The 112,075-nt window shown below is 40.9% G+C and overlaps 3 protein-coding genes and 1 non-coding gene across 5 annotated transcripts; 3 read left to right on the top strand and 1 right to left on the bottom strand.

The window, feature by feature from the left end:
* The first annotated feature begins 3,517 nt into the window (after positions 1-3,517).
* Positions 3,518-6,518, top strand: RPS20 (ribosomal protein S20). The gene is made up of 4 exons (XM_030970799.1): positions 3,518-3,654; positions 4,967-5,066; positions 5,809-5,882; positions 6,301-6,518. Exons 1-4 carry the CDS (start codon positions 3,652-3,654, stop codon positions 6,481-6,483), a joined length of 360 nt encoding a protein of 119 aa, XP_030826659.1. The 5' UTR covers positions 3,518-3,651; the 3' UTR covers positions 6,484-6,518.
* On the top strand, positions 5,667-5,730 carry LOC115901507. The gene has a single exon (XR_004060562.1). It is a non-coding gene; the product is annotated as a small nucleolar RNA U54 (small nucleolar RNA).
* Positions 6,519-8,751: 2,233 nt separating the features above from the next.
* Positions 8,752-31,958, top strand: LOC115900999 (kinesin-like protein KIF20A). The gene is made up of 19 exons (XM_030943255.1): positions 8,752-8,791; positions 9,178-9,326; positions 10,484-10,558; positions 13,573-13,692; positions 14,575-14,713; positions 14,803-14,987; positions 18,167-18,263; positions 18,745-18,942; positions 19,027-19,138; positions 20,585-20,656; positions 22,143-22,289; positions 22,893-23,058; positions 24,426-24,596; positions 25,233-25,372; positions 26,821-26,986; positions 28,554-28,671; positions 28,754-28,821; positions 30,396-30,515; positions 31,713-31,958. Exons 2-19 carry the CDS (start codon positions 9,195-9,197, stop codon positions 31,956-31,958), a joined length of 2,472 nt encoding a protein of 823 aa, XP_030799115.1. The 5' UTR covers positions 8,752-8,791; positions 9,178-9,194.
* A 2,036-nt stretch (positions 31,959-33,994) lies between these two features.
* LYN (LYN proto-oncogene, Src family tyrosine kinase) lies at positions 33,995-83,575 on the bottom strand. Of its 2 annotated transcripts, none has more exons than XM_030970028.1 (13): positions 83,510-83,575; positions 62,305-62,441; positions 61,072-61,120; positions 60,874-60,979; positions 60,318-60,416; positions 60,109-60,212; positions 58,491-58,640; positions 57,071-57,223; positions 51,093-51,275; positions 49,537-49,613; positions 42,298-42,451; positions 40,811-40,942; positions 33,995-35,647 (listed from the first exon to the last, which is right to left on the bottom strand). In XM_030970028.1, the coding sequence occupies exons 2-13, from the start codon at positions 62,434-62,436 to the stop codon at positions 35,445-35,447; spliced, it is 1,542 nt and encodes a 513-aa protein (XP_030825888.1). In that variant the 5' UTR covers positions 62,437-62,441; positions 83,510-83,575; the 3' UTR covers positions 33,995-35,444. The 2 variants fall into 2 exon arrangements, with proteins under 2 accessions (XP_030825888.1, XP_030825894.1); XM_030970034.1 differs by lacking the exon at positions 83,510-83,575 and adding an exon at positions 83,334-83,366.
* Positions 83,576-112,075: the final 28,500 nt, after the last annotated feature.

Here is a 112,075-nt window from a genome sequence, read left to right as displayed (position 1 = left end):
GGTTTCTTAAAAGGGTTGAAAATAGATTTCATTGGATTTCTCCTGAGTGATTTAGTGAACTCAACCATCTATTGATGACCTTCATGGAAGCCTGCTTCCTATGATCCTGCTTCACAGGTATTGAAGACCAGAAGCTCAAACAAAACCCTTAGAAGTGTGTTCAGATCCCAATGACCTTGGAGAAGGAAGTGATTTACAAGTAAATAGCAATATGTTAATCACCACTGAAAGCAAATATTAGAGGTATTAGGCTGGCACAACCAAGACAGCTTCCAGGGAGCTGCCCACATGAAAGAACCACTATGAAAAGTGACACAGCAGATTTAAGGAAGCTGCTGTGAGCTCTGCCAAAACCATCCATGAGCCACCAGTGTGAAACAAGCAGAATAAATCTACTAAAAAAAATGGATAGTGTTCATAACCCAAGCTGCAAAGCCTGGAGAGTAAGTCTGTCCTTTGACCCAGCCAAAAGTGCATCAGAAAGGTTCAACATTCACCAGGAGACAAGAAAAATCTGCATTTCACTAAGTTACTACAAAAGACCTGACTGACTACAGCACATGCTCCTTCTGTCACATAGACAGAATCATCCCAGGATTTACTCTTCTGAAGGACAAACTAGTCAAAGGAAGAGAGAAAAAAAAATCCCCTGTGATCTGCCAACCCCAAACCAAAAGTCAGAAAGTATCATGAATGCACATGGACTGATACTCTGCATGATAAATCATTAAATTAGGTATCAAGTACTTTTTGCTACAGACTACTCAATCATGTCAAGAACATGTCTTGCTTCTTAATAGTTGATCCTCTTAATTACTTGACATGAGGGAAACATTCCTGGAAACTTCACCTAAAAAGCACAGGCTGTTGGGTATTAATTTAAGTCACAGAATCACAATCTCTCAACTAAAGTTACCATTGTCTGGGGAGAAAAACCTACACAAAAAGCAGTATGTAATCAGAGGAAAACCAGGCAGAATACAAAATATGAATTAGAGGCTAAGAATGAAAAAATACAAGATAAACAAAAAGTTGTATTTAGAATGGCTTTTTACTCACATGAATGGCAGGAAGGAGCATTTTTTTAATATATAGCATATTTCAGAGAAAACAAAGTTTAGATAAATTTCTGTTGCACATTTGTGGAGAAAAACAACATATATCAGAAAATTCCAACAATAGCCATGGTAAGCCTTAAACATAGGAACAGAAGTGAGGCGGTTTTTAAATCAGCAGCTCCAGATAGCCTGCATCCAAGAATTTTAAGAGCTGGCAAAGGAGACTTGTGTGCTGTTAATGTGGATTTTCCATAAGCTCTGAGAAATCTGAGGAAGCTCAGAAAAAAAAGGAAAAATCTCAAAGAAAGCTGAGGGAATGCCAATACTAGGAAAAAAAGTAAGAAAGGAACAAATTCAGGCACTTACGGTCAACCTCGCCTTAATCCCAGGGAAAAAAACACCAAACCCAAACCAACTTCTTCATATAGGAATAAGGAATAAATGAGCAAATTGTACTTAAATTACACAGCTTAAATGCATGGAAAACATATATTTTCGGAATTACTTTTTCCTCATGCAATTACAGCATTTGTTTGGTGGACAATAGGAACAGTGTTAATATAACACATTTGCACATTGACTTTTTCAGTAGGACACAGAGAGAAACTGGCACAATTGTGCACCTACAGTTCACAGCAAGCAAATTAAAACCAAGGCTACAGGTCTGTCTCAGTCAGACATCTTTCTAATTGAATCCCACAGGAATTAGTTCTTGGCAGCAAGGCACTCAGGATTTTATCTGGAAATAAAGTTTACTAAGAACATTCATAAAAGCTCTAAGTAAATAGTGCAGCAAGGGTGCTGATTGGGAACCATCTGGATTACTGGAAAACTAAGTGCTTCAGCATGATCACTGTGAGGTCATGTATTTAAGAGTGATGAATTTAAAACACTTATAGATGGAACACTTCCTCAGGAAGTAGCTGGAATAGCTGGTAACAGAATAAACATGGGTATGAGTTCAAAAATAGTATATATGTAATTGTTAAATGGTTCCAAAACAAACCACCAGAACAAAATGATGTTTTCATTGCAGGGAGCAAGAGACCAGAGAAATGTATCATCAAAACAGATTTTTCACGTACTGATCTCCATTGGCAAAAGACATTGCTGTATTTCAGGAAACAGCAAAAGGATGACAACTTCTTTATCCACATTTTTTGGAGCTGCTTTATACAGCCTCCAGTACTTTCAAAAAAGATATTAGTAAATTAGAGATTTCAAAGAGTAGAAATAATCCAAGTTTAGGCAAACAAGCCTAAACAATGGAATAGCTGTCATATAAAAGTTAACTGCATCTCATGAGGTTTAAGGACCAAATGAAGACATCTAAAGCAACTGGCAGGGAAAAAAATACACATTTAAGTGTATATTTCAGTATGACAGCTGAAAATAAGCTCATCTTACAATATCAAGCAAACTTTCTTGAATAACTGTAGTAATAACTAAGCTTCCAGAGGTGCAATAGTTATGCTAACATTACACGTGTCTATGATTCCTGAACAGAACTCCAAATTAGAATTTAATTATTAATTTTAAAAGATAGTTACAGTGATCATACCATTTTAATACATGTTTCTCATGTTCTCCAGTGAAGTTTCAAGTTTCTCAAGTTACTCCAGTGAAGTAACTTGAAACAGACATATTTTTCAGCAAAACACTTGGTTTGGGACTAACAATTACCACTGTCCCGGCCAAATCAAAGACAATGCTCAGTAAGAAATATCCCTCCAATGCCCAAACTGAACAGATAATGGAACGTCCATAAATAAAATTAATTGACGTTCTTAAATTTAAGCATGAATACAACGAGCGCTTTTACTTAAAATTCTGCTCTCACACCTCCACTTGACCGATTCACACTGGTCTGGACCAGACCTCTGGGACCACCGAGTCCAACCTGTGCCCGAACACCAGCACGTCTAACTCGGCCATGGCACATCCAGCCCTTCCTAAACACCTCCAGGAGCAGCGCCCACCATCTCCCCGGGCAGCCCATTCCAATGGCTAATCACCCATTCTGTGAATAAATAAATCCCTACTAAATTCCAACATAAACCTCCCCTGGCACAACTTAAGACCATGTCCTCTCGTCCTGTCGCTTTCAGTAACGAAAGAAGATAAAAAGCTCAGACGGGAACGGGCTCGTATCACTGGAAGCGATGAAGCCTCGCCCGTGTGCCAAACCTCGGCCCTCCCCCCAGCAGAACGCCGGAATCTCCCGGGAAAAGCAAGCGGGAGCCCGAGATGCCCGCGGGAACCGAGCGGGAAGGGCCAAGCCCGAGGAGGGGGCACAGGAGGTGCCGGCCCCATGTCCTGCTCCGCTCGCCATGAGCCGGGACTGCAGGGCCACCATCCATCCATCCATCCATCGATGCCCGCAGGAAGCGGAGCCAGCGCGGCTTCCGCGCCCGGCGGGCGGGTGAAAGGTCCCGCGGCGCCCGGATGGAGGCGGCGCCACACCGCTATATAAGCGCCCGCCGCCGCCGCGCCCACCTCTCCCGCGCCGCCGCCTCCTGGCTCACCGCTGTTCGCTGGGCCCCGCGCCGCCCGAGCCCGGGAATAAGTCGGTCAGGAAGGCCCCGCTGCCGCCATGGTGAGCTGGGGGAGCGCCGGAGACGTGGGAGGGAGCGGGGCCGTCGCGCCGGCCCCGCCGCGTGGGCGCCGCGCCGGCCCGGGTGGTGCAGGCCCTCGGCCCCGGGAGAGCGCTGCGCTTCCCGGCCGTGCGCGGAAGGTCCTTGGCGGCTGGTGCGGCTCCCGGAGCTCACCCCGAGCCGGCGGGCAGGGAGGGCGGCCTGGGGGCCCGGCAGTGCCGTTCCTTTCGGAGGCGGCCTGGGGGCCCGGCAGTGCCGTTCCTTTCGGGGGCGGCACCGCGGGGCAGCGCAGGCGGAGGGGAGAGGCGGCCGCAGCCCGGCGTGAGCGGCGCTGATCCGGCCTCGTGTCTCTGCCCTCACAGGCCGCCCTTGTTGGCGAACGCGGTCAGTTAATGCGGCAGGCAGCGCCTCATCGTCGGTGTGACATGCCGTGTTTCACAGAGCCACAGAATAGGTCACGTTGGAAGGGAGCGCAGTGGGTCGTCCTAGAGCACATGGCACAGGATTGAGCCCAGACGGCTCTTGAATATCTCCAGTGAGGGATACGCCATACGCAGCCTCTCTGGGCAGTTTGTTCCCTTGTTAAGTCGCATGCACAGTAAAAAAGTTCTTCGTGTTCAGCTGGAACTTCTGTGCATCAGTTTCTGCCCGTTGTCTCCTGTCTTACTGGTTGGCACCACCGAGAAGAGCCTGGCTCCATCCTCTGGGCAACCCCCCTGTTTACATTTTTATAGAGTCATATGTAAATATATATTTCATTTCTCTTAAGACCTTACTTTGTCCGTATTTTTGTTCCTATTTCATTAACTCACATTAATGCCCCATTATTTGCAAGTGTTTAACTGCTTAAGCTCCTCAAATCAGTTTCCTGAGTGGCTGAATTAGTCTTTCTGGCCAGGTGGCCCTTTTTGTTTTCGAGGAGTGAGTTGTTGCAGGTTTGTTGATCAAGTCTTTGCTGCTTCATTTGTGGTGAGGTTAAGTTGTAAGATCCATGAAGACTGATTTTTTTTTTTTTTTTTTTTTTGTGAAAAGGAGTGTTGGTGCCAGCTGTATATAGGCAAAACAGGGAAGGGTGTGCTTGCAGCTTCCCACCCTGAGGTGTAGTTAGACACAAAAAAATTCCTTTTCCTTAGAGTTAGGACTTTGCCCTTTCATTCTCTTCCCATTATATCCACCATGCTGCCCTTCAGATAGCTCTTCTAGTCCCATAGCTAAATTGTTCTTTACACTTTAGAGATCTGTTTCTAAGAGGCAGTGGATAGTGTTAGTCAGTGTTCACTGCAGTGTCTGATACTTTTAACTTCAACATTTTAGGCGTTTAAAGATACTGGCAAAGCACCTGTGGAACAAGAGGTGGCAATTCATCGCATTAGAATCACTTTGACAAGTCGCAATGTAAAATCACTGGAGAAGGGTGAGTGTGCTTCTCTGCTTACTTGGGGAGCTTGTCAAGTAGTGAATAATAGGTGCCATGCAAGGCATTGCAAAATACAGTGTATTTAAACCAGTTGTAATTAAAGGTGTTACTGTTTGCCTTTTTGTGCGTGCCTCAGCTTGCAAAGCCGACCCAAAGTGCTTCATACACCAGAAAGTAAATTCTGATTTAATTTTTAATGAAAGTTGGTGTTTTGGGGGTTTTCATTATGTGGAAAACTTATGTCATGACTAATGCAAGAGAGTGCAGCTCCTTCTTCCCTTTAGTTCTTATGGAGAATTTTGAAGTAGTTATCACACTTTGAATGTATAAGAACTGAAAGGCACTGTTTTCTCCATATTTTGTCATTTGTGTTATGAAGAGTTAAGTGTAACATTCTTTAAAAAAAATTAAATCTTGTTTAGGAACTAACTTTGCCAGTGTTTAATCATATAATAAAAATGTAAAAAAAGTTACTATTTGCGGGATCTTCAGGCTGATAACAGCTTAAATATGGTTTAAACGTCTAGTAATGGCTTCTCATTATTGTTGCACCATGACTTTGCTCATCGTGTCACAACACTTCCAGTTGTACGTGGTTGGCTATGAGGATAACGCTTAAAATGAATGGCAGTGATCACTCATACGCTATTCTGAGCCAACATCTTGTTTAAAATACTTGCTCAAAAAATCAAGCAGGTAAAATATTTGCAAACCTGAGCTGTTGCATGTCTTTTTTCAGTCTGTGCTGACTTGATCAGAGGTGCTAAGGAAAAAAACCTGAAGGTGAAGGGACCTGTTCGCATGCCCACCAAGGTACTTGACGCTGTTTCCCTGTCTTAAAAGTTGGTTTTCTTTTTGCAACTGTGTTGCTTAAAAATACACTTTTTTAAAGAGCAGGTGGGGTAAAAAGCTGAGCTACTAAACTGAGGGTAAGCCAGTGTAAGAGGATGATTTCACAAGTTGCTTTGACACCTAGGGTAACTGTTAAGTGCAAAACATGTTGAATCTGGAAGGGGCTTTTCTGTTCACTTTATTTTAGTAACAAACTCATTTTTTAAATGAAATTAAATACGTAGGGAAGGAGTGTTAACATCAGTAGATCTATTATAACTTAATAGGTAACTTTCTAATGGCATAGATCCCATACAGTATTTGTAGGCGATTATCTTTCCGTGTGATTGTAGATTACTCCTCTCAGTGCATCAGCTCAATACCCCGTTTGACCTTTCAGACCCTGCGGATCACTACCAGGAAGACTCCTTGTGGTGAGGGTTCCAAGACCTGGGATCGCTTCCAAATGCGTATCCACAAGCGGCTCATCGACCTGCACAGCCCTTCGGAGATCGTGAAGCAGATCACCTCCATCAGCATCGAGCCAGGAGTAGAAGTTGAAGTTACTATTGCCGATGCCTAAACCATCCTTGAATAAAGTTGATTTACAAATTTTCATCACTTGTTTCTTTTCTTATGTGTGCCAAGAGATGATTCTGTGGTGGTTTTTGTGGAGGAGGACAACAGAAACCACAATCAGAATGCTGTGTGAGAGGACTCTATATTTAAGGAAGAATATGCCAGCTGTAAATACCAGGAAAATTTTACTTGGGTGTCCTGGTTTCATTGGAGGCTGGCAGCTATATGGTTGTGCAGCACTTTATGAAAAATATATTTTAAATAATTTAGGGTTTGATTTTGGCTGAAATATTACTTTATACACAGACGTTATACACAGCACCTGCATTAAAATTGATACTTAGGTAAAATTACCAAATTTTCAATTCTTGGTTCTTGCTGTGCAAGACTGAACTAATGCTTAGCTTATTTGGATTTATTTTTCTTCCCATGTGTGTCACAATCAAAGGATCCTGTAGTGGGGCGGTGCTGGTTATAAAACTTCCTAATTTGTGGTGAACACATTGAATTAACAAGTTTATTCTTTTAATGTGCATGTAGAGTCACAAAACTGAACTGTGGAACTACCTGGTTGTCTTTTCAGGTTTAGATTTCCATAAATATTTTTAATGCTAAGAGTAAGCTTCAGATGTAAAGCAACAAAAGAGCCATTTTTATTGCTGCTTTTAAGTTTCTCAAAGGAACTTTGATTAATCCTTAAACCAACAAAACAAAGCCCAGAGTTACAGAAAACAGTTTTGTTTAATCCATTAAGGATCAGGTTGCTGCTTCTGCTGCAAGCATAGGAGAGAACTTGAATTCTAATTAAAACAAGCAGTGGTAGTTCTCTGCAAGCAGTTTGAGGTCCTGTGTATGTTTGCTAAGACCTAAAACTGACCAAAGCTTGAGCTTTCATACTCAAGATACAAGAGGCCTTCAATTTCCTTAAATTTAAGGCCGTGCAAGGATTCTGACCCTCCAGTTAGTAGGCTTGAGAGCTTTGGTAGAAGGGAGGTGAGTGAGTGAGTAAATGGGAACAGATTGCACCAAGCCTGCTTCCTTGAGAAACAGCTATGTGACCAGAGAGGAAAATACCCCCCACACAAAACACCTGTGTCTTCCTAAAGTCTGCTTCTGGTTCTGTGTCATGAATGTAAGCTGCCTGACATATACTTATAGCTGTAGTTTTAAAATTATTTGCATTATATGGTTTGCTCTTTACGGGAATAATTGGCAAACAAAGCACATGGAGAGATACTTTGCACTCACTGACATAAGTTACTTGTACTCAAGTAGTCTTCCTTCTGATTAACAGAGTAGCCCTTGGACTGACAGCACTTGGACGGATCTAGGCACGGCAGGCTGGGTTTGACACCGTATCTGCCTCTGGTTTATCCTCTTGGTCAAAACTGTGGAACCGTTTTGTATCTGCTTACACCTGGCTGTACCTCTGACTTGCAGGCTGCCCTTAAACACACCTAAATGATGTGAAGTCCCACCGATCTTCTTTCAGCTGTGGCACTTCAAGGACCAATTTCCTTCGTCATCTCTTCACTTGTCTCCAACTTACCCATAAACACAGATGCAGCTTTACCTTTGTGTCTGGGTCCCACGCTGTGCAGAAATACTGCTGCCCGCCTACTGTGTGACCGGGCCGGCTCACACAGCAGGGTTTTACATTTGTTACCGGGAGGGTCGGTCAATCCTTAGCTTGGGGAAGGCGCTGCACCGCAGAGCTCCTCCGGGCTCATCCCGCCTTCCCCGCGGCCCGCCGTCCCTGACCTGCACACTCCCGGCTTTCGCATGATCCGCATGTTTCGCGATTTTATTTATTTTCTACTTAGTTTTCTACTCCTACACCGCGGCAGCGCCGAGATGGTTACGTAACACCCACGCTGACTTTATATAACCCGCTCGGATGGAAACATTTCGGTACCCGCGTCTCCCCGCCCATCCTCCCGCCGCCCCTCCACCAGGCAGAACACCCCTCTCCTCTGTCCTCTGGCCGCCCGGCTGTCGGTTCAAAGCTGTTCTTTACCACCGTGCCTTACTCAGGACGATAAGCAAACCCTGCGTACCGAGCACACGCCGCTCCATCCCGCTCCCCCCATTCCCTCATTCCCTCACGATCCGGCGGCTCCAGCGCCGTGAGCTGTGCGGCGGCGCCCCCTGCCGGCCCGAAGGAGCTCTGCCCGCGCCTTCCCCGCTCCCCCGCGCTCGGCCAATCAGCGCCCGCCTTCCCCCGCGCTTGGCCAATCAGCGCCCGCCTCTCCTCCCAAAATGCCCCCCCACCCCGGCGCGGGCCTGGCTCGCGGGTTCCCGCGCGCGCCGAGGTAGCGGAGGCGCTCCCGGGAACGGGAATGGGAATGGGAACGGGCGCGGGGCTCGGCGGCCTCGGGAGCGGGGCTGGCCCTTGGCCACGGTGCTGCGGGTGTTGAGCCTGCCGGGGAGGGGGCTGCAGGTGGATGAGAGCAGTGCCCAGCTGAGGCTTTCCTCTATGTGTTTTTCCTAGTGTAGCCTGCCAGGTGTTTTTTTTTGTTTGTTTGGTTTTTTTTTTTGTTTTTTTTTTTTTTGAGGTCGTACTCCCCATACTTCTCTAGATTGCCTTCGGAAGCGCTCGTTTATATACGAGCTGGTCCCGTCTTTGTTATGCTCCGTGTGTATTTTTGTCCGTTCTCTCAGAAAATGATAGACTTTTTTTTTTCTTTCCCCTTTTAAGTTCCTCTGCAGAGAACGATGGCTGATGAGGGGAAAAGCTGTGTTCCCACGGAAGTGTGTGATGTATTGGAATCGGTTTCTTTTCTGAGTGTAGAGGGTAAAGCTTCAACCTTGGAGTCAACAGTATTGCCTAATACAGAGGAACAGCAGGTGTGCATTGGTTTTACAAGGTGCATTCTGGTCACGCTGGGTTGTTTTTTGGTGGATTTTTGGGTTTTTTTGAGCTTTAATAAATGTTTTTTTGGTAAGAACTGCTGTACTCCTCTGCCCCCGAGATGTGTTTGATTCTTCTGCTTATTTCTCGTTGCTTACACACGGGTCATAGCCTGCACCAAATGCAGACACATGGTTAATGCTATGTGATCTGATGTGCTGAACTTTGAGGGGAAAAGAGTAAAGTGCTTCAGTAATTGCAATTTGAATGTACTGTTATTTTTAATAAGCTTTAAAAAAATACATTTATCCTTGATGTGAAAGCTCATTAGGTGCTTGGAAATAAAAATCTATAATGCTCTGCTGTGCTCTAGCAGAAGAGAATATACCCAGCTATGTGATTTTAGAGGGCTCTGTTTCCTGGGTGACTTTTCCTCAGGTGACTTTGCTTTGTCTGATTAGTGCTGGTCATGACTGGGCTGTGGAGAGCTCTAGTAAATCCATCTGCTGAATGAAATGTTGCCAAAGTGAAGGCAGAAACTCCTTGAGAAAGGAAGGAGTGCTGGGATCCCTCTAAAATGCTCCCTGCTATTTTAGTGCTTTACCTGGGAGGGGAGACTGTTGGGGAATGGAAAAGGCCACCTGAGCAACTGAGAACGGTTTCCTGCTTGTGACTGTGAGGAAGATGAGGGTCTGGTGCCTGGATGGTGGTGAGGAAGCGGTCTCTTGAGGCTAGGAATGTGTCAGTCAGTGTTAATGCTCAATACGAAATGAAAGTGCTGGGGAGCAGCTGTTAGAATAACACAGCTTGAATTGAGTACAGCGGGAGACCAGAAGGTGGAAGCACTGCAGTTCGTGCCTCTGATCGTGTGCTCTTGTAAAACCAAAATACTGCTTTTGTCGTGAAAGAATGCTAAAGGGAGGGGAGGGGGGCACACACACACACAAAAAAAAGGGTTACTTGAGGACAGTAGAAGGGAAAGAGGCAAATAAAAGCTTAGAGTCTGAACTTGACATGAAAGGAAAACGTTAAGGCATTAATATAAAATAGGAAACACTGTATCAGATGGTATGCTGATATGATTTGGGGCTGTTCTGTTTAAAAAGTGGCAATTATAACTGTGTATTGTGTCTTTCTTCTTTTTAATGAATAGGTGTATGAACCTTTGAAAGTCTTCTTGAGAGTGAGGCCCTTTTCTATAGCAGAGCTTGAAAGCCATGAATCCCAGGTTTGTTGTAGAACTAAGAAATAATGTGGGTTTTTTTTTCTCCCCTGAACAACACATAGTGTTGTAAGGCAGAACTTTCTTTTGCATAAGCCATGTACTCCCCTTATGTGGAATTATTGAGCACCTGGATAGATACAAGATTTTTTTTTCCCCCACCCCCATGACTTTTAATAATTTGTATGATATAGACATGCACACCTGTAACTCTTCAAAGTTTCACTGGGTATGATATTTAAAAATTGGTATCAGCTCTCTGTAGTGCTCAAGATACCAAGGGGTTCCATGGAAGAGATTATGCAATTCTAGGCATAATTTGAGTATCTGACCCTTAAGCTTCTTTGAAATGCTAGAATAATCTCCTACCTCATCCTGGTGACTTTTTGCTCAGCCTGTCAAAAATCTCCTGTAACCTCTACACTGTCAGATTCAGATGCCTCAGTGTTTTATACACACACATGTACAAACATTAAGAAGTGCTCCCCTTCCCCTCATTGTGATCACTGATGCAAAGAATTCCTTTAGCTGTCTTTGGAGGACAAGGTCTCTGTATCGTATCTCTTAGCCCTTGTCTTTGCTGGCTGTCTGATTGAGGAGAGGTCAGCTTGAAGAGCTCTAAGAAGGATTTAATGTTAGTTCTTATTTGCTTCTTGCAAATTGCTTTTTAAAAATGCATTCTTGCTTTTGATCTACCAGAGTTGGAACCTTTGAATTGTTTTCACGTGGATAATTCTTCCCCCCTCCTTGCCCCCAACTTCACTTTGCCTTTTCTTAGCTCTCCTTGAATAGTATGTACTTCCACAGTGCTTCCAGTTTGGTAAATTCTGCAGTCTGAGCTGGCTCCAAGTGTAAATTGATTTGCAAAATCAAATTGTTTCAGGAGTTGTTTAGTACATTCCTCTTTGGAGCGAGACGTTTCTTAAAAGCAGGGAGGAAAAAGTGAACATTCAGGTTTGTCCAAACTTTTTTGTTTTCATGTAGTTTAGGCTAAAATAGTTGGACTTCCAACCTTTTAGCTGAAGAATTTGTTTTGCATGGGATTAAGGCTTTTTTCTCAGCCTCCAAAAATAGAATGATGGAAAGATCTTCAACATTTTTAGTGTTTTCTACTTTCTTTACTATCACCTGAATCCAAGAAGAAAATGCTTGGTAACAAATGGAAGAAACCCACACAAAGCAGTCAAGTTAGCCTCACTTCCTAATTTTTAGGTCTTATTCCTCCTTGCCATGCATAATTTTCAAGAAAGCACCTTTGTTCCAAATCTGTGGCACAAAAAAAAAAAAAAAAGGTAGAACCCAAGACCTATTTCTTATAGTTACAGGCTGATGCTTTAAACAAAGACAATCCACAGGTTGACTGATCTGTTGATGCTTATAGAAATGATGATTTATGGAAGTAAAGCTTAAGAGGTCTGGGTGAAATTCTGTACTCTTGTCAGCAATTCTCCAGAGTCACCTGTGGGAAAGTAGGAAGTTGTGTTTTTTGGGTACAAATGATGTGTTCAGTGCCAGAAATGGTGCAGCTCCTGCCAATTTACCTGCAGGGTTAGCTGGGGGAGACAAGTGGAGTGAATTGTTACCTGCTGGTTTCCATCTCTGCAGATCTGAACGCTTTGGGCCTCTACTCACAGGCTTCCATGAGGTTGGTGGCAGCTGATGGCACATGCTGCAGATCCTGGATTATTCTGTAGCTCTCTAGGGCTTAGTACATCTGACCATGTGGGAGAAATGTTAAAGACTATACAGGTTCAAAGCCTGGCACAGCGAGCAGGTGATTGGTCTAAATTCAGAAAGCAGTTTCTTAGAGCTTCTCAGAATCACAGAATAAGCTGAGTTTGAGGAGACCTGCAAGGATCATCAAAGTCCAACTTCTGGCACGGGACAGCCCCAAGAGTCACACCATGTGCCTGAGAGTGTTGTCCAAATGCTTCTTGAGCTCTGTCAGTCTTGGTGCTGTGACCACTTCCCTGGGGAGCCTGTTCAGTGTGCAGCCATCCTCTGGGTGAAGAACCTTTTTCTGATTTCCAAACTAAACCTCCCCTGACACAACTTCAGGCCATTCCTTCCTGTCTTTTCACTGGTCACCAGAGAGAAGAGATCAGTGCCTGCCCATTTTTGTTTCCTTGTGAGCAAGTTGTGGGCTGCTATGAGGTCTGTACCAGTTAATTACTGGCACAGAGCTCCTAGATCAGTTAATAATCAGACTTGTTAATTGAGGCTCCTAGGAACAGCAGTGCTTCCTATGTACACACTACACGTGGATTATTGATCTTAGAAGTTCTGGCCAGTGTCTGAACATAAATGTCAGATTAAGTTACAATCAATACTTTCAGATGATGCATCAAGACATTAAGCTATACTGGGAGTTCACTTTGCATTTTTGGTAGCCAGTCTGGTGTAAAATAAATTTTTCTTTAACACTGCATCCTACATTTATCAAGCTAGTGAGTGTTTGGTAATTATGTTTCACCTTTATTTAATTGAGAAATAGCAATCAAATTACTTGAAACTAATTCAGTTTCATTCAGTACTGGTAACACTATTTATCAATCGAAGGGTAACTTACTTTACTCTGTTAATTCTGCTCTTAGTCTGTTTCACACCGAAAATGACTGATGGGGAAAAAATTACATAGTAGATTTCTATGTAATTTTATTTTTGTAATGATTGTGCAAGTCACAGTCACAAAATAGGAGTGTTTAGAAAGTGTTCCCAAGGAAAAGTTGCTGGAAGGAATGCAGGTAAAAGTTTTTACCTCTTAGAAAACTCCACAGGATTGCCTTGACTTTTTGTCTGTACTCTGGCTTTCATGTGAAGTGAATATCTCTGTAGTGACATGCCTTGAGATGATCATTTAATGTAAATTGTGGGACTTCTTGTAGCTCTGGTAAATGGGTGAAGACACTTGGCTTTTGGGGGTTGTTGGAGGGGGTTGTTAATTTTTTTTTCTTCAATTAGCTTTCTTCCTGAATAACTTTGTGCTATGCTTTGGTTTATCTTGTCTTGTTTTTTTTAAGGGTTGTGTAACTATTGAAGATGCACAAACAGTAATTCTTAATGCACCCAAAGAGTCTTCTGCAATGAAAAACAGTGAAAGAGGGATTGGTCATGCTGTGCACAGCTTCACCTTTTCTCAGGTCAGCCAAGTTCTTTCAAATTTTTTGTTTTGTTTTTTTTTTTCACTGTAATGAAAGCTGAATTTTGTATTATGTCATGCAATGTGATTTTTCTTCTTTTAATTAAATGTGGTACTTGCCTTAAAAAAAAACCCAAACAAAACCCCCTGCTTATTAATTACTGATAAGCTATCAGGAAAGCTGTATTACAATGGAGGTGCCCATTAGATGGGACAAGGAATCTTCTTTGGCATGTCTGTGGTTTTCTTTGATTAGATGCTACAGAAACATCTTGTAGGCACAAACTTACTGTGGTTCTGCTGTTCCTGCCGATGCTTTTATCCCAGAAACCTTATGTTTGTAGGAATTTATGTAAGCATGTACTTAGTAACTTCCTTTTGAAAGAATAGCAACTTAACTGCTTAAACCTTCTATACTGAAAGCAAATTTCTTAGCTTTGCCTACTGCAAGAAATTCTGTTCTTACAGTACCAAAAGATAAACAGTTCCAGAGATTGAGTTATTTAGACCATTGTGATGCTGATTTTCTCATCAGTTGTGGGTAACTGGTGAGGAGGGAGTTTTACATCACCAGCAGGGCTCTTGAAAGTGTCCACTGAACAGCATGTGCTCAATAGAATCCTGAACAGTTTATTTTAGGAGTAGGAAAATATTCAAAAATGAGTGCAAGCCTTGAGTGCCCCTCATTATTAAGCAGGCATCCTGTGGGAACCCAACAGAAAACATTGAATCAGAAGGGTTCAGACAAGACAGGAAAAGCTGGTGTCTCCTACCCAGCTTGTTCTGAAAAATCAGTCATGTCCAATCAGTACTTAATATTTTGGCTTATTAAACTTCTTTGTGCCATTTGTCACTATTTTTTTCTGTTTTTCTCTTATCCTAGGTCTTTGGACCAGAAACTACTCAGAGTGAATTTTTTGAAGGCTCAATGAAAGATATCATAAGAGCATATATTAATGGAGTGAATGGACTGGTATTTACTTATGGAGTTACAAATGCAGGCAAGACATTCACTATCCAAGGTATAAAATATTTGCATGTATAAAACCTAAGTCAAAGCCAGTGACAAGCTTACATGGATGTTTACACTTAATTTTTAAATATTTTTAAGGGACTTCAAAAGATCTTGGTATTTTACCTCGCTCACTTGATGTGATTTTTAACCACCTAAGAGGAAGACATTACCTGAAGATGAACTTCAAACCATATTTGAGCAATGATGTTAAGAAACTAGAGGATGAACAAGTTAAGCAAGAAGAAGCCTTAAAAACTGCTATTCTTGCATCACTCAAAGAGGTCAGTGACCAAATGCTTCTTAAAGCTTTTCTGTAAGACAGGAAGTTTTAAAAGTCTTTATTCCACTATTGATTCTTTATACATATAAAAATCTACAGTATGCATACTTGGTGAATTTTGGAATAATAAGACAATTGACTGGTTTTGGAACTCAGGGTAAATGGGAAGAGCTTTCTGCAGCACACAGTTCAAATCAAAAACCATCGCAAAGCCAAATCTCAACTTCTAGAGAGAAGTCTCCTCTTTAGAGGAGCAGTTCTGACACTGTGGTGACAGTAGCCTTTGAAAAGTCTGAGAGGCACATGACCTAACTAAAACCTGGTTCTTGTTAAGTGGCTCTTCTTGCAGGTTGGGTTCCCAGGCTGGATCTTGGTGCAGTCATTCAAATGCTTGTACTAGCTCAGGAGAGACAATAGTACTGTCTTGGCAGTGAAGAAGGCAGGGAGAGTCCCTTTTGGTAGAAGACAGTCTTAAGACAGATTAAAAAGTTTATAAACCTGTAATTTATATAAATTCATAAAGAAGTTTTCTGGATCAGCAAGTGAAGGGAGACGCCACAAAATGAATGTCCTAAAATGATTCCTATCTGCCTTAGGGGATAGTATGTGACTAAGGCTGTAGGTAGAATAGAGAAGTCTTTACTGTGGCAACCCTTCTGTTCTTATTATCTAGTAATTTCTCTTTCTGTGATGAGAAACTGTCTCACCAGAAAATGGGCATCCATGTACTTGGGACTATTTTATACTTCTAAGTCCAGTTGTAGTTTGCTGTCAGATTCCTTTTGCTCAGAGAACATTTTCCCCTGAACTGTGATTCTGTGCATCTAATCCCAGGATGCATGAGCTCAGCCGGTTATCATTCAAAGCAATTCTAAATTAATTCTGGGATGTACAGAAATAATGTTAGGGTTTTGTTTTTTCTGTAGTCTTTAATACTAACCTTATTTAAGTACTCCAGTTAACCCTGAAAGATATCCTTCTATAACTCAAATTCATATGTAAAGTTCCACTCCAAATTTTGTTGCTTAATTTAAATTATGCAACTCAAAACTTTGTTTAGTCTGAGTCTGGTTGACACTTGAGGAAATATCTCAGATGAAAAATCTGAAAGATTTGAACGGTACATATTTATTCTGAAAGTGTCTCTGAATATGTGTATGCACATAAAGGAGGAGGGCATTTTAAAGAAAAGTTGAGATGGTTAGGAGGATAGTAAGTAAATACCTTCAAAAATTTTATGGAAGCTCCAGCCTTGAAAAGAAAAAGCAGGAGCCCAGGGTCTGGAACAAAAGGTCAGTATCTTATTTTGAAGATAACTCTATAAAAATATTTCCTTCTGTTAAATCACAGTCTGACTTACTTGTAGTTTAGTAACTGAATGTTGCAGTAGGTGATCTAGATGCTGATGCACTGCAGTGTAAAGAGAGCAACGCTCCACCATGAGGAAGGTCAGGTAAAAATGAATCAGGAAACTATTGAATGACAGGACCTTGTTTGTGTGTTACAATGCTTCCATAGAGATAGCTTGTGAATGAATAGCATCACTGTTTGGATGCTCCCTGAGCTGTAATCTGAGAGCAGATATGATTTGGTGGGCTTGGCTTTGGTTGACATGGATTTCTGTAGGCTCATTTCCCAGGCTCAGTTTACATATCTCACAGAAAGAGCTTGCTGTTCCTTTCCTTCTCCCAGTTTTAACTGCTCTGAGTTACTGCAGCATTTAATGTCCTACTTTCTATTCGGTATGCAGTACTGCTGCAACAACTCTTGCTTAGCATGGTTCATACCCTCCCTTCCTTCCCTTTCCTGTTTCTTTTCATGGGGTTAAATACTTTTTTTTACTGAATTAAAAGATTCTTTATCTGCATTCCTCTTCCCACCTGTTATTGTATTTTTGATTAAATGTCAGCTTCTGTTGTTGGCAAACAATGTCAGTTCCTGTTCCCACTTGTTTTTAGGCCATCATATTCATGCTCTTTTCTGTAATTCACTTGAAAAGCAGTGTAGCAACAGTTAATTCTCTGTTTTCTCACAATACCTTTACAAAAACTTATCACGTGCACAAGTCATGTGGTACTGGGTTTTCTAAATTCCACTGCATTTTTGACATGCATGTGTGTCAGTCCCATATCCTGCTTGGCACTTCACAAACAATGAAGAGGACCCTTGCTGTGGTTAGTCTTCTAATACTCAAGAAACAGAATCATTCGGACAGTGCAGCTTCTGCAAAATGGTCACTTGCATGATTTTGTTGTAATTCTCTTCTATGCTATTTATCTTTAAAATGGAAGACCTCAAAGTATGGCTTTGTGCCTCTCTGTTTGTAAGAATTCTGGTTTGGGTGTATCAGGTGGATAACACTGGTATCAGCAGTCAATCCATGATCAAGTTAGTGCTGCATTTGAGTGGCTCTGATGCTAGGGTTTGCTTCTCTGAATCTGTTCCCTCCTACTGTAGGATGATCCTCTCTCAGGAAAGAGAAATCAGGGTGGATGTCCTGATTTATAGAGGTCTATGAAGTATAGAGAGAGGGGGTAGTATGTGGAGATGCTGGGCTCTAGTGGGAGTTGCTGCTTTCTTACATTAGTTTTTCCAGAGGTAACTTAAAGGCTGTGCTTTGGTGAACCTTGGCAGGTTTAAAACAATTCTTTTGGTGTAAAGAAATTCAGCAAATGTGTGTATTTAAAGAAACTATGCTGTTGCCTGTTTTTCATGGCCTTTTAGTTCAGCCTGAATTAAAGCAACATATAGTGTTGGTTTGTCATAACTTAAGTGCTACCACCTTGGCAGTTCCTCCTGGAGGAAACTTCTCCAGTTCTTTTGGGTGACTGAAGCACTGCTCAGATTTGGTCAATAGCTCATAAAGGCACTCTGAGCTGTTGCAGTCTGACAGAATTCTTTTTCTCCTAGACTCTGAAGTCTCCAGTGTTAGCAGCAACTGGCCACCAAAACTGGCTGCTGGGAGTAGCAGCAAGCAATAATTCATGTGATGGAAAGAGTATTTATTGATTATAGTTCAGTTTTATTAAATACATTTAATTTTCAGCCAGAGTAAAGGTGGCCTAACACTTAATACTACTTCAATATTTAAATCTTAAGTGCTGGAATTGCTGTCATTTTTAACTTCTGCTTTTCTCATCATCTGTTCATGTGGATTTAATAGTCTCTTATTTTCTCAAGGAGACAGAGAGTATCTCAAATACTATAACAAATTTCTGTGATGTGAAGTTGGATTCTTCTAACTGTACTTCAGACAATCACCCTTCTAACTCCCTAGGTAAAGTGGAACACTGTTGTGTCGGGGAAAAACATAATATGAATTAAGAAATATTAGTGGGTTATTATCAGTGGATAAAAAAATCCCTATACTATACTGCAAAGTAAATATATGTAGATTTTGACCAAATTTGTCTTCCTCTGGAGAAAGGGCAACTATATAAAAGTATTTTGATAGTTTCACTCCTTTTGGGGGGAACAGGGAGATTTAGTTTTGCAAATAAAATGTATAAACTGCTGGAAGTCTGTGATAAAGCGAGTCCATCAGCTTAGAACTTGGGCATATTCTTGTAACAGATTGCTGAGAAGTCTGAACATTTTTTGATAAGCTAAAGTTATCCATGTATATCTAATTGTACAACACAGATGTATCTAAGCCTTCTCCTTTAGCAGGTTCTATAGATCCTTTTAGAAGATTCTATATACTGATTTAAAATCTGTCAATGAGTTGATCTTTGAACTCTTCCTCTGTTTTGGGTTAGCAGAGAAGAACTTTGTACCACTTGATGTTCATAAGACTAATATGCAGCAAAGAACACAAGCATCTGTGTGGATTTCCTTTTGTGAAATCTACAATGAATATGTGTACGACTTATTGAGTATTTTATCTACATCAAAACCTCAAAGGCGCCGAGTTTTAAGAATTTGTGAAGATCAAGGAGGAAATTGTTACATTAAAGGTAATAATCCTGTTTTATGGCCTGGGCAGTTGCACAGAATTTCTCTGATGACCAGAAATGTATGTAAAAGATCTCTTTTTGCAGATTTAAAGTGGATTAATGTTCAGAGCACTGAAGAAGGCTGCAGACTACTGAAAATAGGAAACAAGAACCGCAGCTTTGCCTGTACTAGAATGAATGAGCAATCAAGTAGGAGGTTTGTTCCTCTAATTATAAGCATACTCTGTCCCTTTTGAGGGGAGGGGGGGCACTTTAGAATGTGTGTGAAATGAACCACTCTTCAATAATAATTTAATACAGCACTTGATTATTCTGGTTTTTAAATGAAATTCTCTCTGAAAGAAAACAAAGAGAGACTCTGTGACTAGTAGTAGCTGCACTTGGGTTGCTATTAATGTCTTTGGACAACCAAAAAGATCAAATCATGTTCATTTTTGAGTGCCAGCAGGGCTATGCATCTTGGCTGTGTGAGGATGTTGCAGGAAAAGCTGGTTAATTTTTCATAGCTGGCAGTATAATTCTTGGAAACCTGGAGCCTGTCACTAGGGGATATGGGAAGGATCAGGTCATGTAGTATCTTACACTGCTGCTAGATTTTCTAGATGCTTTTACATTGCTGTGTTCAAGCTGAGCTTAGTTGGTGTCTTAAGAATTAAACCCCTACCTTTTTATCCAGCTCTGAACAGGGATCAGGGAGAATCTGGCTTTTGATGGAGTGAGAGGAAATAGAGAAGGTTATATCACTTTATTGGAAGTGCCTCCTTTCTTGATTTGAATGACCTCTTAATAATTTGTCCTTTAAGTGTGGAAGGGCTCCGTTTTATTTTTAGCTAATACAATCATAGTGTTACTAAGCCTGCTTTTTTTCTGTAAAAAGCAAGAGTTATTTTGTTCTGTATTAGCTAAAGACAGCTGCTGTTAAATTTCATGCTCTTCTTAGAGTTTTATGCCTAGAATGCCCACTGCTTAAGGAATATACTAAAGATGTTTCTGTGCTATGCTTCCTGATGAATCAGAGAAACTGGGCACCTCTGGTTTTGTGACTTTTCTCTTTGGTTTCACACAGCATGCCTACTGCCTGTGTAGATTGTTTTCTAAACCAGAGTTACTGGATTTTTCAAGTGTTACAAACTCAACCTTTTTGGAAAACAGAATTATTTTAAAACCAAACAAGTAACTGTGCATATTAAAGTAGGCAAAATTACAGGACTGTACAACTTGAACTCATTCCCTTCTCCCCACCATTTCTTTCTAAGTTAATCCTTCAGATTTGCTGAGTTCAGATACTGCCAAAGGTTTTCTATATGAAGTGGCTACATGACTACTCTTCTTTTGACCAATAGACTTTAGTGGAGTCTACTGATGGCTTGGTGTTTTTCTCCAAGACAGATTGTCGGCTTCATGTGGTATTTTTCCTTTTCCTGTGTGAAAAGATATAGAAAGTCATAAAATACACCTTTTTTTTTTTTTTTGCTGCTGAATGAATGCATTGCAAAAGTAACTAATATGCCAAGATAACTAGTGAATTAATTCTTGTCCTCTCTTCACCACTGAGCTTTCTGTAGCACACAAATTTTACTTTGCTTCAGTGACTGCTTAATTTTCATAACTGATTATTGAAAAGAGCTTCTTTCCATTCCAGTCACAGTATATTTTCCATCAGGCTACTCAAGCTAACTGATGAGCATCAGCCACGTGTTCTTGGAGTATCAGAGTAAGTGAATGCTTCATGTGATTACCAGGAATGTAAATATTTTGGAAAAATTATTAAGGTGTAAGCATGCCAAACTGCTGAACTTTTTAATAATAAACAAATGCTCTGAGAGTTGAGAAGGAAATCAGAACTCCACTGAGCACATAAACTGACTGGAAGCTCAACAGGGACAAGGACAGAAGTGTTTTCCTGTCTCTTACTCTAAGGTTTTGCTGGACCAGCTCTGTCAGTAGTGTGTAAATTGATGAAAATGTGTCTTGTCTCACACAAGACACATTATGGGGAGGTGGTGGCAGAGTAAGACTATGCAGCACCAGATGATATGTCCTGGTGAGCAGAATTGAAGTGTCTGGCTGATAGAGGGTCATCTCTGCAGCTGGAGGGCAGCAGTTGCTGCTGAAGGCCCAAGGTGCAAGCTGTGCCAATCTGTCTTTCTGCTCTGGGACCAGACTAGACTTCATGGGTCAAATGTTTGTGACAACACATTTGGTGTGCTCCTAGAATGTAAATTAAAATCTATCATCTCAAAAGAATTCTGGTGACGTGCTCTCAGACTGCTCCATGGTCCAATGTACAGTAAGAAGGGACCATCAAATGATTTGCTTAAAAATTGTTCTCCATTAATGTAAAATGCCAATGTAAGTGCACCCTGTGAGAGCAGTGTTAAGTCCTTACACTTAAGTCTCTGCTCTTTTCTGGTTTAGAGGAAGCAGCCTTATCTTCTGGCCTGAAGGCATTTAGATAGCTTTTTTTGGGATGGTGTCTTTTTTTTTTTTTCTGATTAATTTAGCTTGATAGAGAAAAATGAAGACAGCTTGTAACAGAATGTTTTAGTTCAATCCTAGCTCCTACTGCTTCCTCTCTTGTGTCTGCTGAGCAGGGGTGGTAATAAATATACCTCACTGTGAGGTAACACCTTTAAATGTCAGACGTTACAGTGATAAATACTCTTAAGAAAAGATAACTTGAGAAAATGACTTCATCTGTATTTTTTTTTTTTTGCTGTTCTCTATCATGGTGTATCCCCCTGGCAAAACTTGCAGCAGCTGTTAGGTGAATGACAGAGTTTGTATGTTGCTTAAGGGAGACAAAAGCTTTTCATCTTGTGCTGGAAAGGATAAAGAACATAAGGCTTTCCTACATTTGAAATAGGTGCCTTAATAATTTGAATAGGACTTAATTTAGCTGTATGAAAGTTTATGGTCTTACAAACTATTTTATTTAAATGAATTTATGTATAAATGAGTAATGGTATGGTCACATAAATTATCCAACTTCCAGAGCTTGAACAGCTTTCCTAATATAAAGTAAAATTTATTGAATTCCTTGGTTATCCAGGATGATTTTCTGATTGTGCCTTATTGTGCCATGAGGGACAATTCAGTGGCCTGAGTTTAGCAGCAAATAATTATTCAGCCAAGCAAAGAGCTCTAAGGTGATTTGGAAAGGACTTCATGTGTATGTTCTGGATAACTCTTTCATGCAGGTTGTCCTTCTGTGACTTGGCTGGTTCAGAGAGGTGTAATAAAACACATGTATTTGGAGACAGACTGAAAGAAGCAGGAAATATTAATAATTCTCTTCACATCCTTGGGAAGTGCATTGCAGCACTGAAGCAAAATCAAAACCCAAAGTAAGTGACAAGTTATTTACATGCCCAGTTTTATGTGGAAGCACTAAGTATCCCTTTATATGTCTACAAGCAGTTTGCACAGGGCAAATTGGAAATCTACAAAATCTTTTAAGTCTTCTTTATTATAGATGTCACTGAAATACCTGCGGAGTTTTCCATAACTGGTTTGTGGAGAGCAAAAAAAGGTAGTTTGCAGTAAACTACCAACATTTTTTAGTGTATGTATATGAACAATACACTTTTTGTACAGAGCCTCAATTTTGTCTTCTTCACTTCCATCTGCAAATTATACAGGTAGATTCACCAGGCAACTGATAGATGACCTGTACTTAGCTTTTGGCTTGTTCCACCATATGCTTTGGAACACAGGAAACTGTGATGCAAACACCATGCTACTTTTACTTCTAGATAGTTCAGTTTGTTAGAGAGCCTATGAAATCCAGCAAAGACCTTCCTCTTTGATGTAAAATCACTTAGGCTTAAATATGGGCATCCTACTGGATGTCTTTCCTGAAAGAGAAACAGAGTTAAGGTGAGCTAAAATAGCCCACAATTTTACAATTTGTATTTCGTGTCACAATTTAATTTTTTTCCCTCCCTGAGGATGAAGCCAAGCTATATTCCATTCAGAGAGAGTAAGCTGACTCGTCTGTTTCAGCCATTTTTCTGTGGGAAAGGCAAAGCTTGTATGATTGTAAACATCAATCAGCATACTTCCACATATGATGAAACACTGCATGTAATGAAATTTTCAGCTCTAGCCAGACAGGTAAGAGTATATTTACTTTCTCTGCTATTCTTTTTTTTTTTTTTTTTTTGTTAGTAGTGATTTGTGAAATTATCAGGTTGTATGCATTTTAGTGTGATTTGGATTCTTGATTATTCATATTAGTTCTTCTGCATGTGGCCTCTCTCTAAAAGGCTTCTAGTAGTCTTTCCCATCTTCAGACCTATTTGTGATAAGAAGTTAAGACAACTGCAGCTGTCTGACCATTCAGTTCTGCACCACTGATGTTCTGTGTAAAGCACAGGGCACTTTCAGATATGACTGATTTATACCATCTATCTGAGCAAATGCAGGATTTCAATTCAAACTTTTGATGAATTACTTAACCTGAGTGCAGTTAAACATCTGTTGCACAAGATGAGTTGTTCACCACTTCTTGGACAGTTGGTGGTGGTAAAAGGAGTGTCATCTTCCTCTGTAGTCTAAATGATGAGATATTTTGCAACTGCATTGCTCCTATTTGTCTAAATGAAAATAATTAATAATAAAGAAGCATCTTGGCAAGCTTTTCCTCCATCTCCTTCAGTTCCCCTGGGGGGATCCCATCCAGCCCCATAGACTTGTGTGTGTCTATGTGCTGTAGCACGTTAATGACCATTTCCTCCTGGATTATGGGGGCCTCATTCTGCTCTCTGTCTCCATCTCCCCCTAAATTCAGGACTTGGGGTTGATGTTTGTCCGTAACCTCATTCAAGTTCCCTGAAGCTGCTTCTTGCAGGGAGTGGGATGGTGGGCTATGCTGTCTTTCATGGCAGAAATACAGTAATTTTTAATCTGGAGCCACAGATTATTTCTGACATGTTGTTACAAATTTGTAATAGCATGTCTAATATGATCTCAGAGAGGAAGATTTTTCTGATTCTCTTCAGGTGTGACTTTTGTTATAAGTGTGTACTGTGGAGATAAACTTCTCTGCTATGCTGTCCTATGACATAGTTACTTAAAACCTTTATGTAAATAGCATGAATTTCTGAATCTGGTCATGTTGTTTCAGGAAGGAGCAAATGTTGTAGGGATTTTCTGCTTTTCATTAACTTTGCAGGAAACTACACCAAAACCCTTATATTTTAGGGGAAGAGAAACCACCTGTCTAGACAAGTGTGCTAAGTTTGCTAGCAGATATTTCAATTTTCACTCTTTTTAGAGTACTTAAGTCTTATGTTCATGTAAGAATTATGTTACATTGATGGATTCTTATTTTTTCTGCTAAAAGGCATGTAAGCTTTTGTGGGCATTCATGTGATCATTAAATATTGTGTAAATACAGCAATGCGTTCGTGCCACTTCTTCCTGGCATCCTGATACATACAATATTGACAGCATTGGTAAATCATCTCTGGATTTTTCAGGTTATCCAGACAATCCTGCCCAAAAATTTTGGTTATTTTCCACCAAAGCTAGTTGGAGGTGATGGCAAACCTATGATGCACTTTGATGCTAACACATCTGTAGATGACTTTGCTGACAGTACTGAAACCTCTGCAGAAGAGGAAGTGGACATCACCATTCTGAGTCATGAGGTAAATACGTGTCTACTTAGAACTGACCCAAGAAAGCAATTCTGTTAGTTCTAATATTGTTTTAGCATAAGAGATGTGCTGAAAACTGCATCAAATGGGAAGTTTAAGTTTCTGTTCAGTGTCAGACTGACTAGACCTAGAGTGCCTAGTTCAGTGTAGCTGTGGAAGGATGCCCTGTGGCTTTCTAGTTAGGTCAAGTGCTAAATTTGGAATTCAACTGATTGCCCAACAAGAAGACTAAGGAAGCAGCACATATCTTTAAAAGAACATAATTTAGTTTTTTGTGCCTTTTTTGGTAACAGCAGTAACGAATTAAGACACAGCATTTTAAAAACAAAGATAGCGATAAACTGAAAAAATCAAGTAGTTTTTATGTTGTTATGCTGTACAAAATGATACTTAAATGCCAAAACAGAAGTGAACTTTTTGATAGTGGACACCATCAAGATGGGCACAGGATGTATTTGCAGTAGAAATTTATCTTTGAAAATATTTAAACTTTGGTGTAGAACCCCAAAAATATAAGCTTGTAAAAAGTACCCTCTGTGGATGTCTGCCTGTATGAATATTTTGTTTGAGGTGCATGTCAATATGCATTTCAGTCTTGGTTTTTGAACTGAAATATTTTAAATTTAGGACCTCTTGAAAGCTGCAGAGGACTTAAAGGAGAAGGTAGCTGCAGAAAGGCGGAGTAAGCTCCTTCTGGAGGTGAAGATCCGTAAAGAGATGGCAGAAGCAATGTTTCAACAGCTGCTGGAAACAGAGGAAGCCTGGAGGCAAGTCCCATTGCAGTCTGCTCTGAGACTGAAAGTCTCATGTGAATATGTGTACATACAGATGTATATTCAGGACTTTTCTACTCATGTTATTTAGAGAAGGCAGGGCTGGACAATTTCAAAACCTCAGAAGGAAAGGGAAGAAAGAACATTAAACTTGTTCAGATTAGCCTCTTCCCATTTACGGTGAAAAAGTAATGCTGCTTTCCATTCAGCTTTCCTCTGCTGAATGTGTAATTACTGGAGCCTGTCCTGGCTCGTTATTACTACTTAGCAGATGTGGAAGATTGCTACAGGTACCCCACTGAGGTGATTTTTCCAAAACACACACTCTGTCATGTTAATATGCATGCATGTTCTTAAGGTAGTTTGAATCAGAGCTCTTTTGAGCTCCTCTGCATGAGCCACTGTTAGTTTACTGTCTTATGAATTACTGTGCCTTATGAATTATGAACCCTGCACTGATGTTAATTTAGAATTTTTTTCAAGTCCAGATTCCTCAAGTTGAGTTCACTTCCTCTTAACTCTTCTTTAAATCAGTTTCTTGTGGTATTGAATTGTTTAAAAAATTAATACTGAGTTGCCAGCTGAGCACGCTATGGTTTAACCCCTGCACTAGCTTTAAAATTGTTTGGTTGCCTTTGGCCAAACCCATGAATTAGCATTGATGCCTTTTCTCTGTTGAGGTGATTTTCTGCATCATTGACGGGGCATGTTTTTAAATTTTGACAGTAATGTGGAAAGTATTGAAATAATAGATGGGGAGGGACTTCTCACAAGAGTATGTAGTGACAGGACAAGGGGGAGTGGATTCAAACTCTGAGAGTTGGTTGAGCTTGGTTGTTATGAACAAATGCTTTACTGTGAGTATGAGGAGGCATGGGAACAGGTTGCCTAGAGAAGTTGTGGATGCCCCATTCCTGGAAGCGTTTGAAGGGCATTTTGGAAAGGTCTAGTGGAAAGTGTCCCTCCCCATGATAGGGATGTGAGAATCAGATGATCTTTAAGGTCCCTCCCAACGCAGGCCATTTTATGATTCTTTGAAAATTAATTCGGCATTTATCTTAAATGGAAAAAAAGAAAAACCAACCAAAACGCAAAGTGAAAGATGGCCCCAGGATGCATGTTTCAAATAGAACATCTAAATGGGTGTGGTCACTTCTGTTGCTGTATGTTGGTGATTTTCTTAATTTCTGTAATTTTTTTTCTGACAGGTGTTAAGTGTGTGTTCTTCTATAGCATTTCTTTGGTATATGCCAAGTAAAAGTTACACTTTGGTGCAAGTCTGTAGGATAGCTGAGATTAAAAGGAAAAAAGTGCTTTTTTGTCTTTTTGTTTCACTATTTCTGATTAGAGAAATCACTTGAATATTCTCAGTTGAATACATGTAGTCAAATGCACTATTTGGAATGCAAACACATCATGCATAACTAACATGTTCTCTTCAGCAACCGCCTGGAAGACATGAAAGACAGCTATGAAGAAAAACTAGAGAGCAAATTTGAAATGTATAAAGAGGCCATTAAGAAACATGCATATATGTGTGCAATGGAACAAATTGAAGAGCATTATGTTCCCATAGAGGAATTTTTAGCTGAACAAGAGAAAGTTGAGGTATGACTTGACTGCCATTAAAGTATGCTCTAGCCTCTTAACTGTAAATTTTGCTTTTCTTTAACAGAATCACTCTGGGATTTTGGATATAACACTAAATAAGGAAAATAACTAGCAGTTCAGCCTTGCTGTTCTGTGTTCAATGCTCACCACAAGCATACAGATGTCTTTTTTCTGGCACCACCTGTAGTGCACACCTAAACCTCTTGATTTTTGAGGGCACAGTTCAGTTAAATCCAAGTCATTTTTATCTTTGTGGTGCAATGACTGGAACACCCAGGGGAATGATGTATACAGGAGTCTGGCTTTCTAGAGATCTTTGGCATCATAGGATGTAGATTAAAATGCTACTCTGAGAGGGTGATGGGGAATTTGTTACAGGATAGCTATTTTAACTGATCTCTGGTCTGGAGGATTGTGGGATAAGAAACCCATGAAAAATCCAACTTCATGCAGGAGAGAACTGAATCTCCTGAATGTACTTAAACATAGAATTGCTCGGGGTTGGCATTAGTAAGTTGCTACTCCTTTTGCAATGCAGCCAGGTTAGCTATGAGCAACTCAGTTTTCTAACCTCTGCATGGATGGTTAAGCGCATCCAGGCAGCAGATGAGCCCTGTAGGTCTTGTTTTCAGAAGGTTTTTAGTGGAAGAATGGAACAGCTGTGGTGTCCACCAGAGGCACTTTCTCATTGCCCTTTCCTGTTCTGGAACAGATAAGCCATTGCACTCTATGGATAGACAGGTTCCTTTCAAGACATAAGAAGTGGGTTTCTCTTGTAGATTGTGGTATATAAATATTTCTGCTTTACAGCTCTCCATTCAGGTGCTGACAAGCAACACCATATTATATAATGGCCTGTGTTTTTCTATCTCCTTCAAATTTGTCTCTTTTCCTCACTTGGACTCTGTTTCTATGTTCAGTTATATCCTAGCTATACACTATATTAGAGTGGACAAAGAGTTTTAATAGTGCTCTTATACTAGCCAAGAGGCTGCATAAGGGAAGGTTCAAAGACCAAGATGCTTTTGGTAGCAAGTCAGATAAGAAACTACTGAAATCCCCGAGATGTAGAAGGGTTAGCTGACAAAAGAGAGAACAGCATGAATCTGAGTGGGCAGCTTCAGAAAACCAGAGTTAGATGAATAACTTTTCTTGATGATACCACTTGTTTGATTTCTCACTCTGAAATGCCACGCCAGCAATCTGACAGATACTGGGAAAGAGTTTGAGATTAAAATGTAGCTCTGTGAAGTATTTTTTTCCTTAGTTAGCAAGCAAACTTGCAACAATATTTAGCACAGACATGCTAAAGTTTCCTTTCTGCCATATGGATACTTTTAATACAGTTTGGAAATCCTCAGACTGGAAGAGTTGACTCCTTTGTAAAGAAACTTCCTCCTAGATGTCTTTGTGACCTGAGTGTTATCCCTTATTTCCTAACTATAACCTGTGAAATAATTTAAAATTACACATGTCCGTGTGGTGTAATTGAAGGACGCGCACTAATGCATCAGATCAAGCAGAAGTGCAGACAAATTCTACCATATGCCCTTATTTTTTTCAGGATAGAGAGAGGAAAATACTGCAACTGGAAAGGCAACTTGATGAGCAGTCAGGGAGGCTGTTGGCTCTGGGAAGTCTGAGCTCGGATATTCCAGCTTCTGAAAATAACGTGGAAGGAGGTAGGAATGTAATCTGAGTATTCAATATTCAGTTTACTCCTGGTAATGTGTATAAACAGACAAACTTTTCTTTTGCCTATAGGTCTTATGGACAGCACATTAAAGAGAGCCAATGAAGGATTGCAGAAACAATGTGAAGAGAAGGAAGAGGTAGCTCTTGCTTAGTATTTTTATCTGGGGATAATGATTGTAAACACTGTCATGGTTCAATGCTGAAAGATGTGCATTGTAGACAAAAGCATGAAGATTCCTGCAAATGGGCATTGAGCTTATCAAAAAAAAAAAACTTTTGCTCAGTTGTAGATGACTTTTGCCAGAGACTGTTCTGGTTTTATTCTGGTCTGTAAAACCATTTGCTACTGTAACAAGTCATGGTGAATGTGGCGTGAGTTGGAAGTAAGGAAGTATGTTTAGCTTTGTGCTGGAATTTATTGCAAATATTGCTGCCATGACCTCAGAGCTTTCCTTCCTGAAATTCTGCCTGCTTCTGCATAGGGGAACAGTTACAGGACCTGGTAATAGTTTAGATTTTAGATCTAAAATCAAATAGTGCCTTAAAGCAGTCCTTTCTGGAAGTACTCAACTCCACTATCACCCTAAACTTAAGTAAACGTGAATATTTCTGTTCTTCAAACAAGATCCCTGTGCTCTGAGTGGGAGGTGGGAATTATGGAAAACAATAATTTTTAAGTATGCATTTTTATTCTATTCCTTGAGTGATCTTCTTATAAAGATACAGTTTGCTTCTCCTGTTTAAAGAGGATGTGGGGAGAAGGGAAGACATAAGTCTTGCTTCTTTCTCTAATATCAAATATGACTAGGGATTGGAGAAATAGTTCCAGCTGGCTCTAATAAGCCGTGTAAATAGAAAGTGAACTTAAATCCCTTTCTATTAAGAAAGAATACTCCAAAAATAACTTTTTCCTTACCAAGTTTAATGTCTTGTGCTATGTCTGTAGGATTTGTTTTCCACTGTTTTTGAGAGCTCTACATCATTTTCCCATGTCACTTTGAAATTTTGGTGAAAGTTTGGCTTTTATGCTTGTTGTGAGGATACAGTTATTGATTTGTTCTGTGTGGCTAGAAAGTGTTAGAATGATGAGATTGATTCCTGGCAATAACTGAAGCGAGAATGTTTTAAACCAGTTCATTCCATCAGTGCCTTTCTGCTGCTTTGCCTCAAAGATCATTGCATGTGTGACTTGTAATTCACCACTTTTTTCTTCCCATTCAGCCATTAAACATGGGCTAAGGGTGTGAGTTTTTTAGCAACTCTGTAGAAGTAAATTAACAATAATATCTATTAATATCTACTTTTTGCTTCAGAATTTTTTGGCTCTTGGGGCTTAGGCTTAATTCATTAATTTTCCCATCAGAAAGGTGAGGCCTTCTGTGGTAACTGTGCTCCATTGTGAATAGTATTAATGAGACAAAAGTGTTCTTTTAACGACTCTTGCTGAAATGGAGCAGGCTGTTCCAGATGTAGCCTGGTCTGTGCTACTGTTCATTGATTGGCAGGTCTGTAAATCACAGTAACTTCAACACAACAGCCTTTGAATGCTCCAGCTGCATTTTATCACCTGAAATTATGAGCTAGGACAGAGGAGGTTGAGAGAAGCAAACTTTCTTGTTTTGATCTTGCAGTTTGCACTGTTCTAGTCATAAACAAAATTAATGTAAAACATGCTGTTCTGAACTTCCATGTGTATGGGCTTTATTTTCAGCTTATAAAATCTCTGAAGTTTAAAATACAGAAACTAAACGAAACCCTGCTAGAAGCTAATGAAGGATACAGAAAAATGGCAGAAGAAAACAGTCAACTGAAGCACACAATCATGCTCAAGGTTAGTCAATGATTTAAAAACAACTTTAATATGGCTTGTATCTATAGTTGTACTAGCTGCTTCTGCATATTTTTATATGTAAAACCACGGTTAAATTAGCAATTTGTTTTCATGTTAGCATGTTTTCTGTGCCTAACTTCCTGAATTATGAGCTCAGAGCCCTTGTGTTTCACTACTTGACTCTGGATCTTGTAAGCAAAACCCATTTTTCAACTTAAGTGATAGACTCTGTCAATGGGGTAACTGCTGACAAAGCCTGCTCATCTAAAGATGTCATGAATTCTTGTCAAGCAAAGAAAATACTGCTTAGAACTCATCATGAAGCATGTTGCTGAAGCAAGCAAGGTGTCAGTAGCACAAATGCTACTGCAACAAGGCCTCAGGATCTATGGCTTTAAAGCTGTACTGATGGTCCTGCCAGAAGTGGCCGAACTGGATGAGAGATATGGGCAGATAAACTGTTTAATACAGTAATAGACATCTTTCCTTCAAAAGCAGGGACTTCCTACAGTTTACTGCATCTAACCTCAGACATCAACTAGCTTCCTAAACAAAAAAATGAATTTTTCAACTCTTGTCACTTTGAATCTATGCCTTGCTTGTAACCTGCAGGAAATACTAACTGCTTAGTCATGTCTTTCTTTGAACATTAGATTACTTTCTGCATTCTTTTTAGTTTAAATCTGAGACTGAAAATTATTTGACTTGAATTTTTTGATTGGAAGTTACCTTCCTATCCCTTATTAATAGGAAGGTGATTTTGCTAACCACAGAGATTAAAGAGTATATTTAACACTCTGTATTCTGGCCATTCAAAGCATTTACTCAGTCCTGGTTAGCAGACTTATGCTATGAGAGTTTTGATTTGCCCAGTTTTGCTTTCAGAAATTGCAAGGCAGGAAAGCCACCTTTATCTGGTTCCTAGAACAGCATCAATTCTTTGCACAGGGGGGCAAAGCATTTTAGCATCAACCTCTTAGTCAGACTAGGTCTCTAACTAGATTGTATGGCCCTGTAGTTTGCTGGGTTTTTTATTACTTTGATGTAATTTAGAGGAAATGGGTATTGAATGGCCATATGACACTAGAAACAAGGGTGTTTATGGGTTTAATAAAATAATGTGAACCAGAGAATTATCTGCATGAAAGAGGGAGACCATGGAGTGTTCACATACTTAACACAGCCTTACCCTCATAGGACCAAGAAATGAATAGTCTTCAGAACTGGGCTAAACGTGTTCTTGAGCTTGAAGAAACAGTGTCTTCCCTGCAAAAGGAGCTTGAAGAACAGAAAAAGAATTTCTTTGCAGAGGAGTCAAAACAGCAGAAACCCAGGAGAGGTTTGCTGGCTAACCTGAAATCCACAGTAGCATCCACTGCTAGTACACCTCTTGGTAAAGGCTGGGGGAAGTATGAAGAGACTTTACCCTATTCAAGAAAATAAGTAATGTTGTCTCATAAAGCAAAGGAATAATATTTGATAAATCAAAGTGTGCAATTACTAGGCTTCTTTATTAGTCTTAAACTGTTGGTAGCTCTTTCTCACTCTTAGATGCCATCTTCACTGTCAAGTTGATGGAGAAAAATGTTTAATACAGAACTTTAATTGGATCAAGGTTGAATTTAGAACTATAAAGGTTTGAGTCTAGACATATGCTTTTACTGTTGAGATAGGGATGTGATTTGAGAAAGATAGATAGATTTTTTAATTCTGGAGTAACTGCTATCATGGTCTTCTGTACTGATAAAAGTGTGGTTCATGCAAAGTGGGATGTCCCTCATCTGCTGTTCATTATGTTTTTAAGTTATTTTATATCATTGCTGATTCCTAGAAATCAGATGGCTTGTAAACTTAATCCTAAGTAGTTAAAATAGCATGGTTCTTCAGTTAATATTCTGGTTTTGACCTGGAGACTCCCTTCTTGGGACTTGCTTCTAAGCAAACTGCTAAAGAAGGTAATGAAATGAAATCTGATCTGGCTCCTTGCTATTTTTCAGCTAACTTGCCTTTGTAAAGAAATTTGTTTAAATAAAATTTGAATTTCCCCTAGGAATATGTATTAATACTTTGAAACATGTATTTAATAAAATTTTCCATTGCTAAATTCAGCTCTGACTCTTCATTTTGTAAGTCAGCAAAACCAAGATAAGAAAAGATCATGAAATTAGAGCCCAAATAATGACAGTGATTGATATAGGATGAGCTTGAGTTGAAAAAATCACATCCTTGATTATATTACTTAGCTTTTGTCTAGTAGCTTAAGGATGGAAGACTGGAGCATGATAAAATTTGAAGTAGTTTTCCTAAAGCCCTTTCCAGTCAGTGAAGGTGAGGGCATTTTTAACTACTGTGGAAGTACATGCTTGTAATTGCTGGAGGCTTGCTGTGGAATCTGTAAGTAAATTGGATTGATCAGTCCCTGTAAGGGAGTTTCTCTCAGTGGAAGGGGACTGAGTTCAAAGCAAGAACCTCTCCCTCCCTGGGGAGACAGTAGGTGGTGCAGCCTCCCCGTGTGACAGCCCTGCTCTGCTGTGACTCCTCTTGCCAGACTGCTGAGAGTTTTGGGTTGGTCTGTGATCAGTAATCACTCTGACATCTGTTTAACGAGGCTGTAGAGGCTGTACTTCAGCCATTGCTTTTCTCATGTTTTGAGCTGTGTCTGATAAATACAGGGTTATCTGGTTTTAGTAGTTCTGAAGGTCTATAATCCCTGCAAGGTAGAATTTCTAAAATATTTGTCTACTCCCACATAAACTATTCCAGCTATTAAAAAATATTTTGGTGTAGTTAGATGAGACACTGAATGTTGATCTCTTGAATAAGAAAGCTGTTATGAACAAATTGCTTTAGGAAAAGCAATTAAAACAGAAGTTTAAAAAAATCATCAGAACAGCCTAATACTGGAAAATTTCCATAATATTGTTTCAAACTACATCGTGCTACACCTTGGCAGCCTGTCTAGCAACTTTATGTAACACTAACTGTAACCTCCTACTCCCTGAGCAACTGTTCTATGTTCCCTCTTACTTCCCAGAGCTCTTTGGTTGGCTACAGGAAATGGTTTGAAAGACAAAGTTACATTATCTAGAGCTTTTTTTTCCTCTTTTTTCTTTTTCAGTCTTAAAATAAAATGAAGCCTGTAGTGAACTACTGGCCAGTGCTGAACGGTTAATGTTTTCCCAAAAGTTGCTAAAGCACAGTGTGGCTATTATGTTAAAGGCTTTTGAGAAGCTGTTTTCAAGAATTAGCTGAGAGTTTGTTCTTTTCTTCATGCACCTCCAGGATAATAAGAAACCACAAGAAGGATGCAAAAATGGTGGGTTTGGTCCTTTTCAGTTTCTCAAAGGTGTAAGGAAAGCAGAGTCCATTAATCATGGTAGTGGTGATAATCAGAGATTTCCCTGTTCCACATGAAGCTACCATGGAATAGAACATCAGCTGTTTGATTTATCTCAAATCACTGCCATACTACTAGCTTCAGATTAAGTGTTTATTAAAATTAAAAATCACCATACAGTAGAAACTATTTACATATTTAACTGAGAGTCTGTTTAAACTGCACAGTTTGACTGAAGGAAGCCCCTGGAAAAGAAAAGCCATGAATACTTCTGCTGCTGAGCTTTGACTGCAGGCACACTGAAGCTTTCTCTGAAAAGTTTGAAGCTTCTGCAAAGTACCATTTGCCTAAATAACTGGGCTGAAGGATGGCAAAGATGTGTACTGGGTTTCAGCTCCAAGAACCAGTGTCACTTTGAAAAAGAAGTAATCTATGCTGTGCTGTGGTTACACTGCAAGTGCACTAGCTTGCTCACCTGTTTGGGTAAGTAATTTGATAGAACAATTCCATGTAAAGAGCACAGCAACTTGCCTTCACTTTAAGAATTAATTTGTAATACTAAGCAACAAATGGCAGTGTCACTGCAATATAACTTGATATCTCATTGCATGTTTCCACAAATTGTTTTTGATAGTGCTAGAGCTAGTTTTAGCTTTCAAACAAATTTGAGGTTAGTTGATTAAAGCAGCAAAAATATAAGGAATATTCTTGAATAATCACAGAGGAATAAAAATGAAGATTAAAATATTTTCACTGGTAACATTTTCAGCGACTGCAATGAAGGTATTAACTTCCTTCAAAGTCCTGTGCTTTTCCATGGACCTCAGATGATGGCTTTGGCCTTGTGGGAAGCTGAAGCTTGAACACAGAGTGAGGTGCGCTGCCACGTCTGCAGTCACGTGTGTTCATCTTGCACTTCTGCACCTGATGCTTTCGTAATGCTTTGAAAATTATTTTAAATTTAGGGTTTTACAGCAGAAAATCAGAACTTTTTTCAGTGTAAAGAATTACATACATGACTCTTCCTCACAGGAAACCTTGACACTGTTTAGAAAGCCTTACAGGAGGTGACAGTACGCCTGATACCTAATGTGAAATAACAAGGATATAAAAATAATTTTTGCAATATGCTGTATTTCAAAAAAGATGATTTAAGAACATCACCATGCCTTAAATCTGTAAGTTCTCCTTTGTGACTTTTTGTTTTCAAAACAGCTGTTCGTGCATCCTCTCAACCCTTTTATCAAGGTCTCCTTGTAGCATATTGCATGACTTAGATCCTAAGAAGGTCTTGTCAAACTGTACCAGGACATGACTGCTTTCCTTTCTTCTCCCTCCCCACCCCAAAAAGCCTGTTTGCTTTGGGGTGTTTCTACAGATGCAAAACACAGAGCCTTTAAGAAGAACTTGAAGCTTTAGAGGAACTGTTTTAACTAAATAAAGACATTATTTCTCTGCAGAATTATTCTTCAGCATTTCAGCTTCCACACTCAGTTAAGACATCTGAATGCATGAAGTAACTGGTTTGAGCAGTCTGTTCTAAAGAGAGTCTCTGCCAATGATCTATGGCAATAGAAAAAGTGTTCTTTGTTCTATGGCTGTTGTTGATACTGCCCTTCTGTTGCTGTGTAGAAGTCATCAAGCACACTCTGTAGGTAATCAAAGGTTGGCCTCTCTTCTGCTTTGTCTTTCCAGCATGTTTTCATGATATCATAAAGCTCAGCTGGGCAGGTTTCCATGCGTGGCATTCGGTACCCACGCTGAAGAGCAACCATCACATCAGAATTGCTCATACCTTCAATAAAAAACAAAGAAGAAAGAGTTGATGAAATTATCTCCATTCCTAGAGAAGTTATTTTTTCTCTTTTTTACTTCACTCTAAAGATCTTCACCCACTAGTATAATACCTTTGCTACTTATTAAAGGTGACTCCTAGCATGAGTTCAATAAACAAGGTTGAGGTGTGCACTGGCAATGAGGGACTTGCTCTGAAAGTCCTGGTGGGAACATTTCCATTTCTGCAGCTGAGCACCACAACCTCTTTAGTGCCAAGCCTAACAAGACTGTGAGAAAAATCACAATTCTTGTCTCCAGAACCATCTCTGTTCTGTTCTTCTGACCAATCCTGTCCCCATTTAGTCCGATTCGTGTGGTGTTGTGATTCCCAGCAAAAGCCTGCCCTGGCACCAGCCTTCATCTCTAGCTGCAGAGCTGCTGCTCTGCTTGCTGGAGACCCATCCATCCTGGAGAGCAGCCCCCCTGTTTGACCACACTGCAGTCAGCCTGCCCAAAACTTTCAGGATTTCTTGTACAGCAACTTTTGTGTAAATGCTGCTGATTGCAAGATACTGGACAGCCACTCATGAAATCATTAACTGTAATAGGCAATTTCCCCTCTTGCCCTACTCCTGTCATAAAAATCCTTCTTGCCAGCTATGCTGAGCTTTGCTTTTTTTCCCTGCTATGGTTTTCTTCCAGAGGATAAGAACTGTAAGTACCAGCAGTGCGTCCTGCATCTCACATGCTAGCTAATGTCACATGAGAGTCCTGCCCTAGACTCCATCCTTTCCCCCCTTTTTTAAATTTCCTGTCACCCCTCCCCCCTTTAGCAAACCCTTGAGAAGCTGGTTCTCAGAACAATTTCAACACCTACTTTCAGAAGGTCAGCTACACTAGGGCCAGCTTTTGCTATTTTAGGCTCACCACTTCCTACCCAGAAGCCTGTCTTTGGGCTTGTCCCTTCCCCTGCAGATGTAACTATCCCGGTGGTTGCATTGCCTTCTCTGGCACAGCCTCTTTTCTGTACTCAGTGATGCTGTTTGTTCTGATGGCTGGGCATGCAGGAAGCACCTGTGCTTCAGCCTAGAGATTCATGCTCACCAGAGAAGGCTTTTCCTTTTGGGAAGGGTATCCCAGACCTCTCAGCCACTCCTCAGGCTATATGCTCCTTGTGGTGCACTTCTGCCCAAGACTAGAGCTCCTCCATTTTTTTTTTTTTCTCAGGCCATTCAGCCTCTGGTCAGGTCCTTGCAGGACAGTTTCCTGCACACACCAGCTCCCCAGAGGTGCAGGGAGAGCAGCTCTGCTTGGCTGAGAGGAGGGGCCCTGCTCTGAGCAGGGTCAAGAGTGGAGATGCAGATGTGGTGCTCCCCTGAACCCTTGGTGCAGCTCTGCTGCTGCAGACTCTGCAGACCTTTGCATGTATTATCCGACTGCTGTGGCTGTGGGTTGAGCCACTTGGCAGGTAAGGACGCACTTGAATTATAACCAAATGACAACTTTATTCAGTATACTTGGATTATTCAGGATGGCCATAGCTCATATAGTTGACTTCAGCTCAAGCTTGTTGGCTTTAAGCTTTTCCAAAAATACCCTCAGCCATGTAATCTGAGTCTGGATCAAAGTGCTTACTTTGGGCACATCTTTTGTATTTTCAGTTCCTCTTTGGAAGGAGAAGGGAAGTTTTCCTGAACTAACACTGCCCATATGCAGAAAAGAAGTATTTCAAAGTAGGGGAAGGGCATGTTGTCACAGAATAAGGAATTACTGCTATATAGAGACAAATTAAGTACAGGAAGAAATTCAATAAAGTATTTCATAGAGAACAGTGACTGGACTGCCTGAACCTCAAGAAATGGGATTGTATATAATATATGCAGTAAAACAGTTATTCCTACCCTACACAATCTTAGTTAACCATGCTGCTATATGAAGACTGGGCTTTTGTGCAGAATGGGGATGATTTTTTGGGTTTATGTACTTCATAGGATTGTGCTTAGATCTGCTGTCTGCAGGACCATTTGTTACATTATGAATGCTAAGGAAAAAGCCTGTGTTTTAGCTACTCTGCAGGAAAACTATCTGTTTAATATCCATGTGAGTTCAGAAGCAAAAAATGAAAACATTTTTATAGTAAATATGTAATGTACATACTTCCATGTGTTTGGGGTTTAATTTAAAACAAAAAGGGCTATCCACAGTCCAAACAGTATTCTCAAAATAGCTACTTGTTTAACTTTACCTTTTTAAAATTGTTGCAATTTTTTTATTTTAGTAGCTAAAGAATCACCTGTCTTACCATATCTACATCCTAATCAGTGACAGAAATATATCCCACATATGTATTTATCACACTTACACCCTCTTGAATGCTAAAAGTTTTGGTACATGTCTGTTAATTTATGCTGTAGTACCTGTTAGGTTTCACAAAGACACATTTCTTTATGTTAGGGCCTGGGAAATGATGTGAACAGAGTGGTACAGAGGAGGAATCCCACCGTACAGAAAGGGTCATAGCTTGTGAAGAGTTCCAGGCATAACTGGAATGCAATTATGGATGCTGCCAGTACTGACATACTATGTAATCACCCAGAAATTAGGTTCTAACTACCAATTCAACTTTTGTGCCCAGAGAATCAGATCCTTGTTTTATATTTCAGAGGTAGTTCCTGAAACTCTAGTTCCACTAATGGCTTTGAGCTTCTCAGGAGGAGAAATAGCTGTTAGAATTTAAGAACAAAGATCACAAAAGTTCCAAATTTCTTGGCTAGAAATGCTTCCTACCAAGTTGAGCACAGGTATTAGCTACTTGCCAATTTCAACTCCAACTGTTTAATATGCAGCTCTATGCTGAATACTCTGGTTGCTAGAGCTGGTTAATAATTGAAAATAATATTTTGAAGCATTCCCACTAGAAGTGAAAAATCAATTTACTGTTTCTGTCCAGTTGTTACTGGTTACAGCCTATCACCAGGTTACTATTGCCATGCTGGGGTAATTTGCCCAAATCTGTCACATCTCTTTGTGTAAAGTAGATTGGTCACCCACATATTTTGCTGTGATTCTGGTGCTCAGAATCAACTTTCAGTCTAATAGGCTATTTCAATTTATCCTTCTATTTAAAATAGATGTATATCTCTCATCCATTTTAACGCAAGCAATACTTGCAAATATTAAAACAAAATACCTGCAATATTAAAATCTTCTAATATGCAGTCAAGAGCCTTCCATATGTAACTGCTGGTTGATAAATGCAGTCAAGATTCCATATGTAACTGCTGGTTGATAAATGAATCCACAGTGCATGGAGTATTTATGGTGCTCATAAAAATGCTCCCACATTTAAAAAAAAATATTGCCCAGACTTCCCCTAGAAGAGAAATTTTCCCACAGCAGTGCAGCAGTACCGTGTCTGCTGTACAGACTGACTTTATTCTTAGAATAAAACCAAGATATGGCTTATGAAGGTAAAAAGAGAGCAGATTTAGCTGCAGAATTAAGTATTGGATTGGGTTTTGTATTTCTGCAGTGCTGGTTTCCAGGTGACCCTGTACGTTTGCTCAGAGAAGGACCATTTTCTAAGCAGAAATTCTTCAGCAATAATCTTGTGAGCCCAGCTCAGTGCAGGAGCTCTCTGTACACACAGGCAAGGGCTAACGGGGAAAAAAAGGCATCTGGACTGTGAGAAGAGCCATGCATTACTTGGCTGCACACATCTCCCTTCTGATCCTTCCCATCTTCCTTCCTGGATCCTTCATCCATCCTCCTGAAACAGTGCTTCCATGAGCAGTGTTTAAGAAGAGCTTTGGGAGGACCTGCTGTGCTGTCCAGTATTTCATAGCCCTCACCTACAAAGTGACCAGAGCACCTAGCTGTGCAAGCAGCCCTATCACCTCTTGAAGTTTAAAGGGGCTAGTCTTGAGCTTAAGTGTTTTCCTGGCCTAGAACTGTGCCATAAGAATGTCTGGTTTGGCTCTACCTCTGCATGGAAAGTCACATTGTTCTTCCACAGCGGTGTAAAGTTGGCTGCCATCACCCCCTTCCCACTGCCCGAGTCTTGTGGGATTTCACATCTCCCTGTGTCCAGAGGTGTTCAGCCTACTGTCATTGCAGAGATTTGGGTCTGCCTTTTGACTATCTCTGGCAGTTCAGGATGCAGAATTCCAGCTGCTCATGAAGTGGTGAAAATGTTTTCACTGTTTAAACAGCAAGAGCTTCTACACCCGAAGCACTGGGAAAGCTTTGTTTGGATGAAATATCTGGTCTCCCTTTCCTGTCAGGGTCCAAGGCTCTTCTCAGAAGTTACTCTGCCCATGAGATGTGCAGTGCAGGTGAACATGGCTGTACTTTCCTCATTTGCCCACAAGAGAAGAGAATTTGGGGCAATTTCCCATAACCTCAGTAAGCTTAAATGAATGCAGTCTGTTGCCCAGAATTAATCATCTTTGCCTGACATGTAACAATTTTATGTGCATAAAAGACCCCTTCATACGATGTGTCTCTGAATGTGCTGGAAACATTAATATATAATTTTACATTATATATATTTAACATGAATATATATTTTGTTTAACAATGAAAAATGAAGCATGAAGCACATGACCATCTCACAGCTACCCAATGCAGCTCCATTTGATGTGCACACCTCTGTGGCCTTGTACCTGCCTGTAAGGAACAACAAATAATAAACATTCCTAGTGGTACATCAACACTGCTTTAGGGTCTGCTTTCATGTTTTTTTAGACTAGGCTAGTACTGACAAATTAGTACAGCCTATTTGCTTGTGAAAACACACTTTCTTAGTATCTTCACATGTTATGTTATTAAAGTCCCCAGCAGCTTACGGAGCACTGCTGGAATTTGCAGCACTGCATCCTTGCCATGGGACTGTGCTTCTGTCCACAAAACAGGGGTATCAGAAACACAGGATCTGCATTTCCTGCAGTTGTAAGACCTTTAGAGCATATAGAAATTACTATATACCCATGGTCCCATTTCTCTGTTTGCTAAAATTTATCCTGGAGAGGCATGTGCCTTACACATACAGTAAGTTCTCAAAGCAGTAAGATTACCTGAAAGACATTTTTCCAATCATCAGTGTCACTACTGCCAGCTCCCTTCCCTGAGTCTTTTCTTTGCCTTTTAGCACCAAATACAGAGTAAAACCACAAGCCCATACCTGGATAAGGAATCTTTCCATATGTAACAATTTCATACAGGAGAATCCCAAATGACCACACATCAGATTTAATAGTGAAAGATCCATAGTTAATTGCCTCTGGTGCTGTCCATTTAATAGGGAATTTTGCACCTAAAAAAAAAGCACAGTCTCAAATAGTCACTTTAATCCATTTCACATTCAGCCACAGATGCAAAAGCAGTAGCAAGACATACCTTAAAAAGTCATATCTTAAATTACTGTCTTTCATATCTAACTAACTGATTCCAGAAATTGCCATCTAAAAGTAAACTCCTGACAGTTAAATAAAAACATTCAGGCAGCCTTTGTTGAGAATACTACAATAATTCATTTGACAATGAGGAGTAATACAACCAGAGTCTTTCTAAGCCCATTTTAGCCTGCTCTAACATTCAGGCACAAAATACCAGGTGAGCTAGGAAACATTTCTGATAGCAGAAAACACATCAAAGAAACTTGACATAAAAATTTATAACCTGAGAAATTAATTTAATCAATATACAAAGTCCAGAGCTAGCTAAAACCCACAGATATGGGTCTGTACCTCTGAAAACTGCTTGATCAGACCCTTCCTGCAGATCTATTGAATCACTCAGTGCCTGCTGAAGAGCTCATCTTCCTTTAATCTCAGCTGTAGTGTGCTGCTCTCTTTCTTCATATTTTAGTTCTTTCCCTCTCACCTACATTATCAGAGTATCCATCCAGACTGTGAAACACTGAGGCTGTGTCCTTAAAAGGAGAAGGGCAAAGCCAGCCAACAAACCACTCTGAAAAGCTACCCTTACGCATGCAAGCAAAAATAAAAAAATTTCACTACAACCAACAATACACTTCTTGAAAGGATCCTTGACAACATTAGCAAAACACTCATGGCCAAGCCCACACATACACCTTTCACAGCAGGTTTTTCCTCTGGCCAGTCTTGACCCTGTTACCTCCCATCCATGTGCTGAACAGGGACATGACCCAGCTTTCCATGGCCCCTGCTATGCTGCTGAACATGGAAATTAATGCTGCAGCTCCTCAAACAGCTTCCAAAGTTCTGCTAAAGCTTTTCTTGTTACCAGCAACTACACCTGCTAGGGCTTCTTCCTTTGAAAGGAGGTCCACAAGGCACTTAGGGATGTTGAGAGAATATAAAATCACAGTTTCTTGGCCTTTAATTCTGTGAGATGGAAGCTGAGACTAGGCAATTACTTTGTTCAATTTAGGAAAAAACTGCGTGCAGTTAAATACTGTAGGTTGTCCTTGTCTTTCAAATTTATTTAAAATAAACTCGTCAAAAGGCTTGGGCAGCACAGAAAGGTTATTTGTTTCCTTTACTCATTTTAGAAATTGGCATTAGAATGCAGCCCCTAGGAAGCTCTTACAGCACTTCCTATCCTTGGTGACCATATTTCTGTTAGATACAGCCTCACTGCCTCCCAGAGGCAGAAGCTTTAAAGACAAAAAATAAAAATACATACCTTCCCTTGCTGTGTATTCATTGTCTTCGATCACTCTCGCTAATCCAAAATCAGCAATTTTGCACATCAGTAGGTCTGAAACCAGAACATTTGCTGCTCTCAAGTCTCGATGGATATAATTTTTTCTTTCTATGTATGCCATCCCTTCTGCAATCTGTAAGCCAAAGAACAACTATTTTGATATTTCAATACCATAGAGCTCCATTAGCAGGTCTGATCCTTCTTTCTTCAAAGGTGTCAGCAAAGCCACATCCATTTATTCATTATTGCTGTCTTTGGAGAATTTTTTAGATGGAAGCCAGGAAAGGGGGGATTGCCATAGAAAATCTATGCACAGATCCAGTCCTGCAAAACTCTGCTTACAGTAGCAGCTCTGAAAGAATTATTTGAGTGAATAACAGCTGGCAGAATTAGAGACGTATGGAAGACATTTCCTGAAACAGAATATGGAATAAAATGTTCCTAAGATTTCTATGAAAATATCCTCTTTCCTAAATTATTAACCAGTTTATTTTCTGAATACTAAGAAAATAGAAGTAATTAATGACTTAGGATACAGGTGCTTTGATGAAGCAGGTACTGATAAAGCAACAGCGCAGAGAAAGTTAAAAAAACCCAACAACTTTCTATCTACCCAGTATAAGCCTGGACAATTAGGAAGCAATTACTAAGATAGGGGAAACACCTTTATTTTCTTCTGCATCACGTACCTGTTCATACATGAGGAATTTTTGGCAACAGCCAGCTCTCAGATAGTATCATAAATAAATATAGTCTGCATTTCAGCAGCCCAAATTGATTTCCAAACCAAATTAATAACCTCAAAAATATGCAGAGGGGATGATTTTTTTCCATACTACTTTTTTTCTTTTTCAGGAAAAAAAAATTTGAGATAATAGAGATAATAGTTTCTAAACTCAGAGTAATAAAACTGATGTGTAGACTGTATCCTGTCCAAAAGTTTAAGTGGAGTTAAGAAAAAAACAAAACCCTGTCTTTGGGAGCCATCAGTTTTTATCTTTCTTGAGAGACTGGTGATGGGACATTCCCAGCCAAGGTTCCACCTGTGCCACAGGTGCCCTGGGATGCCTGTGGGGAGGACAGCCCTCTCTTGGCCACATGATTTGGAGCACCCATGCCCTCAGATCTGCAGTGGAGCAGCAGTAAAGCAGGGAGGGTCCTTCAGCAGTGCCAGTCCCTGGCACCTTCCCCACAGGCTCTGTGCTCTCCCCTGAGGAGCAGACCATGCAGGGATCTCTCCCCAGCAGCAGAGGTGCTCCTCCTTCCAGCTGTGCAGTAAAGCAGGCAGAGCAGCTGCCCAAACTTGAAGAGGACATGAACATCACTTCTGCTTATCCGTTTTTAAAAAGTCCCCGAGGGGTGCTGCCAAGGCACACGCTGCCACCACTTACAACACAAAACCTCACAGAGTCTTTGTTCCCCTTTTTCAGTTTAGGCAATGGAAAAATAGAGCCGCTTGCCCTCCCACTTCCTCCACTGCAAACCTCTTGTTACAGTCAGATACACTCTTCAGAGAAGTGTGACATTGCCCTTGTACAGTGCAGGGGGGTTCTCACACCAAACCAAGAAGAAACTCTGATGAAGAGAAGGAGCAACACCTGCATTTCACATTTTCTAGAAGCAAGTCAAACATTTACTAATGAAGGAAGTAGCTGCTGGTGAATAATTGCCACAGAGAATCCTATTAGGGGCTTACAGACACAACAGAAGAGCAGTATTTAATTTAGAGTCTGCTCTGCCTCTCTCTGCTCCCCATGCCATGGGTTTGGGGAGGAAGCAGAGATGAAGGGGAAGGTTTTGCTGTAAGATTGATGCTGAGTTTGGACTGGCCAGCATGGCAGATACACCAAAGTGCAGACAGGTCTGGTAATGCCACCAAAATACATCAAACTCCACAGAGGAATCAGCTTCCCTCCTTCCTCCCTGCACAGATATAACATTTGGGTGAACTGCTGGATAGGGAATGAAGAATCACGTCACAAAAGAAACATTTGTGATTGTGATATTTAGTTTCCAAGTCCAACAAAGAGAAGCCATTGGAAAGATGATTTTATTTCCTCTTATTTGTGCTAGATTCACCGAAAAATGCAGAAAATTCCAAAGTAGGAAAAAATTAACAGCAATGAATTTTGAATCAGCAAAGGAGGGGAAACACAGTGACCAAAGAACTGAATTCACACATCTAGTCATGTTAAACTTTTCCTTATAGGAAAAGAAGAAAGAAAAAATTTGAGATTTTTTTGATTGAGACGGGTGCCAGAGCCCACATGATAACTTCTAATGATTATTGTGGGGTTTTCATTGCCAAAGGAAATGTTAATGCTAGAGAAATTCATATGAACAAAAGAAAATTAAAGCCTTTTTCTCTCTCTTTTAATGATCATTGGTACCTGTCAAGGCTGCTCAGCTACACATAACATCTATTTGGGAGCAGAATGGGAAAGCTAATTTGGGCTTCAGGAATATCTTTTGTGGCCTTTAAAAGAGAATTCTGCCTACACTGCTCAAGTGTTAGTGCAAAGAAGAAGTAGTTCCCAGTCACCTTTAATGAAGTACTGACACACACTTTTAGAAATACCCAAATTAAATCCTTTCAAAAAAACCCCAAAAGAATCTCTGCATATTAGGAACTGAGCACCCAGGGTAGGAATGAAAGAAAAGTCCTCCAGGAGACTGTAGAGGTGTTACTGATCTGGACAGGGCTGTCTTTGGTCTGGGATCAACCAGACCAAAGCTGGTTGATCCCAGCTTTGGTCTGGTTCAATAGCTGTACCTTTCGATAATGTCCAGATGCATGATAAAATAAAATATACTTCTGGATTACAGAGTTTAAAATAAAATATACTTCTTGATCACAGAGTTTTCAAAAAGACTGTTCATCTTCCCATGACTGTCTATGAAGAGGGGGAAGACACTTTGTACCTGGCCATTGAAAACTGCTGCAAAAGACACATATCTTCAAATGATACATCGGTGTAATAACAATTTTCAGTTTGCAGCAGTGCTTATTCTAAACGGTGAAGTCAGGAAAGGCTGCAAAATCATATTCCTCTTGTCCCAGCCAAGCAGCTATGTAGTTAAAGCAGATTCACAGAGAAAAAAATTATTATAAAAGTAATGTATATAATTATGCACTGGAACATTAGAGTGTATCATTAAAATTCAAAGAAGCATGAAAAAGAATACACAGTGGAAATGTTACAATGCCAAATAAGACTTAAAATTAATTGTAATCTAGGGATGACTTTCTACTATGACTTTAAAAACGAGGGTAGAGAGGAATTAAAACACTGCATCAAAAATCTCTATTAATTTTATTCTAAGTTTATTATTATTTCAATGGCACTGTAGCCTTGGAAGGCAGAAAGAGGTTGCCAGTCAAGCTGTAGATCATAGGAGAATTCATGAAAGAATCAGCACTGCATGAGAAAGAAGAAATGACTGTTTTTAGGACAAAGCCTTGACCCTTTTGAAAGTTATGAGTTTGTTTAGTAAAAACAGGCACAGTTTTCCTAAGCACAGCCCTTACACATGTGCATCCTACACAGAATGTAATGGATTTGCATAAGAAGCAGGAAGAGTTCACACATACAAAAGGTTTGCTGAATTTGTGTCATATGTTTTCAGCAGATCTAATCAAGCAGGAACAACTATGAATTCAGGAAATGGGAAACAAAGAATTGGAGGCTCTTCTGGTAAATTGCCTCTGAGGCAAGACAGAAACCAGCCAGTAAAACCCTGAGTCTTCCAGTTGCTTTAGGAACTGAAGGAGCCAGGCTGGTGCTGACTCCTACAGGAAATGCCACAGCTCTACTCTGTACTAAGGTAGATAGAATGTGCTTGAAGATATGCTTGCAAAACTCAGTTTCCCTTAAAACATTCTCATTTCAGAGACCTCTAACATTCATCTCCAATGGATAAACTTCTTTGCCAGGGCATAGCTAATGTTAAATTCCCCCAGCCCCTATTCCTATGCACTGATTAAAACACAAGAGATGATACCTTCAGCTCTGTTAAGAGAGCAGGCTGCTTTAGAAACTGAGCTGGACCACCTTCCCAGCAGGCATTTTCTTGCCATCTTTCCCACAAACCTGATTTCATAAATCCTGACCATTAGTACAGAAAGTAAACCACCAAAGTCCAGACCCCACAGCTGTAAGTTAGGGTAGGCACTGATGTAAGTGTAACCCAGTAACAGCTATGTCTCCAAAAATCCCCATCAGCAGGTGTGTTCACCTAACCAGACAGCTAAGTCAGTATAGCAGAGCAGCAGTGCATTTCATCAGTTGCTTGAAAAACACTTACTTTCAAAAAGTTGTTTATTTCACCTCGAGGAGCAGTCCTCATTTTGCAAAGTCAGAATGTTTCACCTCTTGCAAACACATATTTTTTCAAGATTCTTCAAGGCAAAGGCATAATGAGCTCCAGAGCACTAAACAACAGCCTGGCAATGCAAACAACAACCCACAGTGCTCTTGACTTGGAAAATCAGCTTCAGCGGGGGTTTCCTGTACAACTGCCTTCTTTACCCAGCTAATGGCCACAGAGACCACAGCCTCATCTCCCTTTCTCCCATTCCATCCCTCCTGTGTCTTGTAAAATCACAGATGGATGGGGGAAAAAAAGCTAATGCTCAGCTATCATTTCTTGCATTTTCAGTGTTCCTGAGAAGCTTGGATAAAGCGAAGTGCTTTGCCAGAATGGTATGATCAGAGAGTAATGAAGAGCTCAAGTGTGTGTCCACCAAGGAAAAAAAAAAAGCGCCTTATCTAAGAATAAGAATGTTCACTTCTTCACCACAAGCTTCCTTCTATGTTAATTTTAAACTCTCCTGAAACATACCTCTCCAAATTTCTTTCCCCTTTGCTCTGCAGAGAGGTTAACATCACTTCTGTAAGAATAAATTAGTGTTCCATTGGTACAAACCAGAGTCACGCCAAATAAACACACATCTCTTGTTTCTCCTTTACACACAGCCTACATTCAGGAAAAGTGTGATCCACAGGTTACCTTAGCAGAGGTCTGAAAAGATTTTTGTTCATCTTTTGCCCTAAAGGTCTATCAATTAATTCAGACTGCCAGAGATAGAGAAGACTGGTGGAACATCTGTGTTGGTGAGAAGGAAATCTCTGGTCTGGAACCACACAAATGCAGCCTGCAAGTCTATTCTTCACTCTCCTGTTATCACACAGTGGCATTAAGGGCTCTCTACAAATGTGCTCAAAAACCCTACAGATTCTTTCCGTAAGAAAAATCCCAGTACCTCTGTTCCAAAGTTTTGTTTGGGCCACAGCCAGAAATCCTCAGAGAGGCATTCCTGAACATCCTTCTGGGATGACTGCAAGCCAGCCTCAAGAATTTCTCTTGATGGTCTAAAGAGGGGCTTCTCACACCACCTGTGCAGCACAAGGTCCTGGCCTCTGGGGCCCAGTGCAGGAGCTGGCTGTGAGGGGTTGCTGTCAGATCAGGGTGACAAGTGATGTCCGTTTGAAGTGACCTTCAAAGCTCTGAGAATGACAATCTCTGACCCTTGTTATCTCAAAGTGATTTACCCACGTTGTACACAGAGTTGCTCTTTAGTTCATTACCCTTTTCAAGCCTTACATTTCTGAAAACACAGCATTAATTTAAAATGAACACAACGTCCCCAACTCCAATAAAAAGGTCTGCTGTGAAACCACATGTACTTTTCTCTCCCCATCTCAGGTCTCCTTTCACATCAGCACTCACAGATATGCTTTTCTCTCTTGAATTTTACACATTATCTTCAAAGCTACCTCTTTTCTGCCCAATGTCACTCATCTCTTCAGACCATGACCTGGGATCCAGCAGATTTTCCACATCTACAAAGCTTTTATTCCACTAAAAATAAATTCTCAAGGACAAATTTCCCAAAGAGTTCAGAAAATTTAAAGCGCCTATAGCCACACTAAACCAATAATTATAGGAAAAATAGCTCTTCCACTGAGTCTATGTGAAATAAAAACCTGTATTTGATCTATTGAACATCTACATAACAATATGTGATATATAATATACTACAGAACACAATAGTTTCTCTTGGAAAGGACCTTCAGTGATCATCTAGTCCAACTGCTTTATGACTTCAGGGCACTTTAACCAGAAATTAAAGCATATATTAAGGACATTGACCAAATGACTTTTAAAATATGACAGGTTTGGGGCATTGATCACCTCTCTAGGAAGCCTATTCCTGTGTTTGACAACAGTTTTGGTAATGAAATACTTCCTAATATCTAACCCTATAATTATTTGTATAGCAATAATTACACTAAAAATTCATATAATAATCTTGTTGTGAATTTTTGGTGTAAATTCTTAATGCTTTATTATATCTATTATTGTTTTCCCATCTTTCCTTATAAGTTATAACAAGTTAACATAATAGGGTACAACAATCTGTAAACTCTAATGCATAATAAAAAAAAAACCAAAAAAGGTTGGTTAACAAGAACCTACCAGAAATGCCATCATTACCTACTACTAACATGAAGTACAACCTGCAAATGCAGAATTACTGCTCTGTTTTTGTTACATGCCTGCCTGGACACCCAATCCTGATAACTATCCAAGACAAAACACCAGGCTCTGGGAGCTTTGATTGAGGCTTTGACACACAAATCACTCCAGAGTCTCTCTTCAGATTTCATGTAAGACAGAGATAACTTGTATATTTTTGAAATAATCATCCTGGTTCATAAATCATACACTAGTACCTGAAACACCATTTCACAATAATTCACCTAAGAATTTGAAACCAAGCGGAGTATACTGAGATTAAGAGGTTTGACCTAGGAGTTTGACCTAGGAGTTAACCTAACTTAAGAAGTAAAAATTGACACATTTATTAACTCTTAAAGGATTTGCTAAGCAAAAACTCACAACCTTGTCCTTACACTTTCAATTTGTAGCTGCTTAAATTGAAAGCACCCTTTTCACAAAGGGAGCCAGCTGGGTACTGCTGCCATCTGAACAGGTCACCAGCAGTATCTAAGAGTTAAGCCTAACCACATATTCCCTTTGAAAACTCTTCCATCTACTTCCTCCTTTCAATTAACTGTATTTACACAAAATTGACCTGTAAATTGCATTTTTGTAATGCAAAAATCCTTTGGATAAAACGGCCTAGTATGAGTTTCAGACTCTAAGAAAAGTAACCTCAAAAAAATTATTTTGAGCACATTTTTTAAGTTTTACCTGAGCAGAGAAGTCGATTAGCTTTGGAAGCAACAGTTTACTTCCTTCATCACTCTTCAGAAAATCCAGCAAACTTCCTGTTAAAACAGAGAAAGATTAGATCAGTGCATCTTATTACAAATATAAACGTCACATTGGTTCCCTAATTTTCTGGATAACAAAACTGATGCAGTGAAGTATTTTGATGTATTTTCAAGTTGACTATGGCAAGATAGTCTCTTTGCATGATTTAACAACAGGAACACCCAAATCAGCATGTCAGACATTCAAGTTTTGCTGTTTCCCTGGCTGTAGGAAACTCCCATGAGACCATACCTCAGTTCAATGGGGCTGAGTTTGATAAGCATCCTACTCTCTGGACCATCAGGAAAGCTGTCTAGGAGAGTCACATAAATCAATCCTTTCCAAGTCATACAGACTAAGTGCCTCAACATTTGTTCATTAAGTTACCAGCAAAATTGCTTGTAAACAGAACAAAACAAGAAAAACTACCATCCAAGATAATCTGAGAAGGAAACTTTGCATATTCTGTGTAGTAATGCTCTAGAGAGTCCTTTCCTAGTAGTGCAGCCACCCTTGCAGGACCATTCCTCACTCACCTTTATCAACTCAAGTCCCACATAAGGCAATTTCTAAGGTTTGTTTTAATTGCCTTGCTATGGTACCAGAAACAAAAGTTAGGTAGGGAGTCCAAGGGAACCAGAGCTATTCAGGGGGTTATCCTCTGATTCAGAAACAATAGAAAATGCTGCATTTAAGAAAACTGTAAAAATGGTTTATCTTACCAGAAGTAATGAGTCATAAAATTAAAGCCTCAGCCCATCTTAAGGATAGGTGTTCCTCCCTTTAATATTTGAACATTCAGAAATAACTCTATCATTCCTTTCTTTAAAAAGAAAGGGAACTAGTTTAGGAGAAGCAGAAGAGTTCACTAAACTATTGCTTGCAGATTGTCGTGGTTTAACCCCAGCCATCAACCAGAACCCATGCAGCCACTCACCCACTTCCCACCAGTGGGACAGGGAGAGAATTACAAGGGTAAAAGGCAGAGAATTCATGGGCTGAGATAAAGACAGATTAATAGGAAGAGGAAAAGTAAAAGCTGTGCACACCAGCAAAGCAAAACAAGGAATTGATTCAGTGCTTCCCAATGGCAGGCAGGTGTTCAGCCATTTCCAGGAGAGCAGGACCCCATCACATGTAATGGTTACTCAGGAAAACAAACACTGTCACTCCTTCCTCTTCTTCCCTGCCTTTCTATACTGAACACGATGCCACATGGTCTGGAATGTCCTTCTGGTCACTTGGGGTCACCTGTCCTGGCTGTGTCTCCTCCCACCCTCCCATGCACCCCCAGGCCCCTCACCAGTGCGGCAGCACAAAAAGCAGGAAAGGCCTTGGCTCTGTGCAAGCCCTGCTCAGTGATAACCAAAACATCTCTGTGTTATCAACTCTGTGTTCAGCACAAATCTAAAACAGAGCCCCATACACCCACTGGGAAGAAAATTAACTCTAGCTCACCCCAAATCAGCATGCAGATGCAATGTTTTTCTCACCTTTTGCCATGAACTCTGTTATAATATAAATAGGCTCTTCTTTGGTCACTACAGCATAAAGCCTAACGAGCTTATCATGCTGAAGTGTTTTCATGAGGTTGGCTTCCTCCAGGAAGGCTTGCACAGACATTGTTCCAGGCTTCAGAGTCTTCACAGCCACTTTGGTACTGTTATGATAATAACCTACAAGGAGGGAACACCATCAGTGCACTGAAGTCACTCTGCAGCCCACAGTGTCCCGACCAGCAGGAATTTGTAAAGCAGGTGAGGTTGGATTCCAGGAATAGCTAAGATCCTGAAAACAAGTGCCAGATGTAGCACAAATATTTATGCTAGAATTCCTTTTTATTTTGTAACTTATACAGCACTGCAGAGAAAAATTATCCATCCCCTATTTTTAGAAATCAGTTATCTGAAAAAAAAACAAAGCAAGCAAATTATCTTACTTCATACCAAGTTTCCATTCACAAGTAGCCCCTGAAATACCTGGTCAAGGCACATTTCAGTGAATGTCCACTTAAATTTCCTCAGAACAATAGAGTCCAAGGACTGGCTGGAAATTTCTGAAGCATCTTAAATCCCATGATTACACTTATTTCATGCATGCCAGTCTCATGCTTATAATCCTTCCTGTAACCCCTGGTGCTCAAAAGGGAGCATTACGGGAAAGTGCAGCTGAATGGTGCTCGTGGCCAACAAGGACACGCTGCCAGGACTGCAATCCTGCAGTGCTCAGCACAAGATTTAAAATGTGATAACTTCTTATCACACAGCCCATGCCAGGAGTGGAGGAGACTGTGGCTGTGGCTCATTTCTCTGTTTAGCAAACCTTCTAAAGTTTTAGCAACTAGCAAGTAAAGAGAAAAGGAACTAGCAGTAAAGAGAAAAGCAGCGAATTATTTTCAGATTTAATGTTTGCCAAACAATAAATAAATGTCAAAGTAGCATTTAAAATATAGAGTAGCACTGATCCTAAAGTTTATCTTTACCCTAAAGTTCATCTTGTGAAGTCATATAATTTGAAAAATGAAGAAATAAAAGAGAGAGAAAGAGGGATATCAATGCAACTTTTATCCTTCCCCACACCCATTGCAACATTGTAGAATTATTTCTCAGAAGAGGTGAAACCTTCATGACTCAACAAAATAGCTCATTTCCATATTCAGCAACAGTCCAGATCATTGCCATGATGGATACACTTCTTAACTGGAATCCACCATTTCCTTATGCTATTTATTATCCAACAAAAGAAATCAGTGGCAAAGCAAGGACCTAACTTCCAGATCTTAAGTGCTTGCTCTGAACACCACGTCTTTTTTGAAGAAGGATCATCACCTGAGAAAAGTCACTATGCCACAATCAAAAAATATACACCTGCATGATTATTAAATCTATTTTTCCAAACATGGTCAGGTCAAAACATAACAAAGGCATTTCTCTAAGTTACCTAATGGTAAGAAAGTACAGTTACAGTTAAAGCCCAGGTATATGATTTATAATCATCAGAAAAACAGAAAATAAATATATTTCTCTCTGTTTAAGAAGCAGAAAGACAATTTGTATCATTTCTACTATTCCATTCCATGCCCTAAAACAAAACAGGAGCTCCACTCTTAATTTGTTGAATTCTCTACTGAACATACTAATTAATACAACTATTTCAGTGAGGCAATTATGACCAATACACTTAACATTAACTTTGTAACAGTATTTTACATTCACTAAAGATATCCATCAAACTCAGGTCTTTTGTTTTAAAAAATATAGTTTGCTTTACTACACCATCTCTGTGATACTTCTGCTGTAAAGAAGTCTACCTTGACCCTCTGTTGGTATTGTACAAAACAAACAGCTGGTAAGAGCACTAGAAATACCTGATCTTGGATTTCTCTCTTGTTCATTTATTTCATCATGTATTGGGAGGAATGGGACACCAAAACAAGATGGCCATGAGCTCTATGAGCACACTCTGGTACTTATAACAACTGCAGAAGAAAATACACTTCCAAAGCACACATTACTTATATTCTAATTCAGAGCTTATTGAATAAGAGAATCTTTTACACCTGAGATGCAAGCAAGATGTGACTCATTAATAAACTACACTATAATCACTGCATTTGCCTTGTTAACTTTCCTTTAGCCCTGCTTGAGAATTCTCTTCATGGATTATTAATACCACAGAGCATCATGATTCACATCATATCAGTTCTCAGTAGGAACAAAAATGCATAAAACATAGACCCTGCTCTTGCAGTGCTGCTCTGCTTCATCACATCACTAAAGCAGCTGCCCAGATGCACTGAACTCCATGGTCTAAAAACCTTTCATACCATGGCAGGAAGGCAGTCTCTTGGCAGTTTTAGCTACTGTTAAAAATCAAATGTGAAGCAAGCACTAGCATGAAAGTCTGAGGATTGTGTGATGATGTCTCACACAATGAGCCATGTTCTTTTTTACAAATTAGAATTGAATTCTCCAGAAAAAAATAAGTTTTCCAGTATTTATTTTGCAGTTGATTATTATTATTTTGACAGAGTAGTGTCCTGCATAGCTAGGTTGTCCCCAGATTCTTGCATGGGCTTAATCAGGCCAAAGTGTGATATGAACTTGTAATAGACAAGTGAGGGTGAGCCTACCATTTCTGAACAGGACTGAAGATGCAGAGCTTTGTGAACAAGCCTCTAATATGCAGCTTTCTCCTTCCTTTGCTTTTCCAGCAATTCCCTGCAGGATATTGGGAACAACTTGTTGGAGCTATGGAGATACAACACTGCTAGATGGCAGATAATGGCTGGAGCAGCTACTGTTGGAGGAGGTACTAGGAAAGAGTTTGAGGAACAGCAGCTTCTCTGCATTCAGCTGCACGTCAGCACTTCACTCCTTCACCTCCTATAGCCATCATTCAGCTGCAGAGCAGCAATAATGCAGCAGCAGCTCCATCTCTCACTCATCTCCACACAGCCCATTAAATGTGAAGGCAGAAAGCCCAGGCTGCACTGATGACCAAAATGCACACATAAACACTAACTCGGTAGCCTGAACCCAGAAAATCTCTATAAAATGCATAAATTGCACTTTTATTGATAGAAAAAGAATTGGAAAACTGATAGTAACTTTTCTCTGTGTAAAAGTAACTCTTCAGAGATGGAGGAGATTCACCTGCCCATTCCACAAAACAGATTTTCTGCACAGGTCATACAGGAACACAGCCAAGTGCTGGGGGATATGGAGGCCTGCTTTTTGTTCCTAGGATTTTCTTACTCCTTCCATAATATAAGTTAATTTCCTCCAAACTGTTCAAGAGGAAGATGTCCACATGGAAGCCCAGAAAGTAGTTATAGATATACTAAAAAGAAAAGACCATAAAAGCTATAATTGCATGTCTTCATGTTGCAGTATCACCATTATCTCTATATTCCCATATCTCTCAGAAACACAGAAGGGACCTGTGTCCAACACATCCAGGGACACCTAGAGCTGGCTGTCCAGGAATTTGATTCTCTCCAAGAATGGAGACACCACAACCTCACTGGGCAGCCTGTGCCAGTGCTTGGCCGCTCACACAGAGAGTGTTTGGAAGGAAACTCTGTGTTTCAGTGTGTGCCTGTTGCCCCTGGCCAGGTCACTGGGCACCACCAAGAAGAGCCTGGCTGCAGCCACCTTGCATACCTCCTGCAGCTATTTGCATACTCTGATAAGATTCCTCTAAGCCTTCCCTCAAAAGAGAGGTGCTCCAGTCCCCTCATCATCTTTGTGGCTCTTTGTGGGATTTTGTCCAGTAGCTCTACATCTTTCTTTACTCAAAAGCACCATTCCTTTGAGTGGGACACTCTTCCCTCTGCAAGCACAATTTTAAGTATCCTTTATCAAGAAGAAATTTATTTAGTAATGAAACCATGGAACAACATTTCTAATTCACATGATGGCTGAAAAACAATTTTGTTCTCTGTGAGGAGGCAGTGTAAGAACCAGCTCTCAAATCAGGAGAGCACAGCAACCAGATTACTGCTCAGTACTCCTACATAACTCCCTGGGTGATCATTACAATACACAGTGTTTGCTGACACCCTGCACCACACAGCTGACCTAATATGCTTTTCCATCTTGAACTTCCTTGGCTCTAAGATTAACCATGCTCCTGAATTTGAGAGGATCTGTGCCATGCAAATCATCTTCTTTCGCTTCAGAAAGAAAGCAAAGAAGAGGAAATGCAGCGATTGCTTTCACAGTACATTAGTTTTTCTCACAGTGCAGCAATTCAGACACAGGGCTCAGGCCCAGTTTAGATGTTAAAATAATGACAAAAACAAGAGGAAGCATCTTGAAGCAGAAACACCCTTTTAAAGTTTTATTATTTTCTGTGTCTATGTGCAGAAGTAGTCACTTCCCAAAACGATCTGCATTTTCAAGCATGTGATTAGCTCCTACCACAGTCTTCCACAGTGTTTCAGTGTAAGTTGAACATTTGTTGCCTGGGTTTATTAGGCAGAAATAACTGCACAAAGGTTGACACTTGTCCTGACTAATATCTAAATTGTCATTCATGTATATCATAGTTAGAGGGTTTCTTAACCCTCTTCTCGTGAAGGCAGATAAAGGCTGAATTTGGATATAATACATTAGAGATGTGTTGCTTGCACTTTTTACATGATTTATACCAAAAGATTGCACCTAAGACTCAATTAGAGCTTTCTGATTGACACTGTAGTTGACTGTGTTTAATTTGCCACTCAAACTGCACCAGTCTGTGCTTTGCTTTTCTAAATGAGAGCAACTCTTCAAAAGCAATGACATTCCTGTCAGACTGACATTACCCCTTCATAGCTTTGTGTCCTCTAGCCAGCTTTGAGACACACTTTCAAGTTGCTCAGGAATGCTCTGCCCATAGAACCTCAGGTCTTAAAATTAATAATGATAATCATCACCATAATCTGATCTTTTATTATAACTATATAAATTTATTCCTATTTAAACATAACATCCCAAAAAACAGATTTGGGGAAAGGCTAAGAGAACGACTTGGCCTGAAAAAAATCTTAATGAAGACTTTGGGAGGAAGATATAGTTTACCTCAAATAAGATTCTAACTAGCAAAAAGTTTGTAAGCAATGAATAGCACACAGAACGTGCAATGAGGAAGCCAAAAGAATAATCTGATGTCAGAAAAGGCAGCATTTCAAAAGCAGGATGATTAAACCATTTCCACAGAATGTGACACTGGGCATTGCCCCTTGCCAGCAGGAAGTCACTAAGGCTGAGGAAATACACTTGTAAGCCAACAGAGCAGGTTATTCAGGTTATAATAATTAATGCTATCATTTTCTGCTGGGCATATATTAATGTTTACAACTTGTAAGTCTTATGACAGTTTTATTATTATCTAATTAATCAAGGTATGGGCTGTTCAATCTCTAGTCTTACTACATAAATCACCTACTTTCTGAGCAGCACCCTGGCAGACAACACTCTTGGGTTAAGTCTGTTCCCTTTTTTCACCCAGTATGGCAATAACATTGCAGGAGGCATCTTCTTCACAAACGGACTATGATACCACTATCCACAGTTCACTATAAGACACTGTTTCTTTCTATTTCATATCCTTTAACACTTTCTGATTTGAAACAAAGTTCTGAGAGGCTCATCGGTTTTGAGATTCAGGAGCCACATCTCACTATAATCTTGTATTTCTGCCTCAAAACACAACAAAAGACTCTATTGTCCTTGACCTTCCAAATTACAGTGCTTACTCACTATGTTTTTCCTTTAAAAGACACCAAAAGGATTTGTTCCACTTCCTTGTCAGTTATCTACCCCCTTTTACAAGCCCTCTCTCCTCACAAGAAGGTACATTCTGGGCCTGATTTTGCTGTTTTACAAGTATACAGGATCAGGTTCATGTCCACTATGTTTTTTGAATGACTCTGAAACAACATTTCCTTCAGAGATAAATACTCATTTCAAAAGAATAAACTTACCCATCCAGACTTCTCCAAACTGACCAGCTCCAAGTTTCTTCACTAATTTAATCGATTCCCGTGGAATTTCCCATGCGTCTTTATCCCATGGCTTTTGAGGTTTGGGACTAATACAAGCTTTTTCCAACTTTCTGCATAAGCCATCTGATTGCTCTGGTTTTCAAAGGAAAAACAAAATACAAAATACATCACACTCCTGTGCTACATGACTTGAGACAAACATTGCTTAATTGCACCAGCCAGCCCACAATAATGTTCAAAATAACCAGATGCTATGATGAAAATGCAGCCTTTCTGCTGCTTTCACAGAAGTTTAAGTGCCTCTGATCTGAAATTTCACATTCAGAGACAATTTAATAAAACAGTTACTAGTTACTGTCAGATTATTAAGGGGTCTTAGTACAATTTGCACCAAGTAAATACAATATCAGATCTTATTCCTGGCATTATGTTGATTAAGATGTAGAATGGAGTCAGGTTTGGGATCTGTATTCTGAATTTGCCATTAAATTTTCTTGCAACATAGTTTCAGACAGATGTGCGTGCAAGCATAAGTAGGTCAACATTATTTTTACTCCAGACACTGACCAGCTATAACTTTTATATGAATGTTGAATGTTGAATAATTCTCAGGTTTTCCAGCTGTGCTGAACAGTTAGCACACATATCTAACTATTCAGAAAAATTTCATGGCCAAGTCCTCAGAATGGCTTTGAAAAATTACTATGTGATTTTATGTTCTACATTTTATTGTCCTGTCTTTATTTCCAGGTACAAGATTAAAAAAAAACTGAATTTTGCAGCTATTCAGCAGGAGGTTATGCAGAATGAGAAGTCAGTTTTGCAGCTAAAACATGGATAGACTTGTCCCTTCCTCTTCCCACCTTTTCTTTTTTTAAATAAATGTATACATTCTATGTGTGTGCAATTTTATTTCTTTGAAGTATATGGAATATCTCTTCCTTTAAAAATTGATAATTAAAAAAACACATTTACAGGAAAAATAAAACCAATTTCACACTCAACACTAGGTACAAGACAACATTCACAAGTCTATATGTATTTCTGCTAATTATGAGTAAAATTTTACTCTCAAAGAAAATATTATTTACAATGCAGTCAATTCTTATTATAGCTTTACATCACCCTAAGTTTGATGAATTGTGTTATAAAGCTAATCTTCATTTCTGTGGCTAATGGTATGCCACAGAACAACCAGCACGAGATCTGGTTGTGATAACAACAATACTTGGGTTCCAATCAGTTTTACTTTATCTTTGATAACATGCATGCCCAAGCTATTTAGGAAAAAAAAAAGAAAAAAGAAAAGCTTTGAAACAAAAGAAGAAACCATTCATTTTCCTTCACAGGAAAAAATGGCTGGATTCTAATAAGTACTTCACTAAATGATTTAACTTACTTTGATAATGTTTGATCATATCATTGATGTTAGGAAAAGTTATTCTTGGAGAGATGTAAAATCCTCCATTGTCGAGACTCCTGATTTTGTAGTGCTTAATAACGTCGCCATGCTCTGGATCATAGTCCCGTATGGAGAGAGAATAGCTGCCTGTGGGTAAAGAAGGAACCCTCATTAACAGATAGCAAAAATCTACAGAGTCCACACATGCACAGTCAAGCCTAAGAAAACCACCGATTTGTCTGCTTTTCTTTTTGCTCCCTTATTTCCTCAAAAAGCATTTTGCAATCCACAGGAGGAAGTTAGCAAAAACCAGCCCTGAACCGGTCACCAAAATGCTTATGGTCAAACTTTCGTTTTCAATCTTATTCAACAAACTCACTGGTTCCATATTCCAGGCAGCTCCACAGTCAGTGCCCAGCATTGCAGAGTCCCCCAGCTCAAGTAGAAGTGGCTGGGAGAGCAGGACTGTGGCTGTCACCCTGCCCAGGCAGAAGCTGAAATCTGGAGATCAGCATTTTGAAAAAGGAACATGCTGGTTGTCATGGCCCAACTAGCAAAAGGATAGTTTGGAGATGGCTTCAGGCATAGACGAAGGAGAGCAGATCCGCTGATCTGCTAGATCTGTTGATCCCTAGGCAGCCCTAGGGAGCCTAACATCATCTAGGATTTAAACTGGGGCAGGAGAGCATCTACCTTTAGCTACAGCACCCTTTGTTTCTTCTACTTGTACAATTCTTGCCCATTTTCAAAGGATAAAAAAGGATCCCTCCCCCTTATCTCTTCTCACACACATATCCAGTGATTCTGGGGGGTACTTTCCCATACTCTCAGTACCCTATGTAGAATTTAGGAAACTTCCTTTGAGAACTTCATTTAGGGGTCTTCAGCTGAGAGCACAATGATACAGGCCCATTACAGATGATACCTAGACAAGAATCTGCAGTATTAGAGCCAAAAAAGCTACCCTGTGGAGTGGGGAGGCATGACCTCCTCAAAGGCTTCATGTGTCTTCCTCTGGAGGATGCAGTGTTACAGCATCCAACTGGAATATCCATCCAGACTTACAGCCAGAGTCCACAGGCCGGGGCTTCTCAAAGCTGAAGAGCCTGGAGACTTCACTAAGCTTTTCAGCACAAAGCACTCAGTTTACAGCACAATTTTTTTCTGAAAAGCTTTCTGAAAAGCATCCCACTACACTGTAGAAGTGAAAACCCTCATTTTGCACTAACTACAATTTTAAACTTGTAGCAATGGATACAGACCCAATAATGGAAGACTGTAGAATGCAGCAGCTACCATTACAGCAGCATGCCTTTCAATAAAGGAGTCACAAACATTAAGAAAAGATGCCACTTCATTCATTCCTGCATATTGTCAGTGTAGTCACACATATAATGCTTTCTCCCCCCCCTTATCTCAGCTTTGGGTGTTAGCCTGCAACTCTCTTCTCTCGTTTTCTGGTAATTTTCTCATTTTTTTCACTCCTACAGAACTGCAGAAAATTCACACAATGGGATGCACTGAAACTACTCCACACCCAATGCCAATTTTTGTGTAGACTGACTGCATGTTTTTTATCTCTATATCAATTCCAAAGTACGACCCCAAAACCTACCTTTTAATGTTTCACTTTCTCTGATAAGGAAAGCTCCAGGACCATTTCCAGGAGCCAGGAGTTGTCTTTCAGCATCTTTTCGGGTTATGTCTTTGAAGAACCATCTGAAAAGTATTTCAAAGAGTTAGAACCACCTCTTTCCCCACCCAAGAAGGATACACCACCAAGGTGAAGAAGTTTGCCAGAATTTAGAGACTGGGAGAACTTACTCTTCTGTTTCCAGGGTGTTTACTTTTGCTACATAGTTGCTGGGAATGAAACCTTCTTTTCTTGTTGTGAGAGATTTTGCTCTCCACCATTCTCCAGATCTGAAAAACAAAAACGGTAGTACTCACAGGAAAGGAAAATGATAAATTATTATTTAGGTTCTAGTCAGCTGAGAGCTTTGCCCAGGCTGGAGAGAGAAGCACAACCTTTCCTCTGAGGTCAAGCACCCTGAGAAGCCACTGGCTCCACCAGATCAATGTTTGGTCACTGTTACTGAGGCCAGCTGCCAACCAGAGAACTGTAGACTCAGAAATGGTTTGGGTTAGAAGGGACCTAAAAGATCATCCCTGTCATGGGCAGGAACACCTTCCACTGAAGCAGGTTGATCAAAGTCCTATCCAACCTGGAATAACTCCAAAAAGCATTTGTACTATCACATGTAAGAGAGCTCACTTATTGTTCATACACCCATGGTACAAGTAGGATATCAAAGCACTGTAGAGGGAATTAGATCAGCCCAAAGAAAATCTGCAATACAACCAATATTGCCCTACTTACTCTTCAATAACTTTCAGTTTTTCTCCTTTTTTGAAGGACAAGTCCTCTTCATGAATGCCATCATAGGGATACAAAGCTACCACAATGACTCCCTGCTCCTCTGCATCTACAAAAGCAGAAAGACAAAGGCACGCTCACATCACTTTGCAGGCTGACATGGGCACAGCACACAGCTGTGAGATTTCTACAGAAACATACCTGTACTGATAAACCTCTGTCCTGGTAAGAGCTGTGCTTCTGGATTTGCCTACAATAAAATACGTCCTTAATTAAGCAGTTTTAGATCTTTGTGATGATCTTAAATTACAATTACATATTATACAGTTGCTCTGCTATCATCTCATATGTCTTAAAAGGAAATGCTCAGATTTTTTTCCCACCATTTTTCAAAGTATGTATTATATATAAAAAACATAGATTATTTATATGACAATATAAAAATATAGTAAGTCCCCCTAGATTTTAAATTGAGCAGCTCAGACCTTGTGAAGGTGTGGCACAAGCTGTGGGGAAGAAGTTCACAGCTTTGGGACTTCTGCTGCAGAGGCTTTAGGTAGGGCACTTAAGCAGGACAGTTATTACCGTGTAGCTGTCATGCTAAAGAACTACAAGCATGGTTATGCCACTAAGACTGTGCAAGGGAAAAAAAAGAGTTATTAAAAAAAAAAAGGTAAGTCTGTGATGTGTGGTCATCGACTGAGAGCACACTGAGTTCACTGTGTCAGCTGGGGAGAGAGGAGAGCAGGGAGCCAGTCACACCTGCAGAGAGCAGGTCCCTGAACGGGGCAGTCAGGACACAGTTTCCTCAGCACAGTAGAGAAGGTGGGGAAGAAAAGGTACCAGTCAGGCTGCAAATTAGCAAACCCACTCGGTACCCAGCAGAATTCCCCATCCCAGCACTCTTCCTTCCAACGCCAGGCAGCACACATGGAACATGTTAGCCTGTTCCTCCCACAGCACAGTGCACCACTGCACCCTCCCAGCCTTACCCACACACCTCAGGCAAGGCTGAGTAGTGGCCCTCAGTGAGTAAAGCTGACTAGAGCTGGTAAAAAATCACCCATGATTACTTCAGCCTTTAAATGGAATAACAAACACCTGGATCCCAAAGCCATTAAAAATCCAACACCAATGCTTTAAAAATGGATCTAAACTACTTCAGGTTTTCTAACGTCATCTAGCATTCTTCTACAGACATAGTTATATCTACTCAAGCATTGCTAAGTTACTTTTTTAATGCAGAAAAGTATGACAAACATAAAGTAACAAACCACCTTGTTTTAATTTTTATTCGTCTAGGTACTTATTCATTGAGGGTGAACTGCACACAATTTGAATTTTTCCATGCATATGCTTTGGATTGAAATTTAAGTTATGCCAGTCATGCTTTGTTCTTGCTACAGGAATTCTCTCCTGGGACTATCTACTTACTGGCCTTTGCTGTTTATTGGACGTTGGATCCCTCACATAAATAGTTCGTTCAGTTTTACGTACTGGTTGGTTCTTCCAATCTAGCCCATCTCCATGCAGATTGTCTTTCCTTTTTGATTTTATACACCCCATATTTCCTGTTGAAATAAAAAAGGTGTTAAACAAAATCATTGTGCCATAAACCAAGCCCTTTCCTGTGAAATCATCTGAGCTACATAGTAAAAATGTTCTTCCTTCTCATATAAAATAGTTCATGGGAAAAACAACTGAAGGTTAGGCCCACACACTGATAGCTCTTTTCTGTTGCAAAGGAAAGAAATTACCTTGTTTCAATCCACAGAAGAAGTAAACAGTTATTTACCATTTCTTCAGATTTTTTATATTTTTTCCCTAATCTACTTTTCCCTGCCCAAACCCCCTGTATCTTTCTGATACTTCTCTGAGCTTTGGAACAGATATAACAAAAATGCAATTATTGCAGGGATAACTTTTAGCTGTATATTTTAAAGAAAAGACTCTTTTGGAAGATATAGGAAAAAAATTCCTGTCCAAATTCTGAGAGCTGCAGCTGGAAGCAGCAACGCCTGTACATCCCCACTTTATTTTGCAGATGCCAGTCTAGCAGGGAGCTCTGTTTGATTCAAATCCCTGTCTCACATGAGGCTGATGACCTGTGCAGTCCCAGCTCCATGGCAGACACACTGCTACTGTGACCTTCAGCAATGCATCTCCTTGTTAACACAGGCACGTTACAGCAGCCTAAAACAGCTGATGTGTGTGCCAGCGATGGCAAATCACCACACAAGGATTTCTTCTTCAGTATCATTTAGAAGGCTAATTCTTCTCTCAGGATGTGCATCCATGGTAAATCAGATGAGATACAGCTGTTGGCATCTGCATGACTGGAACCTGACTGCTAATCCCGTGATACAATTACATAGTACTGCAGCAAATATATATATACAACATTATCTCTACAATCCTCCCTCCAAGGAGAGTAATTATACTTACTCTTCAAAGAATCCACTATGAATGCTTTTCAACCCTTTTCTTCCCTCCTCTCTCCCTCCTTTCAGGTCAGTGCTCTAATGCTAGGTTCACAGTCACATTTTCCCTTGAAGGCACACAGTCTCACTCCCCCCTGCCCTAATTAATGTTTAAAGCCAGCTCTTTGAAGAACAATGCAAAACCTAAAACAAGAGCTCAGTGCAAATATAGGCTCAAGTAAACAAACACAGCTGGAGAAGCTAAAGCAGATTGTAAGACTCTCATCCCACTTCCACCTTCATTTCTAGGATAGAAAAGGTTCATGGTAGTGAACAGGTAAAGCAGTAGCAGAAGTGTCCATTGGCAGACACAACTGTACCAATGGGACGGTGCCTTGCAGCTGCAAAAATTAACCAGACTGGACTGGGATCATGTTAGGACTCATACTTTTGTAACAATATCTATGATAATCACAATCCTAACTGATTACAAAAATAAACCAAGGCAACAAGCAGTCTCACGTGGCAAGTCTCAACTTCCAACATCACCTTCATTTAATGTCCCATCCTGCCATTGAGGAAGCACTACATAATGACACAATGCACTGTCCTATCCACAGTCAGAGTGCTTTCTTCTAAACATGACAGAGGGATACTCCCTCTCCTACCATTTCTGCAAATTATCTGTCACCTATTGCCAACACGTCTTGGATGTCTATGAGATTCATCAGTGATCTGTGATCCTGGTTTAAAGCAGCATTAAAACCTATTGCTCCCCTTCTTGGCTTCTCTGGAAGACAAGAAAATAAAAGGAATCCTACAGAAAATCAACAGGCACTGACCAGGCAGAGAATAAAAGTTTCCTCTTCTTGACTGTCAACATTTCAGTGTACCCACACTTATTTGAAAGCACTGGAGCACATCTTCATGCAGGAGCTTCCCTTAGAAGCAAACATCTTAACTGCTTAATTTTAATGCTTTCATTTTTGTGATGCTCAGCTACATGTGGGTTGCATACTAGTTGTTTTGCAATACTGAGAAGGATTTTAAAATTTATTTTATTTATTTATAACTGTGGGTATGTAGACGACTCTTGTTCTGTCATTCATGGTTCATAGGAAATTTCTGTACACCCACAGGCAGACTGGTGTTTGCAAACTCACCCTAGACATCAGGAAGGCCAGTGTTTAATTACCTGCTGTATCTGCAAGATCAGGTATTTATCCACTTAAGTGCTAACCTTTCTGCTCTTGAATAGTTCTGCTTGTACAGAACAAACAGCTGAAGTGGAGGGCATGAAGTAATTTGATCTAAGTTGTCAGCCAAAAATCCCTTTCCCTATTCCTGTAAGAAAGCTGAGCATGTCTTTACAGACTGCAGAATGCCCAGTGTCAGTGTAAACTCAGAGAAAAGCATTTTTACTCAGATTTTTTTCTGCAGCTGAAAGCACATGAACAGCTGTCAGCTCTCTGCTGTGAGGCTGTGTTAAGCTCAAGGCTGGCATTTGTTCATGACAGTAAGAACTGACCAGTAATAACTATGTAGAGGTGCTTTGAAATCACAGAGAAGTTTACTTGATGTCATGTGAAATCACACAAATCACTTTGTGAGATGACCTTTGTGATGGCTTCAAACAAAGAGAAGATCCCAAGCCTCATCATGAACCCAGAAGGTTTTTCTGGGTTCTTTTCCTCATAGAGGTGAAAGTCCACAGTCCCCACAGGACTCAGCTGGTTCTACATGAGCAAAAAGTGCCAACAGTGGGTGCTGAAGCCCACAGCTGGTTCAAGGTTATTGCCCCTTTCACTCCAGTACAGCCCCAAGGATTGAACATCTAGGAGGAGCCAGCTGACAACAAGGATTTACCTAAAGCTGAGCCCCACACTGCATTCTCCCAAAGCAGCCCCATTCTTGCACTTCAGTTCTGCTCCAGAACACAGATTACAGCTGAGCATGTGGGCAACTGCTTCAGGAGTGGCATCCTGACCTAACTAAAACAGCAGTGCAGGGAGAAGTGTATAAATAAATAAAACATTTTACTTGCCATAAATGTTTATTTGCCTTGTGCTCTGTAGCTGTGTCACAAGGAAGTGTTTTGTGCAGATAAAAAGAGAAAACAGTAAGCAAAGAGCAATACAGAGAGCCCAGCATCATTACAAACCAAACTCCATTATTCTTTATCAGAGATAAAAATAATTTCTACATCTGAGAAAATGCTGCCAGTCCCGACTCAGATGTTTCCTATTCCAACAGTTCTGCAATACAGGAGACACTACTTCCTATTAATGCTTTGCATTTATTGTCCTGTCTACACCTCTAGACATGAAAGATTAACACTGAATTAAAAGAAATTCTATTTTACATAGCTGCTAATCTTCATAAATAGATATCTAAAAAAGTAACAGCTTCTCTTTTAACAAAGACCATACTGTAATTTATGGCTAAAAAGTAAACACAAATACTTAGGTTAACAGCTGCAGCAAGGTGACAGGAATCTAGGTTCAGGCACCCTTCAAAAAGCCACAGGAGTATCCATAACAGCTATCACACAGAGCCTCTGCAGCAGGTTTCTCCAAGACACTGTTTTTGATGTCTACACTTGCCTTGAATTTTCTCTCTGAATCTCCTATCTCATCTTGGGTCTACAGCACTTGGGTCTTCATTCCAAAATGGTTTGGGAGGAGTGGAAGTCAGAAACTAATGCAGCATTCTTCCAGGGTTAATAGCTGCTGTCTGTCCCCAAACAGAATTCTTTTATCTGCCTTTTTCTACACTTCCAGCAAAGTAATGTGTCTAAAGACACAATACTTCCTACTGCAAGCAGCCAAGTTTCACGTGACCGTCACCTGTCCATCCCCCATCAGCAGCATTTGGGGTTTCATTTCATCCCAGTGATTACCCTTTGTATCATCTACAAAGTTGATATCATTTTTCATTTTGTGTTCATAACCATTCTCTTCCTTGTGATTTTTTACATACAACATATATGGCGCATATTACAAGTTATTTCCTAAAAAACCCACTTGACATGTCTGGTCTTTTCTTGATCAGAGTCATGTCTTCATGGAAATGATTCTCAAATCTTCATAGATTAAACTTCAGCTCTTCCAATAATAAATTAACTTTTAAAATAATTAGAACTACAACAATGAGCATACACGCTCTATTTTATCAAAGTATGTATTTTATCCAATAAATATATGTTGTTGAAAAGGTCAGTAATCACATATCAAAACAACTATGCGGCTTAGGGTTTTAACAGATATATACATATGCATTTTAACAGGAACATAAATAAAATAAATTTGTATTCAATTGAATGCAAAGAGTAAACTCTTCCTTTAAATGACAAATTTTTCATGCCTAAGAATAAGGGAAAAAAATTAAAGCCCCCAACTTACTCCGAGTCTTGAATATTGCTTTATATTTAAACTTCTGAATTAAAGAACAGGAAGCAACTGTTTACATCTATATATAAAATCCCAACTGGTTTCACATCTGGAGCTTTAAAGGGGGATTAGAGAGCAGAGGAGTAAATAGTTTTATTTTTAATACATCTTCCAAAATTTGAAAACAATATCATTGTCCTCTTCTGTTTTAGATGTTTCATTCTGGCCTTGAATGCCAGCTGATTTGCTGCTACTTCACAAGTTATAGTCAGGGTAACACAGTGATGCCTTCATCAGATCTCCTGAACTCCTGTGCATTTCCCTCAAGGGCAAGGCAGAAGTGTCTCAAAATTCAGAGTGATCAACTTAGATTAAAACTGCTGGGGAGGAAGGATCATAAGCCTGCTCTGCTCAAAGACACAAACACCTGCTCTCTCAGAAGCTCATCCAACATCCTACGTCACTTCAATCAACTGCTCAAAGTTATAATTCTATAAAAAATAACTTAAAAAATCTTAAATGTAAGAACTTCATTTACCTTAATCTTCAGTGCTTACTTTCACTTTATGTTGATTTGATTCCACAGCATCTGTGCTACCCAAGTGTTGCAAGGATCTCCTTTATCTCTGTTATTGGGACTATGAGGACTGTTTCTGGGAAACTTGGGTTCATTTCTGACCCAGCGTTACATGGCAAAGCAACTGCCAAGGAATACAGAGCAGGAGTTTAACTAGAGGTGGCAAAGCTCAGCAATGGCTTATCAGTACTGGTCTACACATATTTGGGCAAGTGAAGGTTTGCCACTAGACCACAGCGAGAATAAGAGCGACAAAAATAAATTATCTGTGGTTGGGAGCAATGTGAAAACATCAACTGGAGGGCAACTGAATAGAACTTGTTTTCTGTCCCTCACCAGTCTCAGAAATTGTTAGATTTAAGCTTGTTCAGTCTTACTCTTATACCTGCAATTCAACACATATATCTATAGCTATATATTAATTTAATAATATATAATATTATCTATAGATACACATTTCAATTTTACTGTAAGTCCTGACTGTCTGATAACTGTCATCAAATTGGACTCATGCAAATGCAGAAATCTGGGGGTCAGCTTTCATTTTGAGCTTGTTTCACTTCCTAAATCTTGTTTTTGCACTGGCAGCTAACTAGGGAACTTAAGCAGTTTCTTCCTCCATTGCCTTTCTGCTAAAATGTTTGTCTCAGTCAATCCTTGTTGAAAGTATTTTAACATTTTGTCGAATTTAGCTTATTTCTGTAGGTCTGGATCACCCCATGTCTGTGTCTCCCAAATGGAATTCATCCATTATATGATATCCATGGGCATACACAGAAGGGCACAAATCTCCATGTGCTCCCTGCAATGCTTATGGAAAGGAGCATAGATAACCTGAATCTACTCAGTGCTTGGCTATGACAGACTTGCCCTCTGTAGACTCCCACTGCTCCTCAGTTGTGAGAAGCCATAGTCCAGCTGCCAGCATTTAAAAGAAAATGAAAAAATAATGGGGGAATTCTTTTAACTGCTTCAATCTTCTTTCTGGAAAAGGTGAGACAAAGTTAAAATAATATTTTGACATAAATATCTATATGAACAGGTCAAGAAGAGAAACAAATTAATCCCCTGTGTAACCAACATTACTGTGGTGAAAAAGTATGCAGCAAGCATGTTACTTTAAAATTTCCTCATACCTGGTCTCACTTAATTCAATCCCTCAAATTTTCCAAGAGTGTATGTCTGTCACAGCAAGACAACATTGCTATCTAATTTATCAACCATGATTAGAGCAAAGGACTACAAAATGGGAAAGGCAGATCTGTTCTAGGCAGCACAATCACATGGCACAAGCTCAGAAGTTTACCATGCTCCATTTTTAGAGAGATTAATGGGTGATGGTGGGGAAGAACAAAATATTATTGCTGAAATTTTTCAGAACCTCACTCTGCTTGGCTTAGAAGCTGTCACGTAAGTCCCAGTCTTAAAAATGTTTTGGAGACAATAATGGCATTAAGCCCTTCATCCTCTTGGGAGATTAGGAAGAAGTCACATCTTTTTCAGCCTGTCTTCTACACTTTAAAGCCCAAACCCTCTCAGTTTTTTCCACTTCCATTTGTTATCCTAGCAACCCTTCTCCACATCTGTTTCACTTTGAACCCATCCCTCTTTAAGTACAGGAGGTTGGAGCTGCCCAGATGTTTCAAGATAATTTTCAGCAATGCCTTGAAGCAAATAATATTACTATTTCTTCCATGAACTGCAATACATCACTCAATAAATCCCAGAAATTAATTTATGATTTTCACACTTTCATCACATTGGCCTTTCATAATCATATGGCCATCCAATAAGACATCCAGGTTTGTATCACTTTTCATAACAACAAACTATTGTCACAGCAGACTTTCCTATCTCCTGTGGCATTATTTTACACCCTGATATCAAATTTCTCCCCATTATTTCCCCAGGCTATTCATCATGCACAATGTTCTCAGCCACCTGTCTGTTTCTAATGCCCTCTTAATATCACAAGGGACCTAATATTTTTTCATTGCAAATTTTTAAAGTCTCAATGTAATGCTAATGTAACACCAGGAAACAGAAAGTGGTCCTGCTAAGAGACTGGTAGTGGTTCTTGTCTGCTGCACTTCCCCTTGTTACACTTCTTTCACAATTCCTTCCTTAGCAATTGAGACCAAGACAAATTCTACTTTGTCCATGCTAGCTCAGATTATTTTTATGCTTTCCACATCATGTACAGAAAGCATCACCCTATCACTTTCATGCTCCCAAACATTTGCATTCCTACCACACTCATATATCTATCACATTTCTACTTCCTCTGCAATGCTCAATTTTGAGCCCTGTACCAGTATTTCTGTCTCTTCTTTTCCAAGACCTGATTCCCAATATAAAGGCACAAATTAAACCAACTAAACCAGTCTGGGTGGGCAGACACCTTCCCTGAATCCTCTACCAAGCTGACTGCTGTTCTCAATGAAATTCTCACCACCCATTCCTCTATTGTTTGGTGTCCTGTTTTTCTTTCCCACATTTGCCTTCCTATTGAAATGAGGGACAAGGACTTTACAATATTCATACCTCAAGTCCACTTCCTTAAAATGGAAATTCAAGTTACAATAGGGCCAAAAGGTGTGCTGCCATACAACTATATTAGAAGTGGACTGTGGATTAGAATCAATAAAATGGTTTGGGTTGGAAGGAACCTGCAAGATCATCTAGTTCTAAGTTCTCTGCTGTGAGCAAGGACACCCTCCACTACACCAAGTTACTCAGAGCCCCATCGAACCTGGCCTTGAACTTTTCCAGGGATGGGGCAACCACAGCTTCTCTGGGATAGCTGTGCCAGGGACTCACTGCCCTCACAGCATAGAATTTATTCCTAATATCTAATCTAAACCGGCTCTCTGTCAGTTTAAAGCCATTCCCCCATGTCCAGTCACTCCATGCCCTTATAAAAAATCCCTCTCCAGCTTTCTTGTTGTCCCCGTGTAGGTACTGGAAAGCTGCTCCCTGGAGCCTTCTCCTCCAAGCTGAACAACCCCTACCTCTAAGTCTGTCTTCACAAAGCAGGAGGAGTCATACAGCAAAAATCCCCCAACAGCTGACATAAGAACTGAGAACTTTTGGTGAGATAAAATATCTGGAGCTGCCATGCTGATGCTGTATTGATGTGTTTCTGGAAAAGGCAGACCTGTTCTGAGCAGCAACATCATATCATATCACATCATATCACATCATATCATATCATCATATCAATCACATCATGTCATCATATCAATCTTTTTTTCCCTATACTCCCCATTTAAATGTTTTTTTTCTTACTAGATAGGCTTTTTAGTGACACATTAACCAACATGAACGAACACACTGCTGTACTAAATGGCAAATAAGTGACTTCAGTTATCACATCCCAAACTTCCAATAGGAAGGAGTGCTCTGGTAAAAGTAGTTCTATCAAAGTAAACATTTTCCTATATTCAAATTTCACCTTCCAGCATTTACCTGTCTTGCCTTTAAGTGTCCAGGGAGAGGGTAACTTTATTCAGTGCTTGGCTAAAATACACAGTCTTTGCTGGAGCTCATAAATGACACATAAAATAAATATCATCATAGCTGATGACATGAAAAGTAGCTCTAACAGGGGTGGGAAGCTTTGGGCAAGAAAAAAACCCCTTCCATTTATCTGTAAATTCACTGCAGTTTTGTCTAGATTAGTTAAAGTCTTAGTTTCATGAAGGAATTTTGGCAGTTGTTAAAAAACAAAAAACCAACACATTAAAGTAAATAAAAATCAGCAAGAAACACTGAAAATAATGTCACTGTGGTGGTATAATGATGTTATAATGCTTTCAGAAGGATGAAAATAAAATCCTGAAACAAAACATCACATTGAAATGAAGCAGAACTTGTACAAACTACTGATCCTAGTTTATTGACTTGAAGAAAAAAAATTACCAAAACATAAGAAAGTTAATCCACAGAATATTGTAATTTTGCTAACATTGCATAATAGACTTTATATATTATGAAAATATTCCAGATTCATTTAGTCAGTATTTTTGGCACTAATTTTAAACCAAGTCTTACATTAAAATAACATGTGTTTTCTGACCTTATAATACTTGCTTCATTTTATTACAATCATCTGCCTCAACTGCATCCTCCAGAATTTTGAATCAATATCAACAATGAATTAATTCACTTTGCCAGGCCTCAGGCAACCACATCTTCCATTTCCTCAACTTTTTTCCACTGTACTACATCTTCTGAAGATAGAGGGAAAGGTCGAATAACATCTTAATTTGACATAACAGAATAAATACTTCTATCAAATTCTTCAAAAGGATCATATGACATGGAACAGAAAAGCTGTGCCAACACATTAACCAACTTAAAGCAAAGGTTCCCAAAATACTTTAAAGACTTTAAAGTGTAATGCAAGCTATAAGTAAAAATGTCATTTTCTTGACTGGTAAAAACACTCAGTAATGACAAACAGCAGCTTCACTTAACCAAATCTCCATTTCCAAATGAAAATTTGGCCAAACCACTACACTGAAAAGGATCAACATTCTTCCTAACTATTAGGAAGTGTCCCAATCCAGCTAGCAAACCCCAAGGTTGACATCTACTTTCCAAGTTGAGTGTATCTATGACTCACACACAGATTTTTTCAGCTTTAAATTGATGATTTTGGCCAATAATGGCAGTGTGCTAAACTTTCAGTAGTCTATCTTTGCCCTGCATTTTATGTATGTATGCTGCTATGTATTTCTATGCCTGCCACTAGGATAAGGATCCTTCTCCACTCCTTTCTAATGATTAGAGCAATAACTGTGGTATAGGAAAATGAGAAACTACCCATAAAAAAAAGGTGGTGGAGTGAGGTCCAGGAGTAGCCCCAAGGTCTTCATCCTCCTAATAAGTCACATGATGGAAGGATAGGACAAGCTTCAAACAGTTCCTCTGGAGAACACATATGTGGGAACTATTCCTCTTTACTCCCAACTATTCTTCTTTATCCAGCTATTTATCCTCCCCTTCTCCTTCACACACAAACATTTTGCCTCTTAAAACAAGGTGTAGTTGAGAGATGTGCAACCAGAGCTTCTCTGTGAGTCCCAAAGGCCTGGTTCATGTCCACAGTGGCTTTTCTCAGGTGGTGATTTCAAGACACAGTTTGATGTACTGGAAAGCAAAGGCAAGGCCACACAAATCATCTGCATATCACTGTGCAGTGCCCCATGCCTGCATTTACAACGTGACACGTGGAAGAAAAATGAGAGCTTCTCCCTTGTTTTCTGAGCCTCAGAAAACAACAAGGGACAAAGTGAGCAACTTGCTAACTTACAATGAGTTTGGGGAATCACCACCAGGCTGCACCCTGATGAGCTCTGCAGTTGGAATTTGTTACTCTGCCCTCTCCAGAAGGTGCAAAGGAAGGTATATTTGCAGGTAGCAGCTGATACTTGAAACCTTCGTCTCCTTCAAGCAAGGCAGCCCCTAATGCTCAACCTCCACATGCCTGGACAAATGGATTGATGGGACTCTTGTTGAAGCAAATTATTAATAGCTACTATGACTAAGGGGAGAGGATAGTTATTTATGAAGGTGGCCTTCAAGTAGTTAATATCTTACTGGCAATAAAGACTATTTTGCAGATGTGATCGCTTGCTTTGAAGTGTCCCTGTAATTCAAACCCATTGCTGTATTGTAAATAGAATGCAAAGATCATGAACATCATGAAATCACCACAACATAAAATCATAGACTTGTTAAGGTAGGAAAAGGCCTCTAAGATCATCACATCCAAACCACGGCCCCAGCTGCCCCATTTAGAGAGGTAATTTGAATGCTTTCAGGATGGAGATCCTACCACAGCCCTGGGCAGCCTGTCCTAACACCTGGCCACACTGTCAGTTAAGAAATTTTTTCTTATACCCAATCTAAATCTCCCCTGGCACAACTTGAAGCAATTTCCTCTTGTCCTGTCACTTGCTGCTTGGAAGAAGAGATCAAAGCCTACCGGCACACAACCTCCCTTCAGGGCATTGCAGAGAGTGATAAGGTCTCCTCTGAGACTCCTTTTCTCCAGGCTAAACAGCCTCAGCCACTCCTCACACGACTTTGTGCTCCAGACCCTTCACCAGCTCCACTGCCCTTCTCTGGACTCGTTCCAGAACCTCAATGTCCTTCTTGTAAAGATGGGCCTAAAACTGAACACAGGATTTGAGGTGTGGCCCCACCGGCGCTGAGTGCAGGGGTCAATCCCTGTCCTGCTCCTGCGGGCCACAGCATTGCTGATCCAGCCCAGGATGCCATTGACCTTCTTGGCCACCTGGCTGGCTCATGCTCAGCTGGCTGCTGACCAGCACCCCCAGGTCCCTTTCTGCCAAGCCACTTTCCAGCCACTCTGCCCCAGCCTGTAGCGCTGTGTGGGGTTGTTGTGACCCGAGGGCAGCACCCACTACTTGGTCTTGTTGAACCTCGTGCAACTGACCTCAAGCCATCAATCCAGCCTGTCCAAGTCCCCCATCACATCAATATAAACATGCTGGAGGACAGCAAATTCACAGCCAGCAAGCCCTGATGAAGGTTTTGAGGGTGATCTCATAGAAAGTATGCCACTTCTCCTTGGGGTTTATCTTCTGTTTTCAGTGTGTTTAATAAAAGAGAAATGGGGAACAGAACAGAAGTGCATATTAAGTTTTGTTCTTTCAGATTCAGGTAACTATATTCCCAGGGTATAAATAAATTTTTGTAAACCTTACCTGGTTTCATTCATTCTACAATCCACTTTCAACATGGATTATGACAGTTATGGCTGAATCAGGGCAGAATGACTTCTGTGTCAATGGATCCTAACTGTAACACCCTTGCCATTGTGCAACTCATGTTACTTTGCCCCATGCTGAATTTGCAATTCTGCTTCATTGGTAGGAAGGCTTCTTTATCTGCCGTCAGTCACCTCCGTGCTTGAATGCTGCTTTGTATTCATGACTAAGCTTGCAACTAAAACATAGCATTCTTGGTATAATAGCATCATATTATGTCTTGAGCATGTCTAAAGCACTGACATTCACAAAAGAGAAGCAGATTTTTTTTCACTATCTTCAAACACCAGCATATATTTAAATTGTAAAAAAAAAAGTTACTCTTCCTGCAGACTGTATTGTGTTTCATTAGCTGTACAGCACTAGATAAACACAGAACTCTCCTGAAACAGAGGACATTGTACTGGGGTATGGAATATGGATTCAAGAATGAATTCTATGCTTAGAGAAAAATTTGGGGTTAAATCATTCAAGCTGACGTGAGCTAACACTCAAAGTACAGTTCCTCCTGAAAGTTTGCAAACATTGGACAAGTTTGCTCAAGTTGCAAGAGGAAACTGCAAGAGTTCTCAGGAAAAAAAAAAACCAGCATCAAATCTGGTGCCAATAAATTACATGGCAGAAATGAAATTTTTTGCTGTTTAATCTTTGAAGGGATACTAGACCAGCATTCAGCACTAACTGCTAAAATATCCACAGGAGAAACCACCTTGTCTTGTTCTCACTGATGTTAAGTAGCAGAATCTCCCTGAACTTCAAGGGCGTAAGAACATCCTCCAGGTTCTGGCATTTCACAGAATCCTATTTGTAACTCAATTCTTTTACTTGACTTTAAACTCTGTGCTATTATATTCCTTCAAGGGCATGAATATAGACCAGGAATGTACCAGTTGGTTTCTGGCCCAGCTTAGTAAACAGCTTCAAACAACTGCTGCAATTTGTCACAGGTGGTGTAGCACCAAAGGCTATCATCTGAACTAACAGTTTGCTGCAAACGTGATAAACAGAATTAAAAGAGCTCTATGACTAGCAATTTGGGGAGGTTTCTAGATGAAGTCCTTGAAATCAGAGGTTTTTTTTTTTAAATAGATACAAGTACACTTCTCTTAAGTCTACCAAACATATACTGAGGGACTGCAAAATTTCACCAATTTGGGTCTGAAAACTTGTCATGTAAAGAGGGAAGCACACTCTAACTGAAGTCTTGTGAAACTACATGTGCAAGCTGGGGTGGCAGTAAGAGTCTAAAAGGAAATGCCTCACTGAAGGACATATGCCACTGAATGAACATCAATAAGAATTCACACCCAAGTTTCTAAGCATATTTTTCACACTTATTACACATATTTATTACACACATGAGCATGAATAAGAAGTTTCTCTAAAGTTAACCAAATTTAGAAACATTTTATATGCTTTCTATTTTCATGAAGGAGCGAGAGTGAGAATTTGGAAAGGTCTCTTTGGAGGAAACACTGTAAGTACCTGGTATGACAGTTCACTTGACTGTTCCTGCTTCAAAGGTTCTAAGGAAGAACTGGAGTGCTCCAATTTTAAACACAAGTATGTCTTTGCAGATGATCTTTCTCAAGGGCAAGAATGAACAGTTTCCCATATTACCAGGACAGCAGCTATGCAAGTGTATTAACTTGATTAAAGTTCTTTTCTATTTGAGAGAAATTATTCTGTACTAAACAGAAGATCTGACTTGGGGACAAGATGCATGTTGAATTTGCTCAATATGTTAATTTATTTCATTTTCAAAAACTAATAATTTGACCTCTGCTACTATTTTAACTTTACCTTGAAATTTCTTGTTTTCTCACTCTAAAAACAACAAACATTTTTGTATTCACAAAATGCCACTACTGGCTTGCGCAGCATTTAGTATTTTCTGTTGTTTCAAGTCCTGCTTAATGGTCAGTTGATAGCAGATGAAGACCTAGCAGTTACAACCATAGCAAGTTTCACTGAACCAGGCTCTGATTCTGCAAGTGACAGCACACAGCTTGCAGGAGCTGGACAGACTTCAGGAGACTCACACCAGGACTTTCTGCACAAAAGGCAGTACACAGACCTTAAAAAAATAGGCCAGCACTCACAATAGTTCTAGCAGATTTAGACTCACGGTCAACTGGAGGACCATGACAATGATTATTTTCACATTCATACTGCAGATTGCAAGAATTTCATAGCACTGTTACTGGCTGCTCATTAAAGCTTATAACCTTTGTAACTCCACATAATTCAAAAGTATACAGCTCACAGGCAGGACATGTGATTATGCTACACTTTGAAAAACTGCCTTAGATTGTGCACAAGCCGCAGTGTTTGAATGTGACTTCAGCACTCCCAGCCCATACAGCTATCTTTCAAAGCAAGAACTAAAACCAAATCAGTGTTCACAATGGTTATCCAAGTTTGTTTCAGAAGAACAGTAATGAGTCCACAGCTTGCATTTTAATTCCACAGTATTAAGTGTTGTGCAAAGAAGATGCTTTAACAACTGGTAAGACTTCTTCATTGTTTGGCCACGCATGGGAAGACCTCAGGACAACACAAACCATATGAGAAAAGCTGTAGGAGAGGAGGCCAAAATCCTTAAGAAATCAGAATTGGGGTTGATACTGAGAAACAAATTAAGCAGGAAGACTGCAGAACCAAAAAGACAAAAAGAGAAAAAACAATCAAATAAGAATGCAAAGGATAATAACTAATTGGGTAGAGACAATTTAGTCCCTAGGAAAGCATATACTCTCAATCAGTATGACAAGATACAGAACATGTAACAAACATATGTATTCTGTTTGGAGAAACAGGAGAAATTACTTTCCTGTGTCATACCATACAAGCCACGCGCTTTTATTGCAGGAGTAGGGAAAAGGACTTTTGACTCATCCAAACCTAGTCCAATACATATAATTTGAATAAGCTACTCAGATGCATTTTTGACACTTGTAGCCTTGCTTAAATGCTCCATTAAGAGCAGAAGCATTTCACCTGAAGCACCTTTCTCCCACTTGCTCAGTCTACCAAAACTCTTTTCTGCTGGTGCCAGCTCCATTGAACTATGTTCTTCTAAACTTGCACTGCCTTCTCAAAGCTGAATTTCTTCAGTTTCACTTTCTGAGGGGTCAGTGTATGGGGCACACCAACACCAATGAGCACAGAACATCAATCCTGGAGCAAGAGCTATTGTCTCAGCACCACATCCCCACAATACCAAGACTTGATTTTTTCTCTGCAGGCCAGCACACATGCTGATAAATCCATGCTCTGCTTCCCTGAACCAGAAGTGTTTACAAGGAGGGTCACTGCTGGCTCAAAAACTTTTTCCATGCACCATAACACAGCACACAAAAACCTGCATGCAACAGAAAAGAAACTTGACCAGAGAAGGTCAAAGCAGCATCCCAAGAAGGGCAGACAAAGCGGCAGGGGACAATCCACACTGACCATTTTCAAGACAGAAACCTGTTTTAAGTCAGTTTGAGGTCACAATTTTACATCAGATGTGTCAAACAGCAGCTAGCTGTCTCTAAAGATCACTTACATAAAATGTACATATAAATGTACATTACACATAAAATGTACTCAAAACAGAAGAGTCCTTGCTGATCACCTACAGAAGTATGAAGTTGCCTTTAAACAAGGCACAGCCTTAAAATACTTTGAAGGCCATGCCAGTCCTGCCAGGTTGGTACTCCACCGGACTCATATCTCTTCCAGAGGCTGGGGGTATGTATTTCTGAATGACTATTCCCTGATAAGAAGTTTACAAATGATAATTGGATTATGAAAATTGATAAGGCTTACTCTTCCAGAAAGGGAAAAGAAAATTTGCTGCAGATGTCTAAATCAAGAGATGAAATAAACAGTTTATAACACTGACAGTCCTGAAGATTGGAGAGAAAGAAACAGCAGAATGATGTTGGCAAAAAAAAAAGAATGATGGGAGAAGAAAAAAGAAAACAAGGAAATTATGGTAGGGAGTACTCCTACAGCAGGGTAAAGACTGAAACATGGATTTTTCCAGGAAATTGCGGAGCAAAAGGCTCAAACAAACAGCACATCATTACTAATGAAGACATCTGAAGCCGTGTGGGTCAAGGACTTTTTTGGAAACACTGGTAAGCATTATGGCAGAGGGAGGGGAACTGCTCCCAAGGAAATTTAGCAAGAGATTTTGAGAAGAGGCAAGCTCTCCTGTCAGGCACAGCGGGAGCACTGCTGTCTACTGCCTGCCATCTACATCCCAAGATAAATGGGCTTAGAATTCACCTCAGTATGACTTGGTGCTTCTCCACTGGTGCCATGACAGCTGCTGCAACCTCTCTTGAAGCCAGTGCAAGTATAGCTGGACAGAGAGAGGAGGACAAATTGCCACACCAGCAACCCAGCAAAGAGTTGCTTAAAAGGCAAGTTTTCCAACACCCCTCACAGGATGCAATGCTTCCCTCCAGCCTCTGCACAGTTCAGCATATCTTTTGCAATGATAAGCCTGGGGTTACAAAAATGTACTTTGAATGCCATTTGCACATTCTGCCACACCACAACGGCACATTCAAATGACTCTTACAGTGTATTTTGAACAAGTCGAACACAGAACATCCAATATAGGATTTCCTCTTTCTCCTGCCCATCCCCTTCCTGTTTGTTTACCAAAAACTTTCACTTCCTCAGTGACACTGACACCAGCTCTGGCAGTCACTTAACACTGGTTGTCCAGTCCTGGTCCACTCACACCTGAATCACAGCTCCCCAGGGCATTTAGTACTTACTGAAGGGTTTAGAAGATCCATCAGAACACATGGTGAGGCTGGGGCTGCCCTGGAGAAAACAATTTTCTGTCCACTGGATCTAATGAATATAAACTTCATTATTCTGGCAAGGGACACTCTAGCAGGCAATTTCAATATATGCAATAGATATGCTACTGTTCAGATCTTTCCCTACTCAGTTGATACTACCAGGAAATATTCTTTTTGTCTGAATGAAGTAGAACTTAATCACAGGTCAGACCTACTGATTTACAAATGTGTTACAACTACATAGCAACTCACTCAAACATAATCTTTAACTTTTGGCATTAATTTTGTTCTAAGTCCCTAGTACAGTCATATATGGAAAGAGAAAACTTTAGCAGCCAAATATTCTTCTGTACTAATTGCTGCGATACCATATTGCTTCAGTTTAAACCTAAGGTAAAACCCAAGTAAGATTTAATTTAAAAAAATTAAACAGGTTTGTATACACCTATCTGTACAAAATAATGAAGGAAACATGAAAAAAAGCAATAGATTGTAGATACCACATCAGAAAGCCCACTTAACACATTATGCCTTTTTTGACGAACTTCCTGAAACTGCTTTTTTTAAACCAACAAAGGAGAAGTTAAAAGCATATCCCAGAGGGAGTCCTTTCCCTTCAAAATTTTATAATTTCCATACTTAGGGCACCCCTCTAAAATAGAGAAAACTGCAAAAAGTGCCATTGCAGAAGAGTAGCTGCATCCCACACTTCAACACCTTTGGTGAACTATCCCGTGTTCCAGTTTAAGATTGCACTATTTCCTATCACAGCTGGCCTTTGCAAATTAAAGTGAGAAATTCTGCAATATGACAACCACAGGAAGAAGAAGCCTTCTGCCACATGCAGCAGGGACCATAGAGGAAGAAGGACACTTTGTTCAGACTGTTTATCATTGGAGTCCTTTGAACTGAAGACGTAAGACAAGTGCGCTGCACAAACACAGGAACCAATTGTAGATACTTAAGATGCCAGCAGCTTGAAAAAGATAGGCAAAGCTGACCTAAGGGAGACCAAAGGCTGGCCTGGACAGAACTAGTCCACCCTTTTAACCCACCAGAGAAATGAGATCTACCCATTATTCCCTTCACCTTTCCCTAGTGTCCTCCTTTCTTTTCTCCCCAGCAAAGTATTACGGTCAAAATACCATTTCTCTTCTGACATTTGCCTGACAAAAGTAACCAATCTATCTACCTCTATGAGTAGTTCTTTAGGGCACAAAACAAATACAAGTATCCCATAAATATTTGGAGGAAATGCTTCCAGCACATGATGAGTTCTGCCTTCATGTTTTGTTCCATGAACCCACATTTTTCAGGGAAGATGCTGAACTCAAATGTGAATAATTCAGTCTCGGAAATTACGGCATTTAATGACAATGTCAACAGGAAATGTATCTGAATCAGGCAAAATAAATATGAAAGCACAGACCTTTCTATCCTTCCCTGAAGGACAATGAAGTTTAAACTAGGAACAGTCACACTGAGGACAGTTACACTGCATTTGTCTTTTATTAGTACAGGCTGATTTCTTGGAGAAGGCACCACTACTGTTTACAGGGTGGCAGACTCCTTCACCCTGCATGCGTCATTAAAGACTGTTTTCATACAAATGCAATTTTACATTTTTATCTACAGTTTCCTGTGGTAAGGCTTAGCAAGTCTGGAAGCCTTTCTTATTACACCATCTCTAGCATTCCTGCACTCTCATTAAAGAGGGGAGAGAAATAAAAGGGAGAAGTAGGAAGTAGGAATATGAGCAACAGGACAAAAGATCCTAATTCTCAGCTGGGTAACTGGTTTTTCTATAGAATGAAGCCTTTTTGCTTAGAGACAGAAATACTACAGAGGCAATATTATAACAAATGCTGCTTAAGAGAGTCACATGGTTAGGTATAATTATTTACACACTCAGCTCCATAGCTTCAAAAGGAAGTACCATTCCCTGCATATAAAGCTCACACAACCCTCAGGATTCCCAGCCCATGGATTCTCCTCCCATTCCTTGCATTAGCACACGATGGCTCATATCCTTCTGAGATCTCTGTGGCAGCAGACATCCACATCTGTGTACAGCCATGCTATCACAGCATGATTGCCAGGAATCCTAGGTTATACCTAACACTCACTCCATTAATTAGTTAGGTAAGTTAGTTATTCCCCATGTACTTGTCTTCAGTGTTCACTGAGTTTGAAAAGGGCTCCCTGAACCCTAAGAGTAAAAATGGCTTTAGAACTCCCTGGACAGAAGAAAAAATTGTCACTCAGTTACTCAGGATATGCACATATGGAAAGGAGGAAAGATCTCATCCTCTTCCCAGATCACCTAGCCCTTTGACAAAAACAAAAGTTGTCTCCTGATCCACATGTGTTCATCCCAAAATCTCAAAGATTCCTATTAAGATTCAAAATAACATGCAGAGTAGAGGTAGGCAAACATCCCCTTTTTGTGACAGCAATGGAATAACATCTGGCATTAAATATGGCAGCACTTAAACTTTCCCAAATAACTACAGAGAGGTCAGTGTTGCTGTGGGGCTGATGTGCCCCACAAGAAGGGTCAGGTGTAGCATCTCTGATTTGGTGAGACACCCCACTGAAGAACAGAACTAAGCTGAGCCAGGAGACTTGAGCTTGTTTTCATTGCCTGTCACAGGAATTGTTCCCCTCAACACTTGCTGCTCTGTGATGCCATTTAGCTTACAGGAGTCAAAAAGGCCATAGGAAGAGAGGTCACTTCAATTTTATAGACAAACTGGGGGGAAAAGTATTGTGAAACATTCATAAATACTTATCTATTCATAAATACCTGCCAGGAATTGTTTCACATTTATGGAAACTCCCTTGAAAAGGGTAACATTAAACCCTGTAGTATTAAACAACTTAAAGGCAACAGGGTTTAACTTTGTGTTGTAAAGTTTCACAACTGATTGCTTTGTCAGAAAGAGTCATTGCACAACTCCACTGGTCAAGGGGCTTAAAAAGGAAGGCCTAAATCTTCTCATGTCTTCTGCATATTTCTGTAGGAAAAACCTTTTATTTACTAAAAAACAGAGAAAAGCAGAATAACTTGAAGCCAGCCAGCTACTGTACAAAGATGATTGTTCTATGTCAACAGCACATGACTAAGGTTTTTAAGTTATTAAGTGAAGAATTCTTTCCTAACTAGTCTGCAGCTCACAAAGTTGAAACAGAGAAAGAAAAAAGCTTTAAATCTCAGAAGAGATCCACAAAACGAGACATCTTTTGATCTCACAGTTCATTAATTTCAATCCTTCTCCAAGGTTTCATAACATCCTATTAACAGTATCTAACTGATTTCTAGCCTGTTGCTACTTTCTCTGAGAAAACTGATTTTTTTTCTCATCCATGCTATCAGTGCTGTTGATAGCACGTATTAAAAAGATAACACCTATTCTGTCCTCAGTGTTGGGTTGGAAACAATCCACACAAACACAATTTGACTCTCCTTTTGGTAAAACTGAGCTATGTTTTCCCAACATAGCTTTGCAATTTCTCAACACATATCTTCTGCTTTTTGTTTTAACTCTATAGTAATACTGTGTTGAGTGCAGACTTATCTATGTGGCACTTGTACTTCACAGATACTTTCAATTAACATTACTACTCCTAAATTGCAAAAGTCATACAGGTATTTGATGGGATCAAGCTTAAAAATTTTGATTTTCAATTTGTATTACAATGTCCTAAAGTACATTAAGATTGGCCAGAATGTTTCTCTTTTTTCAAAGGGGGGAACGAAAGGCAGGAGATGGGATATTGACCGGGGGTTTCAGATGAAACCAGCTTTGTGCTCCCTATGTATATCCGAGGGAATATAATCTGGCTAAACAAGCTTTAATTGTTAATCCCTTTGGTCTTTAGTGCCAACAGAGGAGAGCAAGGCAGCAAGATGAGCTTGTGCCAACCCATTCACTGCAAATCCTTGAAAGATGTAATTTCAACAGAAACTCTTAACTGCTTTACTGAAGGTACAGCATCAGCTCCTAAACTAAAACCGTAAGGAGAAAACGCTTAAAGACTGTTCCTCAGGAATGCAGTACCTATAACAGCAGTCTGCAAGGAACACCGCGCACCAAGCATCACAATACCGTTTTCTCATCTTTCTTTTAATTCCAAGTATATTGAACATACACTCAAGAGGAAGAAGCTTTAACTTGCAGAACGCACCAGAAAACACGCTCCTAGAAAAAAGCAGTGTAAGAAGGGATACCCAGGGATCACATCACCTCACCTCAGTCAAGGCTACCGTTTTGGCTCGAAACGCCGACTGCGGACTTAAACCAGCTAATTTCACACGCTCCCCGGCACGAAACAGCCAGAAGGCACCCGAGCCCTCCGCATCCCAGCAGAAACCAGGCAAAGGGATATGAGACAAATCATGCTTTTGAGAATGATCATTTTATCCCAAACGCGGTTATTCCCCTTAAGACCCCATCCAGTCCTACCGGGCAGCTCGGGCGGCAGCGGCACCTCCTCGCGGGGCAGAAGCGAGGGAGAGCCGCCCGGGCAGCGCCCCGTCCCGCCGCGCCGGGCGGGGCGGAGCGGGCGGGGGCGCGGAGCGCGCGGCCGGGCAGCCCCCGCGGGAGAAGCCGGCACGGCCGCTGCCGGGGAAGGCACTTACCTAGCCGGGTGCTCCGGCGGAGCGGCAGCGCAGGGTGCGGAGCGGCTGTCCCGGGCGCCGGGCGGCGGGGCCGGAGCGCGGCTGTCGCTGCGCGGGCGGGGCGCGGCCGCGGGAGGTTCGCAGCCCGGTTACTTCCTGCTGCCGGGAACATTTGCATGGGGTGGACAGCGGGGAGAGCGGGGAGAGCGGCGGAGCGGGGGGCGGCCCGGCCCGGCCCGGCCCGGCCCGGCCTGGCCCGGCGGCTCCTCCGGCTGGAGGCTGTGCCGGGACGAGGTGGGGCAGGGGCTGCAGCCGGGTGTCGGGGGTCAGCCCCGCCGAGCTGCCTCAGAGGGAGCGAGCCACCTCTAAAAGTTACAGCTAAATATAACTCTGTTAGTCTGAGAGGCCAAAAAAGGCTCTCCTGTTCCACCAATAGCCAAAAAAACATCTTGAACCCCAAAAATCAACTGTAAGCAGCTTCTAAGGTCCATTGGAGGCTTGGTGGAGAGAAACAAAGAACAATTAAGCTTATCTTTCAATGTTTCTTTTCTTTCAAGAATGATTTACTAGCCTGGTGAAAAGTGAAATAAAAATCTCACAGGTCAGCAAAACAGGAAGTATGAACTCACGGACATAACAGGCAGAGGATGCAGGTGAAAAGCTTTGCAAGAGCTACAGTCAAGGTGTCATGTGTGTCTGCCAGACCACTTGGGCGAGTTCTGGTCATGGAGGTTTCTAAGGCAGAATTTCAAATGAAAAGCATTCAAGCTTTCCATATAAAAGTATTTAGATAGTGGATCATGTTTGAGAAACAGTAAAAGTGTTACAAGATGCACCTCTATACGCTTTCCCAAAGTCCACCAGTACAGCCTTACTGTGGGTTTGAGTGGACTCGGGAGCTGGTGAGGACTTCTAACAGGACACCCAAACAGCTGCAAATAGCTCAGTGCAGCTCACACCCTGTTGAGTTTATGGGGAGAACGTGATTAATGCCAATGGGACTTAGAGATCTCTGGTGCTGGCACTCCTGGTGATGCGCAGCTGGCACAAGCACTTCACTCTGGTTGGTGTGTGCTGCAGTCCCCTCCCCATGCCCTGGCTCCAGCACACAGATCACTGCCTTGATCCTCTCAGTCCACAGAAGCAGTGAGACCATAATCTGTGACATTTCTTGATCAGTCCCAGATGTCCCTGGGCATCTGTGGAGCTCTGAAAAGTAGTGGGCAATAGTTTCTGGTCTTCTTTGAATTCTGTCATCAATGATTAAAATAATATTGTGTAAATACTCAGTATTAGACTGGCCTCTAAAAGTATTGTAGGGTGAGACAATAAGGAATTCTTCAAGATCTATTAATAGAAAGTTGGTTAATGTTTTCTCTCTCCTCCAACTTAGGTAAACATGTTTCATAATAACAATAACAAAAAAAACACTAAAATGAACAAACCAGACAACAACCTTTTTCCCAATGAAAAGCTTATACAAAAACGAAAGATCGGACTAAATATACATTGTCTTGGGTTTGGGGATTTCTTTTGGTAGGAAATTTGGATTCCAAAAGTTTATATAAAATGAGCTATTTGTGTTTGGAAGTGCACTGTTAGTACCTCATGTTTCCATTTTCCTCTATAGGACAAGCACCTTGATCTTGTAAGTTTCTTCTTGGAGAAGTGGTGCACAAATCCCACATCTGTCTTGCTCTTCCTCCTTTCCTCTTTATCATCAAGTATTCCACTAAGTTTAATATTCACCTTCTCCTAACAAAGCATTGGTGAAAATAAAATTTAGTTTCATAAATGCATAATAGATGCCAGCAGTCTAGTAAAATACAATCTTATCTATAATGTGAATAATCTGGAAAAATAAAAGAGGTGCTGAATTACCCTTAATAGACTGCTGTGCAATAGTAAATTGAGGAAACATAGAACAAACTCATCAGGTCTGCCCTAAAAGAACTAATATGAAGAAGGGTTAGAGTAGAATAAATACACTGTACTTTATAATTTTTTTTAAAAGACAGATTGTTACTATCATTTGAAATGTCATGGGTTTAGGTATCCTTGTTCCCACTGTTAAGAATATATACAAAATCCACTTTAGAAAGCATAAGCAGGAAAGGAGCTCTCTCATTATATATTCATCAAAGGGGGAAAATGCTGATTCCAGCCTCACTACATCTGTAGATCAGCTGTTCACCATGTTTTAAATGTCTCTGTGCATAGATCAAGAGAGTTGGGGGATGGTGTGAAATGGGGCAAGAATGAAACTTCAAGCCTGTCACTGAAGGGGAAGTCCTTGCAGGAAGGACTGTGCGTCACATTAGCCAGCCAGCGTTCCTGCCCAGCAATTGATTTCCCACTTTGGGAAGATGTGACTCCCAGATAATGTCTCTGCTGCTGATTTAAGCATGGCTGCAAGGCACTGCTCCAATGGGAAGGCCAGCTGGCAATGTAGGAGTCCACGTCCATGCTCCTGGCATCCAGAGTGTGGGGACAACCCCAAACTGGCCCATGTGCCCTGGTTTCTGCTGGGATAGAGCTCATTTTCTTCTTAGTAGCTGGTGCAGTGCAGTGTTTTGGATTTAGTGGGAGAATAATGTTGGTAACACACTGTAGTTTAGCTGTTTATGCTTTCCCTAAGTAAAACCTTTTCAGTTTTCCATGCTCTGACAGTGAGCAGGTGCACAAGAAGCCAAGAGGGAGATGACCTCAACTGGCCAAAGGGATATTCCATACCTGTCATACCCAGTATTTAAATATATTATATATATTATTATATACTGGGGAAGTTGGCCAGGAGGGGGCTGATCATATCTTGGGGGTTGGCTGGGCACCGATTAGTGCGTGATGAGCAACTCCATTGGACAACACTTGTTTTCTCTTGGGTTTTACTCCTCTCTCTCTCTCTCTCTCTCTCTCCTTTTCATCACTACTACTATTATTAGTAGTAGTAGTAGTAGTTCAGGTGAAATCTGTAATCTCCATGACCTGAGCTACTACTACTACTACTACTACTACTATTCTTTTTTACTTTGTTTTGATTATTAAACTGTTCTTATCTCAACCCCTGGGTTTTTACCTTTTTCCAGGTCTCCTCTCTATCCCATTGGGAAGAGGGCAGTGAGTGAGCAGCTGCCTGGTACTTAGTTGCCAGCTGGGGTTAAACCACAACACCATGTTAACTTTCAGATCAGCTCTGGAATATTTTTGAGAGTGGTAAGTTGCCTGGGCCAGGGATGAGTCGAGCAATTTGTCAGTAGACTCAGAGGAATGTCCAATGATATTTGGTTGGGCACTGTTAATTACTGACTTAATGAGCCTTGTAGGGTCCCCAGCAATCCCTCTACAAACCTGTGTAGGTAACTGCTGCTGACCCCTGTTTGGATTGTGTCTGGGGGCATGAAGAGACACAAACTGCAGGGAACAGTGACTGGGCAGTAAATCAAACTTTGTCATGGACAATGAAAACCAGCAACCAACTTCTCTCTACATTTTATATATTATTCCTTAATCTCATTGCTGCTGAGCTCTTTCTGCAGTATGTTTGAATGCAATAGCAAAGCATTAATAGAAGACTAAAAAACAGTCAGTAAAGCATAAATGGCATAGCCAGGAAAATAATTTGAGGGAGATCCCAAGGAATACCTGGGTTCATTCAATTAAAGAAAAAGCAGGGAAAAGATCACTTTGTTCAAAAGTAGATTTACAGTCTTTATAAAAGAACAAGGAAAGATAGAGCATAGACACATGTAAAGCTGAAGCATTTAGATATCTGGCTGTTTTTTCATGAGCCAGAGTTTTGGAATCACAGTAGACACAGAAAAATATATTTTCTTTAGAAATTCCAGAACTTACACAGTCACTACTTGTAATTTTTTTCATAATTTTATCTCAAGACATTATCATTAAGTAAATTGCATATTGTCAACATGTTTATAATAATGTAGCAATTTTTCAGCAAGTAGTAAAGAGTGGATTTTAAAAAATGAGATACAAGTCACACAATCATTCTTCACTCAGAGTTGCTGGAGAAAATTAAAGCAGTATATTCTTTAGTATTATTTTTTCATCATCTCCTTTCTTATTGTAACGTACTATTTTAAAGAAAGTCATGTTGTCCTATAAGCAGAATATTTATAAATTTTATTCTAAATATGCCCTCCATGTGCTAAAGATGGGTTGCTTTTGTTTGTTCAAAGAAGAATAAAATAGAAAATAAATTTTACTTTCAAGTATGAGACAACAAGTTAATGCACCCTATATGTGAACATTTATCAGTTCCTGCTCTCATTTCCAGTTTGGAGCATGGGAAAATGAAGTTTTGTGACACTAAAGAGAAATTCAAGCAAACAAACAAAATTTTAGTTTTTAAAGGTAGTTCCATTATGCTTATTTGAAATGTATCACACAATAATTGACAATCTTGACTAATTTTGTGACTAAAATTTTGGAAAATATTAAAAACAATATAATAATGCACAGATCCTTGTAAACTTTGTATATTGACTCAACATGCATTTGACCTGTTGTTCAGATTAACAATTCACATACTAACTAGGCTAAAGCTGGGAAAGCTGACATCTTTCCTGTAGGCTGTTGTCTGCATAAAGCACAGCCACTTACATTTTATTACACTGATATTTTTGGCCATAAATCCTCAATTCAGCATTTTTATTTCATCTTTTTACTTCCAGTTTCTGTGAATAACTCATAATAATACAGCAGATAGAAAAAATATTCTGCTTGAGATCCTCTAATTCTGAAAGTTAGTAAAAACTGCTTCTTCTGCATCTTTGCAATTTTAAATATTTTATTCACTTGCCATTATGTGTTTTTATACATAAAAAACTATACCATTATGTTTCCACTTCTTCCATGCCTGTGAGTGGAAAAAATTGTTATTCAGTGAATCAAAGCAGGTCCAACACTGGAAGGCAATTTCAGAACCATCTGCATTGAACTACGTTGTGTTGGTGGGACAGCATCTTGAGTGTCCTGATGGAGACTGAAAATGCCCTACAATGTGCACTCTACACATATCCCAATTGCCTTTCTGTAGAAATGACTGCTCAAATAAAGGGTTGTTGTAGTTCTCATGAATATCATCTTACAGAGCCAAGAAAAGCAGCTGGACTGATGGGTTCTTCATAGTTCATTCAGGTAGGCAATGAGAAGGTTGAGCTGACAACAAGTGATTCCAGGAATCTTCCTCTTTTAAAGATTGTGGCCATTTGCAGATATTCTTATTGATCTGAAGAGACTGCCCACACTAATAAAGAATATGTTTAATTTATGCTTAATATAGTACACAGTTCTGTGATCATTAATACTGAATTACCTGAAAGAACAGATTTGAGCTAATCCAGGAGCAGGTGTGTGTGATCATTTCAAATTAGCAAGATCACACGGTGATGATATTTTTGTTTGCTTGTTTGTTTTCTGCCTTGTATTCGGGGCATTGCACCTCCTATTGCCAGCCTGGATGGACATTCAGCCTGTGTCTTGCAGGTCCTGCACCACAGAGATTGCTAGTTCAGAAGCAAATTGGTGTTTCTGGAGGCATTTTCCACAGTGGGCTGTTGTTGAAGAGTAGCTTTTCTTTTCTAGGATCAGCTACTTGGTACGGAAAATTTCCCTTTGGCAAGGCACTGGACCATTGTTAGCATTGCTGCCATGCAAGGGCAGCACAGCACGCAGGTTGCCCTTGAACAACTGCAGTAGCATTGCTGATCACAGCTGTATGAAGCATCCGTGGATCACATGCAGCTTTCATTTTCCTCTGGGACAGCACAGAGCATCAGGTAACCTCTGGGAGCTGAGTTAATGGAGTCACAGCTGGCACCACTGAGCAAAAAATTGGTACCAGTTGAAGTTATCAAACCTCTCCACTTCTTGCACAAGGTGTGTGAGAAGCAGCTTTTATCTGTGACAGAAAGTAGTTATCACTGGAGCAACTCTGAGCTTCAAGAAGAAGATTGCCTTGGTTGTATGAAACCTAGAAACCTAATTTTTTTATGGTGCATTACCCATCACCTTGGGCTTGGGAAGGTGACAGCCACCTATGTAAATTAGGAGGTGACACCTGCAATCCATGAAGTTCTCAGCCTGCACTCTCTGTGGACATAGAGAATGTGTTGGAAGGCTATGCTGCCTGTAAGGGCAACCTCATAGGGATGATCTCTTTATTCCCTGTCTCCTGACCCAGCACAATTTTCCCCCATCAGGACTGTTGGGAGGAGCTAGTGTGGATCATTTCACAGATCCTTTACTGCTGTCAGCTGGGGCTGCCTGGTCTCGCAGGACAGACGTACAGCACTCACATCTTTCATATCTCCTGCCTGTCTGATGCTGGGCAGCCATGCCATGTACAAGCTGCTGCTGAGCCCATTTAGAATTCTGGAGTTGCTGAATAACCCTCATCTTGAATGAGCCTGCTTATTCCTTGCACTTAGCAGCAACTTAGCTGTTTTTAGGGCCTCTGGCTTTACCACCTCAGGGTGGGGTGTGCAGCATGTCTGAAAGGCTGCTGAGGGCTTCTGAGCTGCCCTTCCAAATCTGGCTCCCATCTGCAGGCTGTGTCCTTCACAAAAACTCAGAGAGCCAAAAGAGCAGATGGTGGCAGGGTAGGAGTGTGACAAGTGGAACTACAGCCAGTCCCGCCACCAGCTGCGGCTTGATCATTTCCTGTGAAATTTGTGAGGGTCACGTTGTCAGGGACAACCTGACTAATTGCTTTCTGTTGAGTGGCTGACAGCTGTTTGCTGTAACTTGAAATCACGCATATGTCGGACATGAGCGGTAAATCATTTCTCTGACTTTCCTGCTCCCAGTTCTTGTTTCCCCATGAAGCTCTTTGTATCCTGCTCTTGGAGACAGGCCCTAGTGGCTTTGGAATCCCAGCTGTGCCATCTCATCCATTTCAGCTCTGCAGCTCTTTGCCCCAGACTTTGGAATATTTGGAATTTCAACCCTGGACATCTCTGATGTCATCCAGCCCTTCTGTGAGAGCCCCCAAAGAACAGTTTCGGCTGGTAAAAAAAGTAGAAAGCAATTGAAAAGCAAAGGTAAAAAATAAAAATCATATCTTGAACAAAACTGGATGCAGGCTCTATTTCCACACACACAGAGTCTGGAGGATGGGCACTACCAGAGTTCTTGTCCTGGATCAGGTTGTAGCAAGTAACTCATACAGTGTCTCCTGCTGGCAGTGCCTGCTCTGGTAGGAGTTGTTTCTTAGCAGCTGCTGAGCCTTGGGAAGTTATCTGGTGTGGAAGTGTTTAGGATAAGATATGAAGCAGTCAGCAAGGCTAAGTCTGAGGTAGAAGGAAATTCTGAGGGAGAAGGAATTGCTGATACTCTCTATGGTCACTATCAACTTATTCTGAGCTTGTGCTAGTACATGTGGGCTTTGTCCCCTGGATCCACTCTTTGGATGTCCTGGGATACTCTATTTAGTATCACATCATCTATTAGTATCTAGAGTATCAAATACTCTATTTAGTATCACAACCACCTCTTTATTGTGTCCACCCATTTGCTACCACAGGACTGTTGAGCTTACTGGCCACCATGCACACCCTGTTCTTGCTGTTCTGGTTTTGGCCACAGTCATCTGAATTGGTTTAGCAGGTGAATACAAGTAATCCTTGTTCTTTCCTTATCTAAACAAGTCGTGAAAATTTACAAAGGTTATTTGAAAGTCTAGACCAGCAGCTTCTGCTCTGACTGTTTCAGCTCAGCTGCTGGCACTTCCATGCAGAGCAGCCTAAGGGGTGGTTTCTGAGGAACACCACCTGTATTTAAGTGGTATTTAAGGCTTGCAAAAATTTACGGTTTGGCTGTGGGTTAGTGATGGGGCTGTATTAGCAGACTGTGAGAAGGCAAAGGAAAGGGTTAAGGAAAAGATTTGGTGAGAAGATATGAGGCAAGGCAGAAATCTAGGGTAAGAGCCATGACAAAGATATCTGACTGATGAGTGTCCTTTAGAGATGACCAACACAAGTAAGACTGCAAGCTTGCAGCTGACATCAAAGGATGGTTATCCTAGAACAGGGCAGAGACAGCAGGGCATTTGGGCAGACTCTGGGAATGGTGCTAGCTGTGAAAGAGGCACTGAATTTATACTTATAACCATCTTAATTTAAAGCCAGCTTAAAGTTCATTGATACAAATTTAAGCCATCAAAATATTATACTGTATGTATCAAGGCAGTGTTTTGTATTAGACAGCTGCTGAAATGTTGGTCCAGTAATATTTAAAGTGAGGTTTACTGTTGTGTTGGACCACAGCCTTGGAGGCACGGGTGGCACTATAAACACAACTCAAATGTCAAAAGCAACTTCAGACTGAGCTCTGGAGTGATTAGGCTATTGTTGTAGATGGCATGCCTGTTAAGAGATGCCAGATTATTTAAATTAATTTTAATCTGTGTGAAGTAAATTGATAAGCATATTGGCAATGTTTTTTTCTGTGGTCCATGATGTAACATTAAATTTTATTAAACAGCTTCCATTAACAAATTGAACCATTCATACTACTAACACGAGGTCATTAGTGCAACCTGAAATTGGGTTCCAGCATGTGTACACACTGCTACTGCTGAGGCAGCCCTCTTGCCCATAAAGGGTTAAATTTTAGCTTCCTGGTACTCAGAGGTAAGTCAAGCTCACTTACAAAAAGAAACACAGACCTGCACTGTATAGTCCCCAAACCAACAGAGACACATACATGGCATTAGCCATGCAAATTGCTTAATGATAATTATGGCTAATTTGATATTTGCTTGTCTATGACAGAATTTCTTCAGGTGCAGCTGTGAGTGGTCTTATGGACTGTGCAGGCCCAGGGGTAAACTGAATGAACCCAATCTTTAATGTTCTTAACTAAAATATGATACACAGTAGATTCTAATTTAATTTAAATTTCTACATAAATTATCATAGAGTTTTTCCAGTTTTACATTTGTGCTAAATAAAGCTGGTGAAAGTATACAGGAAAAACTACATTATTTTGGGCTTGGGAAAAAAAAGAGGCAATATATGTTTTCCAAGTCTTTCACCTCCCAGGAAGGCTACTAAATAGGGAGCTACAAGGAGAATGGAGGGTCTCAGAACCATCCAGAAGATGTGTGGCTACTAAGGGACTCCCAGCACCCTGGATATTGTCACCAAAAGAGCTCAGTTGGATTCAGAGAATCACAAAATCACAGAATGGTTGGGATTGAAAAAGTCCCAAAGGTCATCTAGTTTCCAGCCCCTGGCATGGGCAGGGATGCTTTTCACTAGAACAGGTTGCTTAGAGCTCCATTTAACCCGAGGCAGGACTTCCAGGGATGGGGCTCCCACAACTTCTACATGCAACCTGTTCCAGTGTCTTTCCACCCCCACAGAAAGAACTTCTTCCTAATGTCTAAGCTAAACATGCTCTCTTTCAGTTTGGTCATTCCCCCTTGTCCTTGTCACTTTTTACTCTTGCAAAAAAATCCTTCATCTCCTCTCCATCTTTCTTGCATGCTCTGTTCACAGTTCTGTCACCCCCAAGCCTTTTCTTTTCCAGACTAAATAAACTCAATTCTCTCAGCCTTTCCTCACAGGAGAGGTGCTCCATCCCTGTCATCATCTTGGTGACCCTCCTCTGGACTTGTTCCAACAGGTCCACGTCCTTCCTGTGCTGGGGACCCCAGAGCTGGATGCAGCACTGCAGGTGGGGTCTCACCAGAGTGGGGCAGAGGGGCAGAACCCCCTCCCTGTCCCTGCTGCCCACACTGCTTTGGATGCAGCCCAGGACACGTGTGTCACTCTGAGCTGTGAGTGCCATTGCTGGGTCATTGGTAGGTCCGGCCTCTCATCCACCAACACCCCCAAATCCTTCTCACAGAGCTGCTCTGGATCTGTTCACCCCCAGCCTGTGCTGAGGAGGGGGGCTGCCCTGAGCCAGGTGCAGCACCAGCACTTGATCTTATTAAACCTCATTAAATTGAGATTGTCCAGGTCCCTCTGGATGGCATCCCGTCCTTCAGGTGTGGCAGCTGCGCTTCTCAGCTCGGTGTCATCTGCAGATTTGCTGAGGGTGCACTCAATTCCTTTGTTTATGTCATTAATGAAGATATTAAATAACACTGGTGCCAATACAGACCTCAGACTGATGTCCATTGACACTCTGAGCCATTGACCACTACCCTCTGGATGCAACTGTCCCTTTGATTTCTTATCCAGCTAATCAAATCCATCTGTCTCCAAATTAGAGACAAGGATGTTGTGGGGGATCATGCCAGTGGCTTTGCAGCAGTCCAGGTAAATGACATCTGTAATCCTTCCCTTGTTCACTGATGTAGTCACTCCAACTTAGAAGGTCACAAGGTGGTCAGGCGGGACTTGCCCTTGGTGAAATTCCATCCCTTATTGATAACATTATTATTTCAGTGTAGGTCACAGCTTTGGAAAACTGTTGACATCTACTTAGATGACTAATCAAATAGATTAGTCAAAAAGATTTTTTTAAATGGAAAAAATACCCATGGCAGAGGTAGGTGATTAATAATTTGCAGGTATTGCTGAAAATGTAAAATATCGAATTGACTGAGTAAAACACTAAATATACACATTTTAAATCATGGGGGCTGTTTTCCCACTGCCTGGTGACATCACTCAAATGTTGCTCTGCTTTGCCATCATCTCTGCATGAATATAGTGCACTGTCAGGGACTGACATTACCCAGCCTCCAAAGAACCTGCCTGCCCTGATGTGTCAAATCAATGTCTGCCAGCTACAGTAACAGGGTCATTAAGCAGCAACCAGATGATCTGTCAAGCTCATGATCAGAGGAAAGGTTCACAGTAGTCCCAAAGCAGTAGAAGACATTTCTATTAGTGACAGCTACAGCCCATTTTGATCAAAAACTGTCACGTGACTCTTTTGCAAGCAGCTTCCAGAAGATGATGATTCTTCAAAACAAATGGGAATTGTGGCTGCACAGCAAGTTCATGGACATGCCTTCTGTGATGAAGAAAATAAAGGAATCTGGACCTGGGAATTACTATCTGCCTCCTCTACCTAAGAGTTGTTTGTCATAGGCATGAGTGCTTGTGAGAGAAAAAGTTTAGTGCAAAACCCAGTATCACTCACTTTTCTGGGCAGATATCTTATGTGAATAACCTCCTACTTCACACTCTCCATAATTTATGCACACGACTGCAAAATTAATTAGACATCTAGTAAGCCATTTTTGAGAGAAAACCACATCAACACTTACCTTTATAATGAATCAGTGGAACAACAGCTCTCTCAGATTAAAGCTTTTTGAAAAAAAAAATTTGAGATGCTCTAGTAATCTAGTAAAAGAGCTACTACAGAGCACAGCTGGAACTATGTGGCCACTTTTCTTATGCTATTTTTTTGCCTTCCTACCTTCTATTTTCTTTTGCATGCGGTATCCTAATTGCTCTGGACTTTGCTTTTTGAAGGTTTCTCTCCTTGTCCTCTTTATTCTCCTACTTTTTGTCCTACCCTACTATATTTCACCCCTTCCTCATCAATGATCAATTTGCAGATTGGAGCTGGTTCTGCAGAGGGCCACAAAGATGGTTGGAGAATTGCATCACGATGCATGAGGAAAAACTGACACCTGTGTCCATCATGGAGAAGAAATGGCTGGATGAAGGTCTAATTTTAATCTTCAGCTACTTGAAGATGTGTTTTTGGATTTTTGATTTTTGGATGTGCAGAATGAAATTATAAGATGCAATGGCCAAAGTGACAGCTGTAAAAATTCCAGATAGATCTAAGGAAAGTGTTTTCTTTATGAGGGTAGTTAAACCAACAAGTGCCTAGAGAGCCTGTAGGATCTCCATCCATGGAGATGCTCAGAAATCCTAGACAGGACCCTCAGCAACCTGATCCAACTTTGAAGCAAGCCCTGATTTGAGTAGGAAGTTGAACATTAAATGTTTTTAGTCTGCTAATCTCTGTTTCCTTAAGGCTTTCTTCTCAAATAAGCTTCTCTTCAATCCACCCCAGTCAAGCCTTTTTCCCTGCCTGGTCAGCCATCAGCAGCTCCGGCCCCAAAGTGAGACCATGCTTTTTATTCATGTGCACACCTTCCACTCCACAATTTTTCATCATGCTCTCCCATGCCTGGCTGCCTTTGAACAGGAAGAAGTTGCTTTGGCTCTTGCTGATCTGCAGATAGTGGCTAGAAGAAATCTACTGACCAAGAAATCTGCTGGAAGAGTCACAGCCAACTTGGTGCCCATGAGGTTGAGCCCACTCTTCAAATTGTACCCTGATCTTGTATCCAATGTTTGCATAGGACAGCACTTCCACTGTGTGCAGCTATTTCCCTGCTTGATATTTAAAAGCCAGATTTAGAAATATACTTAACATCCAATATAATGTAATGACAAGAATACCAAAATCTTGATGAAAAAAACACAAAAACAACAGAGATTTTAAGACTCATCTGTCCCAAGCATGAGGCAAAGTGTATGAAAAAAGGACAAAATTACAATAATTGCAATAGTACAACCATAATTTCAATAATACAATTATAATTGTATAATGATGATAAATATTGTAATTGCAAATAAACAAAAATCCAAGTTGCAAATATCTGAGAACTGCATGGTGACTGCAGTCTGTAATATGTTGTTTCTTTAAAGAAGAGTTATGAATAGCAGTTTTGGCAAGAGTCTGGTTTTGACTACCAACAGCAGTATTAACTTGCTTTTATGGCATGCAGAGCAAAGTTAAGGCTGCTCAGTAATTGTAAGCACATAAGGAAACCTTGCACACTGGTGTTTCCTGAAAGAACAGGCCCAGAACACAAACTGCTTAGGATGAGAAAATTGGACTTGATGATCTCAGAGGTCTTTTCCAACCTAATTGACTCTGTGATAAAAATATTTAATTTTGGCACTTAGAAATGTCATTGAAATGACAGATCCCTCAGGCACAGCAGATAAAGTCTTCAAGGACTAAGCAGCCCATTTACTTTTGATCTTGTGGCTTCCCCCTTATCTGCACAGTGGAGACTACAAATGAAGATAAACAGGAACCAGCGTGGGCTACTTCTTTAAAAAGAGAAACAGTGAAAATCTCTGTGAAGGAGTCCCATGGGATTCCCACTGCTCAAAGAAACTGCCTGGTTGCGTGAGACAGACGGAGGAAGCAAGAACTTGGTAGTGTAGAGGGCTTCTCCACTAAACAGCCACACTTCAGTGGCATGTGCCAGGAGGGAACTGACAAGGAGGTCCCAAAACATTTTGGACCTTCAAATGGGGAGATTGTGAATGTGAGGAGGCCTGGGGGGAAACAACAGATCCCTTACCAATGGGGGTGAGCTTCACTCAGTGTTCCAGGGCTGCTTTCCTGGGTGTTGCACTTGTGAGGCTCTCGGGAGGAAAGGGTTAAAACAGGAAGATTGAATGGTTTTGCTCAAAGTGACCTTGAAGGTGGGAACACTAAAATGTTGATATGGGGAAATACTATTTCTTATGGCTATTGTTCATCCTCTGCCTTTTTTTGAGGAGCATTCCTGTCAGGGACATGCAGACATCTTTTGTCATGGTGAGCCCCCGTCTCTGCTGCCAGCTGGGATGAACTTAGCCAAAGGGACCCTGTGGCCAGGCCTTGTTAGTGAGGTCATGAAATAAATCCACTCTTTGCATTTGGCTGTGGTTTGAGGGCTGCTCATGCTGCCTGTATGTGTGAATTCAGAGAAGGGGAGTGTGTGCCACACTGGACTGTGGCAGGATGTGAAGGCAGAGAGAGGCAGAGGCAGGTGATGGCAAGGCACAAAGATGTCTGTAGGAGAGACTGTTTGGGTGGGTGGGTGGGTGAAGGCAAGGCTGTGCCTCAGCTCAGCTCCAGGGTGGTCAGGAAGCACCTGCCCAGGACCACCACTCTGTGCACCTGCCTCTGACAGCAGCTGGGGCTGAGTGCACCAGCCAGGATGAAACTCCTGTGCAGAGCAGTCATGCAGCACTTGCCAGAGCCTCAGGTGGCCCCAGGCACAGGCCACAGCCTCTGGGAGGCCATGTCGCCTCCTGGGACACCCCTGCTCTGCAGCTGCAGGCTCCATCACCCACACTTCCAGCCCCAGGAGACTGGGGCAAAGCCAAGCCATGAAAGGGCAGCTTCCTTTGTTCCTTTGTCATTCTCTTGCATTGCCTGCAAACAAGACCATGAACCTTGAGGTCTGTTTGTGCCACACTAAAGGAAAGGGGCAGTGTGACCTCCGTGTAGGCCAGCCACCAGGTCTCTGACAGAGATGCATTTTGGCCAGACAAAGCAGGCTAGATAGAGGCACTAGGTGGAGAATTACCTACTCCTCATACAAAAACAAGTATGTCACTTTTAAACATGCTGCTACATATGCTTTGTGTTATGCTTTTTGACATTATCCAGTAGTGGGTTACATTGAAGCAGGCTTTACAAAAATAAATAAGCAAAATGACAAACACAAATGTAAAAAACTAACCTTCCCAGTTCCAGTGTTTATTTCCCTAGATGATTTAAACAAAATTTTTGTAACTAACTACTCAGAAAAGACTATTTTTGTGAACTGATTCAACTGTGTCAGTCATCAAAGATAAAGGAAACAAGTACAACTTGAAACTGGAGTATTAGGTGTGCTCTGAAGTACAAGGATCAGTAAAGGATTACAGAGATTACACCAGACCAGGTGATAAGAACGTAATAGAAAAGTGATACTGCAATCACCAACAGCAAACACTGAAAGCAGGTTAGTGGGTAAACTATATATAGAGTTCCCAGCTATTACAGAAATACAAATAACATCTGGGACAAAGGAACACTTTTTTTCCTGTGGCATTTTTTCATAGCATATTTTACTAAGCCAGCTAAATCAAAGGCTTTAGAAAACAATAGTGTGAGAACAATTAGAAGAGGAAGATATGGTTCAGGTAATATTTGAAGTAAAGCCAGGAAAGGCCAAATTATTCAGGAAGGCTATTGCAAATAAAAGAGAGAAAAAGAAAAGGCTCAATACTGCAAACATTGAACAGTCTCAAGAGAAGCTGCAGAGCCTGAAGCTGGATGAAAGAAGAGCTCAGGGGTTAGGAAGGCCAGGAAGAAATGGATAGTAACCTTCAACTTTTGGTTAATGCTAGAAAGTAGTGTTTAAGTGGTTCCTGGAATTAATAGGCTAAAACCTTTTCACCCACACCAATATTAGTTACTGTAATTGGAGTTTGAGGTTTGAAGCTGGGGCTTTTTGAGGATAAGTAAACATATATAAATGTTAACCTAGAGACAGTCCCTGCCCTAAAGACTTCCAGTCTAGACTTAAGGCACAAATCTGATGTGGAAAGCAGATAGGGAGTAGAAGGTGTTTTGCTGACAAAACCTGTTGTGAAATAGATGGAACTGGAAGAGGAAAAGAATCAGTGACTGAAAAATGGGGGGAAAAAAGTTTGCCAATACAAAGAACAGAATGCCTGCTGCCAGCATAGCTGTGACCATATCAGGAAAACACTTGAAGAATGAGGGAGTGGGAGAAGTCCAGATGAGATGTGTGTAAAAGAACTATGGGGAACTTCCCACCCTGGAGATAGTGCTGATTAAATAACAAATGAAACCAAGGAGCCTGATCTTTATCATTCCACCTGCTGAAGCTCTGTGTATATGGGAGAAAAGGGAAGAACAGTGCCACAATTAAACATACATGATAGCAGTTAGACATTGATTTTTCTTAATTTCACTGCCAGATCATGAAGTTATGAGACTTATTTATTGATAGATTTGTTCCTGGTAATTATTAGTGGGGTTAATTGAAACCATGGCCACAAGAGAAGACCACCGTGCTAGGTACTGCATAAGCAAAGTAGAATGTTTCCTGGCATGATGTAAAGGGAATGTATAATAAAGGACAATTTTAATTGAAATAAAACCCTTTTTAATACTTGACAATCCCAGTTTCATCAACTTCTAAGTGTCATAGTAGTGACAAGTTCGGTAAAAGGATTTTGAGGAGGGAGATAAATCTCAGGAGATTCCAGCTATTTCATGTGAAGTCATGCCTTCAAAATTCTGCCCAGAACTATTACTGAAAGTTGTGCTTTATTGATTTGTTCTCTGTCCACTAATTCCCTCTCACTTGAACAGTCAACATAAAGCTGTCTGTTTAATTTTTGGTGATTATATATGTATACTCACACATATGCTAGCTGTCTCTCAGGCTTACTCTAAGATTTCCGACTAGATGTTCATCTTCCTTGGATCAGATCTTTTTTTTCCAAGGCCTTTGCATAAGATCCGATTGGCCTTTTTATAGATCAAAGGTTCAAAGCTCTGTTTGTGCTTGCATATAGAGTAGAAAGAAGAAGTATTTCATTTTTCTAGTTGTTCAGCTTTTCCTTCTGTCTCTTTAAGTATGCCAACTCTATGACCAGAATTATGGTGTTCTGATTTATTGCTTTCTTTTGCTGGGAGCAGCATTTGTTTTGCTTCAATTACTTCAGTCACTTTTACTGGTATTCTGGTCATCTGTATCCCTTTACTGGCATCCAAAGAAAAAAGAGTGAAATCTCTTAAAAATTCTTTTACTAGGCATGCAAGACCTAAAAATTTAGCTTGGGGTGATTAGTCTTGAATTTGGATGAGAGAAAGGACTGGCAGCACAGAAATGCCCCTTCCAGGTCCTTTCCAGAAGAGCTCCAGCGAAGAAACTCCTCCAGAAGGCAAAAGGCTCAGGAAAATCACATCAGCTTCTCTAAACTCACTCAGGAGGCTTTGCCTTTGAATTACCTACTGCTGGCCAGGAGCAGACCACAATTCATCTGTATATCTCAGCACCAGGGCAGGTAGTAACCCCCGAGGTGACTGACTTCCCACTCCTGATGTGGGAGAGAATCCAAGCAAAGAGGAGTGCCTAGACAGGACTCTACTGCCACTTTCTTTCCTACTTTGCTATTTATGTTGTAGGGAAAAAAAGGGAGAAGTTAAAGAAACTGCCCAACGGTCACAGGATGTCCTGTTGGATTTATCTGGTGATGCAGGCGAATGACTCACACAAAATATTTGATGATTGGAAACTATTATGTTTTTCTTTCTTTTTCACGTTTCTTCCTTCAATATCAAGCATTCAAACTCTGAAACATGGTTAAAACTGTGGTTAAGCAGCATCTTAAAGCTATATGAGTTCAAGGCGAGAATAAGGAAACGTTGTCTTTGAAGCTCACCCATAGTCCAGAGAAAGTCACGTGACAAGAATCTGCTTGCCCATCTCTGAAAGCTGAGCTACAAGAGAGCAAATGGCATCATCCCAATCACTAGCAAAAGTCCTGCCCAAATTCTTTGACATGGGTTATAGACTGAACCTGATTTTTTTTTAATTTAAAAATGCCCCTGAATGGTTATGGTTATCATGCCAGCCCCAGCTCAGAGCAGCATTAACAGCCTTAAGCTGTTCTCAGTTGGTGCTTTATGTAACTCAGTGTGAGGTTGTTCACCTGTGAGTGTCCAGGCTGCAATCGCTGGCACTCAGCCTGTGCACAGCTGTGGGGACAAGCCGTGTCTGCTTCCTCCCTTTGTCACATCTCCCCTCTGGCCCAGCCTGGTAGTGGGGGAGGCTGAATCCCTGTCCCTGCTCCAAGGGACATAGAAAGTAAACAGAGATGGGGTATAAAGCCTGGCTTTATATAACATACCTGTACTAAGAAACAACCTGTCCAAAACAGATCAGGAAGGGAAATAAAATTATCTGCATTTTATACAGAAAGAGTGGAGGAACTGTTAGGGCGACTTCCCCACAATCATGTGGGATGTCTGTGAGAATGGAAACTACTTCCAAAAAGTACATGTGTAATAGCAGGGGCATACAACATTTTCAGAGAAGAAGAGCACACGAGGCTTTCATTAAAGCTACAGAGAGAACAAATCATGTGTAAATTGTGAGAATATCCAACACACATTGCTGATTGTCAGCGCACGCTTTTGGACCAGCAAAAGAGAAAAAAAATTAATCATAAAGGTTGCTGACTGGGGGTGAATGCAAAGACTGTTACAGGATATTTCAAGAAGAACCAATTTTTTTTGTGTGGTCTTGTCTAAGAAGCAGCTAAGAAACATTGGAATGATAACCCATGAAGAGTGAATAAAGGGTCAGAATTACCATCAGGTGATTTTATTTACCTTCAGGATTTAAGACTGGCTTCATATTTACTCAGCAATCACAAAGTGAGTTATTTACTTGTGACTATTTCTCATTGTGTTAATAAAGTCAAGGTTATCATGTGGTTCCTCGATTACCATCAGCTGGGGAACTAAGAAAACATCAGATCCCATGACATTCACAAGGCTGTGAGAATTGATAGGACTGGCTCTAAGCACACAGAACTATCTCTTCATACTATGCTTAGTTTTGGTACTGAGCACTCAGTCATTTCTGGGTAAATGTTCTACCTCTCTCTTTGCTTATAAGAAGGATTTTCTCAGTGCTATGCAATAAAGATACAGATAGGAAATGGCAGTTCCTGTCCTGCGGACAGGCAGAAGAAGAATTTAACCATCTCACTGGTTTGGTTAGGCACCGAGCACTGTTCTGACTTTCATCTCAAAGTTTTAGACCCCAGTACCATTTACATAGAAGTTATTGTTTTATAAAAATCCACTGTGTTATGCAAAGCAAGGCATAACTAAAGGCAGTCTAAGAATATCATAAAGACTCACAAAGTCCCTGTCTTAAAAAGTCCTTTTATGGGCCTTTTCCAAAATAATAGCTCCCTCAGGCTCAAATGTCTCATACCCAAGTAAAGATTTTGTTTAATTCATAACGAAGCTGATTTGTCTGCTAGATTGTTTCCCATGGATCAGTCTGCTCGCAAACACAAAACATACCGGCATCCAGCTGGGTGTTACTGCTGCCAATTTCAAGACAATAAATGGTTCAGTACTGAGGAAAATTCAAAACTTTTATTCCATAAAGCAATAAAAGCAGTAGACATTGCCTACTGACACACTGCCAGAATAAATATTACCTACTGTACAAGTTTCCATTCAGATCTTTCATCAGTCAAGGCACAATCACAGACATTATCAAGCTTTACACTGCATCAACAGAGTTTTCATGAATGATTGAAAAACTTTTAAATTGCATTTTCAAGCATATTACTCATTGAATCTTAATGACCTAAAATCTTCCTCAACAGCAGTGTGTAATGGGTTGGTACTATTCTCCTGAAGACAGGGGGTTTATTTTGGGATGCAGCCTTCAAGGAAGACTTACACAGCTTCTTTGGCATTTCTGGCACCCTGTGTTCTCAGCACATCAAAAACCAAGGGAAAGGGTCTGAGTTCATCACACCTCCAATGTGGGCCCTAGCAGAAACCAAGACAGGAGCAGTGTTTTGAGCTAATTTTTATTATTTGGTTGTTGTTTGCTTTATCAATACATCCAATTACCTCAGAAAGAATGATGTATTGATTGTATGCAGTAAGTGGACCATTGACAGGTTAGGCTGGGGAGCTGTCTCATAGAGTTGATGGAAACACTTGCTACAAATAGACCTGCTAGATATCAAAGAAATATCCTATAAAAATGAGAATTTGTATATTTTTTTCCTTGAAATAAACCCACTATGTTCTGCCCTTGGCACGTTTAAAGGAAGAGTCCTTTTGGCTCTTTCTGTGTCTTTAGTAAAGCCACACACCAGTTCACAGTGGTTGGACCCCAGCTGGAGCAAGGTGTCCTGTGTGCCAACAAAGGCCGGCAGCCACCAGCAGGCCTGGTTCTGTCCTGAGCTTCCAGAGGGTCATTTCATCTCTCCCCACACTGCTGGTTCCATGGAGGATGTGTTTGCTACATGAACAATTTAAGCTATTGCACAGATAGGAAACCGTCTCTCAGTGATGAGAAAAAGAGAGGCTTTGTAATGGGCCTGGAAGGTGAAGGCACTTGGTTGATGGCAAACCTAAGGTGTGAAGTGAGCATCATAAGGGATATCCACCAGCAGCTCCTTTGTGTTCATACTGTAAGAAAATGCACTGAGATGCTTCATCTGGAAATAGGAGAGCAGCAATTTTCTGGATGAGAAGATAATCAGGGAAGAGAATGACATGCAAGCACAGTCTAGTGAGGAGCAAAACAGTTTGCCTGATTAAATAGAGCTGGTTATGCCACGATTTCTGGGCTCTGCTTAACTTCCAATCATTAAAAGGGCAGGTTTAGATTTTCTCTGAGAAAATTATATTCTGCGGACAAGAGGTGGACCATAAAATGCATACACAGTCTCCTAAACTAGGCTTTAAAAAATTTCAGCCATTTCTATTAGTTAACCTAGTCCCTTTTCCCCACTTTAATGCAAGTCCTTGTGGACCATCTTACAAGTTTTCATATGGTATGGATTTTTTTCTTTCTTTGGTTTGTTCTTCCTTTGCAATGCCCCTTTAGAGCTCTGTCCTGTGGAATATGATAACATTTTCAGGAAAGTATTTTTTTCCAGTATAATAACCTACATTGAGCTTTATTGCATGCTGTAGTGCCATGCTATTGAATCCCCCCTCTCTTTGCTCTGACTTGCTCTGCTACTTTGCTTCTTTTTAGGCCAGACTCAGATAAATTTTTAAGCAGTTTTTAAAAGCAAGATTTTTCTCAGCTCTACCCACTGCTCACCAGCTTTGTTTTCAGCTAGATGGGCATGCACAGCATTTTTAGGCTGCTCCAGACCGTAGCCTGGCAATGGTCAGCAGCGTCCCCTCCCAGAGCTGGGAAATGCACGCACAACTGGGAGGAAACACAAGAGTGGCCCAGGAGAAGATAATATGGGAACTGTTCACTCAGGAAGCTTCAAAGAAATGTGCTCTACAGCAACATGCCATGGGATGGGTATTACTTAGGGATTGCATTTTTATTTTGGACAAAAAGAGTCACTTTTTTTGCAGGATACATCATTTGATAGGAGAGAAACTCTAAAGAAATAACAGGAATGAGCCATGGAAAAGCCAGAGGTAGGAAAGATGGTCTTTGGGACATCAAGAGTTAAAACTTTAAGGTTGTAATTTATTTATGGAAAAGAGCTAAGAGCTTTGTGTATATGGTAACCAGTCCCAGCTCTTGGAGCCATCAAGGTGGCAGAATCATACCCAGAACTCTAATTAGTGTAACTGAAGAAAGAGTATACTTATTATCTGATATAAAGCAATTTTAGAAACTCCCACAGTTTAGAAATAATAGTAATAACAGTAATTGAAAGCATGAACTGACAAGTCACTAACAGCCCATTATATCATGGCAGCATGGAAGCGCCTTGTACCTTTACAAAGCACCTTTCTGTGATCTCTGACACAAACACACCCCATCATGGTCTCAAGAGCTGCTGCACAGGAGATGTTAAATATGTCACGCCCAAATCATGGTGCTTCTGCAAGGTCTTTTTGTTTCTGGAATAATATCAAACTCAGAAAAACTTAACAGTAGCTGGTTTCAAAAACATTTACTGGTTTGCCTAAGCAGGTTTTTTCTTGATGTAAATTAAATCAACTATTCTGAGCAAAAATCTGTTTTTGCTTGGATCAAGACAGATGTCTCAGACTTCTCTTATTTGGGCTTGTATGAGATAAAAATAAAACTAAAGGACATGTGAAGCTAAAAGACTGGCCCAATTTATTACATAGAGCAGTGATTCAGTGTGTACCACAGAGGCTCATTGCTTAAGCTAGAAGTCTCAAGTAAATACCCTCTCCCCAGGGAGCTGCAGCTCATCCTTGCCCACCTGTGTGCTGAGCTGAGGTAGGCCAGGAAGGGGAAGAGGACACAGGCAAGAGTCCCCTGTTGCTCTATTTCCTCAGCCTGCCTTGAGAGGCAAAAAAAGACAAAAAGTTTTGTAAAGAAACAAGAAACTTAGCTAAATACAGATTGGATGCTGTAGAGAAAAAAAAAAAGAAAAAACTTTCTTTCCTTCCAGTCATTCTTGTCTTCATTTCATGGAATTCCATTTTTAGGAGTAGTAGCATGATGCAACTGAGAAAACAGCTACATAAAAATTCCCCCTCTCTATTTCACATTGGCATTCAGCTTCTCTAGGACACCTTATCCTGTGTCTGCCAAGGCAGCGTGACTAGCAAAGGAGGCTGGAGGTGGAAAAGGGAACGTATTTGCATTCCTTGTGCTTTCTCATTTTGGAATTGTATTCTGTCTAGTGCATAGACAGGTTTATAGAGAGAGAAATGCTGCAGATTATAATCCAGACTCTAATTAGCTCCAGAACTAATGAGCTGTCAATCAGTTTGTCTTCCTACAGCCCTTCTGTATGCCCTGCACCAAGATCAGCCCAGTCACATCTAGGCTTGATATTTCCTCCAGATTTGTGCCACCTTAGAAGATGAGGTCGATCCAGACTGTCATCCTGATTTTTCAGTTTCTCACAGGAGTCTGGAGAGTTGGGGTATGACTTTGTCAATGTTCCCTGAGCCCTGCCCAGGGCTGTGGTTTTCACATTTCCATCTGTGGACAGCCCCAGTGTGCTGGCTGCCACGCACGCTGTGGCCACACTGGGCTGTCCCCTTGTGCCTTTCCGGATGTCTGCCATCTGGCAGACCCCACTCCCTTTTGCACTACTCTCTGAAGAGGGTGATGGATTTGCTTGCCACCAGGCACACAAACACACACATTGTCCAGGGCTGGCTGTGTGCCCTGCTCCTCCTAGCTGAGTGCAGCCCACCCACTCTGTACCTCTCAACCTGGATGCATAACCAGCCTAGTATGCAACAATCATTAATTCCCGTTTCAAAACAGTCTCGACCTACTTGCTACTGTATCATTAATTTCTAGGAGTTGCATAATTTCTTTTCTGACTTATACCCAGCAGCTCCCCTTCTACCTTGCAGCTCCAGAACTGTGTTGTCCCAAGCATCCATGGGAGTAAGGATGGGCAGCATCCTGAGGCATTTGGGGCATCACAAAATGGAGACAAATGGGAAAGAGGGGGAGGCAGGGTGTGAGATAACCTATCTAGATAACTGTGCTGTTCACATAGCAGCATCTGGTATTTTAGGAAGACCCATGGTAGACGTATAATTAACAGAATAATATTTATTAGCAAATTAATCTCTGAGCCAACACCTGCAAGGATATCTGCAGCTCTCACATGAGGTGACACATAGATTTAGAGGGAAGGGAAGGGAAGGGAAGGGAAGGGAAGGGAAGGGAAGGGAAGGGAAGGGAAGGGAAGGGAAGGGAAGGGAAGGGAAGGGAAGGGAAGGGAAGGGAAGGATTATAATTTTGGATGCAGCCAGGATTTGGGTGTTCCCTAGGCTATGCCAGCATTACTCCACTTCCCAGTTGCCTTTTTCTGCTTTAAACCAGCCCTCACAGCTTGGAGCAGGATGCTCTGCATCCACATGGACCTTGCCTGCAGCTAGTGGCCCCTGCCTGCACAGTCCCATCTGGGACTGCTGTTCCCTAGAGAATGAGATACTGGTAGTTTGCCAGCCAGCCTGACATCAGCCACCTCAAACTGAAACAAATTTTAAATGAAAGAAAAGTGAAATTATATTGATATGCAAAATAGAAGTGTTCAGTTGCTGCCCATAGAGAGAGACAGACAGACACAGAAATATGGAGAAGGACAGATAGCTAGCAGTGATTTTCTTCTGTTTTTAAGATGCAGTTGGCTGTCCAGTTCTGTCGGCTAGAAAGTGTCAGGATACTGAGCTGGGTAGGGCTCATTCACCCATAAGGCACTGAATTAAGGCACTGGGCAAGGCATCTGTTATCTCTAGTATCTCCAGCCTGGTAGTTTATTTTGGATACCAAACACATTTTTAAAATAATTTTGTGGTTGCCCCCCTTACTGTGGCTCCAGTCCCTGGAGCGTGCAATCCAATTTCCTGCCAGGGGAAACTTACTCAGATCCCTCCAACCATCAGCACACATGTGATCCACAGGACTGAGTTACAGCTGGGCTGTGGTAAAACCACTGAGGTGTGTGGCTGCATGGGGCTCTGCACTGCCTGTTTTCCCCTGCAGGTTCCCCTCCCAGGGTGCTGTGTGACTTGTTTATATGGACCTGGCTGTAGTAACTTCTCCAGCATGGCTGGACACTGATTTTGGGATTGGAATCTGTGTTGCTCTCATAGGAAAGCATTATTACAGAGAGAAGACTGAGAATCTCTCCTTGGCTACAAGCAAGGGGTTTGGGGCTTATGACATCCATGGTTCCAAGTAAGCATTCAGCTAGAATAACCAGGTACCAGCAAGAAGTCATGAATTCAAAAATTGTTATACATTTCTTACTTACCACACAATTGCTTACTTGCAGCTCTTTTGTGTTAACCCCCCATGCTCTCGGCAAATTCATTTTACAGTGCAAGCAGCAAACTGCAGCATTGTTATTTTCTCCTGTGGTCAGAACACAAAGTTCTCAGACCCCAGAAGGTGCCATCACCTAAGGCCCAGACACATTTTGACGTGATTTTAATGAAGATCTAATCAGGAAAAGACAGTGCCTAGCCTGCCTAGATGGGGGCTGGCCACTCATTCCACTGCCTCCTTCCCCTGGCTTTCTTTGGAGACCCATGGGGAGCTTGAAGTGTTTCAGATGCTGTAAAGATGGTACCTGGTACCACCCTGCTGCCTGTTCTGGTTGCATTGGCCAGTTATTCTTTACCCCCAGCACGGGACAGCTGTCTCCCAGGCCTAACAGTTGAAACATCTGTGGCATTTTTCTTTAAAATGCAGTTTGCCTGGTGTGCTACAGGGTTGAGAGTCCTGCTGTGGCCAGCACAGAGCAGCCTGTGTGCTTACTTCCTCAGCAATAAGCTGTGGAAATTGATAGTGCTGGTGGAGATCCTAGCATTGCCACTCAGCATGTCGTCTCAAAAACATGACCTGATAGCTGTCACCAAGGTCATCTGATTCCTTTTCTTGAGTAAATGAAAAATAAGGATCCCTTCACAGTCCAAAAGGCAATACAAAACTCTTATTACAGATGAAGAGAGGAAAGGAAGGGGCAGTGTTTTCTTAACAAAACCTGGACTCCAGCAGGAATTTGATCTTTCCTTAATTCTGCTTTATCTAAGTAACTGCAAATTGCCATGGATTTTTGCCATTCCTCTTTGCTGATGATGGTCCTGCAGCAGTGCAGGGCAGCAGCATTTTTAGCACAAGCAAAAACTGTGCAGTAATCCAAGTCTGCTTCCAGGCAATCCCTCAAGCACCTGAGGTAGGCTGGGCACAACAATCTGCTGCTTCTTGCTCTCTTAAAACACATGAAACTTTTTGCAGGACCAGATAAATGCTGATCTACAAATTCTGGCTCGCTTTATTTCTCACCAAACAGGTGACTGCCAAGATGGGACCCATTGCTCCTTGGAATTTCTTCTCCTGGAAGTTTTCCCAGGTCCCTAATCCCTGTCACTCACCATGGCTTTCAACATGCTCTGAGCTGGCCAGATGCTCACGTTCACTTCTCTCATGGCTCATAGCTGTCAAACAGCTGCTCTTTGCTGGTTCCTTTTCTGGGCTGACTTGAGATCATGAAGCTTCTAGGGGCTTTTCGCATCTTCTGTGCTGGCACAGCTTTTTTTTTCTTTTTTCTTAGCTATCTGATCTGTTGATTTTGCCAGTTCAGGCAGATTGGATTCTTCTTGGCAGAACTTGATTCTGCAGCCTCTGCATCCATTTTTAAACTGCTTTTCTACTTGCAAAGCAACAAAATGATTACTCCACTTTGAATTTTTAGAAAAAATGGTAATAATTTTGGATTAGGTAATTCTTCTCATTAAGAGAGGAAATAAACATGCAAGAAGTCAGACAGTTTCCAACTTCAACTTGTTTATACTGAATGCTTTGATCTTTAAACAAAGCTGATAAATTGGAGTAGCAGCAGGAACAAGCAGCGTGGTCAATCCAAAATGCTGAAAAGTCATGTCAGCCGCTATCTCTATGCCTCAGGCCAAAACATGAGGTGAACCTGCCTACAAAGCAATTTAAAATTAGTTACATTTTGGACATTCTTACCTGATTTCTGAACTATCGTAATGCATGCAGGTCTTGTTTCTATGTCAGCTGTTTTATTGGGATTTTTTTTTTCTTTTTTTTTTTTAACTGCAAGGACTACAGATTTATTTTTAGATGAAGATTGAGTTTGTTTTTTTTTTTTCCAAACAATGCTCTTTAGAAGCTGCAGGGAAAAAAAAATCAAAAGACTGCCAGTAAAGCTTAAAAGCAGCGTGTCTTGTAGAAGCCACAACCCAGGTACCATAGCATGCAGCGCTGCAGCCTGAACATGGCCCTGTGGGCCCTTTGCTGTGTCCTGCTCCCAGCACCTGGCTCACTCTGAGCCATCAGGAGCCCCTGCATGTTGGTGTCCCACTCTGCATTACACAACCACAAGGGCTGCTCTCAAACCTGACTCTACCAGCACCTCTTCCTGGCAGGGTTAAGGAATATTCTGGTGGGTAATTTCTGTGTAAGGTCCCACAAGGCTCATTATTGTTGTGAGAACTGGCCCTTTCCGTGTCAAACGCCCGCACCAAACACTTCCTGGAGTGTGGTTTCTCCTGCAGGAGGAGCCCAGAGTTCCCCATGCAGCTGCTTCCTGGGGAACTCCAGCTTCTGTTTTGGGAACCACTTTCCAGAAGTAGAGATGAGAGCCTGAGCTACAGATAGCACTGCATCTGCTGGGAACATCCGAATGTTCTGACATCTGAGGGAACCCCTTGGACAAGCTCAGCTGCAACCTGCACCCACGGAAAGCACTGCCACACCAGCACAGATGTTTGGCACAGGCACTCCCCGCAGGTGACCCTCTGGGCAGTGGGCTCTGCCAGTTTGGAGTTCTCCTAAACAAAGCTGTCTGTGTTTAACTTCCCAGGCAGACTTTCAGATTGAGTTCGTGCACACTGGGAAAGCAGAGCATAAAATTTGCTCCCCTGTTTGACATAATCATAGGCTGTCCTGGTGCCTGGAACAATTTAATGAATACCTTAGGACAGGTTTTGCAGTCAGATCACAATACTGCCTTTCACCAAAGCTCTTGCCACTGTTACCATAACTGTATCTGACAGTGCAACAATATGAAAGACCCCCCAAGAGGTCTAGGTAGTAGTGCTAAAAGTCATAAAAGTGTTTGTTCAACCTGCAGCAACCTGTGATGACTATGCAGAGGCATATCCTCCCTGATGTCCATTCTTTGGCCAGATTTTAGGATAAAATCCTGGGGAAAGGCATTTCATTAGTTCCAAAACACTGAAGGTGCTCTGTGAGCCCCTGTACTCATATTTACACAGGGCCAAAGCTCTGCTGCTGCCACTGCACTCCTCTAATAAACCACAGGGGTTTCACAAGAAGGTTGAAGCACTTGAAAAAAAGGAAGAGAACGAGCAAAGGCACACCAAGAGACAGGAAGAATTGTGCTGTCATCAAACCCAGACTGCCTCCAACAGCATAATTTTTTCCTCAGCAGTCTGAGAACCCAGAAAGCCAGAGCAATGTTTCGGGTTTTTAGTAAAGCTGCTGGGGAAGCACCTTGAAACTTGCTCTGGTTTTGGAACTTTACAAGGTGGCAGGCCAAGACCTCAGAGACGTGTGGGAAGCAAGAACCCAGAAAATACATTTGCATGAGACTTGAAGAAGGGTCCACAAGGGGCTGGCAGCAAAACCACACTCCCTGACGCTCTGTTGCGACACATGCTAAAAAGACACCCATCCTTGGGTCTCTACATGGAGAAATCCAGGGCTGACCCCTTAGGCTGCAGGGGTGTTGCAGGGAGCGTCTTGCAGAGTTGTGTGCACAGCTCCGCTGGGAATTCCCCTGGGTGAGGAAACCCTTGAGCAGAGCCCACTGCTGCCAGGGCTCCCTGGGCTGCTGCTCCCCACACCTCTGCCCTGCTCTCAGCATCAACAGACACAACCAAAACCTTAGGCATTGCTAGGAGACACCACAGGACCATGCTGAGTAAAGGCAGAAACCAAACCCTGGGGGGGACAAGTCCTGTTTGCAGACAGCCTTCACTCCTCCCTGCGTGTGTGCAGCTCAGATCTTCAGAGCCTGGGTCAATGTCCAGCCTCACTAGGATCAGTCACTTCAGCTGGCTTTAAGTCCTATTGCTTCCTTTCAGCTACTGATGGCTTCTGCAGCCCCTGCAGCCTCCCAAGTAATAAGGTTGTTTTGGCATTTTTATGGTTTTGGATTTTTTTTTTTTTGGTATGAATTAATTTTGGTGTTTGGGGGATTTCATTTAACTGAATCAACGCAGCATTGCTCTTACATGTACTTTGCTGGAGTGTGCATATTCCTAATACTCCATCCAGAGGGACCAGGCTGAGCCACTCGACAGCTTCATCATCTGACAGCTGAAACAGGACAGGGTCTGAATTGATTTCAAGCCTGGTTTTACAGCATTTCCTCCTCTGCCACTGCAACACACACTTACAAAGATATCTCTACTGTCTTCATAAAGAAATCTGAAACTTGTTCACCACTGAAAATCAACTTTTTATAGGTATTCTGGACCTCACAAAGATATTCAAGCAGCAGGAATACTAAGATGCCTGTGCTGGAAAGGCTACACCAGCAACAGTAAATCATGACAGGATTGCCCCTCTTTCTTGGTATTTGCAGATGGGAAGGT

Source organism: Camarhynchus parvulus, chromosome 2 (genome assembly GCF_901933205.1).
Source record: "Camarhynchus parvulus chromosome 2, STF_HiC, whole genome shotgun sequence".
Lineage (NCBI taxonomy): Eukaryota > Metazoa > Chordata > Aves > Passeriformes > Thraupidae > Camarhynchus > Camarhynchus parvulus.
This window is presented reverse-complemented; position numbering and strand designations above follow the sequence as displayed.

What these genes read in the sequence shown, in the direction of transcription:
- RPS20 (XM_030970799.1), top strand. An exon ending in TGTAAAATCACTGGAGAAGG is followed by an intron (nt 5,067 to 5,808) that starts GTGAGTGTGCTT and finishes GTCTTTTTTCAG; the next exon opens with TCTGTGCTGACTTGATCAGA. An exon ending in CTGTTCGCATGCCCACCAAG is followed by an intron (nt 5,883 to 6,300) that starts GTACTTGACGCT and finishes TTGACCTTTCAG; the next exon opens with ACCCTGCGGATCACTACCAG.
- LOC115900999 (XM_030943255.1), top strand. Translation starts at nt 9,195, where the DNA reads ATGGCTGATGAGGGGAAAAGCTGTGTTCCCACGGAAGTGTGTGATGTA. An exon ending in TTTCAGCTCTAGCCAGACAG is followed by an intron (nt 23,059 to 24,425) that starts GTAAGAGTATAT and finishes TGGATTTTTCAG; the next exon opens with GTTATCCAGACAATCCTGCC. An exon ending in TGAAAATAACGTGGAAGGAG is followed by an intron (nt 28,672 to 28,753) that starts GTAGGAATGTAA and finishes TTTTGCCTATAG; the next exon opens with GTCTTATGGACAGCACATTA.
- LYN (XM_030970028.1), bottom strand. Translation starts at nt 62,436, where the DNA reads ATGGGGTGTATAAAATCAAAAAGGAAAGACAATCTGCATGGAGATGGG. An exon ending in AACACCCTGGAAACAGAAGA is followed by an intron (nt 60,213 to 60,317) that starts GTAAGTTCTCCC and finishes AATACTTTTCAG; the next exon opens with ATGGTTCTTCAAAGACATAA. An exon ending in TGGAAAGATTCCTTATCCAG is followed by an intron (nt 35,648 to 40,810) that starts GTATGGGCTTGT and finishes TTTTTATTGAAG; the next exon opens with GTATGAGCAATTCTGATGTG.